Below are 129544 nucleotides of genomic sequence, written 5' to 3' on the forward strand. Positions count from 1 at the left end.
CGCCCATCTCAAACTAAGCTCTCAACTCCGTCCTCATACATCCAACAGACCAATCAGAAACGCATACAAAGGATCATTATACGCCCCACCGGTCAAATCCACACTAAGAAAACGTTCAATTTCGACAGCAGGGCCCACCATATGGAACTCACTGCCACCGGAGCTCCGTCAAGAACCGTGCCACCAAACATTTAAGAAACTCCTAAAAACATGGCTTTTCAGACAAGCCTTCCCGGAACCCCTAGAGCACTCTGACACCAGTTAAAGGACTTAACAGGTCACTTTAGGGAGCCAAGATCCCTCTCTTTCTCCCTTGTCCCTAACCTCACTTGTCCCTCTTTCCGCACCCGGTGTCATCTTCACGCCAAGGTATCCTGAACCATTCTACTCAAGCAGGAAAGTTAAAATCCACGGATCATGTGATTGTTTATTATTATGCTCCAAAGTTTTAAAGTGCCATTGTTCTTTAGGACCCCCCTTTTATGCTATATTAGCATTTATCCATATGTTTGCATATTTATATTCTTATAGACTCTAAGGTTCATGTTACGCCTTAGCAGCGTTTGTTCGGTTGTATTATATTATATGTTAGACACTATGTTTATGTTTCAATATGTTTCAATGTAACGCCTCTGCCGCGATTGTTCTGTTGTATTGTAAACCGATATGATTTGTATATTATACAAGAATGTCGGTATATAAGAATCCTAAATAAATAAATAAATAAATAAATAAATAAATAACTTGCTCACTGGCAGAAGTCATGCGGCTTTCCAAGCAGCCAACCCAGATGGGAGAACTACCTATGCAGAGGTCCAGGCCGCTATCCTGGGTACACCTCAGAAACATACAGGCAGCAGCTCCGGTGGGATTCCCAGCAGCTGGGGAGAGACCCCGAAATCTGTTTCATTGCCTAAAGGATGCTGGTTGGAAGTGGTTGCAGCCAGAGGCAAAGACCGGACTTGAAGTAGCCCAACAAGTGCTGCTGGAAAAGTTCCTAGATGACTTGACTGACCCATGTAGAACTAGGTCTGTCAACACACAGGCCTCACATTGGGAAGAGCCCTAGGAGTGGTGGAAGCCTTCCATCAGGTGCAATTAATGCCTGTGTAAGAAGGCTAAAAAGGCAGCCCGCACAAACCCCCTGGTGAAGCACAGAGAATGGATGTCCCCAGAAGCGTCCCTCGGAGATGGTTAGTTAGCTCTTCATCTATTCCCAGAACCCAGGCCACAATGTTTTCTACATGTTTAACTGTTGTCGAAGAGATCCCTTGGCAAGGGATTGCCAATATGAGGGAAGTGAAGTTATGGACATCAGCCTAGTGACCCAGCCAGCATTAGAGGGTAAAATATACATGGAGAAAAACAAATCTTCATGTATATTTTTCTTTGACCCTCAAGTCGAAGGAAAAAAGGAAACTTGAAGAGGCTGGATCAATCCAGGAATGTGGGTGGGAATACCTTTTCCTTCTATGTCCTGTGTGCAGGGAACAGTCATGATGAAGGGCACTGCCTATATCTATAGACGGATAATGAAGAGCCCTTAGAAGAAATGGCCAATACAAAAATGTGACCTGTCCCGCCGAACTGCTCTTTCTGTATGGTGGAAGACCATACGAAGGAAGAATGTCTCTGGTGTATAGACCTGGAGTCGGAATGCAAGTTTGCGAAAGAACATGAAAGGAAACTAGAGGTGGGGATAGAACCTTAGAAAGAGAATGATGACTGGGAGCATGAATGGGACCACACTGTGTTGAAACTCCAAAGCTACAACTTTGTAGACATTCCTCATTCAGAACTCAAGGACTTTGTAATCCAGGTCAAACTGGATGGAGTTCCCACCCAATTGTCGGTGGATTCAAGGTATGGCAAGACTCTCGTTCGCAAGGACTTGCTTCAGGAAGAGCACATCAACCATAAAAGGAAAGAAACATTTGCCGTTAGGTTCGCCGCTCACAGTAACCCTGCGAGCAGCTTCACTCACCAATACTGGATCTGCTTTCTGATGCGGCCTGGAAGGACCACTCACCCATTGCCACCGTGTGACTCTGTCTCTGGGTTCTGCACTGCGAGAGAGATGCCTCAGATGCTGCAGTGCTCATGGACACTGCTATCTTCCTGGACACTGCCTCTGCCTCAGTGCGGCCTTGCAATGCCACCGGGCGATCCTCCGGCATGGCGCTCTGCTTTCCTAGGCACACATGCATGCCTTAGTTCAGTATTTAAAGGGCCCTCGCGGTGCCCTGAGATGATGTCCTAGCTAGGGATGTGAATCGTTTTTTGACGATTTAAAATATCGTCTGATATATTTTAAATAGTCAAAAATCGTTAGGGCCACGATACAATACCAATTCCCCCGATTTATCGTCAAAAAATCGTAAATCGGGGGAAGGGGGAGGGCAGGAAAACCGGCACACTAAAACACCCTAAAACCCACCCCCGACCCTTTAAATTAAATCCCCCACCCTCCCGAACCCCCCCCAAATGCCTTAAGTTACCTGGGGGTCCAGCGGCACACTAAAACACGGCACACTAAAACCCCCTAAAACCCACCCCGACCCTTTAAATTAAATCCCCCACCCTCCCGAACCCCCCCCCCAAATGCCTTAAATTACCTGGGGGTCCGTAGCCTTAAATTACCTCCGTAGCGGCGGTCCGTAGCTAAATCGGGGGAAGGGGGAGAGCAGGAAAAGCGGCACACTAAATCGTGTAGTCTTCAGCCGGCGCCATTTTGCAAAATGGCCGCCGCAAAATGGCGGCGGCCATAGACCAAAACGATTCGACGCAGGAGGTCGTTCCGGACCCCCGCTGGACTTTTGGCAAGTCTTGTGGGGGTCAGGAGGCCCCCCCCAAGCTGGCCAAAAGTTCCTGGGGGTCCAGCGGGGGTCCGTGAGCGATTTCCTGCCGCGAATCGTTTTCCGTACGGAAAATGGCGCCGGCAGGAGATCGACTGCAGGAGGTCGTTCAGCGAGGGTTCCTGAACGACCTCCTGCAGTCGATCTCCTGCCGGCGCCATTTTCCGTACGGAAAACAATTCGCGGCAGGAAATCGCTCACGGACCCCCGCTGGACCCCCAGGAACTTTTGGCCAGCTTGGGGGGGCCTCCTGACCCCCACAAGACTTGCCAAAAGTCCAGCGGGGGTCCGGAACCCTCGCTGAACGACCTCCTGCAGTCGATCTCCTGCCGGCGCCATTTTCCGTACGGAAAACAATTCGCGGCAGGAAATCGCTCACGGACCCCCGCTGGACCCCCAGGAACTTTTGGCCAGCTTGGGGGGGCCTCCTGACCCCCACAAGACTTGCCAAAAGTCCAGCGGGGGTCCGGAACGACCTCCTGCGTCGAATCGTTTTGGTCTATGGCCGCCGCCATTTTGCGGTGGCCATTTTGCAAAATGGCGCCAGCTGAAGACTACACGATTTAGTGTGCCACTTTTCCTGCTCTCCCCCTTCCCCCGATTTAGCTACGGACCGCCGCTACGGAGGTAATTTAAGGCTACGGACCCCCAGGTAATTTAAGGCATTTGGGGGGGGGGGGTTCGGGAGGGTGGGGGATTTAATTTAAAGGGTCGGGGGTGGGTTTTAGGGGGTTTTAGTGTGCCGGCTCACGATTTTAACGATTTTCACGATACTTTACACACCCAAACGGCAACAATACGATTCCCTCCCCCTCCCAGCCGAAATCGATCGTTAAGACGATCGAGGACACGATTCACATCTCTAGTCCTAGCCTGCCTGCCCTATAAAGGGCTCTTCAGCTCTGCATCGGGGCCTTCGCAAGGTCTCTTGTCTAGTTCTTGTTCCTGTCTTCTGTCTGGTCTTTGTTCCAGGTCTTCGCCCACGTATTGAGTGTCCTTGATTCTGGTTCCAGTGCTGTATGTCTTCAGTGTTCGGTCTGAGTCTTCAGCTGGTTCAAGTCTTCAGAATTCTTTCCTTGGTTTTGGAGTCTTGTTCTGAGTTCCTTGTTCTAGAGCCCTGCTCCTGGTCTTCAGGAGCTTGTTCCAGCCTGCGGTCTGTCCTGGTCTTCGGGTTTTACACGTGTTAGACAACTGGATGAAGGCTCTGATGAAGATCAGCATAGCATAGCATTGCAGAGTCCTCACCCCCCCCCCCCCCCCCCCCCCCCCAATTTACTTAGCATCAGTGGGATCAGAGGAACTTTCAAATCCCTTAAAAGAAACAACACAGGCCATCTAGAAATAAATGCTAGAACTGCTATTTGAATTTTGTTGAAATAAACTGAGAGCAGGCCAATGTTTCCCATTTCCCCTTGTGACTTTCAGACCCCACCATATTTTTATTTCCTTTGAGCTTTCAGCTCAGTCAGGACCAGCCATGCCCATTCATTCATAACTAGTCCCCTATTTTTTAGACCACCCAGTCCAGCCATTGATGTGGCAGTCCTTGGCCAAGGGCCACAGACGCTCAGCTCCCTTCAGATCCTGTTACACATACACCTGAAAACCAACCACTAGGTGTCACGTGAGCAATGGCTGAGATTTCCTCCCTCAAGGGCTGGGAGCACTACCTAAATAGCAGGCCCTAGCTCGATCAACTTGGAAAATAGAGACTTATGGGCCGATATAGTACAGTGCGCTCCGGGTTTGGACGCACATTTGATACGCTAGCTTTACCCCTTATACAGTAAGGGGTAATAGCGCGTCGAAAACGCGTGGCCAAACACCCCCCCCCCCCCCCCCGAAACTAATAGCACCCGCAACATGCAAATGCTTGTTGATGGCCCTATTAGTTATTCCCGCATGATACAGAAAGTAAAATGTGCAGCCAAGCCGCACATTTTACTTTCAGAAATTAACGCCTGCCCAAAAGCTGGCGTTAATTTTTGCCGGCACCGGGAAAGTGTACAGAAAAGCAGAAAAAACTGCTTTTCTGTACACCCTCCGACTTAATATCATGGCGATATTAAGTGGGAGGCCCCAAAATGTAAAAAAAAATCAAAAATTTAAAAAAAAAAAGTTAAATCGGCCGGCGGCCCGCGGGTCGGAAGACGGTCGCTCAATTTAACCGGCGTCCGTTTTCCGAACCCGTGACTGTCAGCGGGCTCGAGAACCGACGCCGGAAAAATTGAGCGTTGGCTGTCAAACCCGCTGACAGCCGCCGCTCCTGTCAAAAAGGAGGCGCTAGGGACGCGCTAGTGTCCCTAGCGCCTCTTTTTACCTCGGGCCCTAATTTGCATCTTCTTCCCCCCTGAATCGTGTGCACAGGAGAGCGGGCACTTGCCCACTCTCCCGCGTCTTTTACTGAATCGGCCCAATAGTCTGGGAGTGAATCTCACGTCTACTACCTTGTAGCACTAGCATTTTCCACTGAGCTGCCAGGCCATGTTTTATATATATTTTTAAATATATGTATTTTGGGTTTTTTTTAAGTCACAAGGTCAAGACATTTTCAAACACCAGGAAAAAAAAAATAACCAAAGTCTCTTCGGAGCATGAAAAAGGAGCCTGGGGATAAGACCAAGGAAAAACAAGGTGTGTGCAGGAGATGGAAAGGAGCCCCAGCCGCCCTGCAAACCTTTGTATTGTAGACAATTTGCAGAAGGTCCATAAACGACGGCCATAAACTGTGTGCAAATATGTGCTGAAGGGATTTCTTTCCAGCTCTGGGTCTCACCTGGCAGGAAAGACAAGTCTGGTGTTTGTTTCTCTTGCCACGCCCTCCGCCGCTTCTTTCCTTCGCGAAGTAACAGGTAAAGCTAGAACAGCGCCTCTGCCCTCCTTCACCAATGCTGCACGAGAAGGGGAAAATGGAGGCTGGGATTGGCTGCCACAGCCTGCACTTCCTCAGCCTGATCCATCCTGCAGGAAGAACCGGTTTTACAGGTAACCCCCGAGCCAGGTGACTCTCACCGTTATTTCTCCACGCCTGCGCCGTCCTTCCCCTTTCCTTTTCTCGATACAGATTAGATCCTCTCCCCCCTCTCGCTTTAATGCGAGCGCTGGCGATCGGCTTTACTGCAGGGCAGCGGCAAGGTGGCCCCCCCCCCCACCCTCCACAAGCAGAAAGTGGGGGGAAAGCCCGTTTCCCCCTCTCCAGTTTGCTTCACACTCTGCTTTTTCCATTGTTTTTGGTTTTGTTTTGTTTTTTTTTACGAAGAAGGTGCAACAGAAAAAAAACAACTTGATTTTCTTCCCAAGGAGTTAGTGCCACCTCTCACCTTTGGGATCTATCTCGATTTAACTTCTCTGCATAATCAGCCAAGCAGTATATATATATATATAATATATATATATATATTTTTTTTTTTAAAGGATCACTTAAAAACTTTTATATTTAAACACCAGAGTTTTCAACATAAAGACAATGCCTAGAGCTTTTCTGGTTAAAAAATCCGCAGTAGCCACAAGCAGGAGAAACTGGAGTGAACTGCCCGATGAAGAAAGAGGAGAGATTTATATCCCAGGTGAGTGCTTGATAACCACAGCTCATAATATTATTATTCCCACTCATTGTTCAGACCTTTTCATTTAAATGTAAACAAATTTAGCTCCAGAAGGAAAGGTCAAAGAAGGATTTTAGAGAACGATTTTACTTCCCTTCCGATACTGCCGTAAGGGGGGAAATGAGGGGAAGGGATTTCAGTTATTTTTAATTTCCTTAATTAGTAATAAAATAAATCCTTGCAATCAGCAAGTCTTTCACTTTTTAAAATGCCTCAAATTCTTTTTTTTTTTTTTTTTCCAAATCTTATTTTTACACTTTTCATTTTGTAAATAAAGACGGTGGTAGCTTTATTTTTTTTTTTATTTCTAGGTTTCTCTGCTACTTTCTGCGTCCGGGGGCCGGAAACCATTTGCACTCACTTTAGCTAGGTCTGGCTGCAGCCGGGTCCGAGGGGCTACAGACGGTGGGGTTGGAAGTCATGGGGGGAGATGGGATTTACAAAACCCGCCCCTCACGCCCAAATTCTCTTAACAGTTCTCCTTGTATTGGAACCACAGACCAAAATCTTATCCGATATAACTGTGTGGACTTATAAGGGAGGTGAGTTAATATTTGTCTCAGTCCAAACTTGTGGTGGGGAGGGAGAGGATGAAAGTCAAACCCCAAGTTAAATAAATAGGCTGCCACTGGATTGTTTTGTATTTGGAATTGGGGGGGGGGGGGGTGATTAAGTTAAATGCAGATCATTCCTTCCATTGTCTCCGATTCAAAGAGGTTTTAACTGCCCCCATTCATGCAAGCCACTGGGTGGTTTCAGGAGTCTGCTATAAGCAGAGACACACACTCCTCCCCCGCCACCCCTCCGTTTCTGGGATGGGAATGTAACGTTTAACTGGTCCTGATCTGAAGTGGATCTGCTTCAGGAGCTCAAAAGGATTTTTTTTTTTTCTGGGAGTGAATTGGATGCTTTCGGGACTGCAGGGGAAACCCGGCCCTGGAGTCTTCCATCTCTCCTCAAATGCGGCATGCTTTCTATTTTTAATTTATTTCAAGTTTTTTTTTTAATGCAGACAGATGAGTTTAAAGAAACAGGACCGTGCAGGAATTGATCTAGCTTTCAAGTCTATTCCGGTACACTTTCAGCCCATGCATGCTCTGCTGCAAGTTGCTGGAATCTCCTCCTGCATTTTCAGTTCTTAGCATCAATGAAAAATATTGCAGTGTTTCCAGCAAAACGCCCTGTGCAGGCCCTGACCACTAACTGAGGGTATGACCTATCCTTGGGGAAAGAGTGGACGAACCTTGAGCAGTGAACCCACAGGCACTGTCCTGCAACAAGAAATCTAACGAGGAACGTTTATGCAAAGGTGGAATTGAGTGCTGGCTGCCAACCTGGGCTTGAGTTTAAAACTCCAAACTATGACATAGTTCCAAATCCCAGTTCTTCCACCAACTCTGGTGCAACCTCGGGGGCCCAATCACTTTATCTGAATAGGAAGCAGCTCTTCACTGTGACGTGTGTGGGGCCGGAAGCTCTCTATGGCCTAGATGGGGGTCACAGCCTGAACAAGAGGTTGGTGCCTTTAATACCACACACACAGGATCACACTCTGCGCAGGAAGCAGGTTTTCTTCATACAGGCTGCACATGAACATTTATTTTCTTGCCTGTGACTGGGACAGGGAAATACCTACAGTACCTAAATGTAATCAGATTTGAAGGGCTAAAATGTAAAATATATAAATCTGATTTAAAAATAAGATGCGGTATAGGGCTTATATATTTTCATTTTCTTCCAGTGTATTTATTTATTTCATCTTTTCGTAATCTTCTGTGACTTTCAGAAGAAAATGACTGTTCAGAGCATTTTTTGTTGCTTGTAATGTGCACTTCATTCTGCTGGAGAGATTGCATAATGATGCATAAGTGACCCAAACAAGCCCAGGGTGCTCACACTCAGGCCAACACAGTACGGTGGAGCGCACTGTTAACCCGTGTTTGGATGCACGTTTTCAACGTGCTAGCTTTACCCCTTATTCAGTAAGGGGTAATAGCGCGTCGAAAATGCGCGTCCAACCCCCCTCTAAATTAATAGCGCCCGCAACATGCAAATGCATGTTGATGGCCCTATTAGTTATTCCCATGCGATTCACTAAGTGAAATGTGCAGCCGAGCCGCACATTTTACTTTCAGAAAATAGTGCCGACCCAAAGGTAGGCGTTGATTTCTGCCGGCACTGGGAAAGCGTACAGAAAAGCAGTAAAAACTGCTTTTCTGTACACCCTCCGACTTAATATCATGGCGATATTAAGTTGGAGGTCCCAAAGTAAAAAACAAAAATTGAGTGTCGGCTGTCAAACCCGCTGACAGCCGCCGCTCCTGTCAAAAAAGAGGCGCAAGGGACGTGCTAGTGTCCCTAGTGCCTCTTTTTACCGTGGGCCCTCATTTAAATACTGAATCGCGCGCACAGTCTCCCACGACTTTTACTGAATCGGCCTGACTATGTGCTGCTTGCAGTCTCATTAACCCTACCGGAAAATAGAACAGTTAGGTTTAAAAGTAGACCCTTAAGTGGGATCCTCCGTTTGATCTCTGTTTTAGCAGTTAGGTGAGGGAGGGGGTGTGTGTGTGTGTGTGTGTGTGTGTGTGGTTGAGGGGGGCGGGGTCTGGGGTTAGAGCACCTAAATATGTAAACGTTTTGTTATGTATTTACAGTGTGTAGGGTGTATCAGAAACAAATGTATATATACTGTACTATTGTATATAATTAACCTCCTCTCTCTCTCTCTATTTTTCCTCCTCCCAGTTTACAGCCCCTGTTAATTGTAACTGCATCTCTTCATCACGTTTAGTTATGTTCTTGGTTTGTTCTTCACACCCCTGTTTCATGTAAACCGGCATGATGTGAACGCTTTCATGAATGCCGGTATAGAAAAACCTTAAATAAATAAAATAAATAAATAAATGCACCCTGCTGTTTTTCTGATATTGTTAAAGATCTTTGACTTAATAAAACAGATTTGAAATAAAAGTAGATGGATTAGGGCAGGATAGGGAAATGGGAAAATGCTTGAGTTGTAATCCCAAGCTCTGACACCAACTCTCGGAGATCAATATTCAGTGTCATGTAGCTGAATAGTTTGGATTTATCTGTCTAAGTAGCGCTGTTTGAATACTTGGCTGTGTTCAGTGGCCGCTACTGTTAACCCGCGATTGGACGCGCTAGCTTTACCCCTTATTCAGTAAGGATAATAGCACGTCCAACCTCCCCGAACCTAATAGATCCCGCAACATGCAAATGCATGTTGCGGGATCTATTAGGTATTCCTGCGAGATACAGAAAGTAAAATGTGCAGCCAAGTTGCACATTTCACTTTCAGAAATTAGCGCCTACCCAAAGGTAGGCGCTACTTTCTCCGGGCACCGGGAAAGTGCACAGGAAAGCAGTAAAAACTGTTTTACTGTGCACCCTCCAACTTAATATCATGGCAATATTAAATTGGAGGTCCCGAAAGTAAAAAAAAATAGAAAAAAAAAAGTGAAATAGGCCCGCAGCTCGAAAACCAGTCGCTCAATTTTGCCAGCATCCGGTTTCCAAACCAGTGGCTGTCAGTGGGCTCGAGAACAGACGCCGGCAAAATTGAGCGTCGGCTGTCAAACCCGCTGACAGCCGCCACTCCTGTCCGAAAAGAAGCGCTAGGGACGCGCTAGTGTCCCTAGCGCTTCTTTTCGGACAGGAGTGGCGGCTCCCGCGATTTTACTGTATCGGCCTGTAAGTTAGCCAGATAATTTAGACCTGCTATTGAGCAGATCTAAAGTTAGCTGGATAAACTTATCCAGCTAACATTTAGATAGCTAAATTAGCCAGATTCAGTATGTTTATTCGGCTAACTTTCTCAGCCGAATAAACTGAATTATCTACCTCTATGTGTATAACTTTAAGTGAGTTACTTTATATCACCCTGTAGGGCAAGTGGAGGGAAAACGGACCATTAAGGTCTTCTCATTCAGATCTCATCGTGATGCTTCCTCCTTTGAAGCCTCTCTCCTTGTTACCTCATGTTCTGGTTGTTATCAGGTCGATACTCTAAGGCCGCGGTAGAAAGAGTGCGGCAGTGCCGGGCGCACCCTCGTTCCCCGCACGCACAGTTCTCTTCACATACCGCTCGATACTCTATGTAAATTACTTGCAAATGCAAGCCGCGTCTGCGAAGCGTTAGGCGAAGGTTAGGCCCGCGCAACCCATTTTACTGTATAGGCGCTTAATACAGCGCCTATACAGTATCCTGGGTGCGCTGGTACCTGTCATTTCAAATGTCATTTCAACTGACATTTGAAATGCAGGCACCAGGAAGTGGATGGTTCCCCCCCTCCCGAAGCAAGGCGCAGGACGAAAATTAAAACAAAAGGGAATAAAGTGTGAGATAGATAGATATATATATATATATATATATATATATATATATATATATATATATATATATATATTTATTATACCTTGTCACTTTCTGAATCCCCCATCTCCACACGGGCGGGCGTGCGGTCATCGAGGCGGCGGCGGGAGCCGGCGGGCAGGCACCCGTTCATCCAGGCGGCGGCGGGAGCCGGCGGGTGGGTGGGTGCCTGTTCATCCAGGCGGCGGCGGGAGCCGGCGGGTGGGTGGGCGCCTGTTCATCCAGGCGGCGGCGGCGGGAGCCGGCGGGCGGGTGGGCGCCCGTTCATCCAGGCGGCGGTGGGAGCCGGCGGGCGGGTGGGCGCACGTTTGATCCAGGCGGCGGCGGGAGCCAGCGGGCGTGCATTCATCCAGGCGGAGGGAGCCGGCGGCGAAAGCGGCCTCCGGCAGCCTCCGCTGGCAGTAAATGCACGCCTGTGTACGCCCGTGCGATTTCGGCGCTCAAGGCGTGACGTCACGACGCTTGACGTCACGGCATGTGACTGCCTTGAGCGCCGAAATCGCACGGGCGTACACAGGCGTGCATTTACTGCCAGCGGGGGCTGCCGGAGGCCGCTTTTGCCGCCGGCTCCCTCCGCCTGGATGAATGCACGCCCGCTGGCTCCCGCCGCCGCCTGGATGAACGGGCGCCCACCCGCCCGCCGGCTCCCGCCGCCGCCTCGATGACCGCACGCCCGCCCGTGTGGAGATGGGGGATTCGGAAAGTGACAAGGTATTTATATATATATATATATATATATATATTTATAACAACTTTACGCTGCAAATGTTAGTATATATGGAGGTCGTCCATGGTGCAGTCCGGTACGTAGCTGTTTGAACACCACACTAACACCAGGTAGAGGGTAGGCGGTAAACTAACAGGTTAAGGACGCGGCAAAATAGCGGATTACAAAGGAGATAATCGGAGCGCGCGTCACAGTATCGGAGGGGAATAGCTAATTCGTTCATTTACATATCATATACATGCTGCATGCGGAAAAGGTTACGGGTCGGTTTCAAGGAGCGCTAAGGACACGTGAAACTGGAGACTGTATCGCAGGATCACCTTACGCGTCCCAACTGGGCGCCCACAGCGAGTTAATCTCCAACCGCACCTTACAGTATCGAGCTGTATGTTAGCTTCATATGGTAAAATTGAATGTACCACTGCTTGAATCATATGAAGTGCCATACTTTGTATTTGTGCACCCAACATCCTCTCTCTGACAGTGGCCAACCTGGGGTGCAAGTACCCAGCAGATCCCCAGTAGTTAATCTATTCCTTATATCTCATTCCAAGGGATAAGCGCTAGCTATTCCAAGTCTAACTCGCTAATAACTGCTTTTGGATTTTTTTCCTTCAGAACTTATCCAACCCTCTTTTGAACCCCACAATGTTATTTACCTTGACCACATTCTCTGACAACAGATTCTATAAGTTTACAGTGCGCTGAATGAAAAAACACTTCCTACGATTTGCTTTAAATCTGCCGCTTGTTAATTCCATGGCGTGTCCTCTAGTCCTAGCATTGTTTGAAAGGATTAATAACAATTCTGTATTTACTTATTCCACTCTACTCATAACCTCTAATAGAGGAGTGGTTCCATGCCCCTATGAGGAAAGGCTAAAGAGGTTAGGGCTGTGCAGCTTGCAGAAGAGATGGCTGAGGGGGGATATGATAAAGGTCTCCAAAATCATGAGAGGTTTAGAATGGGTAAGTGTGAATCGGTTATTTACTCTTTCAGATAATAGAAGGACTATTAGTTAGCAAGTAGCACATTTAAAACAAATCGAATAAAATTATTTTCCACTCCATGCACAATTAAGCTCTAGAATTTATTGCCAGAAGATGTGGTTAAGGAAGTTAGTGTAGCTGGGTTTAAAAAAGGTTTGAATAAGTTCCTGGAGAAGTCCATAAACTGCTATTAATCTTAGGGACTAGTCACTGCTTGTTGCTGGCATTAGTAGCATGGGATCGATTTTAGTGTTTGAGTACTTGTTTCTTGGATTGGCCACTGTTGGAAACAGGATGCTGGGCTTGATGGACCCTTGGTCTGACCCAGTATGGCATTTTCTTATGTTCTTATGTATCTTTTTTTCCAAACTAAAGAGCACTTATCTGTTTAGCCTTTCTCCATAAGGGAGCTTTTCCATCCTCTTCATTATTTTTGTCACCGTTCTCTGTACCTTGTCTATGTCTGCTATGTCTTTTTTGAGAGGGGGGAAACCAGAACTGCACACAATACTCGAGGAGTGGTCGCACCATGGAACTATACAAAGGCATTATGATATTCTTGGTTTTGTTCTCTATTCCTTTCCAAGTAATTCCTAACATTCTGTTTGCCTTTCTGCCGCCTGCCGCACATTGAGCCAAAGATTTCAGGTTATTGTCCACAAGGACTCCGAGGTCCTTTTCCTGATTGGAGACTCCTATCCCAGAACTCAGCATTTTGTATCTATAGTTGGGATTATTTTTCCTTACATACATTACTTTGTATTTGTGCACATTAAATTGCTTTTGCCCTTTAGAAGACCAGTCTTCCAATCTCACAAGCTCCTTCTGCAGTTCTCCACAATCCACTGCTGTTTTAACTAAAAAAAAATGTAATGTCATCTGCAAATTTAGTAACCTCACTCATCGTTCCTTTCTCTAGATCTTTTATGAATATGCTAAATAGTACAGATCTCTGTGACACTCCACTAATGACCTGTCTCCATTTAGTAAACTGATCATTTATTCCTACTCTCTATTTCCTGTCTTTTTATCCCGTTACCAATTCACAATAGGATACTGCCCCCAATCCCAATTTCCTGAGGAGTCTCTCATGAGAGATTTTGTCAAATGCCTTCTGAAAACACACTATACTTACCGACTGGCTCACTTTTATCCGCATGTTTATTTACACCTTCAAACTGTGGCGTGCGGTCAGGGCCTTCAAGGGATTCACTGAATCCCCGGCTCCAATTGACTTTTTTTCTTTTTTTTAAGCAGTATCATCACTACTGCCTCGGGTGCAGCCCTCTGCTCCTTTACCAGGTGGAGCTGCAGGGCCAGTGGAAGCTGACAAAGTATGCAGGGGCCAATAGCAAGGAGCAGGAAGCAGCATGGGGGTGGAGCCAATCGGCACAGCATTTCCAGACCCAGCATAGGAGTACAACACTGGGCAGAAGGCAGGACTGTACTTTCATTTGAAGCAGAGGTCCCATGTGCTTTGCTGACTGCACCATGCAGAGCAGAATTTGGGGTTTCCCTTCAGGCCATAATGGCTCTATCATGTGACCCATGCGAGCATAAGGCTGAGGCAAAAGAAGATGCAGCACCACAGCAACAGCAGGGCTAGCATAAGGATCTCCCAGGCCCCTGTGCAGCATTGGTCTCTTGAAGAGGCTTGATTAGAAAGTCAGACTGTTCACTGCTGAGGACTTGCGATGGAGACGGTACAGAGAAGGGCGACCAAAATGATAAGGGGAATGGAACAGCTCCCCTATGAGGAAAGACTAAAGAGGTTAGGACTTTTCAGCTTGGAGAAGAGACGGCTGAGGGGGGATATGATAGAGGTGTTTAAAATTATGAGAGGTCTAGAACGGGTAAATATGAATCAGTTATTTACTCTTTCAGATAATAGAAGGACTAGGGGGCACTCCATGAAGTTAGCATGTGGCACATTTAAAACTAATCGGAGAAAGTTCTTTTTCACTCAACGCACAATTAAACTCTGGAATTTGTTGCCAGATGATGTGGTTAGTGCAGTTAGTATAGCTGTGTTTAAAAAAGGATTGGATAAGTTCTTGGAGGAGAAGTCCATTACCTGCTATTAAGTTCACTTAGCCACTGCCATTAGCAATGGTAACATGGAATAGACTTAGTTTTTGGGTACTTGCCAGGTTCTTATGGCCTGGATTGGCCACTGTTGGAAACAGGATGCTGGGCTTGATGGACCCTTGGTCTGACCCAGTATGGTATTTTCTTATGTTCTTATTGGTGGAAATGGACTCGGGGTGGGAGGAGATTTGAGAGTGAGATTGCTGGGGAGTTGGGAAGAGGGAGAAAACAGGTTGCAAGTGAGAGTGCTGAGGAGTCTAGTGGAGCTGAGAGAGAATTAGACCAGTGGTTCTCAACCTTTTTTCAGCCGGGTCACACCTGACAGATGGTTCTCACATGCGTGACACACTGAATATGTGACCATCATGGGGCTAAATGTAAACATGAACTCTGCATCTACAGGAACCCCCTCGACCCCCAGCAATGAGTGCAGAGCAGATCTAGGGCATTACCCTGTACAACTCGCCATACAAAAAAGATATTCTGGTTCTGATGACATCTCAGTAAAAGCAAAACAAACTCCCTTTACTACCAGGCACAATAGCCTTCCTTATGAAAAGACAGTAATTTACCACTAATGCATATCCTATTGAGAAAACACAACAAATAAGATTGATACAATTGCCTACATGCTAAAATACCTCACCTCTGTCACACACCCTTCACCAAGTACAGAAAGACCACAAATTATAAATATGGAGACAAAATGGAATGGAAAACCAAATAAAAGCCACTCTGCATGCAGTGCAAACCTGGAGAAATGGAATGAGAAATAGAGATGTGAATCGTGTGATCGATCGTCTTAACGATCGATTTTGGCTGGGGGGGAGGGAATCTGATCGTTGCGGTTTTGTTTTTTTTAAAATCGTTTAAATCGTAAATCGGGGGAGGACGGGAAAACCGGCACACTAAAACAACCCTAAAACCCACCCAGACCCTTTAAAATAAATCCCCCACACTCCCAAACCCCCCCAAAATGTTTAAATTACCTGGGGTCCAGTGGGGGGGTCCCGGTGTGATCTTCCACTCTCGGGCCACGGCTGCGTTAATAGAAATGGCGCCGGCGCTACCTTTGCCCTGTCATATGACAGGGCAAAGGTAGCACCGGCGCCATTTTGGTTCCTGTCCCCCGACGTCACGAGCGCAGGAGATCGCTCCCAGACCCCCAGGGACTTTTGGCCAGCTTGGGGGGGCCTCCTGACCCCCACATGATTTGCCAAAAGTCCAGCGGGGGTCCGGGAGCGACCTCATGCACTAGGGCTGTATTGCAAAATGGCGCCGGCCGTATTGCAAAATGGCACCGGCCCTAGTGCATGAGGTCGCTCCCGGACCCCCGCTGTATTGCAAAATGGCGCCGGCCGTATTGCAAAATGGCACCGGCCCTAGTGCATGAGGTCGCTCCCGGACCCCCGCTGGACTTTTGGCAAATCTTGTGGGGGTCAGGAGGCCCTCCCAAGCTGGCCAAAAGTCCCTGGGGGTCCAGCGGGGGTCCGGGAGCGATCTCCTGCGCTCGTGACGTCGGGGGACAGGAACCAAAATGGCACCGGCGCCATTTCTATTAACGCAGCCGTGTCCCGAGAGTGGAAGATCACACCGGGACCCCCCACTGGACCCCAGGTAATTTAAAACATTTTGGGGGGGTTCGGGAGGGTGGGGGATTTATTTTAAAGGGTCGGGGTGGGTTTTAGGGTTGTTTTAGTGTGCCGGTTTTCCCGCCCTCCCCCTCCCCTGATTTACGATTTTTGACGATAAATCGGGGGAATTCCTATTGAATCGCGCCTCTAACGATTTTTGACGATTTAAAATATATCGGACGATATTTTAAATCGTCAAAAAACGATTCACATCCCTAATGAGAAATATAGCACCTAACATAGTCCCAGGATCTGCAATAATGCAGACAAACTAATCCACAAAAGCTACACCTGCATTATGGAACACACAAACAGTAACAACCCAACTTATGAAAAGGCAACACTACAAATATTAAACCAGGCCCTAAACCCTAATACATTTCCTATTGAGAAAACAGAATAAGCCAAGCTGCTATAGAGCCCCTCACAGAAATAATTGAAAAGCTATACTAAAAATGTTACAAAACAGCTGCTGAACAGAATAACATCCAACAATTAAAAACTTATAAAAATTATTAAAATGTGTCCAAATACCAATAAAATATTTCAAAACAGCAGACATCGCATAATACCCAATAATTAAAATGGCAGTAAATCAAGAAAAAATAAACTTAAAAAACCATCTTTACTTACCCTATCCAGCAACTCTCCTACTCCTTTCCCTTCCAGGCCAATAGCACTCACCAGAAGCAGCAGTGGCTGCTGAAGCTCTGTCCTCACAGTCCTCTTCCTTAGCGCCCACAACCAGTCACTCACACACCCCCAATAAGACTCCATGACCAGTCTTGGTCTCTCTCACATACACACACCAGTCTGTCTCTCAATCTCACACAAATGCTCTCTCACCCATTCACACCCACCCATACAAGCTCTCACCGCCAAACCTCTTCTTCCTTCGCTGCAGAGATGGGCTCCAGTTCCGCCACGGCTTTACTCTGGTGGGCCTTCTTTTTCGCCGCCATGGGGATGCACTCCGTGGCAGCCTTGCTTGGTTGGGGTCTGGTTTCCTCTTCGCCGCCACAGGGATGAGCTCCCGTGGCAGCCTTGCTTTGTTGGGGTTCGACACTGCCATTCCTCCCACCCCACCCCCGGGCTATGCGATGCCCCTTCTTCCTACTTCACCGGCCAATCAGAGGCTTCCTCCCTTCTTCCTACTCCCACTGGCAGGTAGAAGGGAGGAGGCTTCCGATTGGCCTGCGCGGGGGCAGGAAGAATGAAAGAGGCTTCCCATTGGGCAGTGGGGGCAGGAAGAAAGGAGGCTTCCCATTGGCCTGCTGGGGCTGGAAAAAGGGATAAGGGAAGTACAACTGGGGCAGTGGGACATTGGGAGCCGCGACACACCGGTTGAGAATCGCTGAATTAGACTTCTGGGGACTCAGGAGGGGCTGAGAGTGAGTGAGAGTTGTGGGGATTCGAGGGGGGGCAAGGGATAGAGGGTTGAGAGTGAGAATATTTGGAAGCTGAAGGGTTGAGAGACTGCAGAGGACATGGTGGGGCTTGGAGGATGAGGATGGGAAGTGAGAATAATTTGATTTTCTCTGTTACTTTGAGAAATGTGCCTCTAAATATTTCTGTATGGTATATAGGAGGAAATACATTTGTTTTGTTTCTCTGGTATTGCACTGCAGGCGAAGTCTGGCTTCTTGGAGTTTCCAGGCAGTTTATCTATGTTTTTGTTTCTAATTTGAGCCACTCATTCTCTATTTGATGAGGGTTTGTCTGTGTTTTGCATGTGGGACCGAGGTGAGGTATTCTGCTAGCATATTTCTGTGTGAGGAGTATCTGGAGCAGTCCGGTTTGTTCTGTTTTCCAATCTGCATCTCCTAGTAGGAGGGTCTTGATGTAGTAGGGCAGTGGTTCTTGAACATTCAGGACTATTGCACCCTTTTCAAGAGTTTTAGATGTCTTGTGTACTCCTAGGATCATAAAAAATCAAAATTCACAGCAAATACAGCCCCTATTCTCTGGCTTCCCCCACCCAAAATAAACACCTACATGCACACCAGCCTTTCACCTGGCTCCCCCTACTTGACGGATTTCCATTCTCTCTCTCTTTTACTCCTTTTCTGGGAGGGTGGAGGGGAGAGGGGAAGGTGATTCTGCCAGGGGGGGAAATGATTATGCCATGGTACGGGCAGGAGAGGGAAGGGAGGGTGATTGTGCCATGGTACGGGCAGGAGAGGGAAGGGAGGGTGATTGTGCCATGGTGCGGGCAGGAGAGGGAAGGGAAAGGTGATTGTGCTATGGTGTGGGCAGGAGAGGGAAGGGAGGGTGATTGTGCCATGGTGCGGGCAGGCGAGGGAAGGGAGGGTGATTGTGCCATGGTGTGGGCAGACAAGGGAAGGGAGGGTGATTGTGCTCTGGTGCGGGCAGGAGAGGGAAGGGAGGGTGTTTGTGCCAGGAGTAGGGGGGGGGGAAGGGAAGGGGTGAGAGAGAAGGCAATTATGCCAGGGAGTGGTTGAGAAGAGAAGATGATTGATTGTACCATGGGATGCATTCATTGAAGCTCCTACTGTGAATGTCACTGCATGCCACTGCCTTACAAATAATCCAGTAAATTGAGAAGGCAAGACCATGTTGACTGTTCCTCATTAAACCATGCATAGCTATGTGGTCAGCAATTTTGTTTTTAAGGATTGCTCCTACTGTTTTGCCCAGCACCGACATCAGGCTTACCAGTCTATAATTTCCTGAACGAATCCCACCTGGAGCCTTTTTAAAAACTGGTGACACATTGGCTACCCTCTGGTTTTCTGGTACCATAGCTGTTTTAAACGATAGTTTGCAAATGACCAAAAACAGGTCTGCAGTTTCATATTTGCGTTCTTTCAGAACTCTTGGGTGAGTACCTTCAGGTGATTTGTTATTCTTCTAGTGTGTCAATCTGATTTATTACATCTTTCATTTCATAATGATTTTGCTACTTGCTCAGAGTTGTCGCCATTAAAAAATGGGATATTGACCCCCAATACCATCTTCTGTAAAGACAGAGGCAAAGAATGAAGTTAGTTTTTCTGCTGCTTCCTTCTCTTCACCGTGCACTTCTCTTGGCCCTTGGTCAGCTAGCAGTCCAACTGGCTCCTTCATGCTTTTTGCTTTGAATGTACTTGCAAAAAAGTTTTTATTCCTTTTTTTTTTTTTTTTGTTTACCTCTGTAACAAGCTTCTGTTCAAATTCTCTCTTACCCGCTTAATTACTTTTTACATCTAACTTGCCATTTTTGAATGATGCTCTTTTAGCTTGAATTGCCTCTTTCACCTCACTATTAAAACATGCTGGCAGACGTTTGGCTTTCTTTCGAACTTTTTTAATGCACAGAAAACACTTTATCTGGGCTTCAAGGATGGTAATTTTAAACAATGTCCACAGCTTCCTGCAAGTTTTTTAATCCTGTCAACTTCTCCTTTTAGTTGGTTTTTTTTTTTTTCTAACAAATTTCCTCATTTAATCGTAGCCTCCCTTTTTATAGTTAAATGCTATTGTGGTAGTCTTCCTTAGTATTTTCCCTCCAGTGATTATACCAAATTTAATTATATTATGATCACTGTTGCCGAGCGGATCAGCACCTTTATCTCTTGCACCAGGTCCTGCCTTCCACTGAGAACCAGATCTAATATAATTCCTCCTCTTGTTGGTTCCAAGACCAATTGCTGTATGAAGCAGCCATTGATGGCATCTGGGAACTTGACCTCCCTTACATGTCCTGATGTAACATTTACCTAATAAATGCTTGGATAACAGAAGTCTCCCATTATTATTGTGTTAACCACTTATAGGTGAATTTTCAAAGGAATTACTTGCATAAATGCAGCAATTTTCAAAGCCATTTACACGCATAGGGGCGGATTTTAAAAGGGTTACGCGCGTAACCCCGAAAACCCGCTCCTGTGTGCGCCGAGCCTATTTTGCATAGGCCTGGCGATACGCGTATGCCTCGGGGCTTGAAAAAAGGGGCGAGGGCGGTCCGGGGGCGGGACCGAGGCCTCTGGCACAGTGGCCGTGCCGGGGGATCGTGCGCCGGCACTCGGCCGGGCAACGCAACCTACACCTGCCCAGAAGCAGGCGCAACTTATTTAACAAAGTATGGGGGGGGGGTTTAGATAGGGCTGGGGGGCAGGTTAGGGGAGGGAACGGGGAAAGCCATCGGGGCTCACCTAGGGCAAGTGTGCACCCCCTTGCGCGCGCCGACCCCCGATTTTATAACATGCGCGCCAGGTTGCGTGTACAAATCTACGCCCGTGCGTTGCTTCTAAAATCTGGCCCAAAGAGTGCACTTATGCGAGTAAATCCTATGGATAATTCAAAGGCATATATTGTAGCGATTTTTAAAAGCCCAGTTACAAGGGCAAAGTGCATTTTTACATGTGTAAAATCCATTTTAAGCATGTAAATGCTTTTGAAAATCAGGCCGTTTGCTAGCCAGGCTAATCTCTGTTAGCATTTTACAGTCTGTTTCCTTGTCCCAGCCAGGAGAGCTGTAAAATATCCCCATTACTATATTTTTCCCTTTTGCTCTTGGAATTTCTACTCATAAGAATTCCATAGTGCAGTTTGTTTCCTGCAATACTTTCATCCTACTTAACTTTATGCCATCCTTAACATACCCGCCACCAATTTTATCTGCACTATCATGTTGATGCAGTTTGAACCCTGATACCTGATAGTGTACCATTGGTTATCTTCCTTGTACCAGGTCTGTGAGATGCCTCGTATGTTTATATCTTCCTTTAGCGCCATGCATTCCAACTCTCAAGTCTTATTTTTCAGACTTCTAGCACTGACATACACACATTTTAAAGTAGTTTCATTTGTATTTCTATTTTTAAATGTATCCACGCTCCTCTTATCAGATGATACAGGCAGTTTGGAGTCATTTTTATCTGCCTGCTCTGTCTTTAAATATATATGGGCTTTTTCAGCTTTTACAACTTTCTCTCTATCAGGACATTTTAACTTATTGGTTTGCCAGTATCCTTTTGAATATACTTTCCTCCAAACCATGCATTTCTGAGTGACTGTCAGCTTTCCCCCATGTTCTAGTTTAAAAACTGCTCAAACTCCTTTTTAAAAGTTAGTGCCAGCAGCCTGGATCCATTCTGGTTCAGGTGGAGCCCATCCTGTTGGAATAAGCTCCCCCTTCTCCAGAATGTTCCCCAGTTCATAACCAATCTAAAACCCTCTTCCCTGTACCATCATCTCATCCAAGCATTGAGACTCTGGAGCTCAGTCTGCATCTCTGGTCCAGTGGTGTAGAATGGGGAGAATTTCTGAAAATGCAACCCTGGAGGTTCTGGATTCTAACTTCCTACCTAAGATCCTACTTTTAATCACTCTCCTGCACCCTTTCCCAGTAAGTCCAACTTACCGCCAGCAAATTAAAGTTCCACGGTCAGCACTCCCTCTGGAGCAAGGCTTAGCCTTGCTTTTAATGAGGCTTATAGCATTGAATCCTCATTTGGGTGATGTTCATAAGTTAGCTTACTCAGTACCAGAAATCATTTTCCTTTCTGAACAGCTGATAGGTCAGAAATTGAAGCTGGAAGAGCTAACATTTTGTTTGTACTGTTAATTAATATTATTTTCTTGAAAACTCCATTGTTTTTCTTGTTTGGTGATAACAGAACTTGGAAGAAAGTATATTTACCTAAATATCGCAAGTGGCCATGTGAAAATGTCAAAGAGAGAGCAGGTATTAGTAACTTGACAATTAATAGTGCTTGAAGACCTGTTATCTAAATTTTAACACCTGTTTTAACGAGGTGAGTTCTGTCTACCTGGAATTTTGACTATCCATTGATTAATGCATTTTCCCTTGATCCTGCAGCTTCTACTAATGTTTCCAAAGAATAAAGCACATTTTCTACCTGGATCTTAACTTGACTCAGCAGATCTCCTTTTTGAAAAAAAAAAATAGACAACTTCCTTAAACAGGCAAGAAAAGAAAAAAACCCCAAAACACCCTCTTGGTCAGGACCTCTGAGAGGTTACTAGCCAAACTAAAAATCTTCCAAATCACATCGCTTATTTGCTTAAATTTGCAGCTCTAAGCTGAGAATATGTTTATTATGGTTTAAAAGAGAATGAATGTAAAAATAAGTTTTGAATTTTTTTGCATTTGGTAGATTTCTAAATTTGAGGCCCAAATGAAATGGCTCTCCTGGTCCTTTTGATTGGCTCTGATGTTCGTATAAATCTTAAATCCTTCAAAATTTTGCAAAGTAGCTTATATTGGCTGGATTCATGAGCATTGCCAGAGGCACAATATAAGTTTTCCGATCTCGCTTTAATCGTTTTTTATACCCGTTGAATGCTGTGAAAACGCTGATTTTTCAGTGCTTCAGCCACCAGTTGGAGTTCCCCTCACCTTTTGGATGAACCTTGATAAAATCTAAAGAGACTCATCCATTCCTGAAATGTGCAGACCTGCTTTTAACAGAATCCAAAATTCAGAATTGTAGCTTGTCTGTAATGCAGTGAAAAAAATGGTTTACAGCTTTTATTTTCTTGACTACTAGTTGACTAAGTTCCCTAATCACCATAGTAGCTCCTTCCATTCCCAGGAGCCCATCCTACCAGTGGAGGAAGAAGGGAGAGACCCGCATGTTGCACCTCAGCACATGCATGACATGACGACCTGGAGTAGAAGAAGAGGAAGCCCATTCTGTGGCTTCTCCTTGTGTGCCAGCCTTAATATATTTAAAATTTGTGGGGCTAGCACTTCCTCTGTGCTTATCTCACGATGCACACAATAAGTTTTGAATACTGCAGGGAGCTGCGGAAAGACTCCTACCCTCCTCCCACAATGAATGAGGCACAGGATGGCAGCTGCAGTGGAGGAGTAAGAGAGGGACTCTGCCTGTGGAAGAGAGAGAAGGGAGCCTGCTTGGGTTGTGTGTATGTGGTGTCAATGGGAATCTCCCTAAGTGGGGTGTGTGTTATTGGGAGTCTGCCATGGTTGTGTGTATTTGTGTTAGAATCAACGACAAGCTCAGGATGACTGGAAATAATAAAAAAAAATGTTCAGGTATGGGAAGTGGGGGATTTTTCCATCCTTATTAGTTTTAATTATTGAATGTTTAATGTGCCTACTATTTTGAAATATTTTATTGCTGTTTAAAAAGTCATATTTTTTTTTTATTTTTTATTTATTTAAAGTCTCTTTTATACCGATGACCGTTCACACATCGCATCGGTTTACAATTAAACAGTAACAGATGGGCGGAAACCCTTACATATAACATTGTAAAACAGCGTAACTGTAAAGTTTCTAATTATGGATGTTATTCTATTTGTCAGCTCTTTTTTGAAATATTCTTTTTATCTTTATTTAAAATGTATTAATCTCTTACAAAGCACTAAGTGATGTACAATTTTTATTAGTATGATTTAGTATGATTGATTTATATTTCTTGATTTTTGAGGACTAGTGATGTTTCTGTTTTTCCATTGCTGCATTCCTTACAGAGTCTGGCTTGTTCAGTTTCTGTCTACACATTTCTATTTATACTTTATAGGCTCTTTATTCTGTATTTGGTGAGGGTCTGTCTTGTGTTAAGGTGTCTGGTGTATTCTGCTAGTGTATAGTTACTGTGTAAGGATTTATTGCATCCTGGTTCTGTTTTCTGAATAGGAGGTGTTTTAGGGCCTGGTGTAATATTTGCAGTGTTGTCTTTTCTTAGTACTGGCAGGTAGTACTGTTTTGGTATGGGAAGTTTATTATATAGTTATTGTCATTCAGTTTACTCAAGGCTGTCTGAGGGCCACACCCACACCCAATATGTTATGATAGGCCTAATACCATATGGTTTCCAGGTGTCTTTTTTTTTTTTTTTTTTGCAGGTGTACCCCTTGGTGGGTTGTTTTAAGTCCCAAGGGCACACAATCAAATTTATATCTTCTGGGTCTGCTCCAGCTTACCATTCAGTCCCATGCTAACTCTTACTCTCTGGGTGAGGGGGCACTCTTTTTTTTTTTTTAATAAGGGGAAGCTGTCCCTTATGGCATAGACGATGAAAGAAGGTCGCCAGTGTGTGGGCTGTACTTTAAGTGCTTCTCATGGGGTGAGAGGCTGTAAGAACTCCAGACAGGACCAGGTCTGGGTGTTAAAATAAAGTTTTAATGTATCTCTATTTCTTAGAGAAAGTCCATTGTCCAAAATGATGAGTGTACATCTGACTGTAGTTACAGGGTTTTTTCTGTGTGGGGTAGGTGTCCTTATTACAAACCTCTGGGTAGAGCCCATGGTGATGTTAAAAGCACTTACTCTCCCAGTGGCTGTGCTGTGGATTCCTAGTGAGAGGGTTCCCTTTTTCCTGCAAAAATCCTACCTTTAGACTTCATCTTTTCTGTGGACACCCAGCCTGTCCTGATTCTGTGGGAGGAAATCCGGATGGGATCTCCTTCTCTTATCCTTTCTTCCTTTTGTCCAGTTGTTCATTTTCCTTAGCTATTAATTCAGGTGATTTCTCTTGTGGAAAAATCTGGGGACCAGGCTATTATTCCTGTGCTGAAATCCCAGAGGGGGAAGGGGGCATCCAAAAACCTCCACACTGCTCTTAAATTCCAAAATTGCTTTAACTCTTAATCTAGAAAGCTTCTCTGCCCTCACTGTCTCCCGCAGCAGGATCCATCCCTGGTGCTTGCCTACCTAGGGAGCAGAGCAGGCTCACAGGTCTTTAGTGCCCTGAAGAGCGCCCCTTGCCCCTAAAGGGTATCGGGCTTAAACGTCTATCTCACTGTATATCAGAATATGAAGGACCCTTTGGCAGGGAGTGCACAGTGAGGTGTCTCTTCTAAAAGAAAACTCCTTTGGGCAAGGCTGGGAGGCCCTACCAGAGTGTGGAAAAAATACATCCTTACTCTGCAGCTGCTCTCTCTAACTGAACCCCTTGAGTATTAAAATGGCTGGGCTAAATAGCACTGAGTCACCCAATCAGATGGGACTGAAGGGTATGGATGGCTCCCTTTCTAAGTTTATTATAAGGACAGGGATAGTGGCATCTAGTGGCCAGACTGGGAGGGTCTGCCTCACAAGGTTTTCTGGGTGGCACCACAGGAGTGCCACCCAGAAAACCCTAGGTGGCACTGCTCTCCACTTTGGAGGGGGGGGGGGGGAAAGGGGGGAATTGTATTCAGCTGACAACAGGGGTCCTGACTTTTGTGGTCTGGGGTACTGTCTCAGGGTAGTCACCTGAGGGAGAGCTTAGCCTTTGCTGTAGACACCCCAGGCTTCTACAGGCAGTTCTACTCTGCAGTATTCTCCCACAACTAGGGTTGCCAACTGGCTCCAGATTTTCAGGACAGATTGATCCAGTCCTGGTTTTACTCACCTGCATGCAGGTACTTTATAGTCTTGCTTTTCTTAGGGAATGCAATAAGGAAATCAGAATAAATCCCAGCATGCAATGGGGGTAAAACCAGGACTGGATCAACCTGTCCTGAAAATCTGGAGCCAGTTGGCAATCCTACCCACAACAGTGTTCTTGGGGTCCGGGCGGGGAAGAACCAGGCTGCTTAGTGAGTAATCTGCTCCAGTGAGGCTCCCCGGGTAGCAGTTCTCCCATGGTACCATCCGGGGGGGGGGGGGGGATCACCCATAACAGTAACACAAGGTTTCTTTAGTTTATTGTTCTTTCAATAAGTCACTGAAGGAACAAGGTTTCTCCTTGTCTGCAAAAGTCACAACCCCCATAGTAAATGCTCGCTAGTCCACAGATCAGGAGCCCTATTTGCAGACTTTAGCTTGCTCACACTCTCTCTTTTTTTTTTTTTTTTACAAAAAAATACCCTCACAAGCAAACTTAAGTTTGTCCACATGAGCCATAGGGAGAAAAAAGTCTCTGCGCCCAAAACACCTTTAGAAGGCTTCTTGAGCTGTAGCCCGACTCCTGCTCTACTCCCTACGGTTGTGCTTTCAGGTAACAGCCTTCCCCGTCCTCAAACACAAAGCTAAGGGGGGAAAAAAAGTCAAAGTACCATACTCTTAGTCCACTCCCATCTCCATCTGGGTTTCTGTTTCCTGGCAATCTACCTCCATGTTCTCCTCCCCCTCCGTGTGGCTGATCGGCAATTTAATCTCACCAACGTCCCTGTGTACTCCCTCGTCCCTACTCAGGCTCACCCATGTGTATCCAATCCCCCAGTGGAGGCCAGTCCTCTCTCCTCCAGCCCATTGATCTCTCTGAGCCTGGGAAATGTAGTTTCCCATCTGTCTCTCCGGGGCCTTTGTTGTCTGGGTTTGCTTCTAGCTCTCCCTGGAGGGCAAGCAGGGCGCCTAGTCACAAGTACTGACTTGCAGACATAACAGAAAAAGCACAGGACTGCTTCTAAGGCCAAGACCAAAAGCAAAGCAAGTCAAGCAGCATTGCTTGAATTTTCAAGAAGGCTCCTCACCCAGTAAAAATGTTGCTAGCAATCATTTTTTTATGGGTTTGACAGTTGCTTTGTTTATGATTGCAAGTATTGTTATCCTTATCATAAGGCTTGGAAGTAACTGCACGGACTACCCTTGAGAAGAGCAGATATTACTATAAGAAGCTTGCTGGATCATTTGGTCCTTTTCTGCCATCATTACTATGTTACTGTATGTACATGATCTTTACATACCGACAGGTGGAGATCACTTCTGCATGCCTTAGGAATTTTGGACCTGTGGATGAGTACCGGTAAGATAGGTTGAGGAGGGTGCGTCAGTTTTGAAAGTTTGGATTAGCAGAGGGAGCAGGGCTTTTTTTTTGTGGGGAAAAGGGGCCTGGGACAGAGCATGAGAGCGATAGTTTCTATTGTGTTTTAGTTACTGGAAAAACACAAATTCTGTGTTTAAAAAAAACAACCCAGAATGAGGGAGGGGGCAGCACAGTACTTGTTCACAAAGAGCAGCAAAAACACTAGCAGAGTCCTTGTTAAGGAAGCAAACCTAAGAAGGACTCCCTGACTTCACAGCACCTCAGCTACTTCACGCTCCCCATTAGCAGTTCTCTGGCGGCTCTGGAGGTAGAACCACCATGTATTACAGTAATGCAAGGTCCCCAACCCAGTCCTCAGGATGGACCTAGCCACTCAAGGTTTCATGCTATCCACAATGAATATGCATGAGATTTGCATGCTTGTGAATGTGACTCTCATACATATTCATTGTGGATTTCCTGAAAACTTGTCTGGCTAGGAATGTCAGGAAGATTGGGTTGAGCATCACTGTTCCATATCACTTTCTCTCCTCCCCCCCCCCCCCCCACTTCCTCACTGATACTGGAGATCCCTTTTCTCCAAAAAAATGAAGAAAGAAGAAAAGAATTATACAGGCAGACAAGTAAGTCTGGAAAACCATTATATTCTTTCAATGTAAAATAACATTTACATTTTTTAATATGAAAAATGATGTAAGCTGCAGAATTTCAGAAACTTTGCTGCACATTGTTCTCCTAAGCAGCAGCAAGAAATTGGGGGGGGGGGCTGAAAAATTACCAGGAGCTGTATCATCTAGGGACCTAATACTCAGAAAAGAAAAACAAATAAAAAGTAAAGCAACAACTAAAAACAAATCTAAACTAAAAAACAAAACAAAAAAAAGCAAAACAGCAACAAGTGAAAAGTGAGAAAAATAAGGAAAAAATTCTGTCTCCTCAGTATAACCCTTCATAATGTAATACTCCTAGCCTTTGATGTAATTTACCACACCATAATCTACTTTATTTAAAAAATGCTTATATTCCACCTATATTGAAACTCTGTTTTAAATTGTAATCCTTTTATAGTGCAGTGGTTCCCAACCCTGTACTGGGACCCCCAGCCAGTCGGGTTTTCAGGATATTCACAATGAAATATGCATGAGAGAAAAATTTGCATGCACTGCCTCCATAACATGCAAATTTTATTCATTGTGGATATCCTGATAACCTGACTGGCTGGGAGGGTCCCCAGGACAGGGTTGGGAAACACTGGTTTAGCACAAACAATACAATATGGTTAAACATATTAAACATTATTTAAACACACTCTCATAAAACATAAACAACAAAACAGGGCTTAAAACAATAGTTCTCAGCCATCAACCACATTGATCCTTTACCTACTTTCTAAAGGCCTGATTTTAAAAAGCATTTAAATGCTTAAAATTGGGTTTTAAATTTGTAAATGGACTTTACCCATGTAAGTGAGCTTTTGAAAATTGCTGCAATATATACTATTGAATTGTCCATGGGATATTCAAGTGTTAGTGCACTTTATGCATGTAAATGGCTTTTTAAAATTGCTACAGTAGTAAGTTACATTTACTCGTGTAACTCCTTTGAAAATGTCCTCCTTAAAAGGTAATTTTTAAAAGGAGTTATATGTGTAAAGGTAGCGATTCAACAATTAAAGCTACTCTGTTACAGAAAAGACGCTCGTGGGCATTTTATACAATTGGGCCTATAATGGAATGCACTGCCGCAACCTTTGCGAGCAATGGATGATATTAAGATTTATAGAAAGCAGTTGCAGGTTCATATGTTTACCTTCGCATTTAAATTGGTGGGGAATTTTAAAGAGCATTTACGTGCTGAAAATTGGGTTTTGCACGTTGTAAATGCACTTTACCCATATAAAATTGCCTCAAGTCAATAGGATATTGCAGTTTTTGCAGTCCTGGTGAAACATGCTCCCAGTGTTTGTCTACCCAATACCAAATGAGCCACAGAGTTCTGAGGAACTTGTAGGGCTCATATTATGGAGGAGGCAAGTCCGATTAATAAAGAGTTACAGCAATCATTAATTGTTAGCAAAAATGTTTGAACCCCTTGGAAGCAGCTGACCAGCTGCGAAAGTTGGAATAGAAATATTAAACATTTTTGACTGACTTCTATATTTTCTAAATATATTTCCAGCCCTGGCTAATAACAGTTCAAGAATATTTACACCTGGTGCCTGATTCACTCTCTTCGCATAGACACAGGATAGGAGAGGAGCCTTGGTGAAACAGTTCCTAGTTTGTTAGCATGGATCAGGGGCAGGCAACACTGGTCCTGGAATACCAAAAGTAGATCTGGCTTTCAGGGGACCCACAATGAATATGCATGAGAGAGATCTGCATGCACGGTCTCCATTGTCTGCAGATATCTCATGGGTATTCATGTGAATATCCTGAAAACCAGACCTGCTTGAGGCACTCCAGCCTCTCGCACAACAACGCCTCACAATAGCTTCTTCCTGGCTAAATAATAAACTGCATTAACAACTGGACGGAGCTGAAACTATTCTGTTTCTTTTTTCTTTAATTTAAAAAAAAACAAAAAACAGTCAAAAGGAAACCCTAAAATATTCACAGAAAAAAAACACAATAGAGGGGACCCAAATAACAATCAAAAACCGAAATTGGTGAGTAGTAATGTCTCAAAATAGCGAGTGAAGTAAGGTGTCAGCAAGCCTGGCAGTGCGTCCTGCTGTGGTAGACTAGGACCACCTGGTCAGTTCAATCATCCACCTTAACACCTCCAATTTCTCTTTTTTTATTTTTAATGTTTTCAAGGCATCTAAAACCAATGATCAGCTACCACAGCAGGACGCACTGCCAGTAGGCTGATACCCTAATTCACTCACTATTTTTTGGAGACATTACTGCTGACCCATTTTGGTTTTTGTTGTTATTTGGGTCCCCTCTATTGTGTGTGTGTGTGTTATTTTTTTACACATGCAGCCCTTTCTGTTTTCTCTGGGTTTGCCTGGGAGGTGTTGATGACCCACAAAATGTAATTGTTTCTGTTTTAAATGGTGCCTTGAAACCGTGCACAGGTTTTGGGTCACTGACACTTAAAAGTGGAAGCTTTGTAGTACAAATGCTGCATCTGGCCTCTTCAGAGTCCTCATTCAATGCAAGGACCCCTTGTCCTTACTAGATGTGACCTGGGCATGAGATGGTGTGGTTCAGGGTGCTGTTTCTCTTTTAGCAAAAGGTCTAATCCACGAGATGAGAGCATAGAGACCCCCTGAGAAGAGCAGGGTCTTTTGCTTGCTGCTAGAGAGGGAGAAAGGAGCAGGAGCAAATCTATGGCTCACCCTCTACAAAAGGGAGCAAGGAGGGCAAGGAACTCTCTTTCTTTCTAGAAAATAGGTGCAGAGGGAGATTTTTGGAGTGCTGTGATTGAGAACACCACCTATGCAATATAATCTCAGGGAGGAGGCAGGAAAACTGGCAATGCTTTAACCAAAAGTGTTGGGAGGAGTTGGTTTAGCACAATGCAAACTATGTAGTCTGATTAGAGACCATTTGAGGAGATCTCTGGGAGATGGCCAGCGCAGGTCTTCAGAGACTGAAGAGTGTTCTTGGAATCCAAGCAGCAAGTCAGATAGCTGGCAATTAACCGGATAATTCAATGCGGAGTAACCGGGTGTCTGCACCTGCTTAGATCTCTGCTTTCTGCAAATAAGGGGGCTGGGGTGGTATGTGAGCAACAGACGTCCATGATCCGGTACGGATGGGACCACTTCTTTTTGTATCTAATGGCACATCATTGTTGTTCAAAGACTTTCACAGTAAAATAAGTCCTTGGGAATACAGAGACTTGTCAGTTCTTTATTTGTATGAGGGATTTTCTTACAATGTGGCCATCAGGAGAACTTACGAGTTGCAGTTTCTCCCCTGTGGAAAGAAGTCCTGCAGAAATCATCTTGGTAACTCTGGATGCTCTGCAGACTCCAACCAGGAAAAAATCTTGCAGTCAACTTAACAAAGGCGCCATTGAGGCTGTCTTTGACTTTGCTGTGAATCCTTTTCTTCTTTAATGAAAATATATGAACTAGGTTCTATACATGTTTCTTTTTATCTCCCCTGGTAGCCAAGATAAGAGAACAAGTCAAGAGGACACCATATCATGAAGCTTTGAACAGTCTTAGCTGTGCAGCATGCACACATTTTCCTTTCTCTCCTTTTTAACCAAAATAAGGGGACAATACAAATACTATCAATCACTTTATACGGAGGTGAAGAGATGACTCAGGTAGCAATGTTGGTTTTTTTTAAACTAGTTTAATAAATCAAGCAAAGGAAATGATCCTTCTCAGTGAATGTGAAAGAAACCTAGGCTATAGAGCAGGGCTTCCCAAACCTGTCCTGGGGACCCCACAGCCAGTCGGGTTTTCAAGATATCCACAATGAATATGCATGAGATAAATTTGCATATACCTAGTCTCCATGGTATGCAAATATGTCTCATGAATATTCATTGTGGATATCCTGAAAACCCAACTGGCTGTGAGGTCCCAGGACAGGTTTGGGAAGCCCTGCTATAGAAGTTCAGTACTATAGACCCACATGATACACTGTCACAGATGTCATTTGGGTACACACCTTCAGTCACTTAGTAGAATATAAAGATTGAATAATGTGTCCTTGTATGAAAAAGTATGTGAACCCTTCATTCAGTAATTGGTGACATGTCGTTGCGCAGCAATAACATCAACTAAACGTTTCCTGTTACTGTTGACCAGTCTCTCGCATTTGTTTTAACTCTTTGACGTTTGAGGGCTTCCCTGTATGAATAGTTTGCTTCAAACCTTGCCACAACATTTCAATAGGTTTTAAGTCAGGACTTTGACATAGCCAATTCAAAACACAAAATCTCTTCTTCGGCTATCCAGTAGTAGATTTACTTGAATGCTCAGGTTCATTGGCTTGCTGCATTGACCCACTTTTGGCTTAGATTCAGATCATGGATGGATGGCCAGATATTCTTCTCTAGAATTTCTGATATAAAGCAGAGTTCATAGTCCCATAAATGATGGCAAGCCATCCAGATCATGATGCAGCAAAGCAGCCTCACACCACAATATATCCACCACCATGCTTGACAATCAGGATGAGGTTCTTACATTAGAAGGCAGTGTTTAGGTAGGCTCGGTCTTGGGGGTTCAGATCCCATTGCAGGCCGATTATTGGCTACTGGGGATTCCCTATCCGGCCTTGGAGGAAGAACCACACCAAAGGTTTGCCTTTATTGTGTCGGCAGCACGTTTGTTGGTCGCAGCGCATTGGAAGGATGTGGACCCACCGGGTTTATCCCAGCTGTACACTAAATTGAGACAGATAAGCCATATGGAACAGCTGACGGCATTTAGGCGTGGTTCTCTCTCCAAGTTTTTCAGAATTTGGTCCCCATTGAACAGGTATCTTGCCCAGGTTTAGTGGAGTCATGGGAGCAATTAAATAGGCTAGGGGGGGAATAGCTGCCGAGTACTTGTACTCAATTGGGGGTTCTCCCCCTTTCTTGGCGCTTGCTGGGGTTAATTTATCGGGGGCTGGAATAGCTCTGGGGGCCTAAGGAAAGATAGCTCTGTAATATCTATCCCTGACTGATGTCATTTTGGGCTGGGGTGGGGCGGGGGAAATAAGGGGATAAATAAAACGGGGAGAGAAAGAGGGCACAGTTAGTGAAACAGACGGATGTTCAGTTAGTTCTTGGAGGCCCAGTTAAACTTTAATGATTATGGTTTCAACAATTAGCCATTGGGCCATTTGTGTATGAATCTAGCTTTGTTATTGGTTTACTGTTTCTCTATCATTTGTGCTTTTCTCAATAAACAAATTAAAAAAAGAAGGCAGTGTTTAGTTTTTACCTTTTTCCACAGGTAAAAATCTTGGGGTAATGAAAGCCCCCTCCCCCCAAACAGAGTCTAATGGTGGGCCTGAGTAGGCTCTCACCTGGAATCAATCAAAACCCCCTGGGGTTTGCATAGACTCCATGTTCCACTGCCCTCTCCAGCCACCTTTGAAATAATAAAAAAAAGAAGTACTTTATAGGAAGGACTGCAACTCCCAACCCTCCCCTTCACACAAAAAAACCTGGCCCCAGGAGGCTGGGACACTCCCCATCCCCAGGACTTCCTCTTCCACGCAAGATCCTGGGGTGTCCAGTGGATCCCCCATGCCACTAGACCCCTACCTTACACATAACAAGATCCCTGGTGGTCCAGTGGGTAAAGGCCAGGTGGCACCATTTTTGAAAATGGTCGCAGCCTGGGCCCAGAGCTAGGGGCTTCTCCGGAGCCCCACTAGACTACAGAGAGTCATTTTAGGTAAGGGGAGTCTGCAGGGTGGGCAAAGAAAAGAGGTGGGGGTCAGGGCTCCACTAGACTACCAGGGATATTATACATAAAGGAGGGTTCTGGGTGAAGGGACTGAGGTGGGGCCACTTGTGAGAGGGCAAGGGTGGGTGGAGGGGGTCCCCCACCTCCTGGGCTGGGGGGGGGGGGGACGACTGGAATTGTTATGTGAAGAGGAAGCATTTCCTCTTCACATAAAAAAGCATTCCCAGATCTGGATTAAATTCTCCACCCATCAGCATAAACACAAAAGTTAGTGAACTGTAACAAAAACCCACTAACTTCACACGCAGTGACAACAACATATTATTATACTTCACTACAATTCATATTTGGTCAATCTTTCCTACCCATCTATATTTTATAATTTTATACATATTTATTAATTGATACAGTTGGCTAAAATGTTAATATTCTTTCTTTAATTTCCTCCCCTTTCAGATCCTAGTTATTTTTCCTTGTTTTTTGTAACTTCCTCACATCCTAAATATTGTTACAATGTTTTTATTTGTTAAGTTTCTTATTATATTTGATGTCGAATTGGGAAATGTTTCTACCATGTTACTCTCTGCAGTTATTCACATTGTTAATTGTAAACCGGGTTGATGTGATTCATATCATGAAACTCGGTATAATAAAAATAATAAATAAATAAATAAATAAATTTGGTGTGGGGCTTGCATTTCTTCTTATAAAGTAATTTATTTTTAAAAAATTAGACAACAATGGCTGATTTCAAGGGTAGCCAGGGTAGGGTGGGACAGGGGTTCTATGCAGACCCCCAGGGGTTTCAACTAGTTTCTGTTTGGGGACCTGCTTGGGGCAAGTGACCCCTTTAAGACTGGGTCTCGGGAGCCTTGGGGCTTGCGTTAATGTCCCGAGGCTCCCAGGGTAAGATAATTACAACTCTGGAGTTGTAGCTAACTTCAGTTCAAATTACCTGGCTTGCAAATTTTTTTGGCAAGCCCCGTTATTTGATTTGCATAGTTTAGGTTGTTTAGGGTATGAATAAGCACATTAGCGTGTGTTTGCATGATAATGAGCTCCTTTTAATACACAGTCCCAGGGCTCATTTAATGCAAGACAGTTCAAATATCCCTGCATTAGGGCTTTTACTACGCAAAAAAACCCCAAACCAGAATTTTTTGCATGATAAATGGCTGAATAAATTATACAGCTAATTCTGAATATTGGACATATTCAGATAGCTTATCCAGCTAATTTTAGTACTGCCAGAGGGCAGGCCTAGAGTTAGCCAGAGAAAGTCCAAGCAAGCAGGATAGCTTTATGTGTGTATAGTCAGTGGAGTGCATAATTCATAGTGCTGTGCTGAATATCCCAGGCATGTTATCTGGCTAACTTCAGCAATATAAGTTGTCTGCTTGCTCCTTCTCTGAATATTGACTTCTGTCTGTCTGACAGTGGATGGAGCCCCAAATGTTTAGAAATGATCTTGCAACCCTGTCCAGACAGATGAACAGCAACAGTTCTTTTCTGGTAGGTCCTCTGAAATTTCTTTTGATCGTGGCATGATGACCAAACTCTGAACCTTTTGGAACTTTATTCTCAAACTCCGTTGTGCACGCGTTTGCTTTGCAGGGTGATGCACTCGTTATCCAATTATGGAAGCAGCTGACTCTAATTAGCCAATTAATTGTGCTAAGGAAATTAGGGGTTCACTTACTATTTCACACATACTGATTCTGAATTAGCCTTATTGCTCCTACTTTGTACGTTATTATCTCTCAACATGGAACTTTTAATGTTGACCCTTTTTATTGCATAAAGAAGACTGGTTTCAATTAAGCAAGGATATCTTGGTAAGAGCTTGCAATTCTCATTATTATACATTGGGTTCACAGACTTTTTCTCAGCCCTGTGTTTATCCATTTGCATGCAATGGTGATGAAATATTGGGGTTCTGCAGGGCCACTTTAACCTGGGCAAAGTTTTTTGTGGATGGACCTTCTTTTGAGAATGACTTTCAGAGAGTTACGCAGGGGGTTGCATGTGTACAATTAGCATGTTTGCATGTGTATCCTATTTTATAAATCTTGCTCGTATGTGCATGCTTGTGGTGTTGTGCATAAATATTAACGGGGAAAAATGGGGCATTCTTTGGTGGGGTTTGGCACGATCGAGTAGATGTGAAAAACCCTACATGTGCCAAAGCCGGGAGATATACACAGAAGTCGCGCCAAGGCGCATATTTCAAAAGGCGCATGAGTATGCGCACGAATCAGGAAGGCAACAAAGGGGCGGGATATGGGCGTTCTGGGTCTGTAACCTGAAGTATGCGCGTGAGTGTTTTAAATTCACAAATGTGCACCGAGGTCCCCTACTGCGTGACTTTACTTCTGCTAGGGATGGTGTGTAAATTTCTAAAAATAAAATCAGGGCTAGTCAGCAGGGTTTAAAGGGTCGAGGCTAATAGGGCGGCTATCTAGTTAGGAGGGGTTAGGAAGACCTATCCTTTACCAGAGGGAACTGGGGAAACTGGTAATTGTGTCAGCGCACGGATCTACTAAATTCCCCCCACTTCCATGGTAGAGGCAGCATTTGTGCACACACATGTACGTACAGCCGATTTTATAACATGTATGCATGTTATAAAATGGCTGTATCCGCGCAAGCCGGGTTACACGTATACGTGTACACCCGCGCGGCTGTTTAAAAGTTACCTCCCTGTGCACAAGTTGCTGTTTTTTAAGCAGTATATGCACATACATTAATTATCAAACCTCTCTGCACACTTTTACATCTGCTAATTGACTTACGCAGTTGAAATCCCATTTGTCTTTTGTCGGCCTCTTTTGGGTGGCAGGGCTGGGTGAACTGTTGAGGGTTTAGGATGAAGTGCCAGGGGATTTAGCTAAACTGGTAAAGGTCTAGGTGAACTGGTGAAGATATCTGCAAACAGGTAATTCCTACTATGTGTGCAAGTAAGTATTTCCAGATGTGGAGTACTTTTATACTTTATAAAATACTTGCCTCTGCATTTAATTTTTGGTTATTTATTTCTTTATCTTATTTACAAATGCTTATATTCTGCAGTTCTTTACCAAAAATAATATTTGGAGCGGATCACAAAAGGTCATAAATAAGCATTAATTACAGTTATACTAAAATAACAATTCATACAAATACTTCATTTAAAAGCATCACTAAACAAATAGGCCTTCAATCTTTTTCTAAAACGTTTATAATCCCCGATTATAAACGGTTCCAGAGGAATGGAATTCCATAGACCTGGGGCTGTTTGTGAACAGGTATGATAAAAGGGATTTGCTTTAAGCATGTCTCCTTGCTACCCAGAATAGTTAACAGTTGTTGACTCACAGAACTCAAGTTTCATTGTGGACAGTACAAATGCACCACCCTTTTCATATATGCAGGATACTCGCCATATAAAATTCAGTGAACGAATGTCAAGATTTTAAAATTGAATCTGAGATTCAATTGGAAACCAGTATAGGTCTTTCAACACTGAGCAAACAAAAGGCAGCCAGAGATCACCTGAGCACCCGCACTCATTAGGATCTGCCATGTCCTCATAGCACTTCAGAAGTCCTATATAGAGGGCTTTGCAGTAGTCTAAACAAGACAAGACAAACGCCTGCATTACAATCCTAAAGTTGCTCTTTTCAAGCACATATTTTAATCTATGTAGTTTAACTTTAAAGAAATATTTCTGCACAATAGCTTGCAACTGCAATCACATGGTAAATCCAGAAGTTCCCTATGTGAGGGATGAAGAATGCTGGGCTGCATAGAGAGAGGAATATCGAGTAAGAAAAGGGAAGTGATTATTCCCTTGTACAGGTCCTTGGTGAGGCCTCACCTGGAGTACTGTGTTCAGTTCTGGAGACTGTATCTACAAAAAGACAAAGACAAGATGGAAGCGGTACAGAGAAGGGCGACCAGGAAGGTGGAGGATCTTCATCGGATGACGTACGAGGAGAGATTGAAGAATCTAAATATGTACACCCTGGAGGAAAGGAGGAGCAGAGGTGATATGATACAGACTTTCAGATACTTGAAAGGTTTTAATGATCCAAAAACAACGACAAACCTCTTCCGTAGGAAAATAATCAGCAGAACCAGGGGTCACGATTTGAGGCTCCAGGGAGGAAGATTCAGAACCAATGTCAGGAAGTATTTCTTCACGGAGAGGGTGGTGGATGCCTGGAATGCCCTTCCGGAGGAAGTGGTGAAGACCAGAACTGTGAAAGACTTCAAAGGGGCGTGGGATAAACACTGCGGATCCATAAAGTCAAGAGGCCGCCAATGAAGAGTGGGTGACTCGCCAGAATGATGGCTATTGACACAATACCCTTATTAAATAAACATACACATGCTTACTGTGACTCCTACATCGCTCTAAGCTTCAACAGCAAGAGGTAATGGAAAAAAGGATTTGCACTCACAAAGAGGGGAGTAGCTGGCTTGTTACGGCAGTTACTACCCCAAACCAAATATGCCTGATACTTCACTTTCAATGCATATACAGCATAGCTCTCTGCTTCAATGACAGGGGAGAAGAATAACTGATACTTCACACATCCAGCAGAGCTCTCTGCTACAACGGCAAGGGAGAAGAAAAAGGGTTCGCACTCAAAAAGCGGGGAGTAGCTGGCTTGTTACGGCGGTTACTACCCCAAACCAAATGTGCCTGATACTTCACTTTCCATGCATATCCAGCATGGTTCTCTGCTTCATCGGCATGGGAGAAAGACTGATACATCACGCATTTCCAGCATAGCTCTCTGCTTCAACGGCAGGGGAAAAAAAAAACAAAAACAAAAAACTGATGCTTCACGCATATCCTGCATAGCTTCAACGACAGGGGTGAAGAAAAAAAGGATTCGCAATCACAAAGCGAGGAGTAGCTGGCTTGTTACGACGGTTACTACCCCAAACCAAATGTGCCTGATACTTCACTTTCAATGCATATCCAGCATGGCTCTCTGCTTCAACAGCAGGGGAGAATGACTGATACATCACGCATATCCAGCATGGCTCTCTGCTTCAACGGCAGGGGAGAAAAAAAAAAAAAAACCCAACAAGGGCTGTACAACATAGTCTAGGTAAAACAAATAAGCATGGGTGTAGCTTGCTTATCGCGGCGGTTACTGCCCCTACTACCCCTAACTAATCAAGCTAGATATTTCACTTGGATGCAGCTCCATCACTGCTCTCTACATTAATGGTGGGGGTGGAAGGGGAATAGAACAAGGAGCTAAGAGAAACAGATAAGAATGAGAGAAAAAATGTGTGAGGCTTGCTGGGCAGACTGGATGGGCCATTCGGTCTTCTTCTGCCGTCATTTCTATGTTTCTATATGTTTCTATGAGGGAGCCTATAAGAAACTTCCTCAAACCACCTTAAAGGACCAGCCATGGATATCTGGCCCGGTCCTTGTTAAGGACCAACACCGCAAGGGATTCTGGTCCAGGGGAGTTCCTTCTAGCCTGGATTAAGTTGGGAGGCCGAGAGGAGTTAGAGGGGCCCAGGAAATAGAGAAAGAGGTACCGCATGCAAGGACCTCCTATGTTTAAAGAACTGTGAGATACCGGAAGTAATGCGAGTCATATCGCTTATTCTGATTCCTGAAGTGAAGGTGTGCTGCCATAATAGTTTTGAGTTTGTTTCACTGTAAATAAAGGGGCGGATTTTCAGAGCCCTGCTCGCGTAAATCCGCCCAAAACCGGGCGGATTTACGCGAGCAGGGCCCTGCGCGCCGGGAAGCCTATTTTACATAGGCCTCCCGGCGCGCGCAGAGCCCCGGGACTCGCGTAAGTCCCGGGGTTCTCGGAGGGGGGCGTGTCGGGGGGCGGGCCTGGTCGTCGCGGCGTTCCGGGGGCGTGTCGGTAGCGTTTTGGGGGCGGGTACGGGGGCGTGGCTACGGCCCGGGGGCGTGGCCGCGCCCTCCGTACCCGCCCCCAGGTCGTGGCCCGGCGCGCAGCAGGCCCGCTGGCGCGCGGGGATTTACGTCTCCCTCCGGGAGGCGTAAATCCCCCGACAAAGGTAAGGGGGGGGTGTAGACAGGGCCGGGTAGGTGGGTTAGGTAGGGGAAGGGAGGGTAAGGTGAGGGGAGGGCAAAGGAAAGTTCCCTCCGAGGCCGCTCCGATTTCGGAGCGGCCTTGGAGGGAACGGGGGGAGGCAGCGCGGCTCGGCGCGCGCAGGCTATACAAAATCGATAGCCTTGCGCGCGCCGACCCAGGATTTTAGTGGATACGCGCGGCTCCGCGCGTATCTACTAAAATCCAGCGTACTTTTGCTTGAGTCTGATGCGCAAGCAAAAGTAGGCTGATCGCGCTTCTTTTAAAATCTACCCCAAAGTGCACTTAAGGAACAGCCAGTCTGCCTCCTGGTTGTTATCAAGCCCCCTATCATTCAAGCTACCACACCCTAGATCATAAGCTGGCTGTACCACTGTAATATCAGTCACCCCCCAACTTGAAGAGAAATCAGGGGGATTGTGCCCACTGTGTCTGCAAATGGTATCAATTTTGTTTTGGTTTTTTTTTTTAACATTTACCAATAAACCATTCTGATGCATCCATATAATAGTATCATTTAAGATTTTAGCAATCTCCTGAGCACTGACACTGGAAATAAGAGCTATAAGTCATCAGCATAACAAGGGAAGACATTCATCTTTTCTAACAAAACATATAAAGGGAGGAGATAAATGTTAAACAACATTGCAAATAAACAGGACGCTTATGGGATACCAGGTTGTAAAGGCAGCCAGTCAGATTTATCAAGAGCGACCCTTCAAAAAGAAAGAGAACCATTCTCCTTCTTTCCCTCCAATCCCAATCTCAGCGAGCCTAGTCAATAATATTGCATGAGAAACAGAGTCAAAGCTGCTGACGTGTCAAGAAAAGCCAGAATCGCCTGATGATTTTTATCTAACACAAGAAGAATAAAACCCGTGACTGAAATGAAAACTGTCTTGGTACTGGGTCCTTGATGAAAACCACTCTGGTAGGTATTAAGAATAGTATTGCCTACCAGAAAAGTTGGTCCTTTATAAGAAAGTAGTAAGTTTATTCAAAGCTATTTCTTAATCAGTTTCCCTACAGAAGGCAAGACAGATATAGGGTGATAATTAGCCTGATTAGTATGGGCTAAAGAATTGCTAGACCCCATTAGTATCGGGTGCGCTATTGCTTTTTAAAACAATTTGGAAAATGCCCTACTCTCAAAGAGAGTCTAGATAAAACATCAACAAATGAATCTCAAAGGTTGTTTTAAAAACCAGAAAGGGCAAGCATCTATAGGGCTATGAGACATCTTCAATTCATTCATTACCGCTTCTTTCTCCATAGTAGCCTTAACATTAAAAGAAGTCCACTTAGTCAAACCTGATGCAACAAAACCAGGACTAGTGGCTTCTAGAATCTCTGCTGAAGTAGCGGACACAATTTTTAACATTTTCTCATCCCAAAATTGGGAGTCTTCGGCACAATCGACCTTGTCTTCCATTACATTTTCCAGAACTTCGGTCAGGTGATTTACAAGAGCACACAACTCACAGGGGCAGTTTAAAGAAACACACAACTGTGCAGTACAATATTCTTTCTGATTGTGACCGGGAGTCCAAGCCGTTACTAATATTGCCCTTTTAATGTGAAAATTCAGTACCTATAGGAGGAGTTTTGTACTTTGATTCCTCCCTATGTGATGACCCTACCTTTTTTTTGGGGGGTATATATTTCCCAGGAGCATGCTCAGAACTTCAGAGGGTTAGGCGCAGCTTAAGGAGCCACTGGAAAGCAGATAGAGATCCTCCTAGAATTTAAGAGCAAAGGAATTGGTATTTTGATATTTCATCCCCCCCCCCCATGCTGGATTTCAAATACTTTTGGGGAGAGCTGTGGATCCTCCCAGGATCTAGGAGAAGGAGAGAGATGTTTTGGGACTTTCCATAGGGTCTCAGAAGGGAGAGTGCCGAGTACTTTTGGGATGGGTCTTTGCTCATCACTTTTGCATTTTGATATTGGAAGAGTTTGGATTAAAGGATTTTTTTGGACTTTGACTTGACCAGCATGAAGGGAAGGGCATATCCCCGGGATCCCAGAGGATTGGAGCAAGTCTGATTGCTTGAGTGATCTGAAGAAGCAAGGGTAAGAAGATTTTGATACCTTTTGATACAAGGACTCAAAGGGCAAATCCATTGAGATAGTGATTGTTTATCCAGTTTGAAGAAAATTTAAAACTTGGACCAATTGCAGTTGGATGTTTTTGTATGTGGGGACAGTTGTCCTGCAGGTTTTGTGCTTGGGGATTTTCTTCTATCTGCAGATTGACTTTATGCCTGAACCCAATTCCAGTTTACCCACCTTGCATGGGAACAGTTTTTCTCTATGGGTAATGGTGCAAGAGAAGTGTGAGAGGACAAATTAACATTCATCTCCATTGCCATTATATTTTTGATGCTCTTCTTTATTTTTGGTTTGGATTGTTTTATTTAAGTTGCAGTAAAGTCTATTTTATTGGAACAACACTATTCATGAACTCCTGATAGTGTTTTTCCTGATTCTTCTACCCTTCTTGTTGTTGTTGCCTTCATTGCTCCTTCTCTGAACTGTTTGGCACCTGTTGGAGGTCCTCTACCTTCAGTGTGAGCATTAAGAGTAAAAAAATGGATAGACACCCCAGAGGGCCCCGGAAGATTATTCTTCCTCCCTGTCCAGACTGATCCCGGACCAGTACCACCCCAAAGTGAAGAACAAAGCACCAAACTTGGGGACGTTATGCTTCATAAACTCAGACCTATAAGTAGCTCTGTAACTTTTATATAAATTATAATTTATGCTCCTCCAAGAACATTCTGCACTCCTCATTGATCTCAATTGAATTAATCTAGAGGTAAACCATGGAACACATAAGAAATGTCTCACGGTGCGATGAGTTAGTCTTTAGAGGTGCTTCCTCCTTTAAGGTTTCTGATAATCACTCATGAAACGAGTCAGCCATAGTAGCTGCTGAGCTAGCACTTAACTAACCTTTGACTTCTTCCCACTTTAGAGCAAATTTATTACATGTGCATTATTATAATTATTACATACTTAAAATATGTTTGTAATTACCATATAAAACGGGTAGAGAAAGCATATGTGTTCCTGCATTAGAAATATATGAATTTATTTATTTATTTTTAGGTTTTTATATACCGGAAGTTCCTGTATACAATACATATCACTCCGGTTCACAATTAACAGAGAATGCACTGAAACATAGATGCATTCTTTCAGAGCAGAAAACCATGTTTTGTTTTGGGGTTTTTTTTAATAAACTGTGTAGCTCTTGTCACACAGTGTATAAAATATTAGCATAAATCTCCAAGCGCCCGCTTATTCATGCAAATGGTATATGTTGGAGAGTTTTGAAAGTTTGGCTCTCTATTTTTTTCATATTGCCTGCCATCCTTCCTCCCCTCTCCAATTCCAGCACTCTCCTCTTTTCTTCCCTCCCTCCCCCCCCCCCCCCCCCCTCCCGGCTGGCCCCTGCCAACCTTTAACTATCTGTTCTGTTAATCTGACGCTGCTGGCCTGCTGCTGAAGTTTTCCTCCTCCTCCATGCTGCCACATGCATTCAAACATAGTATGAGGCTCCCTCATTCCAGCTCAGTCAGCTGGTGCAAGCGCAGTGTGAATGGCCTTGCAGTGTGTGCTACTTGCTATGCAGGCCCAGGGCAGCTGCTCCTTTTTGCTTATAATTAAAAGCAGTCTGGGGGCTCTCATATTAGAACATAAGAACGTAAAAACTTGCCATACTGGATCATACCAAGGGTCCATGAAGCCCAGTATCTTGTTTCCAACAGTGGCCAATTCAGGTCACAAGTACTGCAAGACCCCAGAGAGTAAATAGATCCCATGCTGTTATCGTCCAGTGATTAAATAGTGGCTATTTCTTAAGTCCACTTGGTTAGTAACAGTATATTGACTTCTCCTCCAGGAATTTGTCTAAACCTTTTTTAAACCCAGCTAACAGGTAAATTTTTAAAAGAATGTGCATGCGCCATAAACGCACATATTGCAGTGCGAGCAAAAATACGCCTCATTTTATAAAGTACGCACGTAGCATTTAAAATACTGATGCTGCATGTACTTCTACAGCCTTTACACATGTAATCTTGTGGGGGAGGGGGGAGAGAAAGAGAGAGCCTCTGTATAGAGTCCGTCTAATACTGTCTATATATGTGCCGCTCTAGAGGGGCACTTTGAATCGATGTGGGTTTTTGGGAAGTGGGTTAGGGGGGGTGTTACAGACACATTCAGAGGTATTCAAGGTAAAATTGACGTCAGTAAAAATTATAGTCTTTATAAGTGATGAAATGGAGTAAATTTATTCACTACAGCTACCACTGCAGTGTACAAATCAACTCCTCTTGTTAGACTTTTCATCACTTATAAGGACTATAATTCTTTGCTCTGAATGTGTCTGTAACACCCCCCTAAACCCAACCCACCTCGATTCAAAGTGCCCCTCTAGAGTGGTATATAAATAGAGTATCTATGCACGTTGCCTGTGAAAAATTAGTGGTTACGCGCGTCAGTCATGCATGTACGGGTGCCCTTCCTGGTTTCTTAAAATTTGCGTTGCTCGTGCGTGGCCAACATACATGGCATATGTGGCCATTTTTGCACAAGCAACGCTCTTAAAATCTACCTCTAAGCTAATTTCCTTAACCTCATCTTCTGGTAATGAATTCTAGAACTTAATTGTGTGAGTGAAAAAAGTTTTTTTTTTGTTTGTTTTGAATGTGCTACTTACTAACTTCGTGAAGTGTCCTGTTGTCTTTTTGTATTTTTTTGAAAGAGTAAATAACTGATTTACATTTACCCATTCTATTCCTCTCATTGTTTTATAGACCTTTATCATATCCCCCTTGGATGTCTTTTCTCCAGTTGAACAAACCCAGCCTCTTTAGCCTTTCCTTGTAAGGGAGCCATTCCATCACCTTTATCATTTTCATAGTACTACTCTTTACCTTTTCCAATGCAACTATATCTTTTTTGAGATATAAGATCTGCACACAGTACTCGAAGGGCCTGATTTTCAAAAGCATTTACATATTTAAAAATGGGTTTTACATGTGTACATGCACTTTACCCATGTGAGTGGGCTTTTGAAAATTGCTATGTCATTGAATTGTCCATAGAATTTACTCATATAAGTGTACTTTAGGTGGGTAAATGACTTTTGAAAATTGCTACAATAGTAGTTACATTTACATATGTAAATCCTTTGAAAATTACCCCCTAAGTGTGGCCTCACCGTGGAGCAATACAGGGACATTATGACATTTGCTGTCTTATTCAATTTTCCTATCCTAATAATTCCTATCATTCTGAACTGAGGATTACAAAGTATTGTCCATTATGCCACCCAAGTCCTTCTCCTGGGTGGTAACTCCTAACTTTGTGTAACTACAGTGTGGGTCAGTTTTCCCTATGTAGATCACTTTGCACTTGTCCACATTAAACTTCATCTTCCGTTTACATGCCCAGTCTTCCATTCTCACAAGGTCCTCCTGCAATTTTTCCCAATCCACTTGTGATTTAACAACTCTGAATAATTTTGTATTGTGTACAGATTTGATCACTTCACTCATTGTTCCCTTTTCAAGATTATTTATAAATATATTAAAAGTGGTAAAGATCCCGGAGACACTCCACACTTTACCCTTCTCTCCTGAGAAAACTGACCATTTAGTCTACTCTCTGCTTCCTATCTTTTAACCACTTTGCAGTCCACAATAGGACAGTGCCTCCTATCCCTCAAAACTCCAGATACATCCACTGGCTCACTATTATCCACATGTTTATTAACCCCTTCAAAGAAACGTAACAGATTGGTGAGACAATATTTTACTTGTGTAAATCTATGCTGGCTGTGTCCCATTAAACCATGTCTTTGTGTATGTTGTGTGATTTTGTTTTTTAGAATAGTTTCCATCATTTTTCCCAGCACTGAACTCAGACTCGCCAGTCTCTGGTTTCCTGGATCACCCCTGGAGCCCTTTTTAAAGATTGGGGGTGCATTGGCCACCCTCCAGACTTCAGGCATGGTGGACAATCCAATGATAGGTTACAAATTACCAGTAACAGATCTTCAATTTCATTTTTTAGTTCTTTCAGAACTCTGGGATATATACTATCTGGTCCGGGTGATTTGCTACTCTTTAATTTTGTCAATCTGCCTTATTACATATTGTTTCCTGCCCTGAATGTTTGAGGGACAGGATTCAAATACTTTTTAAATAAATAAATAAATAAATACATACATCTTCCAGCTTCACATTGTTTTATTTCAGTTCTTCTGAATCATTACCACTGAGAATAGTTTGTGGCACAGGTTTCTCCCTAACATCCTCTTCAGTAAACACAGAAGCAAAGAATTCATTCAGTGTTTCTGCCATTCACAGCTTAACAGCAGATAAAGCACCTTCCAGTGAAAATAAATCATAGGTTTACTTCTTGCAAAATCTGGAGCACCTTTCCTATTTATAGATAGCACAAATGTCAAGCTTAGCAGTCTGTAGTTATTTGGGTCACTCCTGGAGCATTTCTTGAAAACTGATATAACATTGACTACCCTCTAGTCCCCAGGTACAGAGGCAGATTGGAATGATTAGTGACAGATAAGTAGCAGTTCTGTAGTTTCACTTTTGAATTTCTTTAGAACCCTGAGATGAATACCATCAGGTCCTATTGATTTGCTACTATTAACAGGTCTATCCAGTAAAGTGCGGCCGCGTTTACCCCGCTCCTAACCCGTGTTCTACTCACTTTCCGGCTGGTTAGCCCTTCCTGCGATCCACAACCCCCTTTAACCTACCCGTCCGTGTCCTAAAATCCCCGGGCAACCCCTTCCGCACGCGGCATGTATATTGCATGCAAACGAGCGAATTAGCTATTCCCTAGCATCCTACTGGATGCTATTTTAGCATCCTACTGGATGCTATTTTACCCTGCCGTTTTGCCGCGCGTTTAACCTGCTAACTTACCGCCTACCCTTACCCCTGCGTTAGAGGCAGGGGTAAGGGTAGGCGGCAAGGTTTCCCCCAGCCCCCGCTCACCTGCCCTGGCCGCGTCCATGGATGCTGGTCTCCGGGGCAGCCCCAGTCCTCTCCCCTCCTCCCGAAGCAAAAAAAAAGCGAAAAAAAAAGTTGCAAGAGAGAGAGGGGAGAGGACTGGCAATCCTACTCTCGGCGACTTACTTTTGCAGCTCCCCTCCGGACATTGTGGCTTCCCCCGTGCCAGTCCCCTCTCCCCTCCTCCTGAAGCAGGGTGCGAAAAGCAGCCTTGCTCCGGGAGGAGGGAAGAAGGGGCTGGCAGTGTAAAGCGGCGAAGCGACTTACTTTTTGCAGCCCCTCCGGACATCGGATGACCTCTCCTGCCTCCAGCTGCTCGCGAAGATGGACGCCTGCACGGCCGCTGAAGACGTGACGTCACGACATTTGGCATCACGGCATGTGACGTCACGTCTTCAGCGGCCGTGCAGGCGTCCATCTTCGCGAGCAGCTGGAGGCAGGAGAGGTCGTCCGATGTCCAGAGGGGCTGCAAAAAGTAAGTCGCTTCGCCGCTTCGCCGCTTTACACTGCCAGTCCCTTCTTCCCTCCTCCCGGAGCAAGGCTGCTTTTCGCACCCTGCTTCGGGAGGAGGGGAGAGGGTATCTGTCATTTCAAATGACATTTGAAATGACAGATACCAGCGCGGCCGTGAAGCGTTAGGCCCGCGCACCCAGGATACTGTATAGGCACTCTATCCAGTAAAATGGGTTGCGCGGGCCTAACGCTTCACGGACGCTTCTTTAGACGCAGCTTGCATTTGCCAGCTATTTACATACAGGATCGAGCGGTAGGTGAGCTGCACTGTGCGTGCGGCAACCGCGGGTGCGCCGGGCACTAACGCAGCTCTTCCTACCGCTCGGTACTGGATAGACCTGAAAGGGAGGAAGTGGTAGGAATTGTAGAGCTGAGCAGTTGATTTGCAAACAAGTTAGTCCTCTCTCTTTCTTTTGTATTTGGGAGGGCATTGTTTCCCTATGGGCAAGCCACCCCGATCCAGCTCAAGCTCTGTGGACTGCTTGGGGAGGGAAGGAAGATGTGAAAGCAGGCAGTTCCAGCATTCTGAGGTCCTTCTCTTTCTTGGTAGCCAATTTGTAAGATACCAGTTGGCCACCTCCTGCCCTAATCCCAGGCAACAAACCTCTGCTTCCTGCTCCAGCCCCTCCCCCAGCAGAGCGCAGGGAAGAGGTATGAGTAGAGCAGACAGAGCACTCTGATCCATAATCCTGCTCCTTCCCTCTTGTCCTGCAAAGAATAGGAGCAGAGCTAGGTGTGGCCAGAGTGAACAAAAGGTGTTTGTGTGCATATTTCTGTTTGTAATTTGTGAATACTTATTCTGTATTTGGTGAGGGGTTTTTTTCTGTTCTGTGGAATGCTTTTTAGATATGGGATGCATTTTTTTCTCCCTCCTTCATGATAGTGGAGTGGGGTTTTTATTATATTTGTGTAGATTTTATGATGTTAATTTGTTAGGTAATTATTTATTGATGCAATTGGTAGAGAGTAAGGATTTAGGGGCAGGTTTTATTGTGTTTTGGAGCTATTGTGGCTTTTATATTTGGGATACATATTTTTAGTTGTTTGGCTGATATATTTAATTATTGTTATATTGAATTAGTGCAAATTTGTCTGTGTATTATGAATTATTGCTATGAAGAATTTGTGATTTGTTTTGCATTTGATGATTTATTGTTTTTATGTATTGGTGTACCTTACCTTTGATTGTAAAACACGTGTTGAATGCTGGCTTTGCCAGCAAAAAAACATGCCTCAACAGAATTTACATTTATTTTACATCCCTCCTTCACTGTTTTGGGCCTGTCTCTAATCTCTTGAGCTGAGCCTGATATGCAAGATACTGTCAATTTCCAGACAAAAAGATGCTTGGAGCCACTACATTTCAAGCTCCTGAGATGTAGTCTGTCCTTAGACAAAACCCGTTGTATCCTTTAGACTAAAAATAACTTCTATAGGGGTTGACGACAGTGTTTCCCAACTGGTGTGCCTTCAGACCTAATCAAGTGTGCCATGGAAAAGGTTACCACTGCCTGATTCTCAGATCTGGGTCAGAGCCTGAGTTCTGCTCTTAGCACCAGCGGTGGCTCCTAAACATGTAGGAGCTCCTTTCTGAGCACATATGTAATCATGCATGCCTTTTCTTCCTAGCTATAGCAGAATATGGTGGTTGAAGGGCAGCATACAGAATATGGGTAGCTGAGTCCTCCTTTGAGACCTTCCAGCCTCTGTCCTATCCCCAGGCTGAGTGAGATGAGGAGATCTTGCACTGAACACTAGTTGTGGCTTACTCTGAGTGTTGAGTGTAGCAGCAGTGGAGGAGCTCTGGCAGCCAAGGTAACTAACTGAGCCTGCTGCCCACACCATACTGACCTCTCTTATATCCTACATTTGTATAGAGAGAGAGCTGGTCCAACGTGATGGATTTATGTCTGTTTCTGCCCCCGTTTCTCTTTGTTTTAAAACGAGGATGAAAGCTTTCAGTGCTTCTCTAGCTCTTCTTTTGGTCATAGGAGTCCTCTCCATGACTGCATTGCCTGCTCCATGGAGGTTGGTGTGCCACTCAACTATTTTATTAAAGCAGATGTGCCTTGGACTTGAAGAGGTTGGGAAACACTGTTCTGCAATACTGAGAATCAATTTGTATATCCCGTGTCCTTGCAGGTCAATTAATTTGTCATGTTTTGTTAGATAAATGTTAAACACTAAATTATCATATTTACCTTTCTAGGATCATTTCATTTGATTTATTTAACCAGTTTCAAAACAAAACATTGTTACCTTGATGTTTTCACTTCTTTAAACACTGAAAAAGTTGTTCCCCTAAGGGAGTAGGGGATGAGAGAATTTACCAGTCAAGTTTCTTTTGCAGAGGTGGCAAAATTCTGGCAAACAATGTCATTTTTTCCATCTGCCACCACAACACACCAATAGACAATAAATTGACTGAAAAGCCGTTCTACAGCAAATAACATGAGAAAAAGATGGCCATTGATGTTTCCATATTGAAACTTACATCAATAACATCAACTTAGTGAGTGCTGGAGATACACTTTTGTATTCAGATGTTTACAGATTTCCCACCAAGAAGCTCTTTTCGTCACTTAAGAGATCCCTAAGTGGAGTTCTGGGTGGGAGAGTCTGTCTGATTTTCACCTTGGAGACTGCAATAGAATATGATATTGCTGAATGGCCAAAACAGCTTTTTCCTGATAACTGAAATTGAAGGGTAGACTAGACGGCACTCGTTCTGGTAAGTTTACACAAAGTATTTGAACTATATCAATGTGAAAGGCTGGGAAATGTGTCTATGGGAGGTTTCCTTTTAAGAAGTTTGAGGAACAAGGTCCAGTAGAGGGAGCGTGTCACCCAGTATAAAAGGCGGGACCTGAGGATTTTGGTGGGGGCTTATCGGAGGGAATCCATCCGGAGAATGACCTGTCATGTGAAAGGTCACTGCAGGGGCATTCTTCCTCAAGGGGAAAGGCCCAAGGCATGAAGCATTTCTCCTTAAGGGGAAGCAGCCAAGGAGTGGTGCATCTTCTCAAGGAGAGACAATGAGGGGGACCAGACCTGTGTCCTGGAGGTGGACTGGAGTTGAGTAGTGGTGAAAATTCTATGGTGAGAGAAGCGTTCGGAGTAGAATGCCTCAGAAGGGTGAGAGCCAGGACTCTGGGGAAGTTCTTGACAATTGCTTGGATGGGAGCTGGGGGAAAAAAGATTCTGAAGAAAGTTTTTCCTGATTCTGGAGACGAGATATTGTGTATCAAGTTGTGAGTACTGAGAAACAGGAGATAAAGTTTAGATTGGTGGTCCATTTGAAAAGAAGGAAGAATAGTGGTATATGAAAAGTGATAATTATGTTCACCGACCAAGCTTTAAGTATTAGAATGGTAGAATGGGGTAAATGGTTCTCCTAGGCAAGAGGAAGAAGTGTACATAGTTATTGAAGCACATACACTTTTAAGGCCAAATTGTAAATCCCCCGCACGTAGCCGGGCCTTGCATGCACCGTGCACATCTTCAAAAGGGCCGGCCTCGCGCGTAACCCTTGTTACATGCAGAAGTGCCAGGCCGAAGTAAAGGGACGGGCCTGGAGGCGGCCGGTATAGCGGCCATTTGTCGTTGTACCAGGGAAGGGACGGAAGGCACTCACAAGTTGCTACTGCTCCAGTTCTAACAGGATTTATATTATGGGCATAAGCTCTCCCAAAGTAGCGCTTGTGGCACTCAGCTTCTCTATGGCATCCTTCAAGGTCTTCAGGATTTTCACAGGCTGTCTCATGACTGACCAGTTATGATGCCCTAGGGGAGCCTGCACACCTAGCTCCATTTCCTGAGACAGATCATGCAGGGGTGGCAGCTGCTCCCCTAGCCTCTGCAGTATCATGTAGGTAGAATCCCAGCGGGTGCCCACATCTTGAATGAGATGCTCGTGAGGCATCTGTAATTCCTCCTGCTTTACACGGAGAAGGTCCCCTGCCTTCACATTTCAGTGGAAGGGCCCAGCTATTTTCCTACACTTTCCAAGTAAACCATGCAGGTAGTCATGCTCTGGGTCCCTGGACGCCAGCCCCAGGCCCTCCTTCACTGCTAGGTGCAGGATGTGGGCAAAGCATTGTACACCCTGATATCCCTTGTCGGATACTGCCTTTAGCATATCAGAGCCATTGTTGGTGACAAAGAACCCTGCATCAAGACTTCTGGCTTTCTGATCCAGCTACCGTCCCACCAGCATTTCTCTTATGTCTCCTAAAATATTGCCAGATCTCACCAACTTGCTGTCAGAGAGAGGAAGGTGTGTGAAACGTTTGTGGATGTCCAGATGTCGCTTGTAAAATGCACATTGCTACCGTGTGTTTTCGCCAGCAGCGCCTGGATGCGACTGCAGCAATGATTGCACAAACTGGGGATGACCTTTCTGCTGAAAATGGTCCTGGAGGGCATTTTATAATTTAGTGCTAACACTTGCAGCAAACACCTGAATCCCACATTCTCCACTACCTGCAGGGGCTGATCAACTAAAGCAATCATCTCACCAATGCTCCTGGTCATCACTTTGGATGCTGCCTGCCTCTTTTCCCATGATAATGCCACTGAACACCACCCTATTTTCCTCCCTTGTGGACTGTCACTTCCTAGGTATAGCTGGGGGCTGCTGCTGGCTTGCCAAAGGCCTGGAAGCAGCTTGAGAAACACTTATCCCCTTTTCAAACAGTGACCTCTAGCTTGTAGAAAGGGTACTGCTACTACCATCCCTGGCTGCAGGGCATGCTGCCTTTTCATGTGATGCTCCATCCCAGAATTACGTACATGGCCCAATTGCTTCCCTCACCTGATGTCCTTTGCACAAAAGTTGCAACGAGCAAAGCACGAGTCCTCCCTCATTTGAAAATGGCTGCAGATCAGATTTCTTTCATGATCCCTTGCATCCTTGGGGGTGGATGATGCTGGCACTGAAGTGGCAGTGGAGACAGACAGACCCTGAGAAACTGGGGCAGAGGATTCACTCATTCTCTGTTCTGCACTGTCATTGTGGACTGCTCTCCCTCACCAACATCAGCTCCTGCCTCTCTCTCTCTCTCTCTCCTATCACTGAAGTGGAGGCTAACACAGTACATACTAATTCTCCTAATACAGAGTCTTCAGCTAACTCCTCTTCCATCTCTGCTTGAGGATATTCTTTCAAGGGAGATTTTTCTACTACTGATTCAGAGGAGGAGGCTGACAAAACTGTTTTTGCAGCTTGTGCTGCACTAATGGATAGCACTGCTGGTACTTTAGGTTTTACCACTTGTACTTCTACTTCCAAAGGCACTGGTGTTTGTACTCTGCGACTGCTACAACAGGGTCTGGTTGAGACACAACTGGTGTTGGCATATCCTCCCCAAATTTGTTTCCTATGGCTTGACATGCCTGCCTCTCCTAATGTTTTGGATTTGAAAAAATCCCTTGATTTTGGTTGGGAGACTCACTGTTGTCTTGTTAAAAATAAATAAATAAATCTATCTACTGCCAACTGCTGGCTTGCTACAGCCTCTAGCACCTTTTGCCTGAAATGATGGGATTTTATCAGGTGCAGTGCCTGTTTACTGGGATTTAAATGATGGACAATTATTTTCAGTGAAGTGGATGTGTGTGTCACTGACTAAAGTGATCACTCTGGGGCGGATTTTCAGAGCCCTGCTCGCCTAAATCCGCCCAAATCCGGGCGGATTTAGGCGAGCAGGGCCCTGCGCGCCGGTGAGCCTATTTTACATAGGCCTACCGGCGCGCGCAGAGCCCCGGGACTCGCGTAAGTCCCGGGGTTCTCCGAGGGGGGCGTGTCGGGGGCAGGCCCGGTCGTTGCGGCGTTTAGGGGGCGTGTCGGCAGCGTTTTGGGGGCGGGTATGGGGCGTGGCTACGGCCCGGGGCGGTCCGGGGGCGTGGCCGTGCCCTCCGTACCCGCCCCCAGGTCGCATCCCGGCGCGCAAGAGGTCCGCTGGCGCGCGGGGATTTACGCCTCCCGGAGGGAGGCGTAAATCCCCCAACAAAGGTAAGGGGGGGGGCTTAGACAGGGCCGGGTGGGTGGGTTAGGTAGGGGAAGGGAGGGGAAGGTGAGGGGAGGGCAAAAGGAAGTTCCCTCCGAGGCCGCTCCGATTTCGGAGCGGCCTCGGAGGGAACGGGGGTAGGCTGCGCGGCTCGGCGCGCGCCGGCTGTACAAAATCAATAGCCTTGCGCGCGCCGATTCAGGTTTTTAGCAGATACGCGCGGCTCCGCGCGTATCTACTAAAATCCAGCTTACTTTTGCTTGCGCCTGATGCGCCAGCAAAAGTAGGCCAATTCGCGCTATTTGAAAATCTACCCCTCTGTGTGTAAATTTGAAAAACACACAGAGAATGTACTACACAACTATTTTATTTTTATTTTGCTCTTCAAACTAGTGCATTGCACGCACAGTTGCACACAAACACACAAAACACGGAATGATAAATAATGCTCTAATATGTGTGTGGCGTATGTAGTACAGCCATGCATTAGAATTGCAGTAACAAAATTAATCCACAAAGTGGCTGGCTCTACCTGTGACTGGTGACTGGCCCACCTGCCTTCTTTGTAGATGCACTGACTCTGGTGCAGAGACCCCGACAAAGAATGTTTAAAAAAAAAAAAAAAAAAGCCTCACTCTATCTTGGCAGCTGTGGCATGGCTAGCTAGCTTAGCACTAGCCTAGCTGGCTCTGCTCCTTGTTCACTATAACAAGTTTAAATTTAAATCACTGCAGCCAGCTGCCACAGTATTTTCCCAGAAAGGGAGAGGGAGCTTGAAAACACAAGCCTTTTCTCTTGGTCAGTGGCAGTGTCAGTGAGATCCTGTGCAGATAAATACAGCAGACAAAAGGATTGGAATTGAATGTTTCTAATGTTGAAAAGGTGTGCACTGTTGATTCAGAACTCTGTGGAGTATGAACAACACAGATCTCAACCAACAGCAAAAGCAATGTCTCCTTCTTAAAATAAAGATTCAAATGTAGTTTGAAACAGGCTGCACATACTATAAGAAGGATACATAGAGTAGTGATTTGCTGTTTTAGAAAAAATTTTCACTCTGATATGTTCCCTTATGTTGTCAATCTGGTTTCCTTGACAGCAGATCCCGGTTATTCTCTGACCTCATAGATGAGCCATAGGTATTAGGGCTGGTTGCTATGGAAACTCCCAAATGAGCAGCCTGAGCCTCAGATAGGCAAGCTCTGTTCTTATTTATTTTATTTTATTTAGAGGCTTTTTTATACCGACATTAGTAGGTACATCATATCGGTTTACAACAAACAGTAGATGGAAAGTACAAAGAACAGGGAAGAGGAGGAGGGGACAACATAGTGCAATAACTAGAGGAAACTAAATAGGGGAACAGGAAATATAATGCAGCCAATGATTTTTTTATGGGAAATGTAAACAAATGAAACAAATAACATACGTTTTATTCGTGGAAAGTACCCGTTTGTTTTTAGGGGCCCACAAATGAAATGAAAGGGGCATATTTGTCATGGATTTAACATTCGTTTTAAATAAATGCACATTCCTAGTAAATTTTGCTTCCTTGTATTTTGGAAACAAGATAGACAATAGTTAAATAAGTGTGTGTGTGTGTGTGTGTGTGTGTAGTATAAACAAAATGGCAGATAAAAAATATTTTTTTGTTTCTAATAATTATAAATATATAGCAAACCAGATAAGGAACAATATCATATATTTAAAAGTGCATACAATTTTTTTATTTACCCATATAAATATTACTTAATGAAAAAATATTTAAATTTTATTAGAGTTACATTATTTTTTATGATACAATAAAATTCAATAATGCACCCAAAATTCACAAAAAGTGCCCACTTGATAAAGACAATATCATAAATTGTCTTATCAATGTGCTGCATAAAATACTTCTAAGCAGTTCCTCAAATGTTTTTACTTGCACTTTTATGCTTACATATCTATGTTATCCAGCGAGCACTTAACTACAAAGCTTACAGACTAATACTACTTGTGAATTTTTATTGGAAAAATTTTTTTTCTTTCATTTTTCTTATTTTTTATAAAAATGTCTTTAATTTATGAAAATCTTAAATACTGAAGAGTGAATTTTCAATTAGAATTTGAAGTGCACAAACACTGCAAGATTCTGTTCCTTCATTGCATTGCTCACAAGAATAATTTGTACTTAGCTTTATATTTGTACAATACGGTCCTCAAAAGACTAGTAATGCCGCCGATTGTTACGCCAAGAAGGGGCTGCCTAAGGGAATGGTCTTCACTGCAAATATTCTTTTTCAAACGTGATTGAAATCATCTAACAATGTAGGAAGAAAAGCATGCGAGCAAATCTCACACCAATGCAAAGAATCTCAACACGACATGAATCATCTAACAGTTTTCATTCAAAAATGGCTGACAGCCATGGGCTGCATTTGGTTTGTCCTTACATGCTAAGATTATCCAATAGCCATTTGCCACATGGACAATTGTGAAAGGTCACACAATCAATCATTCATTCATTCATTCATTCATTCATTCAATCTGTCATTTTTATCATTTCAAAATTCTAGTAAGGTATCGTTTCAAATTCATAAAAATTCAACTATAAAAAGTGTTCCCACTCAATAGTTGCATTCAGTCTGTCTTGTTCCAAAGAGCCTAATTTGTAAATCCATCTTTGTTCTCTTTGAAGCAGTATTCTATCTCGATCACCATTCCTTGGATGTTTTTCCACAAAATCAATGACAAACAAGTGTAATTATTTAAACTCATGATCATGAGATAAACAATGTTCTACCAAAGGTGCTTAAATCTTGCAGTTTTTCGAACTACTACAATGCTCTGAGATTCTTATTCAAAATGCCCTTGCGGTTTTGCCAACATAGATCTTGTTGCATGGGCAAAGGACCATATAAATTACACAGGAAGATGAACTTGTAATCTATTTATTTCTTTATGCTTTTTATATACCGTCATTCCAAGAGAAGAACACAATGGTTTACATAAATTGCATTTGATTACATTGTAAAATATTGTATTAATAGATTCTTAATTAGAGTAATGGTATCTGTTGTAATCAAAACATTCAAAGTTAGTGATTTACTGGATGAACAAATTCTTGTAGCGATATGGTAACGCTGCAAGCATGACAGACACCACATTTAAAGTGCCCTTTTTTTCTTCACCTCCATTGACTACCTTTTTAATAGTTCTTCATGAGGATAACAGAGTGCTCTTTAAAAAGCTCTGCATACCACTGTATACAGATATCCCCTTTCAAAAAAATCTTTGGCTATAACCTTAGAGGTAGATTTTAATACTTGCGCGCACGTCTATTTGCGCGCGTGTCCCGGCGTGCACACATGGACGCGCCGATTTTATAACATGCGTGCGGTGCGCACAAGGAAGGGATCATTTAATCTGACCGCACGGTGACGCATCTCGGCCTCCCTCAGATTCCTCCCAGTCAGCTTCAATTAAGAAGCGGACTGGGAGGGAACTTCCCTACTCCTCTACCTTACCTCCCTTACCTTTTTTTTTTTTTTTATTTTGTTGCTTACTGCTCCGGCTGCCTCCTGCCCCACCCCCCTCCTTGCCCCTTTTCTTTGGCCCGGCACTTCTGCGTGTAACAGGAGTTACGCACGTGGCCAGGCCCCTTTGAAAATGCATGCGGTGCGCACAAGGTCCGGCCACACGCGTAACCCCTGTTTTTCACGCATGCACCGTTTTCAAAATCAACCTGTTAGATTATACTTTATAAGATATGACATCAGAGCATATTTTGTGAATTCTCAAAACTTGACTGAAGGGTAAATTATCGCGCAAACATCTGGGGTGAGCACTGCTATAATGCAGATATTTATTCCGATCAGTTAATTTCTTGAAAATTCTAGTGATAAATGTTCCATGCTCTTCCAATGTGACCAACACATCTAAAAATGCAATTGTGGTCTTGTCATAAGTTTATAGAGAACTGGATAGATCATTGCATGAGTTGAGCCATCTATGAAACATAAATAATCCATGCTCATCACCCTTCCATATCATAAAAACATAATCGATATACCTCTTCCAGATACTAATTTGGTTATGAAATAGATTGACAACAGTCCATTCTTTCTAAATTCACTCATGAAAAGATTTGCAATGGATGGCTTTCATCGCTGTACCACTTATTTGAATTATACATCTTTTTTGAAAAATGAAATGATTTTCCTTAAGTACAATTGATACTAGTTCTCTAATGAAAGATGTTGGCAATCTATGTGGTTGCTTTTTCTGTTTTAAATACTTTGATATTACCTCTAATCCCTGGTCTTGCAGAATGGTTGTATAAGGAGATTGCACATCAAGTGTGACCAAAATGATATCTCTGTCATGTGGAAAATTCAAACTATCCAAAATATTAAGAAAATAGGCAGTAACTTGTATATAGGTTGTCATTTTGGATACAAATAGTTTTAAAAATGTCTGTATAAGTGGACAGTGGCTCTGAGTGAATCATTGGCAGAAGCGATGGGTCTCCTAGCAGTTTTACAAGACTTTTGTAGGCTTTAGGCAAAAAATAAATAATTGGTGGTACTGGATGTTCAATGTTCAAATATTGATATTCTTTCTTAGTTAAGGACCCTGCTTTACGGGCATTTGCTGTAATCCGTTTAATTTTTTATTGCAATCTCATAAGAACATAAGAAATTGCCATGCTGGGTCAGACCAAGGGTCCATCAAGCCCAGCATCCTGTTTCCAACAGAGGCCAAACCAGGCAACAAGAACCTGGCAATTATCCAAACACTAAGCAGATCCCATGCTACCGATGCAATTAATAGCAGTGGCTATTCCCTAAGTAAACTTGATTAATAGCCATTAATGGACTTCTCCTCCAAGAACTTATCCAAACCTTTTTTGAACCTAGCTACACTGAGGGGCAGATTTTATAAATCTGTGCACACTCGTACTTTTGTTCATGCACCAGGCACGAACAAGAGTACACGGGATTTCAATAGATACGTGCGTAGCCATTAAAATCCGGGGTCGGCGCGCGCAAGGCTGCCCAAAATCGGCAGCCTGCGCGCACGACCCACGCGGCCTGCCTCCATTCCCTCCGAGGCCGCTCCGAAATCGGAGCGGCCTCGGAGGGAACTTTCCTTCCACCCCCCCGGCCCTATCTAAACCCCCCCTTACCTTTGTCGGCAAAGTTACGCCTCCTTCCAGCAGGCGTAACTTTGCGCGCGCCGGGCCGGCTGCCGCGCTCCATGTTCCGGTCCGGAGGCCGTGGCCATGCCCCCGGAATGCCCCCGGGCCGAAACCACGCCCGCAGCACCGCCCCCGAAACGCCACGTCACTTGCGACACGCCCCCGACATGCCCCTCCATGCAAGCCCCGAAACTTATGCACGTCCCGGGGCTTGCGTGCGTGTAACTCTCCCTTGAGTTTTTAAATCACTCTGCATTTTTAAATCTTAGCTGCCCGTCTCTACACCATTCCTCGAGCTTTGCTGGATCCCTCCTCGTCTTTTCCACACCTTCCTGGCTATCTACCCTGTTGCAGATTTTGGTATCATTGGCAAAAAATAAATATTTCCCAATCCTTCCACTATGTGTCTCACAAAAATTTTAAAAAGAACTGGTCCCAGGCCTGATCTCTGAGGTTCACCATTAGTAGTGTCCCCCCTCCTCAGACTATACTCCATTTACCACTACCCTTAGTTGCCTTCCATTCAACCAGTTTCTAATCCAATCAGTCCCTCTAAATTCCATACCAAAGGTGCTCTATTTATGTCTCCTGTGCAGAACTCTGCCAAAGGGCCTTACTGAAATCCAAGTACACTGTGTTTAGCACTCTCCCATGATCCAAATCTCTGATTATCCAATCAAAGTAATTGATCAGATTCGTCTGAAAAGATTTACCTCTAATAAAATCATGCTGCCTCAGATCAAAGATGGCGACCCCTGACTCTTTTTCCTATTTGGTGACTGCTAGTTCTCTTCTAAAAAGGTATTTGGCCTTTGCAATTCTGCATCCCAAATGTATAACTTTCTAATTTATTTACTTAAGGCCTAACTGCCAAAGTCTTGATCATTCTTTCAATTTTTTTTTAAAGCAATTTGCATCTTATTGCCTCGTCCACATCTATGTTGTTGCAGATTTTCATATCATCTTCAAATCTCTCACAGAATCTCTAGTTCTTTCTTGTCTACAAAGCTATCAAGGGAACATAAGAGCAATGAAATAAAGGTGACAGACTTTGTATTTCTCTGCTTGTCCCCTGAGCTCTCCAGTACTAGAGGTGACAGATTCAGTGTCCCTGTGCCATGCAGTCCTAGAAACGATCTCTGTAGATTGACCTCTCTGTGGTGACACTACCTCTTTTCTGCAACAGGCTGCTGGGCATGTGCAAAAGTGGTTTCTAGGTCTGATGCAGATGCTTATTGTGGACTGGAAGCATAGCTTCTTGGAAGCTCCTGGCTGCTGCGTCCTGTAATACATTCCTGGGTGGTGCCTGGAGTAACCGGTTCCCAGGTGTTTACCTCTTGTTCTGTTCTTCTTGGCTTCAGAAATAACATTCTGTGAAGAAGGTGGTGCCTTGGCAAGTGATAATACTAGACCTGCCCAGTGTGGGGGTGACAGTTCTGCCTTGGGGAAGGTGGGGCTGATGGGGCCCATCATGTCACACAGAGTCACACCAATATAACACCCTTGGGATAGTCTCCTGCTGACCTTCTCTTAAAACAGAGGCTCTGTTTAATCTCTGAACCAATAACTAAAAGGATCTTTGTTTGCCTACTTTGTTCTGTGTTTTTCCTTTTGCTTTGTATTCCTCAAAGATTTGGGGAAAAAAAAAAGATCTTTGTATTTATACTGGGTGGCACCCAATCACCGGGGCCAGTTAAGGTAGTCTTGGTTTTCTGCTTGCCTCCTCTCTCCCTCACCTGAAGGTCCATGAGATGTGTAATGCCATTGACTGGATGAAGTTTCATATTGATCACAAATTTCCTCCAGTAAATAGACACAAATTAGGAAGATCCTCCTCATATTACCCTATGGTAAATGGAGGGAAAGAAATGCGGACCAACGAGAGAGCAGCTGGCTATGCTGATTGTTTATGACTGGTGGAGGAAGACTGCAGTTGCTTCCTGATAGGCTGTATTTTTTAATATGCCGTGCATTGTAATCTGATTAGACAGGCAGTGATGTCATAAATATCACTATCCTCACCAGTATTTGATTGGTTTATGTGCTGTCATTTGTGAATCTCTTAAAATTGGTTCATAGGGTGACAGAGTTGCCTAACATCATGCTGGGACACTGGGTCAGTACTGGCTCAGAGGGAAGAGTGCCCCCTAAGACCACGCAGGGACACTGGGTCAGTACTGGCTCAGAGGGAAGAGTGCCCCCTAAGACCACGCAGGGACACTGGGTCAGTACTGGCTCAGGGGGAAGGGTGTCCCTTAAGACCACGCAGGGACACTGGGTCAGTACTGGCTCAGGGGGAAGGGTGTCCCTTAAGACCACGCAGGGACACTGGGTCAGTACTGGCTCAGAGGGAAGGGTGCCTCCTAAAACCATGCTGAAAAACCGTTAGTATTGAGTCAGGGGTGAAAGTGCCCCCTAGCACCTGATACTGACACACTGCGTCGGTACTAACGCAGAAGGAGGAGTGTTCCCTGCCACCATTCTGTGGCATTGTGTCAGTACTGGCTCAGAGGGAAGAGTGCCCCTCCCCCCACCTACCCCTACTTTCCCATGTTGTTTGCAGGCCTCCTAACCAGATTCTAGTCCAACCTGAGCTCTGGGTGACAGCTCTTGAAGACAGATTGCACTGCCATACACTCATGGAGTGGTTTTGACAAGGATTGCCCTTTACAGTCCTTGAAATCGCTTATAGCACCTTCAGATCATAAATGAGAGATAGAGAGTGGGCGAGCTGTGCTGGTCTTTGCTTCAAGCCGTCGGAAGTGACAGACGTATTTGGAAAGAAAAATATTTTCAAGGGCTGAGCTCTCCATTAAACGGGACCCCGCCCTTCCATCTTCTACCGCTCCTGTGCTCCTGGCAAGGCGTGTGCCTGGCTTCTGATGAAGCAATGATCCTACTGAAGAGTTAAAAAAAAAACCCAAACAAACACCAGTGACAGCTATCTTGGATTTTATAGCTTTACAGAAATATGAAAAAGAAAAAACTCTTGTATTTCATAAGTAGCTTTTTCTTTTATATTTGTTTACCTCAGTCTCTTTCCTCCCTCTTCCACTGTGTCCCTTGGCTGTCCAGCGCTGTCTACACTGACATCTGTAATCTTTATCTCTTGCAGTGACCCTGGGCTTGGTTGCGCATTGGGATGAAACCGGGTGCTCGTTCTCAGAGCCACCACCCTGCTACAGTGCCATGGATTTATCCCGGCATGGGGCGGCCAGCCCCAGCCGCCGAGGGGTACAGTTGCCTGGCGAGGGCCATGCAGGACCGACATCGGATGCAGACAGTCAGGAGCAGGGTTTCCTGCGCCCTAAAATGAAGGTAAGGGGTTGGGAGAGAGTGCGGTTGGGCAGCAGTATACCAAGAAGCACCAGCGTGATGTTCCCAGTTCGCTTCTATTGTTGGCGTTTTTGCGGCAGGTGACAGTAGGGGACTCGGCCCGGGATGCCTTCAGCTGTCACATCTGCCATAAGAGCTTCGCCTACCAACGTATGCTGACCCGCCACATGAAATGTCACAACGAGTTCAAACGCCACCTATGCACCTACTGCGGCAAGGGCTTCAATGACACATTTGATCTGAAGAGGCATGTACGGACACACACAGGTGAGACGGGGTGAGAGGTAGAGGTCTACCAGGCTATGGTGACTGACAGCAGAGCTATGAGTGTTTTTGAAAGCTCCCCCCATGTCGAGGGCTTTGTAGCATCACTAACTGCTCTGCTGCTGGCACAAAATGGCCACCCCAGAGTAGTGTGCACACCTATAAGCTCATAATCATTTGGGTCTAAAACATAGTATCAAGCTCCAGAGAGGGAATAAGTGCTTTCATTTGGCTGGACAATAATCCACCACCTTGAATTTTCACCAGATGAGTTCCTCAGCCTTCACTTATTTTTTTAAACTAACTCTGAGGCCTAACCATGATGTGCACACATTTCTATAAAGATAATAGGTGCTGTTGCCAGTGTCTTACTGTCCTAAGAGCATAACAACGCACAAGTGAATCATTGTATGTGCAACAGTGCTCTCTCCTGACCTAGTCTTTTCTTACACATTGCCCTTGGGTTTTACTTGCCAGAATCATGCAATGCTATTATGAGGACAATTTGCAAACTGCTCACATAGGGACAAATTCCACAGGTTCTTTTAACTCCAAACTTTGCACCAATTTTCAAAGTAAAAATACATGGACAATTGCACCTGCTTTTTGTAGGGCACTTTTTATTTTTTTCATGGAAAGTAGCAGCCCTAGATGTGAAAATGGCTGTCTGCACGCATGCTTTTCCTCCCCTCACCTAAACGCGCCCTGCTGCGCAACAATGTGAGGACAAATTTCAGATGGGCTGATTACAGCAAGCAAGTCACTCTGCTCACATAAAGGGCTTGGATAATTGTCCTCCCGAACGGTAAGAGGTACAAGCAACAGCACCTATTGGCCAGATTAGAAAAAGAAAGCTGTAGAAATTTTTGTTTGCCGCCATTTTCTAATAAATCAGGATATATACAAGAGAAAAAAGGGCCGACAGGTAGGGAAGGAGGTGGATGAGGGAAATGTCCCTCCCCCAGCAGCCCATTGGGAAACCGGATTTGCCATGCTTGGGGCAATTCTGCGCAGGGCATAAGAGGCAGTGCAGGAGGGTTACATGGCTCCTCCTGCTGGTTCCTTTTCGCTATATATATATAGATATAGATATATATATCTATATCTATATAGATATAGATATATATATATATATATAGATATAGATATCTATATATATAGATATATATATAGATATAGATATATAGATATAGATATATAGATATAGATATATAGATATAGATATATAGATATAGATATATATATATATATAGATATATAGATAGATATAGATATATAGATAGATATATATATATAGATATATAGATAGATATATATAGATATCTATATATATATATCTATATATATATATCTATATATATATAGATATATATATATATTTTCCAGGTTTGACAATTTCCTCTCTCTCCTGTCCTTTCTCACCTCAACTCATCCCAGGAGTCCGGCCCTACAAGTGCAGCCTTTGCGACAAGGCCTTCACCCAGCGCTGCTCGTTGGAGTCCCACCTGAAGAAGATCCACGGTGTGCAACAGCAATATGCCTACAAGGAGCGCCGCACCAAGCTGTACGTCTGTGAGGCGTGTGGCTTCACCGCAAACAGCCAAGAAGCCAGCCTCCTGCACCTGAAGGAGCAGCACCCCCACAGCCCCCTGCTGCGCAAGACCTCCAAGAAGGTGACGGCAGCGCTGCAGAGCACTGTCAGTACGTTGCTGCAGAACGGCCACCTCATCTGAGCCTAGGTGGCACCGATTCCAGGATCTCTGGGGGTTTTGGGGGGTTTTTTTTTTTTTTACACTTTTTCACTGCAGAGCTGACCTAGACTGCAATGCTCAGGATGTGTGTGTGTGTAAATATATTTTTTTTTTTTAATTTTGAACAGTAAAGCAAGCCAAATCAGAACTAGGGGATACGCACATACACATAGCAGTATCACCTGAAGGAGGTTTTTGTAGATAGTGCCTTTAATCAATGGAGAGGACTCCACTGGGGGTGGGGGGGAGGGAAGCAGAAGGGGAAAGGAGGCCATGGAGAGAGATTACTCATAGTCTTGCCCCCTAGCATTCTGATCGTCAAGGTTAAATGTCAGTTTGGTCTCTTGCAAGCAAAGAACTGACCAGCTGCTATGTTTTTCTGTATGTATATGCATACACATCTATGTGTGTGTATATACATACATACATACATACATATATATATTTTTTTCAGTACTTTGATATGTCTTCTGTGCCTGAGAAGACAGTTGAGCTAAACACCTCTAACACAACTCGAATTGACCCAGCTTGGGGCATTTGTGTTGGGGGAGGGGAGACTACTAGATGGCCACAGATCATCAAGGACAAATATTTTAATTCTATTAATTTAATAATGCTAGGTGCCTGTGAAGAGAGGCACAGGAGAATAGGGAGAGGATTTTATCAGGAGTGCTGTAGTATCTCGACATAATATTTTAAAATATTTTGATACATATGTCTTGAGTTCCTCCTATCTTTTCGCAGTGGAAAAAATAGCTGATTCCCCCCACCACACACAACCCTACTATTAGAACAGTAGCCCTGGAGGAAGCAGGGGTGGAGAATTTGTGACCATTGATTCAAACACAGATTTTTCTGCTCGTGTCTGCTTTTTAAATTATTCCCTCAGGAGCTGATAGACGTTTAAGTGTTTTGCTCCCCTTAAGAAAAACATGAGGGTAACCTGCACGTTGTTGCAGATACTACAATAAGAAGCTTGTTGGGCAGGCTGGATGGACCATTTGGGCCTTTTCTGCCATAATTACTATGTTACTATGCTAATTCCCCTGCTTCTTGGCTTCCGCTGCTACAGATTTAAGCACAATGGAGGAGGAGGGGGTCTACTACCGTGCTGATCTTCATTGGAGCCCCATGTGAGGATTGCACTGATATACGTACAGCTGAAGAGCAAATCTTCATCCGACCTCATGCAGTCATCACACTGATACTCATAAAGCACTAAAAAAGCATAGACAAAGGACTAGCAAATCTTCATCAGAACCCCATGCAGGCGTCTCACCGATAGATATAAAGCATGAACAGCTTTATATGAACAGAGCAAGGGATCTGATGAAACGGGGCTGCAGTAGAGTGCAGAAATCAGGTGCTTCACTGTTTTGAGGGAACAGAGAACAGCGCTGACTGAAAGTGATTTTAAGAAACTAAAATCTGGTCTTGAGGAGGGTGATGGCAAATGAATTTGGACCTTTACTGATCCATGTGCCAGTGGTAAAAGGAAAGCTGATCCTGCACTGCTGTTTGCTACTGTCATATCACAAATGGCAGACAGACCAAGTCCCAGAGATTAGAAGTCCTTCCCAAAAAATGATTAACATTATTCTTGAAATATTTCTAGCCCACCATTTAATTTGGTCTGGCATCCCTTCCCTGTCATCTTCCATGTCCTCTGATCCCCTGGGAGTGGCCATGTTTGAAAGGGTTGACATTATGTCCATGCCCACTCCAACATCTGATTGGTTCCTGGAGTCTGACTAAGGGAATGGTTGTCGCATCACAGCCAAGATGTGTGCTCCCAGCACTGGCGGTGACTGATGTCTTATGGTGAGGAGGAGGAAGAGTGAAATGTGCCACAGCAGAAGGTTGGAAAAGCAGCTTAGCATATGATATAATTCCTAGCTTGTGCAAATGGAGCTTAGATCTTTAGGTTTGACTCCTCATCTGCCCATTTCCTCATCACGATCCTGCCACCTTCAGCCATGTATAATACATAGCATGTCTTACTCAAAAATTACCAAAGAAATGAAACTGTTTTGCCTTTTATAAAGTGAAAATGTTGTTATTTATAATGTATATACATCTACAAATACATAATATATATTTTTACTGTACATTTTTAACTCTTTAAGGACACTATGTCACTGATTATTTCAGGAGGCAATAGAGTCGCTGTAACCGCCCCCCTCTATTGTCTGACTATAGCTATCCCGCGTACCCAAGCCCAGTTGGGATGTTTGACTCCTGGGCATGGCTCATATGGAATAAGACGGCACAGCATAGGGTGGGCATGATATGACCTCAGCCCTATTCCCCAGCCCCCCTAGAGGTGTCCACCTCCCTCTTCTACCTCCCATCCATTCTTTGAGAAGACTTGGAGATCCCAGAGATGACGTGTATCTTTCTCTGTGTTGGAATGCATTGTATATAGTATGTTTTTTGCATGTACATTTACCCTTGTGCTACATTAGGATGAGGCACAGATTATGCCTACTGGTCTTCTGAATGGGCTTTCTCTTGTGGGGGAGTACACTGTGGTCTTATTAAAAAAAAAAAAAAAAAAAGAGGGAATTTGTATGACATACTTGCCTCTTGTGTCTGTCAAGGAGGGGTTGGGGGGTAGGATAAAGGGATAAGAATTTTAAGGCTGGTTCAAGATTTCTGGCTGCCCTGCATGGATTAAAAATTTGCTCCCTCCCAAACCCCTGGTCAATGCATTCATTTCCCTCAGTCCCCACTGATGAACATAAGAACATGCCATACTGGGTCAGACCAAGGGTCCATCATGCCCAGTGGCTAATCCGAGTCACAAGTAGCTGGCAAGTACCCAAACATTCAATCAATCCCATGCTACTAACGCCAGTAATAGCTATTCCCTATTGATTAATATCAGATCATGGACTTCTTCTCCAGGAATTTTATCAAACCTTTTTTAAATCCAGCTGCACTAACTGGCATAACTGGCAGTAAATTCCAGAACTTAATTGTGTGTTGAGTGAAAAAGAATTTTCTCCAATTTATTTTAAATGTGCTACTTGGTAACTTCATGGAATGGCCCCTAGTCCTTGTATTAACCAAAAGAGAAAATAACCAATTCACCTTTACCCTTTCAAGTCCTTTCATGATTTTGTAGACATCCATCATATTCCCCCCCCCCCCCCCCCCCCTCAGCCGTCTCTTCTCCAAGCTGAACAGCCCTAACCTCTTCAGCCTTTCCTCATAGGGGAGCTGTTCCATCCCCTTTATCATTTTGGTTGCCCTTCTCTGTACCTTCTCCATCGCAATTATATCTTTTTTGAGATGCGGCGACCAGAATTGTACACAGTATTCAAGGTGCAGTCTCACCATGGCGCGATACAGAGGCATGATGACATTTTCCGTTTTATTCACCATTCCCTTTCTAATAATTCCTAACATTCTGTTTGCTTTTTTTACTGCTGCAGCACACTGAGCCGACGATTTTAAAGTATTATCCACTATGATGCCTAGATCATTTTCTTGGTTGGTAGCTCCTAATATGGAACCTAACATCATGTAACTACAGCAAGGGTTATTTTTCCCTATATGCAACACCTTGCACTTGTTCACAATAAATTTCATCTGCCATATAAATGCCCAATCTTCCAGTCTCGCAAGATCATCCTGCAATTTATTGCAATTCACTTGTGATTTAACTATTCTGAATCATTTTGTATCAACTACAAATTGGATTGCCTCACTTGTCGTATTCCTTTCCAAATCATTTATAAATATAATGAAAAGCAGCGGTCCAAGTACAGATCCCTGAGGCACTCCACTGTTTACCCTTTTCCACTGAGAAAATGAACCATTTAATCCTATTCTCTGTTTCCTGTCTTTTAACCAGTTTGTAATCCTCGAAAGGACATCACCTCCTAAACCATGATTTATTCGTTTTCTTAGAAGCTTCTCATGAGGGACTTTGTCAAACGCCTTCTGAAAATCCAATTTACCTGCATCTATGGGTTCACCTTTATCCACATGTTTATTAACTCCTTCAAAAAAATGAAGCAGATTTGTGAGGAAAGACTTCCCTTGGGTAAATCTATGCTGACTGTGTGCCATTAAACCATGTCTTTCTATATGCTCTACGATTTTGATCTTGAGAATAGCTTCCACTATTTTTCCCGTCACTGAAGTCAGGCTCACTGGTCTATAGTTTCCTGGCCCCTGGAGCCCTTTTTAAATATTGGGGTTACATTGGCCACCCTCCAGTCTTCAGGTACAATGGATGATTTTAATGATAGGTTACAAATTTTAACTAATAGATATGAAATTTCATTTTTTAGTTCCTTCAGAACCCTGTGGTGCATACTATCCTGTCCAGGTGATTTGTTACTCTTTAGTTTGTCAGTCTCGCCTACTACATCTTCCAGGTTCACAGTGATTTCGTTCAGTTCGTCTGACTCATCACCCTTGAAAACCATCTCCGGAACCGGTATGTCCCCAACATCCTCATTAGTAAACACAGAAGCAAAGAATTCATTTAGTCTTTCTGCAATGGCCTTATCTTCCCTAAGAGCCCCTTTAACCCTTTGGTCATCTAATGGTCCAACTGACTCCCTTACATGTTTCTTGCTTTGGATATATTTTAAAAAGTTTTTATTATGAGATTTTGCCTCTATAGCCAACTTCATTTTAAATTCTCTCAGCTTGCCTTATCAATGTTTTACACTTAACTTGACAGTGCTTAAGCTTTTTACTATTTTCTTCAGATAGATCTTTATTCCAACTTTTAAGGTTGGTTTTTTTAGCTAAAATAGACTTTTACCTCACGTTTTAACCATGTCAGTAATCGTTTTGCCTTCCTTCCACCTTTCTTAATGCATGGAATACATCTGGACTGCGCATCTAGGATTGTATTTTTAAACAATGTCCATGCCTGTTGTATGCTTTTAACATTTGCAGCTGCACCTTTCAGTTTTTTTCTATTTTCCTCATTTTAGCAAAGTTTCTCTTTTGAAAATTGTTACAGCTGTAGATTTACATACTATCCTGCTTCCAATCATCACTTCAAATTTGATCATGTTATGATATTTATTGCCAAGTGGCCCCACCACTGTACCTCTCTCACCAAACCCTGCGTTCCAATCAGAATTAAATCTAAAATAGCTCCCTTTCTCATTGGTTCCTGAAGCAATTGCTCCATGAAGTTGTAGTTTATTACATCCAGGAATTTTATGTCTGTAGCATGTCCTGATGTTACATTTACTCAATCAATATTGGGGTAATTGAAATCTCACATTACACTGGTAAACAAAGTTTTTGTTTCCTTCAGGCTTTTTGGTGTTCCAAATAGATTTTTTGTTGCTGATCACAGACTGTACTGCCAAATTGGATAGCTTCCCTGATTTCTCTTAGCATTTCATCATCTGTCTGATCATTTTGGCCAGGTGGACAGTAGTATACTCTTACCCAACACACATGGGATTTCTACCCCTATAGATTCTACTGAGCATTTAGTCTCTTGTATGATCTTTGTCCTGTTGGACTCTATACCCTCCTGGACATAAAGTGCCACACCCCCACCAAATTGATCCTCCCTATCATTGCGATTATAATTTGTACCCTAATATAGCACTGTCCCATTGGTTATCCTCCTTCCACCAAGTCTCTGTGATGCCAATTATGTCAATCTCATCATTTGCTGCTATACATTCTAACTCTCCCATCTTACTTCTTAGACTTCTGGCATTGGCATACAGACATTTGAAAATGTGTTTTCTATTTGTATTAACAACCTACTTTTCAGTTGATAGGGATAATTTGGAATTCTTTTGCTCAGGTGATTCTTTACTTAAAGGCACATAGACTACGTTTGCTTTTATTGGAACCTCTGTATTGGGATGCCCTAACTCTTCTGTTTCATTAGTATCCTTCAAAGATACATTCCTCTGAACAATGCACTGCTGTGTGACTGTCGGCTTTCCCCCTTTTTATAGTTTAAAAGCTGCTCTATTTGCTTTTTAAAAGTTAGTACCAGCAGCCTGGTTCCACTCTGGTTAAGGTGGAGACTGTCCTTTTGGGAAAAATCTCCCCATTCCCCAAAAGGTTCCCCAGTTCCTTACAGAACTGAATTCCTCTTCCCTGCATCATCGTCTCATCCACGATTTGAGACTCCAGAGCTCTGCCTGCCTCTGGGGACCTGCGCGTGGAACAGGGAGCATTTCAGAGAATGCCACCCTGGAGGTTCTGGATTTCTGCTCTCTATCTAAAGTTCTAAATTTTGGCTTCCAGAATCTTCCTCCCACATTTTCTGCTGCCTCCTCATCACTGTCTATTTTCAAATTTACTGACTGCCTCTCCTGAGGAGCTACAAAGTGATGCACATATGAAACTTCAAGCTGATTGTCCCTGCAACAATGCGGCTGTGCTTTTTTTGCTTAATTTAGAAACATGGCCAGGAAGGGGAAGAGCTGGGGTTGCAGTGCAGTGGGGATTGCGAGCATGCCAGAGGACATAGCCTGATCCAAGTTTGCCATGTATGGCAGTGAGGAATGAGAAGGTGCAGTGGGAGCAGAAGACACTTTTAATGATCCTCCTCTTTTGCCCCTCCTCTCGCTCCCTTCCCTATGGCTCCCTTAACATACAGGCTCGATGCAATACGGCTCGGGGAAAGGGGTGCTCATGACTGAGCACCCGCTCTCCCAACACACGGCGATCGACCTCTCCGGGGCGCCCATTTTAATATTTAAAGCGGCTGCCACGGTTAAAAGGAGGCACTAAGGGGAAATTGTGCACCCCTAGCACCTTCGCAGCAGCGGGCGCCCAGGAGAGGTCGGCTGTCAGCTGGTTAGGAAAATGGATGCTTGTTAATTGAGCATCTCTTTTCCTAACCTGACAGCCGGCACTTTTTTTTTTTTTTAAGGTTCTTTTTGTTCCTCCGCCATAATATTGCCATGATTTTATGTCTGAGGAAGTACAGAAAAGCAGTATTTTCTGCTTTCCTGTAGACTTTTTGGGCTTCTCTAAAATTAATGCCTGCTCCGGGGGAGGCGTTAATTTTGGAAAGTAAAAATGTGCATACCGGGCGCACACTTTTTTTTTTTTTTTAAATCGGGAGAGAATTGCTAATAGCATCATCAACATGCATTTGTATGTGGTGAGTGCTATTAGTTTTGTGGGGGTTGGATGCACGTTTTGGATGCGCTACTCTACTTATAGAATAAGAGGTTGTGGACGCACGTCCAAAATCCATGTCCAACCAGGGGTTACAGTACGCTCGGCTGAGCACCCTGTATTGCTGCGGCCTGCTAGTAACATAGTAAATGACTACAACTAAAGATCCAAATGGCACATGTAGTCCGTCCAGCAAGTTGCCTGGGTGGTAATTGCCACTCCCTGCAGGTTACCCCATTGTGCCTTCAGTTAAGGGTAGTAATTGAACCTTCATGCAGATTACCCCCATTCAGAAATATTACATCTGAAAGTTAGCAATTCGTTTCCTCTCTTCTTCATTTCTATCCTCTAGCCATTAGGGCTCCTCTGTCGTCTATCCCATGCCCTTTTCAATTCCTTTACCATTCTTCACCACGTCTTCCAGGAGGGCATTCTGTGCATCCACCATTCTTTCCATGTCGCGGTATTTCCTGCGATTGTTCCTGAGTCTACTTCCTTGGCGTTTCAAAGCATGACCCCAAGTTCTACAGCTTCCTTTCCACTGGAAAAGATTTGATTTTTGTGCATCTTTTTTATAATGTGAGGGTATTTAAAAATCTTTATCATATCTCCTCTGTCTCTTATCTCCTCCAGAGTATCCATATTTAGATCTGCCAGTCTCATCTCACAAGCCTTTGGGTGCAGACCCCACACCATTTTGGTTGCCTTTCTCTGGACTGCTTCCGTCCAGTCTCTATCCTTTTTGAGATGCGATCTCTAGAACTGAACACAGTACTCCAGGAGAGGCCTCACCAAAGACCTGTACAGGGGCCTTATCACCTCCTTTTTTTCCTGCGGGTTATGCCTCTCTATGCAGCTCAGCATCCTTCTGCCCTTAGCCAGAGCCTTATCACAATGCTTTGCTAATTAGTCAGGCGCTGTCACTACTATCATAGCTGCTTTAAGAACAGAAGAAGCTGCCATTCTGAGTCAGACCAAGTGTCTATCAAGCTCAGCATCCTGTTTCCAACAGTTGCCAATCCAAGTCACAAGTATCAGGTAAATACCCAAACATTAAATAGATCCCGTGCTGTTTTGGATTTTAGCGTCGTCCACAAAAGACAAACCTTTCCTTCTAACCCCTCTGCAATATTTTTTACAAAGATATTGAATAGAATAGATCCTCTCTGTCTCTGTCCCTTGTAGCCATGTCCCTTTTCTTCTTCCCATGTGATTAGGAGCTCTGTGTGGCTATCAGGACCTGTTGTGCTGCTGCTTTTTGCTGCCCTCCAGCAGTTGCCCCAATGTGCAAATGTAGGGGATTTAGGGATGCGAGTACCAGCTGCATGTGTAAGGGCCTGATGCTCTTGAATATGGAGTTGCTGCTGTACTCTTTACCATCAGAAACTAGAATTTGCCCATTCTGACAGACCCAAGTACTATGTTCTTTTAGTTATGGCACCTAGCTCTGGATATACAGTCCTGTTGCTAGTTACACATTGGCCAGCCAGATGCTACAGTGATTGGACTCTGTTACTTATCAGTCTCTATGATTCCCTCTCTCTCTCCCCATACACACACTGATAATATTCTATCACTATCCCTTGATTTTTAGGCATTCTTTCTGCAAGAAAATGTCTTATGTTCTAGTTGTGTCTATCCATCTGTCTATCTGTAACCCTCTTTCCTGCATTACTCCACGCTGTAACGTGTACGAGTGCTATCTGGCAAAAGCTGCCTGGGGCTTGAAGCAGTTCCTCAGGCATAGAGGTCTACACAATCTGAGCAAGCAGGAGCTCGAGGGTGCTATAGCAGGGGCAGTCAACAGGGCTGGTGCTGCTATTAGGCAAACTGGATAGGCTCCTAGAGTGCCATGATATTGGAGACCGCAAAATCTTGCCAGCGTGAGGGCCACAGGAGTGTTGTATTAGAGCTAATACCCCCAAAGAAGGGAGCATGGTGCTGGAGCCATTGCTGCCAGTAGTTAAGTTGGAGTGAAACACTGAAGGTTGCCTAGGATGCCAAATGTGCTGGCCCTGGAAGTCAGTATTGGTAGCCGAGGGCTTGCAGCAGTCCCATGGATCCAGGTATGAGCATAAGCAGGGAGGCAGGCACTAGAGGATGCTGTGGCTGGTGAAAGGGAGTACCTGCACTCATCATGCAGGCTGAGAGAGGCACTGCTGGCGGACCCAAACAGCCTGATCCAGTATGGTGCACTCGGCTGCTTGTTTTTGATGCGCTCCTATTACCCCTTATACTGTAAGGGGTAATAGCGCCTTGAAAATGCACAGCCAACCTCACAAAAACTAATAGTGCTCATTTTACTCTCAGAAATTAACCCCTGCCAAAGGGCAGGCATTAACATCTAAGCAACCTGGAAAAGTGTACAGAAAAGTAGAACGTACTGCTTTTTCTGTACCCCCTCTGCCTTAATATCCTAGCGATATTAAGTCGGAGGAACCAAAAAATTAAAAAAAATTAAAATTAAAAAAAATATTCTGTCTGGCAGTCAGTGGCTTAAAAAAATGGATACTCAATTGTGTTGGCAGCTGTTTTATTTACCCATGGCTGTCAGCGGGTTCAAAAACCGATGCTAGCTCTACCTCTAATAAGGAGGCACTAGGGCTGCGCTGTTGTCTCTGGCGCCTCTTTATTAGCGTTAGCGTGACAGGAGAGGTGCCTGAACGTGCAGCGGGAGCGCGGTCACTCAACATGACGCGCCAGCTCTCCCACTCTTTTTACGGAATCGGCCTGTAAGGCAGCAACGAGGAGTGGAAGCCAGAGGTGGCTGGCTTATAAAGTGAGCGTTGGAGGCATGGGAGGAACAGGATATGGACAGATTTTCCAGCCAGGTTACAAGAGTGAAAGAGTACCACTTCCATCTCTATACCCTTTGGCTGTGTAGCCTCTCCAACTTTTTGTTCTCTGGATATCTGAGATTTCTGTCGCCCTACCTCCCCTCTTTACCCAGCCCTTCTGCATAAACTCCATGATTCCTAGATGTAGATAAAGGTTGCTCCCCAAAAGCTGCACTTTATCATATAAACTCCTCTGGCTGTTCTAGCATCAAAGCCTTTTCTACCCTGCTGGGGCAGAGAGTATGCAGGCATGGGACTGAAAACAACATCCACACAATAAATAAGCATTGACCCCTGATTATGATGTTACAAACACATGACTGATTGTCCCTGCCAGCTTATGATGACATCACATAGGATGACTCTGATTGATACCTGCCACGATGCCAGAAATTATGACTTAAACACCACACAGTGACTGATTTGGCTCAGGCTGACTGATGTCTCCAGTAACATCAGAAACGCAGATGCGATGGCTCCAATTGGTCCTTGCTGACTAGATCGTCACAGATGATGCTATACAAAGACAAGGCCAGGTCCAGGGATTAGAATTTACAGCTCAGGGTCTCTCTGGGCCTGTGGATGCTTCCAGTAGAAATAGCTAAGGGGGGAGCCCAGGCTCTTTACTAGACTCACAGTGGCACGAGCTGACATTACTCCTGTGACACATATAAATTCACCCAGCCACTACCCCCATCACAAGGGCTTCAAGTCTCAACCCTGCCTGCCATAGTCAGTCGCATTATACTAGTTTCAAAGAGGCCCAAAACGCAAAGCAATAGTACCACTTTTACCTCTGAAATAAGACAGCTGAGGGTAGAAAAGCCAGCTGTGCAATATTCCCAATATAGGGGAAGGGTAGGCAGGACAGTCCCTTCACTCTGGGCTTTGTGAGATTATTATAGAGCTCGCACATCAGCTCATTCATTTTTATATTTCAGATAAACCAAGGCAGCCAGTAAGTTTAAAACCCTGGGCACTGAACTTAAAAGCAGATATTCATGGCAAGCTTAGAAATAAGCAAACGGAAATAATATAAAAGGAGTATTTTCTATCCTTGTTCCCCAGGGGGAATAACGATGACCTATAAGAAAGCAACTTTGGGACAGGCGCAACAAGCAGCAGCAGCAGCGCTGAGGATTAGAACCTAGGAACAGGGAGAAACAAAGACCCCCAAGGACAGGACCGGGGATTAGAACTGAGGCGCAAGAACATACAGAGTCGCAGAGCCAGGGATTAGAACCTAGGAACAGGGAGAAACAAAGACTCACCCCAAGGACAGGACCGGGGATTAGAACTGAGGCGCAAGAACATACAGAGTCGCAGAGCCAGGGATTAGAACCTAGGAACAGGGAGAAACAAAGACTCACCCCCAAGGACAGGACCGGGGATTAGAACTGAGGCGAAAGAACCTACAGAGTCGCAGAGTCAGGGATTAGAACCTAGGAACAGGGAGAAACAAAGACTCAATGACAGGACCGGGGATTAGAACTGAGGCGCAAGAACATACAGAGTCGCAGAGCCAGGGATTAGAACCTAGGAACAGGGAGAAACAAAGACTCACCCCCAAGGACAGGACCGGGGATTAGAACTGAGGCGCAAGAACATACAGGCCCCAGAGACAGACCCGCTCAGTCACACCCAGAGGGTCAGTGATAGAGCCGGGGAATAGATCTGAGGCACAGAAAGCTAAAGCAACTCATCCCTGGGGTCACACACACACAGCGCATGATGTAATAAAATGGGAGTGAAAAAAAAAAGGTGCGCTAAAATGTAGTGCACTTTAATCTTTACTACTGTGGTAAAAATAACGCTCACTACCAATGCATTAAGCAAATGCAATGGAAGTTATAAAAATACGCTAAGACAAAAAGGTGCACTAAGCATAGCACAATTTTTGATATTTGGCTAAGTGCATTAAAAACAATAGTAACGTTAAACAGTGCACTAAGTTTAAGGTTTTGAACTTCAAATACTTAGAGGCTCTCTGATTCAACTCAGGACTCCCATGCCAGAGAGACTCTACCCAAGGCCCTGCCGCCCCCTGACCCACTATACTCACCTTCCCTGCAGAAGGGCTCTTCAACAGCTGAACTGGAGCCATTTCAAAAATGGTGAGTTAAGGCCGGGCTTTCTACCAGGAAGATAATAATAGGAGCCTATAGGGTAGGGGTCCTAGACCTGGAGCTCCTGGGTGCAGGAGTCCTGAACTCAGCTACCCCAGTGCATAGCGCTTACTCCAGAAATGTAATTCCTGGGTCAGAGATGGAACAAAGTTAATTCGCATGCCTAGGGCTAGTATTATGTCTATGTTACTGTGCCAGGGTGATCCTGGATCTGGAGTTTCCAGTGCAATGATCTACCTTGGACCCGGTGGTCCTGAGTTCGGGACACTCGCACCCAGGAACCCCAGGTCCAGAACCGCGCTGGCAGAGCACCTCAGACTAATACGAACCTCAGGTGCATGAGTTCACTGTACTCCACCTCTGACGGCGGAGTTACAGCACTAAAAATACAAGTGCTAAACACTTCAGGCCTTAACTCACATCCCTACATTGGGGAGAAATACCTTATCTAGGGCTCCCAAATGGGGTCACAAATCCTTCAGCTGGGATCCCAAGTACCACAGGGCTCTTCAAGCTCCAGAAGCAGCAGCAGCATTAGTAGTAAAAGCCAGCGTGCACTCACAGGCCCTGCAGCGGCCCCACCCTCGGGTTTCTGAGGTAACAGGAAGCCTTACATGAGGAGGGACTGGGGGCCCGCTGCTGGGCCTGCGAGCTTGCACTGTCTCACAAGTCCCATGCTGACCTCCATTCCTAATCCTGCAGTGCAGGCTTGGGACCAGCCATGAGGGGAGGGGAGGGCTGAGGGTGCACAAGCTGGTGAGGATTGCCACAGCTCTTCTCTCCTCACCCATCACTAAATCTACCCCCTGTCATCAGCCTGCCCTCTCGTTTCACCAGTTGTCTTCCATCTTTAGTCTGGATCCCAATGGAAAATATTGGCCTTGGCCCAGGGCGATGTTGAAAGAAGGAATTGCTTGAAGGGATGGATCAGATGCAGAAGGGGGGTTTGAGGGTTGGATCAGCTGGAGAGAAACTGGCTGTGGAGGATGAGAGAGGAGGAGTGAAAGAAGATTGACTAAGGCAGGATTGAGCACATTTTTTGAGCTGTGGCTCCCCTTTCCATTCATTCAATTGGTTGGGCCCCCCCCCCCCCCCCACGACGGGTTACTATCGTATTTATATTCTAAAAATATTAGGAGCTGCAGGTAATCACTTCAGCCCAACTGCACATGCACCACTGCCCGCGGGGAGGGCAGGCTGCAGCAGTAAAAACAAGCTCCAGAGACAGTGCAAAATGTAGAACCTGTTGCAGCAGCTTTAAAATAAAACAGCGGCGAGTCCCTGACCTGGCCAGCAGGGAGAGCAGGCAAGCTAAACAAAACCCAAACTCCAGCCCTGACGGCAGCCCCTGAGGACTCATTAACACACCAGCCTGCCAGGGGGGGAAGCAGAGAGCCGGCAAAGAAAACTGTTGTCCGAATTGTGTAGTCATGTTTTATGTATTTTTAGTCTTTTTTATTATGCTTGTGATTTGTATGCCAGCTTGGGGAGGCGGGTTCTGAATCTGTGAAATAAATAAATAAACCAACTGAGCCTTGGGGAAACTTCAGGTCACATGGTCAAGTGCAGAGGGAGGAAGGAAGGATGAGGAAGTAGACAGAAGGATGATAAAGTAGAGAGTGCAATGAGGAAAGAGTGCCCACACGCTTGCACTCTTCCCCTACACCACAATACACAACAGCACTGGGCAGATACTTCACTTTCTTTCTTGATTCTGTTAACTCCTTAGGCAGTGCCTGCTGGGCACTTCTCACCCCCTTATATAAAACGTCTCTCAATAGCAGCAACATTCTTGTTACCTTTATGTTGTATCTTCTTTGTTTCTCTTAGTAGTGCACTTTACTGGGATATTTTGTAACACCGCTGCATCTTTCTGGTTGAAAGACTTCCCTCTTTCAAAGGTTTGGTATACTGACTCCCAGGTACCATGGGTTATCAGCTCCAAGCGGACAAAAATATTAGTTGACCCCAAAAAGGGGAAAACGTAAGCAAGAAACAGGAAGGGTGGAATAAAACATCCAAGCCTCCAGCATAAGAAATAGCTCAAAATATTCTTCCTCTGTAGCAGTCACTGTCACGGCGTATGCTTGTTAGGTGATCTAGCACAAGCAGGGTCTTCCTGACCCCACATCCAGCCTTGAATACAGGGACCCCCCCCCATCCACTGCGACAAGGGGGATGGGCTCTAACAAGGAATCCTTGCTAACAGGCTTAACAGAGTCCAAACCAATCTCTAAAGGTAGAAAGACAAGTCAACTAGAAAGGGAACCCCGAGAAAGGGCACACCGTTCCGCCTTTCCCTTAAATTAGGAGAAAAAAAAATGATGGAACAAGGCAGATAGCTTCTGTCTCCTTTAAAGTATAAGTGAAAATCCACGAAGATGATAGGTGCACTGGGATGATAAACAGCTAGGACGCACCATCTGTATGGTCCCACATGGGGGACCAAAACCCAAATCTTTCTCAATTATCCCTGCACAGAACCTCTCCATCTGGATGGTACACTCTTTTACTAAGGAGAAACCAAAGGTCCCTTACATATATACACTATATATATCTATTTCCACATTTATATGATGAGGTCATGCTAGGCGGGGAGCAAAGTGTATCGTACAACATAACATAATCTTCTCATAAATGTACAATAAGAAAGATTCTAAATCCAGCAGGCAGCCACACTGCCGACCAATGACTCAAAGATCCTTTTTTGGTTCTCTTCCAGTTGTTGAAAGGAGTAAGCTCCTGCATATCCACACGGCCACAGAGAGGCAGGCATCCCATACCCAGACAGACAGACACTGAGAAAAGCACACCCCACACTGAGACAAACAAAGAGAAAAAGCACTCACAGAGATCCAGAGATCCCACACCCAAACAGAGCAACTCTGAGGCTTAGACCACAGCACATCAGAGAAAGAGACGCCACACCCAGACACACAGGCTGCACACCACAATGCTATGGGCTGGAAAAGTTTGTTAAAAACGTAGGTGCCAAGCTGAGAAAAACTCCATCTCACCCTGCCCAACTTTTTTTTTTTTTTACTATTTTTCACTAATTTTTCAGATTTTTGTCTGTTTTATTTTTCTTACTTTGTCTTTTCGGCGCCCGCTTTCTTAACGCATGCATGCATCCCCGCAAGGGGGGCGCCATGCAATAGGTAAATTAGGTGGTCACACTAGCAAGGAGGTGCTAGGGTCGCTTGCGTGACCTTAGCGCCTCCTCGCTAATGTGAGCTCGCGGCGGCTGCCGGTTATGAAGACCAATGCTGATAAACTTGGCGTCTGTTTTTATTACTGGCAGACGGACAGTTATGAAAACCGATGCCGAATTTACTGGCGTCGGTATTAAATAACTTGGTGGTCTGCTGAGGTAATTTTTGTTTGCTTGTTTTTTTACTCAAGAAGTACAGAAAAGCAGTTTTTTCTGCTTCTCTGTACTTCTTTTACATGCGCTCAGCTATTAACGCCTGCCTGGAGCACTTTTCTTTTTTTGAATGCGGAGTGAATGAGTAATAGCCTCATTCACTGTTGCGCCCCGGTCACAGCTGGCTGCGACCTTTGCTGTTCACCTCCTTTCTCTATGCAGCTCCGAGTCTGGGCAGAATGACGGCCTCCGCTTCCACACGCCGACCCTCATGGCGTGCCCGGGACGGTGTGCGTGCTCCCGGCAACCATCTTACATCTGGGGTTACTTAAGGCACATGTGTGCGCATGCCTGCCCCCTTCTTAAACGCATCATGGTGGGAACTTCGGGGGTGTTCCCACCGCATGACATCACCCGTCTACCATACTTAAATCCAGCTGACGTCTTGGAAGACGAGTTAGCAAGGAATCTCGTCCTGCTAGTTCTGCCTCTCTGGGACTTCGCCTCACTGACTTCTGGGTGACCTAGGCACCCGCTCCTCGGGGGCCTTGCCGCACTCAGGGCTATCCGCTCCTCGGAGAGCCATTCTCTATCTCTCTCTGTTTCAGTGAGTTCCTGCATCGTTCTCAGACAACTCCGGCTGTTCCTGTTCCAGTCATCCTCGGTGCCTGTTCTCCATCTGCCTCTACATTACCGGTGTGAGTGCTCTACCTTCGTGGCACGGATTCTCGGGTTACCCCGCTTACGGGCCAATACCGGATCCCTCTTGTCTTGTGCAACTATACCAGTGGCTTCCGGCCTACCCCGTGCTGCAGACCACTACCGGGATTGCCAGCACAAGCTAAGCCTAGAGAAGGTATTCACCGGACCACTCCGCGCTGCGGATTACTACTGGACTGACCAGCTACAGTACTGACTCTTTTGCTTCACTCTTCGGATCTACATTGCTATATAATAAAGTTATTTCCTCTGTTGTCCATCACTGCTGAGACCTTGCCTGTTGTGGAAGGTCCCACAGGGCTCCTCCCTGTGGGTGGAGTCTTCGCTCGCCACGACCCAAGGGCCCACTACTAGTTCAAGACACACAGAACATAACATTCACATGCATTTGCATGTGATGAGCGCTCTCTCATTCACTCCGTGTTGGAAGAGGGTTAAATAGGCGCTAATCCCCCTATTGCATTAGGGGTGGATTAGTGCCTATTTAACCCGCTTCTGACAGCGGGTTAAACAGTGAGCTTGTGTGAGTGCCAGGACTTACATCGGCCCCTCTGCTTGGACTCAATCCAGTGCTGACTAGATGCAACAGAGACAAAATATTAAATAAATCACTTTATAGTATTCCTAAAAATATGGTAAATTGATACCCCTATCTCTCTTAAATCTATGCAAGGTGTTTAAACTGACCCTAGCCATTTGTCCCTTCAAAACAGATTAGATACAATCGTATCTAAAGTGTGAAGAAAAGGCAAAAGGATGGCATTCGGGACCTTTGTAAACATATAAAAGTCTTGTAAACCAAACCAACCTAACTGCATTTGCCCTACCAATCAAGAAATAACCATTTCCATTTAGAAGCTTCTTCTTTCAACTTTTTTTAAACTTCCCAAGCATGCTCACAACCAGAGCCCTAAATACTTCAAACTTCTGTGAATGTCTAAAAGGACAGATACCCACTAGCAGCAAGAATTTATTCTTCGATAAACATAAGGGCACAATTTCTGACTTACTAATGTTAATTTTATAGCTTGGAATCTCTCCAAAGGAAAGCAATAAATCCAATAAAGCAGAAAGAAAGGGAATAAAATCAGATGCAAATAGCAAAATATATCCGCATATAAAGCCACCTTGTGCTCTTGGCCTGGACCATTATACCTTTAATAGCAGGAGATCTGCCAGCAGCTCAATAACCAGAGCAAACAATAAAGGCGAGAGAGGACATCATTGCCTGGTACTTTTAATTAACTAAAAGAAAAAAAAGAGGAAACCCGATTAACTCTAACTTCAAACTGCGGTGAGCAATGTACCCATAAGCCCTCCCAAAACCAAACCTGCAGTCTCTCAGTATCGCCCATAAAAAATCCCATTCAACACCATCTAAGGCTTTTTTCAACATCGAAAGAGATAATGGCAGATCCTTCAGCCTAAACTGACTGAAAATGCTCAAAGTACACAAACTATCGCTAGAGCGTCTTCCAGAAATAAAACCAAGCTGGCCCTGATGAATTAGTTCCCACAGGATTCTTTTTAGTCTCCTCACTGATTCCAGGGGCAGTAACTTTTAATCCAGGTGCGCGGGCGCATATGTACGTGCGTATACCGGCTCACGTCCAGGGTCACGTCCGTTTTATAACACAGGCATGTATATGCGTGCATGGTATAAAATAGGCTGTATGCACAATTTTATATGGACACATGCATGTGTGTGCAAATGTCGCTTCTACCACGTAACTGGAGGGATTTTAAAAGACACGCTTGCTGGCGCAGTTACCTGTTAAATCAGTTCACTGCCGGCTCACCCACATAAGGGATAGGAATTCCTGAACCCCTTAGTTTAATAGCCTCTTTCCCCCCGTTAGCCCCAATCCTTAAAACCCTGCTGATCTGCCTAGATTTTTTTATTTTATTACTTATATGCCACCCATAACCGTAGTAAAGTTACACAGAAGGAGACCCCCCACGTACGCCTGTGCACGTATTTAAAGGAACAACTGTTGCGGTTCTGGCCGCGAGCGCCGCGACCAGACCCTTTACCTCCGTGTTTCTGGACCTGTTCCCGCTTTCACCGGCCTAGTTCCTGTCTTGTTCGGCGGCGTCCCGGCGAGGGCCGCGCCGCCGGGAAGCCTTCCATGGACGCCCTGTCTTTAGGCGCGCGCGCTCGCCACTTGGGCGCTTTTCTAGGCCGTTTCCCGCCAGTGGTGACTCCGCCCAAATCCTGACGTCAGACGCCGCGGCCTTGATAAGCCGGCCGCGGACACTCAGTCTTTGCCTTGCAACAGACTTACCTACCGGATCCCTGTTGTGCTGTGCCCCGGATCGTCCTGCTTTGCTAATTGCTCTTTTCCTGCTTGCCTGCTACAGTACCTGCCTGGTTCCAGTACCCGAGTCTTGCTACAGTTCCTGCCTGGTTCCAGAACCCGAGTCTTGCTACAGTTCCTGCCTGGCTCCAGTACCCGAGTCTTGCTACAGTTCCTGCCTGGTTCCAGAACCCGAGTCTTGCTACAGTTCCTGCCTGGTTCCAGTACCCGAGTCTTGCTACAGTACCTGCCTGGTTCCAGTACCCGAGTCTTGCTACAGTTCCTGCCTGGTTCCAGAACCCAAGTCTTGCTACAGTTCCTGCCTGGTTCCAGTACCCGAGTCTTGCTACAGTTCCTGCCTGGCTCCAGTACCCGAGTCTTGCTACAGTTCCTGCCTGGTTCCAGTACCCGAATCCTGCTACAGTTCCTGCCTGGTTCCAGTACCTGAATCCTGCTACAGTTCCTGCCTGGTTCCAGAACCCGAGCCCTGTTACAGTACTGACCTACTGTCCTAGTCTGGTTCCAGTTCCCAGTCCTGATCCACTACCGCCTAAGTCCCAGCGGCCGGGCCCCTATGGGCTCCTCCCAGGGGGGCTTCGGCTTCCAAGGGTGAAGCCACCTAAGTCCCAGCGGTTGGGCTCCTACGGGCTCCTCCCGGGGGAGTGCCAACTTCCAGGGTGAAGAGCACCTCTAGGTCCAGCCTGTACAGCTGCCTCCCGGCCTGTGGTATACTAGAGACTTTTGAATACCTTTCCCAGTCTCCTGCAGGTCGGCCCAAGGGTCCACTAAACTGACATTCCCTAACAACAACTCTTGGCCTGGTCCCAACATGCCTACTTCCCGCCCAGACCATGATGACAACCTGCCCCTTTTTTTGAACATAAGAACAGACCAAGGGTCCATCAAGCCCAGCATCCTGTTTCCAACAGTAGCCAATCCAAGTCACAAGTACCTGGCAAGTACCCAAACATTAAATAAATCTCAAGCTACTATCGCTTATTAATTAATAGCAGTTTATGGATTTTTCCTCTAGGAACTTATCCAAACTTTTTAAAACCCAGTTACACTAACTGCTGTAACCACATCCTCTGGTAGTGAATTCCAGAGTTTAACTAAGCGCTGAGTGAAAAATACCGTATTTGCTGGCGTATAGGATGCACTTTTTCCCCCTCAAAATAGGGGAAAAATATGGAATGCGTCCCGGTGGGGGGGGGGGGGAGTGACACAGTGGCGTCGGGGAGCGAGGGCGCGCCACCCGATTGGCCAGTGCTGGGCAAAAGGGGCTTGCCGAAGCGCGGCTTCCCCAATCAAAATCAATAGCTGGCTATGCTAAAAAAAAATGGCAGGGAGAAGGAGGAGCAAGATCTGGAAGAAAAGTTATTGAGATGCTGCAGCATTTTTATTTTCTTCAAAGGTCCTTTTTATTATGAATATTAATTCAGCCTCAGGTTTGTTGATGAGATTTAAAGTGCTAGAGGATGACATGCCAGTTCACATCATGACAAAGATCTTCATTTCCCTGGAACAAGTGGCTTCGCTGGCAAAGTTTAAAGCAATGTTGCCAAGAGTAAGGGGAAGCCGTGCTTCGGCAAAAGGGGCTTGCCGAAGCGTGGCTTCCCCAATAAAAATCAAATTCATCAAAAAATATAGAAAATTATTTTTTTCCTTAAAAATGTGTTTAAAAAGGGGGTGCATCTTGCATACCACTGCATCCTATATGCTGGCAAATACGGTAATTTTCTTCAATTTATTTTAAATGAGCTACTTGCTAACTTCATGGAATGCTCCCTAGTCCTTCTATTATCTGAGAGAGTAAATAACCAATTTACATTAATCTGTTCAAGTCCTTTCATGATTTTGTAGATCTCTATCATGTCTCACCTCAGTCGACTCTTCTCCAAACTGAACAGCCCTAACTTCTTTAGCCTTTCGTCATAAGGAAGCTTTTCATAACCGTTATCATTTTGTTCACCCTTTTCTGCACTTTCTGCAACTAGATCTTTTTTGAGATGTGGCGACCAGAATTAGTATTCAAGGTGCGGTCTCACCATGGAGCGATACAGAGGCATTATGACATTTTCCGTTCTATTAACCATTCCTTTCCTAATAATTCCTAACATTCCTTTTGCTTTTTGACTGCTGCAGCACACTGAACCGACGATTCAATGTGTTATCCACTATGATACCTAGAACTCTTTTTTTACGTGTCGAGCAGCTTTTTCGGGCTCTTGAGGCAACTGTCTATTTTCCCCGTGAGTTCAGATCTATTAGTAAAAATTTGTAACCTATCATTAAAATTTTCCATTGTACCTGAAGACTGGAGAGTGGCCAGTGTAACCCGAATATTTAAAAAGGGCTCCAGAGGACATCTGGAAAACTATAAACCGGTGAGCCTGACTCCAGTGCCGGGAATAATCGTGAAAACTGTTATAAAAAATAAAATTACAGAGCATTTAGATAGACATGGTTTGATGGGACACAGCCAACATGGTTTTACCCAAGGGAAGTCTTGCCTCACAAACCTCCTACATTTTTATGACGGGGTGAATAAAATGTGGACAAAGGTGAATGGGTAGATGTGTTATATTTGCATTTTCAGAAGGCATTTCACAAAGTCCCTCATGAGAGGCTTCTAAGAAAACTAAAAAGTCATGGGATAAAAGACGATGTACTTTTGTGGATTGTAAACCGGTTAAAAGACAGGAAACAGAGAGTAGGATTAATTGGTCAGTTTTCACAGTGGAAAAAGGTAAACAGTGGATTGCCTCAGGGATCTGTACTAGGACCAGTGCTTTTTAATATATTCATAAATGATCTGGAAAGAGGCATGAAGACCAAGGTGCTTAAATTTGTGGATGATACAAAATTATGCAGAGTAGTTAAATCTCAAGCTGATCGTGATTAATTGCAGGAGGACCTTGTGAGACTGGAAGATTGGGCATCCAAATGGCAGATGAAATTTAATGTGGACAAGTGCAAGGTGATGCATATAGAAAACAATAACCCTTGCTGTGATTACACGATGTTAGGTTTCACATTAGGAGTTACCACCCAGGAAAGAGATCTAGGCATCATACTGGTTAACACATTGAAATCGTCAGCTCAATGTGCTGTGGTGGTCAAAAAAGCAAACAGAATTTTAGGAATTATTAGGAAGGGAATGGCAAATAAATGGTGGCTGTCATAATGCCTCTGTATTGCTTCATGGTGAGACTACACCTTGAATACATGTGCAGTTCTGGTCACTGCATCTCAAAAAAGATATAGTTACACTAGAGCAATGGTTAAAAGACAGGAACCAGAGAGTAGGATTAAATGGTCAGTTTTCAGAATGGCGTCATAGTGGATAACATATGCAAATTTTCTCTCATGCATATTTATTATGGATATCCTGAAAACCTGATTGGCTGGGGGGGAGGCCAGGACAGGGTTGGGAACCACTGCACTAGAGAAAGTACAGAGAAGGGTGACCAAAATGATAAAGGGGAGGGAATGGCTCCCCTATGAGGAAAGTCTAGAGAGGTTAGGGCTGTTCAGCTTGGAGAAGAGATGACTGAGAGGGGATATGATAAAAGTCTACAAAATAATGAAAAGACTTGTAAGGATAAATGTGAGTTGGTATTTTTACTCTTTTGGATAAAATCTAGGGGGTACTACATTAAATTAGCAAGTAGCTAAGTTAAATCAGAGAAAATTCTTTTTCACTCAATGCATACTTAACTCTGGAATTCATTGCCAGAGGATGTGGTTATGGCAGCAGTTAGTGTAGCTGCATTTAAAAAAGGTTTGGATAAGTTTCTAGAGCAAAAGTCCATAAACTGCTATTAATCAATAAGGATTAGTAGTTGGGATTTATTCATTTAATGTTCGGGTACTTGCCAGTTACTTGCAACTTGGTTGGCCACTGTTGGACACAAGATACGGGGCTTGATGGACCCTTGGTCTGACCCAGTATGCCATATCTAATGTTCTTATATTCTTAAATGAACTTATATCTAAGGAAGAATTATCAATTGATATTCCAAAAGCAGGTATGTATAAATCTCTGGGGCCTGATGGGTTTAGTGCGGAATTTTTCTATATTCTGTTAGACGGAGTAGTAGATCCCTTATCTACTTATTACTCAGCCCAGACCACCATTGGTCATTTCCTGTTTGCTCCTAATCTTGCTTTAAGAACTGTGATCCTGAAATGGGTAAGGACTGTCCTTTCCTTCATCATATTGCCTTATTTCATTATTGAACTTTATTACTAAGCTGTTGGTAAAGATTTATATGGATAGGTTCGCTTTATGGCTGCCATATTTGGTTTCTGAAATGCAGGTGGGATTTGTTGACCTTGCCATTTAATTACTAATGTGCACCTGGTGTTCGCAGCCATAGAATGGGCTATCAAGGTGGGCTTTTCTTTATTAATAACCGGCTTGATACATAAAAAGCATTCAATCATGTAGAATGGAGTTATTAATTTCTGGATCGTATGGGATTAACTGGTGACTTTATTAAAGTATTTCATATGCTATATGCAGATCCTAAAGCAGTAATTCAAGTGAATGGGGAATACTCTCATGAGTTTACATTGCCTAGGGGTACCCTGCAGGGATGTCCTCGACCCCCATTATTATTTTTGTTATCTATGGAGCTGCTGTTGCGAACAATCCAGTAGGTTGAGAATATTCTAGGTATCACAATGGGGTCTGCATGCTTTAAAACTGCTGCTTTCGCAGATGATCTTTAGATATTTCTCACAACTCCAAAATAGTCTTTAACTGAGTTGATGGTTGGATTTGGCAGCTTTGGGTTGTTTTCAGGATTTAAATTAAATGCTTCTAAATCAGTGGCTATGGCTTTCCCTACTTCTATTTAATTGTGGTGTGCTACTGATTTCCCTTTTGGATGGGCACAGGATACCTTTCATTACTTAGGAATCTTGATCACCCATCCTTTAGTCCCCTGCTAATACTGAGTGTGGGATTAGACAGCTTTGGTGACTGTAAGGTTTGGAGCTCCCCCATGTGGCAACTAACAATAGGACTGTCCTCGATGTTTTCTAGGTAGATCTCCATTTTACTCTTTTGGATCCTTTTTTTCAAGGAAGCAGCATGTCTTAGGCTATGCTCTCATTTTTCTAAGTCTTAACTTTAAGCTCTATGGAGACTTTTGTTTTGTATGAGAGCTTCTTCCACCCTCTATGCCACCTTTAACTTATTTGCATTTCGAGTGCCAAATCCTTTTGGGACTCAATTAAACTGTTTTGGGTTTTCTCCTCTAACCAATGGAAGAGGTTCCCTTCTTGCAAGTGGGACCTGTGATCAACAACATCCAAGGAGAGGATGACTTCCAGCCATCCTGTGAGAGGAAGAAGAAGAGAAGGAGAGGAGATGGACCACATCAATGTCCTATGAATGTCTACTGAAGATGAAAAGAAGGAGAAAAAGGTGTCACCCTTGATACTACAAGATGAGATAGGAGATGTAATGTAAAGTGTTTGATCTTTTAACTTTGATTCTTCAACTCCCATGGAAGGGAAGTACCAAGCTTGTCCTGTATTCTAATAGGAGGGAAGATATCACTTAATGAAAGGAACTAAGTAAACTGGAGAAAACTCTCAATTTAAGAAAGATTGTAAGACGTCACAAACTTACTAAAAGCCCTTGTAATAACTTGAGACTGAAGCACCAACTGAAAAGACTTTAAATCATCATTGTACCTTATCAGTAAAAGGGAAATGTTGGAAACCACCAAACAACTCTCATGTGTTTTATTGACTAGAGACTTTGTTATCCTCTATGCTAAGATTATCAGTGCTATCAGAGACTTAACTATGGAAAAAGTAAAGAGCAATGTGAGGGCTTTGAAAGGAAACTCCTCCCGGAGTTACAAGGATATTCAGCAGCATTGAATATATCTGGCTAAGTAGTAATATTAAGACTTAGCTGGATAAGTTGTCTATCTAAGTTAGACCGGCTCAATAACAGGTCTAACTTAGGCCTGGATTTATCAAACTGCACTAAATATCGCATGTGATAGGAAAAGAGGCATCTCATACTAGGTAGGTATTTATACTTCTATAGGAGGCCCACCTAGCTACTCGAGGTGAGGTTTAGGTATTAGTGTAGGGGTTAGGGGCCACTTTGACATGCAGAGTGCGATGTATGAACAGCATAGTGCACTCTTGTGAAGATTTGATGACCTTCAGAGTGAGGAAACTCACTCAAAGATGAGATTTGTGCAATGTTCTCTTAACCTAGCTTGATGTTACCCACGTAGAGAGTCCATCAAGCTAGGTTGAGAGAACACTGCACAAATGACCCCCTTAGACGGATACAGATTAGCTGGCTAAATAGCAACTTCTTAGCCGGATAAATTGTATCCACCCACTGCCCGCCCCCAAGTTATCTGGCTATCCAGATAGCTGGATAAGCGATTTATCCGGCTATCTAGCAGCTGCTGAACATAACTAGATATTCAGCGGCTGCTCGATAGCCAAATAAGTCCTACTTATCCAGTTATCTGGCATCTGAAAATGTTTAAATTTGTTTATTGAATCAAATGCACAAAAGCACACTCAGAATCCAAAACAGTGCAATATAAAATGATGCCTTGGGGTATACATACAAACCATAACAACAAAAGGTCAGCTGCAAGGAGCATAGTTTCTGCTACTCCCCAATCCTTCCCAAGACATAACCTTCATTTTATAACATTTTATTCCTCCTCTACCCTCATTGATCCCCTCCTCCCAAGTCCCAAACATCCTCTTCATCTCCTCTCATTGAGATAAGACAAGATATCCTAAGACTTTAACACCTCTCAGCTCTTCTCCCTGTCAAATGCTTCCTGAAACAGCAGAGATTTCAACTGTTTATGAAACAAACAATAATCTTCTAATAAACAAAGAGGTTTGGGTAAGGCATTCCATAAACAGGGGACTGTTACTGAAAAGGTCCAGTTTCTCATTGTTTTCAAGCATGTAGACTTTGTAGTGGGAATTGATAACAGGCTCTTTCCTTGGGAATGAAGAGCTTAAGATAGACAATATTGGATTAATAACCCAGTTAAATATGATGGGCCATCGAATATCAAAGATTTGAGAACCAGGGTTAAAATGTGAAATTTGATTCAAAATCTGACCAGCAGCTAGTATAATTGCCACAGTAAAGGGGTTACATCTCCAATACCGCGGGGACGTAATGAAAACGCCAGCGGATGAAATGAAATCAAGAAAACGCCAGCGGATGAAATGAAATCAAGAAACAATCCCTTGAAACCCAAAGTACCGGAATACAAACTTGATATCAGAGGCAGCTGAGGCAGCTGGGACGCGAAACGTGATCATGTTGGACCAAGCTCTGCTATCTACTCAGGAGAAATAGTTGAATTCACTTTAAATAGCGCCGAATTGAGATCTGCTACTCACTCAAAGGAAGTATCTGAATCTAAATTAAATAGAGTTGTGATATTGGTGAAAGGCAAGCACTTTGAAATTACTGTGTGTTATGATATAATATTGACTTTTAATATAGTTCAAAAAAAGACAAAAAAGCAAAAAGGAAAAAAATATATTTTTGAGCGTTGGACAATATACGACCAATGATTAAAAATGGCCCTTTAGCAGTTCAACAATGGAGCAGATATGCCCAAAATACTGCAGGGCGTTATGAAAGTCACCCATGAACTATATTGAATATTAATGAATGTCGGGATTCTCTTATAGTTCTTAGAGTTAATCTAAAGGCAATTTCATATTGACGTCATATTGAATATATAGTTTTGTAATCGTCAAAATCCTAAAGAGTATTTTTTCATTATCCAAAAACTTCATCTCAGATTTCTCTAGATCTGGAGCAGGAGTGTTGTGAATGTAGGTGTTTAGTGTGCCCTTGTGCCTCAGCCCGGGCCCAGACCTTCAGGGCCGGGCCGAGGGTTGACGGCGTGTCCCACGATGGCTAACGGGCTAACCCTCTGCCAGGCCTGCAAGCCCCCAAGGCCAACACAGGATAATGTTGGAAGTTGAATGGGCCTCCGACCATTCCGAGCCCTTTCGGACCTGCTGCGTGGAACAGCAGGCCTGGCCTGAGGTTGAGGGCAGACGGGCCTTGGCACGTAGACAGGACTATGGATGATGCGACGGCATCGCGGACAAAACACTTAGTTGATGCGACGGCACCACTGATGAAGACACTTGGTTGATGCGACGGCATCACTGACGCAGACACTTGGTTGATGCGACGGCATCAATGACGAAGACACTTGGTTGATGCGACGGCATCATGGACGAAGACACCTGGGACTTGACAACAACTGGGAGGAAGGACCTTTGCACTGTCTCTCAGGGCGCCCTACTCAGGCCACCCGCAGGACTGAGTCGCGGACCACCCTGTCCCACTACGCGCCCTACACAGCCCTTGGAGGCTGGTCACAGACCACGAGGAGAGCGGGACAAGTGCGGGGGAGATCCAGGCAAAGAGGAACTCCAATGACGGAAGCGATGTCACCTGAAGCTCCATCTATGGCTGGCGGGAACAGAGGCTCAGGAGCACAGGGACAATCCCACCTGCAGGCCACCCCATTCTCGGGCACATATCATCCGAGAGAACACGGACAATCTCACACTCAGAGGCTCTCTCTCCATCATGTACATATAGGCAATCTCTCACACTCTCTTCTTCACACACAGACATTCTCTCACACTCTGGCTCTTTCAAACACAGGCACTCTCTCACACAAAAAAGGCACTCTTTCAATTTAGTGTCTCTCTGTCCTTCCACATACCCAGCCAGGTACACTCACACTCAGTGGCTCTGTCATCCCCCTCCCCAGACATTCTCTCACATTCAGTGGTTCTCTCTCCCTCACAAACACATACTTACTCAGGCACTCTCTTATTTTCAGTATCTCTTTCTCTCACACACATATATACACACATACTTAGGCACCTTCTCACATTCAATGGCTCTCTCTCCCTCATACACACACACACACAAACTCAGGCATTCTCTCACATTCAGTGACTCTTTCTCCCTCATACACACACACAAACTCAAGCATTCTCTCACATTCAGTGGCTCTCTTGCCCTCACACACACACACACACATACTCAGACACTTTCACTTTTAGTGGCTTGCTCGCTCTCAGACACACTCACACTCTCTCTCACTCATTCACTCAGTCATACAGGTTCATGGCCTACCCCTCTCTTTGCCATGCCGCCAGGTCGCAGGTCCTCTCAGAACTTGTCTTCAGCCACCAATGGAATTGCTCTGCTGGCAGTCACCGGGTTGCGGAGTCTCTTGTCTTCTTCGTCCGCCGCAGCTTGGGCTTCATAGCAGTGGCCTGCCAGATCACAGGTTATTTTTGGCATGCACAGTAGCAGTTGTGTTGGTGCAACATGAACTCCTGCTGCTGTGGGTCTGATCTCACGATAAACTGCGAGATTGGCCTGACGGCAGCAGGAGATGACATTACATACAGTATGTGATTCCTGCTGTCGGCTGTGGGTGTAAAGTGGTGGTGCTTGAGTGCATCATCGGCTCGGGCAGGGGTTTAGTTAATCTCTGCCCGACTTGAAAAAAAAAAACCACAAAGAAAAAAAATTAAATCTTCTTTTGGAATGCCTAAATAAATAAAAATAAATAAATAAATAAAGGAACTCAGTCAGGGCTGGAGATTCACTGAATCCTTTGAAGGCCCTGATTCCACACCCCTGTCCTGTAGTGATTTACACAATTTTCTTTCAGGTTTCCATCTTTGATGTTTTAGGTCTTGGAGGTCTTCTGAGTACCAAGGTAAGCATCTGTGGGAAGGGCATAGGACTTTTTTTGGTGGTGCGATTTTGTCTAAGGCCTTTGTTAGATTTTTGTTCCATACCTTTACTTGCTCCATTTCAGGTGATGGCTTCTCATTCATCTATGAGAAGGTTGATATTCAAGTGTCATTTAGATGGATACTGAAAGCCGAATGTAGCTGCATAAGTCACTCATGCAGTTAAAAGTCAGCCGTTATGCAGCTAAGTTAGACCTGCCATAGAGCAGGTTAAAATTTACATGGCTAAGCGCAGGTATGTATGTGTATGTTCAGTGACTTAGCCGTGCTGCTGAATATTGCCTCTAAGTTAGCTGCATATGTCTATCCAGTTAACTTAGAAAAACAGTTAACATTAAAATATCTACCCCATTGTAATCCGGGCTTGTGGGTTATCTTAGGCTCAGAGGCACACAGGGGAAGATTTTAAAAGCCTTACGCGTGTAAATCCAGCTGGATTTAAGTGCGTAGGGGGGTTACGCGCCCCAAGCCTATTTAGCATAGGCCTGGCAACTTGGGCAAGCCCCGTGTCACAAGTATGTCCCAGGGCTTGAACAAAGGGGCAGGGCATGGGCGGTTCAGGGTGGGGTGGGGGCATGGCCAGAGGCCTCCGTAGGGCCTTTAGGCCGGGGGATTGCGCGCTGGGACTTGGCCAGTGCGTGCAACCTACGCCTGCCCAGAGGCAGGCGCAACTTGCCCAACAAAGGTTGGGGGGGGGGGGGGGTTTAGGTAGGGCTGGTGGGTGGGTTAGGTAGGGGAAGGGAGGAGAAGGTGGGGGCAGTGAAAGTAAAGTTCCCTCCGAGGCCGCTCCGATTTCAGAACAGGGAAAGCCATTGGGGCTCCCCTAGAGCTCGGAGGGCGCAAGGTGCACAAGTGTGCTCCCCCTTGTGCGTGCTGACCCTGGATTTTAAAGCATGTCGCGGCTGTGCGCATGTTATAAACTCAGGTGTAGATTTGTGCGCTCCGGGTTGCACGCACAAATCTAAGCCTGCACATAGATACTAAAATCTGGCCCACAGGGTTCTCGGGGCCAATACACAAACTCCAGACTCCTGCACACAGTTTCTTTATCCACAAGGCTGGGCTCTTTTACTGGCAGAGTTGTGGGGTTGAAAATTCTCTTTTAAGACTCTGTGTAGCAGAGGAGAAACTGTCTCTTTTACCTGTGAGATATACAGGTTTCCTTTCCACCTTTAGGGATGTGAGTGCCAATAACCACATAGGAGTCTTTGGGTGAGTATCCAAAACATAAAACTTTACTGTAGAAGTTCTTGCATGAATAAATGGTACAACTCTTGCCATAATGGAATACAGTTTTCAGTCTCTTTTCTATCTGTGCAAGGGTCTTGTCTTTCTCTGCCAGGGCAAGAGAAATGCTCACCCTCCAGGGTTTGGATAAGTAAAGTTCCCAAATGGGCAGGGGAATTCTTGTTAGGGCAGAAAACCCTCCTCCGAACTGGCAAGAAAATGGTAAAACTCAAGTCTTTACACAGAGTCTGAAAATCTCTCTTCCATAAGGAAAAGACTCCTCAGAAAAATCTTAGAATAGTCTTACTCACAGTTCTCCAAAATGTCTCTGTCTCTTTCTGGGTCCCTCACTGGAAAGAGAAGACAACTCGAAATATCACCGTTCTTTTGACATCCCTTTTCAGGGCAAGAAGGGGGCAGCAAAATCTTCCTCCCAAACAAAAAACAAAACAAAACAAAACAAAATCTTATTGAGAGTTTGATCATTCCCCTGAAGGCCACTACCAGACATATAGTGAATTCACTAATACATTTAAAGGACGTTAATTAGACACATTCCTACTCCCATAGCAACCTAAAACTTAAATAGGAACTGAACAAATTTGGGATGAAGGCAGCAGTCCAGCAGCAAGAGGGGGGCTTCCCATTCTTTTGCATTGAGTGTCACATGTATGATTTTTTACCCGCTGGTGAGAAATTGTACATGTGCATGCAATGCAAAGAGCTCCTGTCTCTCAGAGTACAAGTCCGATCTCTGGAGGCTAGAGCGGCAGACCTGGAGGAGCTGAGGCAGGGACATAGTAGCCAAGTCTCAACTTCAGACTGGCAGTCCTGGTGCTGCCTTGGAGGAAGAAGGTCTCATGGTGGGAGAGCATCAACCTGGCGCAGCAGGAAAGGATCCTGTAGCAAGGACCTGCTCTCCAGGTGGCGCATTGTCCTTTCGCACCAAGGATGTGTCTCCGAGGCCTACTTCCCAGGAGGGAAGGGTTAGGTCGGCCGCCATAACTGGTGATTCAATTATTAGGAATGTAGACAGCTGGGTGGCTGGTGGGCATGAGGATCACCTGGTAACATGCCTACCTGGTGCGAAGGTGGTTGACCTCATGCGTCACCTAGATAAGATTTTAGGCAGTGCTAGGGAAGAGCCAGCTGTCGTGGTACATGTGGGTACCAACGACATAGGAAAATGTGGGAGGGAGGTTCTGTACAGGTGTACAAATTATATCGCAATGATAGAGAGGAGCATCCGGGAGGCGGTGTGGTGCTTTATGTCCGAGATGGCATAGAGTCCAACAGGATAAACATCCTGCATGAGATAAATGCACAATCGAATCTTTATGGGTAGAAATCCCTTGTGTGTTGGGGAAGACTATAGTGAAAGGAGTATACTACCGTCCACCTGGTCAAGATGGAAATGCTAAGAGAAATTAGGGAAGCTAACCAAATTGGTAGTGCGGTAATAATGGGAGATTTCAATTACCCCAATATTGACTGGGTAAATGTATCTTCAGGACATGCTAGAGAGATAAAGTTCCTGGATGGAATAAATGACAGCTTTATTTTCGAAACTTGACCTGAAGGGGGCCTGCAACTTAGTCCGGATTTGCGGTGGCGACGAGTAGAAAATGGCTTTCAACACTCAAGATGGTCATTTTGAGTATTTAGTAATGCCTTTCGGCCTGTGCAACGCATCCGCCATGTTCCAGAACATGATGAATGACATTCTGCGGGATTTGTTGTACAAGAGTGTCGTAGTGTACCTAGATGACATCCTGATATTTTCTCAGAATCTGTCTACTCATCTAGAAGACGTCAAGCAAGTTCTACTAAGACTCAGTGAACACCGACTTTACGCCAAACTATCCAAGTGCGAATTCCATAAAGACTCCGTGCCTTTTCTTGGCTACATTGTGTCTAAAGATGGCTTCCAGATGGATCCCCAAAAATTAGAAAGTATCAAGAACTGATCCCAACCTACCAGCCTGAAGGCCCTGAGATGATTTTTGGAGTTCACCAATTACTATAGAAGCTTTATAAAGAACTATTCTTCTTTAACTGTGCCCTTGACTGCTATGACCCAGAAAGGGGCCAATGCTTCTAAATGGTCAGCGGAGGCCATTTCCGCGTTCGAAGAATTAAAGACGGTCTTTTCCACGGAACCATGCCTACATCATTCGGACCCCAACAAGCCATTCATCGTAGAGGTCGACGCCTCTGACGTCGGTGTGGGGGCTGTTCTGAGCCAGACTGGAGATTCCAAGTCCTTACATCCCTGATCTTTCTTCTCACAACATTTCTCTCTGGCAGAGAAGAATTATGGGATCGGTGACAAAGAGCTCCTGGCTATTAAATTCGCATTCGAGGAATGGCGGCCTTGGCTCGAAGGCGCTCAACATCAAATTACCGTGTTTACGGACCATAAGAATCTAGAGTATCTCCGCCGTGCACAACATCTTAACCATAGACAAGCTAGATGGTCCTTATTTTTCAACCGCTTTGACTTCGTGCTCAAATATCGCCTCGGAGACAAGAATACCAGAGCTGATGCCCTATCACGCTCTTTCCTCTTGGAGGATATTCTGGAAGAGCCGCAGCACATAATCGACCCGAAGAAAGTCGTCTTAGCGGCTACTCATTCTGTGCCCGCTGGTAAGACTATCGTGCCAAAACGTCTCAGAAAGAAAGTGCTCTATTGGGTGCACAATTCCAAGCTGGCTGGCCATCCTGGTCAACGCCGTACCCTGCTGAAGCTATCAAGGAAGATACACTCTCCTATGTGTCATCTTGTGCCAACTGTGCCAAGCAGAAACCTACTTCTGGCCAACTGTGGGGATTGCTGCAACCGCTTCCAGTTCCGGAACAGCCCTGGACACATATCGCTACTGATTTTGTAGTTGATCTACCCCTTTCTGGAGGTATGAACACCATCAGGGCCACAGTCGACCGCTTCAGCAAGATGGCCCACTTTGTGGCACTGCCTGGCTTACCTTCAGCCTCGGAACTTGCAAAGCTCTTCATAGTCCATATCTTCCGCCTCCACGGCCTACCGAAGCACATAGTCTCGGATCGAGGATCACAGTTTATGGCAAGATTCTGGAAGGCCCTGTGCAAACTCTTTGACATCTCTCTAGATTATTCATCTGCCTATCATCCTCAATCTAACGGCCAAACAGAATGGATGAATAGGACCCTGAAACAGTTCATTCGGGCCTATGTGAGTTGCCGTCAGAATAACTGGGCCGAACTGTTACCATGGGTTGAATTCGCCATTAATTCTCATCCAGCAACATCAACTGGATCAACACCATTTGAAGTGGTATATGGACGTACCCCATCACCGCCACTTCCACTGAAGTTCTCAGTGAAGTCCCCAGCAGCTCAATCCACTGCTGTAGAAATCCATCAATTATGGACTCAGACGAAAGCAATGCTACTCAAAGCGAGTGATCGAGCCAAAAGGTTCTATGACGCTCATCATTCCAAAGCGCCTGTCTTTCAACCTGGTGACAAAGTCTGGCTATCCACTAAGCACCTTAGATTGAAGTTACCTTCCTCTCGATTTGCTCCTCGCTGCGTTGGACCATTTCCAATCCTCTGACGCCTTGGCAATGTTACCTACATAACCTACATAACGCTTTTCATGTTTCACTTCTGAAACCACTTATCAGTGAATTTTCTTCCAAATCTCTGGAACCATCTTCCATCAATGCAGAAGATGACCTAGAATACAAGGTCGAAGCCATTCTTGATGTCTGCAAATGAGGCAAAACCTGGGAATACCTTCTATCATGGGAAGGTTTTAGCCCCGAAGAAAATTCTTGGGAGCCTCTGGCTAATATCCTTGACAAAGAGATGCTCCATCAGTTTCATCTCTCGCATCCTTGGAAACCAAAATCTGGTACCCGCAGAGGAGACCGCCCTTTGAAGGGGGGTACTGTTGCAACCATCCCTTCCCAACGGTTGCTCTCCTCCTACCTCTCTCCTTTTGCTCCTCCTCTTGCTGTTAATGGACGTCTGTCTGCCGCGGCATCTGTCTGCCATCCTCTCCAGCGTCCCCGGACTGGCTTGGGCGCTGCCTCCTGCCATGCTCCGTCTGTACCTTAGAGCGCGTGTGCCATGCGGCCCTCGCTCTTATTTCCTACTTGGCGTGAACCTCAGGGGCGTCCCCTTGTGATGACATCATGCTGCCCGGATATTTAAAGCCTACACTGTTTGCTAGCCTTTGAGTTAGCAAGGGGATTCTTACGGATGGGATTCGCTCTCCATACCCAGCTACTCTGCCTCCAATCTTCATTGGACTCTTAACGCTAATGGGGTACCCGCTCCTCGGGGGCCTCACTTGCTTTTCAGGTCGCTATCAGGAAACCGGTACTCGCTCCTCGAGGGCCCATGTTCCCTGACTTGCTGCCTGCTCCTACCTTCTCTTCTGCCTGGAAAGATTCGCTATCTTCAACACCAGTGAGTACTACCATCTCCACCTCAGAGCTTTCCTTGGAACCAGGTACTCACTTCTCGAGGGCCTGCCTCCGTTCCAGCCCTGGTGCCATCTCCTACGTGGAACCGCTGTGTGAGTGCATCTCCTACAAGACTCTCAACCCTCAGGGATCAGGTACTCGCTCCTCGAGGGCCTGCTCGTCCTATCCTGGGGGTCTCCATACTGGGGCTTGTTCATATTCCACTGTACTCATTATTCTCAGTTCTTTCCACTACAGCACTGCTACCGGAGGAGTCGCTGTTCCAGCGCCTGAGGGATACTAGCCCAGCTGGACTACTTCAACTACTCATCACTGCCACCTCTGGTGGCTACACAACATTGTTTAAATAAAGATCAAATCTCTGTGTTTGTATGTCCTCAGCTGAGCCTGACCTGTGGCCCCTCACAGGACTACCCCCCATGGGCGTGGTCAGCTGCCACAGTGTCCACAGGGTCCACCCAAACCTTACTAATTATAACAATGTATTCCACACATTAAGAAAGGTGGAAAGAAGGCAAAACGATCACCGGTATGGTTAAAAGGGGAGGTGAAAGAAGCTATTTTAGCCAAAAGATCTTCATTCAAAAATTGGAAGAAGGATCCAACAGAAGAAAATAGGATAGTGCATAAACATTGGCAAGTTAAATGTAAGACATTGGTAAGTCAGGCTAAAAGAGAATTTGAAAAGAAGTTGGCCATAGAGGCAAAAACTCACAGTAAAAACTTTTAAAAATATATCTGAAGCAGAAAGCCTGTGAGGGAGCCAGTTGGACCATTAGATGGTCGAGGGGTTAAAGGGGCAATTAGAGAAGATGGCCATTGCGGAAAGATTAAATGATTTTTTTGCTTCAGTGTTTACTGAAGAGGATGTTGGGGAGATACCCGTATTAGAGAAGGTTTTCATGGGTAATGATTCAGATGGACTCAACCAAATCACGGTGAACCTAGAAGATGTGGTAGGCCTGATTGACAAACTGAAGAGTAGTAAATCACCTGGACCGGATGGTATACACCCCAGGGTTTTGAAAGAACTCAAATATGAAATTTCAGACTTATTAGTAAAAATTTGTAACCTATCATTAAAATCATCCATTGTACCTGAAGACTGGAGGGTGGCTAATGTAACCCCAATATTTAAAAAAGGGCTCCAGGGGCGATCCGGGAAACTACAGACTAGTTAGCCTGACTTCAATGCCAGGAAAAATAGTGGAAAGTGTTCTAAATATCAAAATCACAGAACATATAGAAAGACATGGTTTAATGGAACAAAGTCGGCATGGCTTTACCCAAGGCAAGTCTTGCCTCACAAATCTGCTTCACTTTTTTGAAGGAGTTAATAAACATGTAGATAAAGGTGAACCAGTAGTTGTAGTATATTTGGATTTTCAGAAGGCGTTTGACAAAGTTCCTCATGAGAGGCTTCTAGGAAAAGTAAAAAGTCATGGGATAGGTGGCGATGTCCTTTCGTGGATTACAAACTGGCTAAAAGACAGGAAACAGGGAGTGGGCAGTGGAGTGCCTCAGGGATCTGTATTGGGACCCGTACTTTTCAATATATTTATAAATAATCTGGAAAGAAATATGACAAGTGAGGAAATCAAATTTGCAGATGCTACAAAATTGTTCAGATTAGTTAAATCACAAGCAGATTGTGATAAATTGCAGGAAGACCTTCTGAGACTGGAAAATTGGGCATCCAAATGGCAGATGAAATTTCAGTTTGTCTGCATGTTTCTGTTTCTAATTTGTAGTCTCTTCTTCTGTATTAGGTAAGGGTCGATCTGTGTTCTGCATGTGTGACAGAGGTACAGTATTTAGGCTGGCATCTAGTTTCTCTGTAGGGATTTGTAGCAGTCTAGCTTGTTATTTGCCCACTAGGTGGTGTATTAGTATTTTAGGGCCTGGTGAATATTTGCATTGCTGCCTTTTCACAGATAAAATTGCTGCTGTCCTGAGTTACTGCTATGGCAAGGTTGTAGGTGTTGGGGTTTTTTTTGGAGGGGGTTTGTGTTAGCTTATAAATTGTTTGGCAATGGAGGGCATATGTTTTGCAGTTAATGAGGTGACACCAGAATTTGAATATATGTTTTTGAATGCCCTAGTTCTGTTCTACACCTGTTATGATTATTATGAATATTGATTTTTTATTGTAGTTATGATATTGTCTGTTTTCGGAAAGAGGATTCATAAAAACACATTCATATTTGTTTTATTACATAATTGGATCTGATGTTTCTATTAAGTGTTTTTTATATTTTACATGGTATTGTGTGTATATAAACTATAATACATTATACAGATTAAGAAGACATTTTTAATATTGGTAAGTGCATGAAATAATTAAATTAAAATATTTAAAAATGTCACTCATGATGCATGATGGTTGTTGCACACTACTTAGAAATCTATTGTCTGGTGCATTCTAAGGCATTATTTAATCGTTAAGAGTACAACTGTATGCCTACTGCCTACCCATGTTAACCTTGCCCCCCCTCCCCCCAATTTCAATTCTGGCTATGTTACTGGGAGCAGACTCCTGCCAGCCAGGTTACTACTCATGTGCTTCAGTTCCACAGAAGTGAGGGGAGACTGTCTTTCTGTGCCTCAGGTAACTCTTTTAGACTTGGCTTCTGGTATTGGGGTGGGGAGTGCAGTGCTGCTGGGTTTAGCTTTGGGGGAGAGGAGAGCGTAGGCATTGAAATGAGGTGAACCACAAGGGACTTGCCCCACCAAGTTTTCTAGCTGCCAGGCCGCTAAGGATTTTCAGCGTTTTGCCTGGGCCCACAAATCACTAATGCTGGCACAGAGAAGCTTTCACCCCTTAGGCTGCTCTCCTTTAATTTCTTTTTTTTGGGGTTTGTGTTAGGGTGAATTTCTATGACCTTAAGTATTAGTACAAGAAGAATGGAGCTGGGGGTGTGTGCAAGTGAGGTGAAGAAATGCATTGGTCCCTGGTCGCTGGAGACCCTTGCTATGCCACTGGCGGTTGCTACATCTTGAATTTTCTGGAGAAGCAAGCCAGGGACGTAGGGGGAGTCCTTTGCCTATCCTCCACCCTGCTGATTGCACTTTAGAAGATCACCAACCATTGTTACATCTACTGATTTGAGCCAGCTCTTGGAAGCAGGGAACCTTGCCACCTCCACACCCAGAGTGGGTTCACGGAGGAGAGATGTTCTCAATAATTTCTCAGTTGCTGGAATGGATGTGTTCTCTGATACTGTAACTGAGCTCCAGGCCTTAAAATCTGCTTGGTAGAAGACTGACAATCTTGAGAAGGCTTCTTGTACATGGTCTCCGATGTCAAGAAAATCTGCCAGTCATACCACAGTCCTCATACTTGGTGAAAGAAATAGGCCACCAGTGTGTGCCTTCACAGAAGGTGATCTGTGCACAGGAACTTCTGCAGACAGAAGATGTGCGCCTGACTCCTCAGGCACACAATCCCCTGTCCAATCTCTCCTAGCAGGGCCCCTGAGGAGAATCAATGTCTCTTGCCAGCCTAGAAGTAGTCTAGTAGCTTCTTCTGGTTTGGGTGATAAACAACTGAGTGAGGGGGGCAGGGGGGGGGAACCAGGGCAGTCAGTCAGTGCAACAGCATGTTGGCACCACGTGAATCACCACCCCCAGTAGTTCACAAGGTTAAGCAGACTTCGCCATAACATCAAGTGTGCCACCACCTTCTCCTCTAGCTCCACCTAGTTGGCAGGGACCATGGTCTCCTCAACTGCCAGGTGACTCCCAGATATTTCAGGATCTTCCTGCTTCAGGAAAAATTATCAAATTGGCTAGAGAAAGCATCCACCCACTGTGGCCCTACCAAAAGATCTAGACACTTAGTCCAAAAGAGTGTATGGGAGTAACCAGCATGGAGCGGTACACACCTGACAGATGGTTCTCACATGCGTAACACACTGAACATGTGACCATCATGGGGCTCAGCTGACGGGGGAGTCCCGGCTGGAGGGCCCAGGACGCAATGCGCCACAGGAATCCCCTCAACCCCCAGCAATGAGTGCAGAGCAGATCTAGGGCATTGCCCAGTACAACTCGCCATACAAAAAAAATATTCTGGTTCTGATGACATCTCAGTAAAAGCAAAACAAACTCCCTTTACTACCAGGCACAATAGCCTTCCTTATGAAAAGACAGTATTTTACCACTAATGCATATCCTATTGAGAAAACACAACAAATAAGATTGATACAAATGCCTACATGCTGGTAAAATACCTCACTTCGGTTACACACCCTTCACCAAGTACAGAAAAACCACAAATTATAAATATGGAGACAGAAACTGGAATGGAAAACCAAAAAAGCCACTCTGCATGCAGTGTGAACCAGGAGAAATGGAAAGAGAAATATAGCACCTAACAGACTCTCAGGATTTGCAATAATGCACACAAACTAACCAGCACAAAGTTACACCTGTATTATATAACACACTCAAACAGTAACAACCCTATCTAAGAAATTCAACTATTAAACCAGGCCCTAAACACTAATACATTTCCTATTGGGAAAACAGAATAAGCCAAGCTGCTATAGAGCCCCACACAGAAAGGTTGCGCTCGAGGGTGGACCCTTGTCCTGGAGCAAGGATGGAATGGCTCCTGAAAGGGAACAGGAGGTAACTGGCCCCAGGGGGCGGAGCACTGAAGGAGACAGAGGCTAGGTAGAATGTAGAATGACAGAGGCTAGGTAGAATGTAGAATGCTGAAGATTTTGTGGATCTGTAGAACGATGTTTATTGTAAACTCCCCCGGGAGGAGCCCATAGGGACCCGGGCTGCTTGGACTTAGGTGGGCCTCACAGGGTCTCCTGGGAGAATGGAAGTCCGGAGTGCCCACAGACACAGAAGGAGTGTGGTCAGGTTCGAGCTGGAGCAGGGATAACCAGAACAGAGTTGGTGATGACAAGGCGAGGAACAGAGCCAGAATCTGGAGGCAAGGTCAGGCAGATGAAAGGTCAATGTCCATAGGTCAGTCCGAGGAGTGGTCACCGAAGCAAGGATCAGATACCGGAGGTCAGATGTAGTCAGAGGCAAGAAGAGATCTAGAGGCAGGTGGCAGACAGATGAGCAGGTCAAGAACAGGCTGAGGTCCTTGAGACAGGCGGCAGACAGGCGAACAGGTCAGGAACAGGCTGAGGTCTTGAGGCAGGCGGCAGATAGATGAGTAGGTCTGGAACAAGCTAAGGTCTTGAGGCAGGAGGCAGACAGACAGGCAGGTCAGGAACAAGCTGAGGTCAGTACCGGTAAGACAGTCCGAGGGTACTACCTGGGAAGGCACATAGACGAACACAGGAACAGGCAGGATTCAGGAACGAGGATGCAGGAACAAGTCAGGAACAGATCTGGAAGAGAAGGATCCTGGAATGAGACTAGGAGCAAACAGGAACAAACACGGAGACATTCTAGCATAAGCCGACCTGATTGCCAAGGCAAGGAAGTGAAGTCAAGAGCTTCCTTATATTGTAGATCAATCAGGGCGTGCCGCGGAACCCAGGCCCGCCCTCGGCCCTACAAGTGTTGGGGCAGGCCGCGCGCACGTATGGGCATGGCTAGCATGGAGAGAGACGCCGAACCTCGGCGTGAGGCCTGGTGCACAGTGGAAGGCCCGGCAACCGCCGCCGCAGGACACCGGGGCCTAGCTGGGCTAGCAACTACCGCGAGGGAGGTCGTCCCAGGACCCGCTGAGGAACTATGCAGGTGAATGGTCCCGTGTGCAGGACGGCCGCGGGCAGGGCACGTAACAGAAATAATTGTAAAACTATACTAAAAATGTTTCACAACAGCTGTTGAACAGAATAATATCCAACAATTAAAAACTCATAAAAATTATTAAAACATGTCCAAATATCAATAAAATATTTCAAAACAGCAGACATCACATAATACCCAGTAATTAAAATGGCAGTCAAACAAGAAAAATAAATTTAAAAAGCCACCTTTACTTACCCTCTCCAGCAACTCTCCTACTCCTTTCCCTTCCAGGCCAATAGCACTCACCAGAAGCAGCAAGGGCTGCTGATGCTCTGTCCTCACAGTCCTCTTCCTTAGTGCCCACAACCAGTCACTCGCACACACACACACACACACACACACACCCCCAATTAGACCCTACGACCAGTCTCGGTCTCTCTCATACCAGTCATCTTCCTGACCTGTCTCTCTCTCTCACACAGAAACACATCACCTCCCTGACCAGTCTCTCTCTCAGTCACACTCATGGTCTCTTTTATACAAGCTCTCAATCACACACAAATGCTCTCGCACCCACACACACAAGCTCTCACCCATTCACACCCACAGACACAAGCTCTCACTTAGGCACCCATTCACACCCACAGACACAAGCTCTCACCCATGCATTCATTCACACCCACAGACACAAGCTCTCACTTAGGCACCCATTCACACCCACAGACACAAGCTCTCACCCAGGCACCCATTCACACCCACAGACACAAGCTCTCACCCAGGCACCCATTCACTCCCTCAGACACAAGCTCTCACCCAGGCACCCATTCACACACAGACACAAAGCTCTCACCCAGGCACTCATTCACACACAGACACACAAGCTCTCACCCAGGCACTCATTCACAACCAGACACACCAGCTCTCACCAAAAACTTCTTCCTTCACTGCAGGGATGGTCTCCAGTTCCGTTGCAGCTTTACTCCGGCGGGCCTTTTTTTTTCGCCGCCACAGGGATGGGCTCCCATGGTGACCTTGGTCAGGTTGGGTTTCCTCTTCACTGCCACGGGGATGGGCTCCCATGGTGGTCTTACTTGGTTGGGGTCAGGTTTCCTCTTCGCTGCCATGGAGATGGGTTCCCGTGGTGGTCTTGCTTGGTCGGGGTCAGGTTTCCTCTTTGCTGCCACAGGGTTGAGCTCCCGTGGCGGCCTTGCTTGGTCGGGGTTGGGTTTTCCTCTTCACCGTCACAGGAATGGGCCATGGCGGCCTTGCTTTGTCGGGGTCAGGTTTTCCTCTTCACCACCACGGGAATGGGCTCCTGTGGCGGCCTTGCTTCATCAGGGTTCGACACTGCCATTCCTCCCACCCCACCCCCAGGCTATGCAATGCCTGCTTCACCGGCCAATCAAAGGCTTCCTCCCTTCTTTTACTCCCACTGGCAGGCAGAATGAAGGAGGCTTCCCATTGGGCAATGGGGGTAGGAAGAAAGGAGGCTTCCAAATGGCCCACGGGACCTGGAAAAATGGAGAAGGAAAGTACAACGGGGCAGTGAGACACCGGGAGACGTGACACACCTGCCGGTGTTTGGCGACACACCGGCTGAGAAGCGCTCTCTAACAGATACGTGACCCAGTTTCCTTAGGTTTGGATGAAGACTCTACTGGCATACCCTCTGACCCCCAGATCACACTTCGTCCCGGAGGATCTTACCTATTCAAAATTTGCGGAAAAGTTGGGAAAAAAGTTGGGCATTTATATGAATAAAGATAGAGATGCCCATTCTGAGCTCCTTGGTCTTTTACAGATACTAGATACTCCAGCTGAACCAGCGGCTCTTTCAGTTTACAATAAACATCGTTCTACAGATCCACAAAATCTTCAACATTCTACATTCCCATTACTCCTACTGCTAGAAAGCTCATCCTCAAGTACAGAGTCCAGCAATCACCAGGCTTTAGTGTCGTCCAACTATACCACTCTGTGGTGGTATATCTGCTATGAAAAGGCAAAAAAGACAAGAATTCACTCAAATTCTTCCCTAACTTTGGCAAGAAAGTTTTTCAAAGTGCAGTGCCTTCTGTTCACATATCTATCCACCAGTTTTACATGGTGCAGCAGTGGCATACCAAGGGTCTCTGGCACCCGAGGGCCAATGCATTTGTGTGCCTCTCCAGCGCCCCCTCCCCCAATCCTTCTTTACTAATGCTTAAGGCCACAGAAAATCAGTGGCATCTCTAGATGGAAGAATTTGGGGGGGGGGGAGGGGAAGCCAAAATTACATTTCCTCATCACACCCACATCCATAGCATGGCCCCCTATTTTAAAATTGGCTATAAAAAAGTCTCAATAAGAAAGTCCAAAGGGTCTTCTGCATAATTTTAAAAAGCTGGCTAATTTCACACTTTTAGTAAAACTACTATTAAAATTATTTGATAGCTTCATTCAACTAATTCTATATGGATATGAGAGTGAAGTCTGGAATGTATACAGGAAGGAAAACAATGTCAATATAAATCCTGCACCTGCAGTTCTGTAACTCTGTGCATCCACTGAAATTCACCCAACAATGGAGCTTGGATGTTTCCCTTACAGCTCATCATACTGAAAGATATTTTCAAATTCTGGTGTCACCTCATAGTAACAACAGCACAAACACCTTCCACTGCCAGGCACATTGTGAACTAACACAAAACCCCGCAAAAAAACACTCAAAATCTATACAGCAAACCTATCGTAATATAACACTGAGATTGTCGAGGATTAAGAGGTTAGGGGAGTGCACAAACTTTATCCTCTCTCTCTCACACATACTCACATGTCCATTCTCTCTCACACATACACTGTCACATACATACACATTCATGCTCTTATACCCACCATAACCTCTCTTTCTCTCTCTCACAGACACTGACACACTCTCAGGCTCTATGACCTTCTCCCCCCCCCCCCCCCCTCCCCACCACACACCATCTTTTACTCCCCTGGATTCTCTCATACACGCACATGCTCTCACTAGCTCACTAGTGTTTGGGTAATTGCCAGGTTCTTGTGGCCTGGTTTGGCCTCTTTTGGAAACAGGATGCTGGGCTTGATGGACCCTTGGTCTGATCCAGCATGGCAATTTCTTATGTTCTTATGTTCTTAAGGCATGACCAACCCAGGATTCTTTGTTTTTCTCCTTGCCATACCCTTGGTCAGGTGTCAATTTGGATACAGGTGTTAATTAAATCTTCTAGGGAAGAGGAAGGTTCGATCCAAGCCAACATCCTTAATCTTAGCCCTCTTAGCCCTAGAGGAAATTGATGCCACAATGGTTCTTCATTCCAACCTACATCTGCTTGTAGCTGGTGGAAGCGGGCAACATATGATAGGACTAAGCCTGCTCCTTGATGCAGGCACAGTAATCCCCCACTCAGCTATATGCTTCTGATGGGGGTCAAAGAACATTTCTTAAACTCTGGAAGAAACATATTGTTGTATTTTGGACATTGAAGTGTGGGCCCTTGGTTGCTGTAAGAGATGGCACCTCCCACAGAGCGGGGCCCTGTGGGGGACTTGCAGTGATAGGCTAGCTCAAGGCAGCGATGGACACATAGAATTACCTTTATTGTACTGCAAAGTAGATGATAACCCGAGGAACAGGTGATGACTCCAGCCAGGAGAGGAGACACCAGATGGTAATGTTCCGTCAGTAGGTTGCAGGGTGGAAAAGGCAGTTCCACAGTCTCACCAGGTCCCAAGAGGGAGATGGGTCCAGTAGTGGTCCACGAAGTGGTCCACGAAGTGGGGTAGGCTGAGAACCCAAGCTTAGATGGAGAAGCCAATAGATCCGGTTGTGGTCTGCGGTGCGGGGTAGGCCGAGGTTCTATGGAGAGAGAGATGAGACAATGCAGAGACAGGACAGGAGCGGCAGTACTCACTTTGATGCTGGTAGTTGTAGTATAATGGAACCCCCAAGGAGCGGAGGTCCCAGACGAACAAGGCCCCCGAAGAGCGGGTACCGTAGGCATCCTGGTATTGAGTAGGCAACCCCGAAGGGTAGGTAGGAGCACGGCAAGGCCCCCGAGAAGCGTGTACCTTAAGCTTCCTAGTTGGTAGAAGGTAACCCCAGAGGGTAAGGAGGAGCAAGGCAAGGCCCCCGTGAAGCGGGTACCTAAGTCATCCTGGAGCGAGAATACACAGAGCGGGAGCGTCTGGTAACGTGGAGAGATCAGCATGGAGGATTCCTTGCTAACTTGTAGAAGGAATCGTGAGCGGGGATTAAATACCAGAGCTAGTGACGTCATGCGCTGGGGACACCCCCGAGGTTCCCGCCATGACGCACTTAAAGGACGGGGCTGTGTGCGCGCGCGTGCCCTAGGTGACTCCTGGAGAAAGATGGCGAACGCAATCGCCCATGCTGGACTGGGAACACTGGAAGTTACGGTGAGGAGAAGCGAAGGCAGCCATCTTCCCGAAATGAACTGAGACAAGTAGAAAAAAGGTGAGCAATAGAGGGCGCAGCTGTCTGCGACCGACGGGCACAACACATATCCAATATTGTTCTTGGTTCCTGGTCCATAAAAGTAATGGCCCATTTCAGAGCACTTCCTGTACCCAACACAGTTTCTTTACATCATCAGCAAAGAATGTCGGATAAAGTTGAAAATAGAGTTGCAGTGGTGTAGGAAACCTCAATAGTGCCCCTTATTCCCATCGAATAGCTCTAGAGGTAACAAGTTAAGAATTGGGCCAGTTCTCTATATTGCAGCCTCTAGACCTTGACATTTTCGGTTACACTATATATATGTTGTTTCTAACTGCTGATTCTTAAACTGCAGTTCTTGGTATTGCGTGTAAAGCGTCTGACACTGTTGTTCACATCGCTGCAGTTCTTGGTATTTTTGGTCAGACAGTGTACATGCTGTTTCTAACTGCTGGTTCTTTGCTACAGTTCTTTGATTTGCATCTTGAAGGTGACACAGATGTAAGCCCTTGGGCTGTGGCGTAGTTGACACAGCCTAGCAGGTGAGCCTACTAGGCCCACACAGACAGCAGGTGGACTCGCTCTTACTAGAATTGGTTCTAGGGCTTCGTGTATACCTGCCCCGTTCCCCACAGGCTGAGTTCTTGGGTTCCAAATTCTGGCAGGGCTTTGGTGAGAATCCTATATGGATTGGTCAGATAAAGTCGAATAATGGGCAGAGGTCAGGGCAGGCAGCGAGCAAACGGTCCAAGCAGGGACCAGGGCAGGCGGCAGTCCAATAGAGTAAACAGAATCCATAGCCAGGGTCAGAACAAGAAGTTAAGCAGAGACAGATAGACAAGACAAAACAAGGCAGTGGGGACCAAGAAACAAACAGGACAAGGCAAGGCAACAACAAGGCAGGACGAGGCAAGGTAACAACAAGGAAGGAAGACAACGGGCAAGGCAAAGAGACAACAAAGCAACATACACTGCAAGAGCAGGATGGCCCTTTGCTGAGGCATCAGAAGTCTGTGAGAGTGAGGTTTAAATGACCCCAAGGCCTGACATCATCAGATGTGGAAAAAATTGCTGCATCCCCCAGGGAACCCATAAAATCTTGGAGCATGCATGCACACAGGGTTGGTGTGGTAAAGCTGGAAGGAGGCCCAATGGTGCTATTCCTGCCACGAGGAGAAAGGCTTGGCCTCAGGGTAGGTCAGCGGTATTCGGGGTGAGTGCGGCCGGTACTCGCAGGGGCCTTCCCACAACTGACAAACGTTACAGAAAGTGTGAACTTTGTACTAAATATTGAAGCTGTTCTGCTATAGTCATGATAGGAAGAGTTAAAATAAAGACTGCCTTTAACTGCTACAATTCCTTAACAGGGTTAAAGTCTCTTCCTTACACAGCACCAGAGCTGGGCTTTTCAGATCAGTTGATTAAGGGTGTTGTCCACTCTAGCAGCTTTATGGCTGGCTGCATAAAAAAAGAAAGGAAAACAAATTCCCAGCTCCAGGAGCTCTGACTGACTGAAAATGTTGCCCTCTGTAGAGGTATATAAAAAAAGAAGCTGCAGCTCCTGCCAGAAAAGAAAAAAAAATCTTAAGCTGTTGGGTCTCTTTAAGTGGGCTGGCACAATCTGCCAAGGTCTAACAAAACACACAATAGCTGCTTACAGTTGATGTTTTTTAATGCAGAGAATAAAACAAAGAAGAAAACATATGCTTCCTGACTTACAATTTGCAGGGAACAACCAAGGTATTAAGAGATGCAGTATCCCCTCACCGGGTAAACTGAGGAGACCAAGTTCAGCTCACAAAAGCCTCGGCACAGCCTGGATTAGACCCAGAAATAAGAGCTCAGGAAACGTTGTGCCAGCAGCATTTCAGAACAGCTGGAAGAATAGACTGTGTTTACCTAGAGCCAATGGTATAGCCCAGCCCAAACTACAGCTTCCGCAATTTCTCACAAGTGAAATCGCTTTCTCTGCAGAGCTCTGGTCCACTACCCCCCCCCCCCCAGGGTTGGTAATTCAAAACCCACAACACCCTTACACCCTTCTAGCCCAGTATCAACAACTACTTCTGGCTAGGCCTAGACAAAGAGAATGGCATCAGCCAAAAATCACCAGGACCGAGCTTTTGATTCCTTTGAATAATCTGTTCCCTGCTGGATGGAAGAATCCAGTATTTCAGGGAGGAGTGACATCAAATCATCAAGAACCCCTGGGTCCTCCAAATCCTGCAGTCTGGGTACTGGTTGCATTTCTCCCAAATGTCATCACTTCCACAGTTTTTGGCACTCCATTCGGATCCGTCTCATTTGCCACAGCTCCATCTAGAAATACTACAACAAGTGATAGAGCCGATTCCAGGGCCCCAACATGTGCAGAGTTTCTATTCCCGATACTTCCTTATCCCCAAGAAAACAGGGGGATTGCAGCCCAATCTAGACCAGAGATGACTCAACAAGCATATACTCTGAGACAAATTCAAAATGAACTCCCTGAGCACGATTATCCCTTATATACTGAAGGATGATTGGATGTGTATCCTGGATCTAAAGGATGGATATATTCACATACTCATTTCCCCCTTCGCATTGGCACTACCTCCGTTTCCTGATAGATTCTTCCCATTATCAATACAAAGTATTGTCATCAGCCCTGAAGGTCTTTACCAAATGCCTAGCAGTAATGGCAGTTTATCTATGTTACCAGGGAATACAAGCCTTCCCATGCCTGGACAACTGGCTGATCTCAGCAAAATTGTGCTCGAGAGTACTTCGCTCCCTGTGAACAACAATATGTCTTTTGCAATGTTTAGGTTTTCTGATAAACTTTGAGAAATTGAACCTCAAGCCTACTCAGAGACTCAAGTTCATCAGAGCTTGGATAGACTCAGTACAGGAACAAGTATTCCTGCCTCTTAACTGGAAAACATCATGATGTCACTCATCTACAAGCTACTATCTTTACCACACTCGACACCCAGAAAAACTTCTTGTTGTCCTCAGTCATATAGCAGTGACCATCCATGTGGTTCCATTAACCTATCTTCATATCCACTTCCTCCAATGGGGTCTACATATCTAATGGGACCAACTAACTCAATCGTTCTTGCCTCCAGCTCGAATAACAGATCCAATGAAATGAGAATTACAATGGTGGTTGCACTCTTGAGTTCTCCAGGATGGAGTCCTTTTTTGCTCACTTCCCTATCAAGTGGTTCTGGTGACAGATGCGTCCACCAAGGGCTAGGGAGCACACACCAGGACCATTGAATCCAGACCATCTGTTTTTTTCAGAAGAGTCATTGTCAAATGAATTTACTGGATCTGACAGCAATCAGATATGCTTTACCAGTGTTTCTCTGCAACTGTTTTCTCCTCTACTGACCATCACTTTGGCTACTCTCCCAGTAACAGCTGGTCTCCCATAAGCCTAAGCAGCTTACATAGACGTCTTCAATAGAAAACAAACCGAGACACTACCTCCTCACAGAGCCTACAATTGCCCCATTGATCTCCTTCCAGGTAAGATACCTCCATGGGAAAGCATTTATCTTCTCTTGGTCATGGATACTCAAGCCATGTCCAAATACATAAAGGAAAACCTCAAACGAGGCTTCATCAGACTTCCACGTCTCTGGCAGGAGCCAACTTCCTCTTTGTGGTTAAAAAAGATGGGTCTCTATGGTCTTGCATTGATTACCGGGAACTCAACGTAAATACCAAGAGGAATGGGTACCCATTACCTCTCATTTCAGAATTGTTCAATAGGCTTGGGGGGTGGGGGCACCATTTTTACCAAGCTGGATCTCAGGGAGGCATATAACCTCATCAGAATCTACAAGGGAGATGAGTGGAAAATGGCGTTTAACACCTGGAATGGTCACTACAAATACATTGTCATGCCATTTGGAATCTGCAGCGCCCCTGCTATGTTCCAGCATATGGTGAATGAAATCTTTAGAGAGCTCCTGCAGTACTGTGTACTAGATGATATTTTTATTTATTCCTGCTCTCTCACCCAGCATTGGGAACAAGTAAAGACCACCCTTCAGCACCTGAGAGAGAACTGTCTCAGGTGCTAGCTGAATATTGTCATTGTAATAGAATTCCTCGTGGCCTTAGGATGATCAAGGAACCTCACTTGTTTTCTACAGATGCAGCATTTATTGAGTGTTGGAACGCCATACTCAATAAATGCAGCTATGATTTAATGGTATTAATAGTTTCGACTACTAAAACACAGTTGGAGGAAACTAATAAAGAATTGGAAGTAGAGGTTACAAAGTTACAGAGTAATTCATCCATTGAGGTATTTGAATCCCAACTTAATGAGCATCAAAAACAGCTAGATAATTATTATATGGAGATTAAAAAATTTAAAACAAGTAAATTTGAACGAGATATTAAAGATTACACGGTGGGATATGTATACCCGTGGATGCAAACCAAAAGAACTAATAAATACAAACAAAAACATGATTTTTCATCGTCGTCTGAAGATTCGTCAGATGATGATAGAAGAAATCATCAGAGAGACAATGCTAAACAAGTGAGATTCCCAGAATCAGATATAAGTCATGATAACAATGACTCTAATAAGGAAAGTAATAATACACGAGGAAGAGGCACTAGAGGAAATTCAAATTACAAATCTAGAAAAACATATGGTTACAGAGAACCATATAATTTTCGTAGGTAACAGTAGTAATAGTGAACATACACAAATTCAATCTTGTACGGATAATGTGGTTAATTTGTCTATGAAATAATTTGATAAGTCTGTTTTGGAAGTATTAAATAAAGGGTTATCTTTTATACCAGTTAAGAAACATGATAGTTTTGCTACCCATGTGGATTTAAAAAAAATTTTCAGACGTTTGAGATTGAGGGATTTTTTTGGACCCAATGATGAAGGCTATATAAAAGATAAATTGTATAAACCATCACGATGGATGCCTATTCAGCCCCCCAACCCCTTGATAGTGGCATTTGAAACAGTGGTGCTTCGGGAAGTGTCTGTTATAGAAGATCAGAAAGAATGGATTGGACACAATACATCTCGTGAACAGATGAAATTCATTCGTGAGTTAAGTGAAGATACGAGCATCACCATCAAGGGTGCAGATAAGGGGGGAACATTAGTTATCATGAATACTTCGGATTATGACATAGAAGCTTGGAGTCAATTAAATAACGCACAGTTTTATCAACGCATTTATAGTAATCCGGGTTTAGAAATCAGCAAACTTATCAATGATATTATTACAGAAGCTAGTGCACTAGGATATATTACTAATAAAGAAGCTAGGTTTCTGCATGTAGAGACTTTTGTAACTCCATACATATACTTCGTTCCAAAAATTCACAAATCCATGGATAGTCCACCCGGACGTCCAATAGTATCGGGAAGAGGGTCAGTTTTTGAAAATATTGCTAAATTCATTGATAATTTGTTACAACCATTAGTTAAAAACATCAAATCATATGTTAGAGATTCCACTGAATTTATTGGCTTAATGACACAAATGCAAACAGTAGTAAGTAATGGTTTATTGGTTACAGCGGATGTTACATCACTGTATACCAATATTCCTCAACAAGAAGCTTTGATGATCATAGATTCAGCGTTAATTAAATTGGGGATATATGCATCAAAAAAATATGTTATTAATCAGTTAGCAGAAATTGTGATCACTCATTGTTATTTTGAATTTCAACATCAATTGTTTAAACAAATTAAAGGAATCTCCATGGGATCACCTTTGGCTCCCTCTGTCGCCTGTCTTTATGTTGCAGCATATGAAGATAAATATTTATATGCATCGGCATATTTTGATCATATACAATTCTACAGGCGATACATAGATGATTTGTTTTTAATATGGATTGGCAATGGGGATCAGTTATTAGCATTTAAACATTATATGAACCAATGCGATCCTAATTTGAAATTTTCTTTTCAGATTAGTGATAAACAGTTACCATTTTTAGATATTATGGTCAGGTTGTATATGGGAAAGATTGAGACGTCGATCTATATTAAACCCACTGATAAGAATACCACATTGCACTATCATAGTTTTCATCCTAAAAGATTAAGGGAGAGTATACCCATTGGACAGTTTTTAAGATACCGTCGCATTTGCTCTACGGTCCAGGAATATAAACAGCAAGCAATTATACTTAAATCTAAGTTTATAGAAAGAGGCTATCCAACAGGATGCATTAAACGTGCATATAAAAGAGCCCTATATGCACACAGAGACAATTTATTACAATTGAGTCCCCGTAACAGGGTCTCAAGATCTATATGCACATTACCATATTCTACAAAATCGCATCAAATTAAACAGAGTATATTGAAATATTGGCATATAGTCCAATCTCTGCCAGGTTTCGAGGAACCGCCTATCTTCGCAATGCGCCGTGGCTTAAGTATTAGATCATTGTTATCAAGACCTTTGGAGTATAGTGACCAGGAGAATTGGGGTCAATTTAAGTGTGGAAAATGTTCTGTATGTAAAAATGTATGGGAGATAAAATCTTTTCAAGTTACCCATTGGAAGTATCCATTTGTTATAAGAGGACATTTCACATGTGAAACCAGCATGGTTATCTATGCTGTAATATGTCCCTGTGAATTAATCTATATAGGGTGTACAACGAGAAGTGTTAGACAACGTATCGTCGAGCATAAAAGTAGGTTACGAACTCATAAGGTAGGGGCTCCTTTGGTAGCCCATTGGGATGAACTTAAACATAATATTGAAGATATGAGGTTTTTTGTAATCCAACAGTGTCAAATTCGACAACAAGGAGATGTGTTTAATATTATTAGAAAAATAGAACAGAAATTCATATATCAATGGAGAACCGTACATCCATTGGGTCTCAACGATACAATTGAGTGGGAAGCATTTTATGGCTCTTGATTATTCGTAGGAATGGGCATTATGGTTGAGTTCCCAGTATACTGGTTGGAATAAGAGGATTGGTAATAACAGGTAGTATGTGTTTGGTACGCATAAGAATACTATTGGTTACATTGATACGTTTGGAACGTAAATATACGTCATTTTTACGTTTATACGTAAGTCATGTGATAGGAAGTAATCAGTTTAAAAGGATGTTGAAGCTAGCGGTTAGTTAGTAGTTTGTGAGGAAGTAAGAGGAAAATCGGAGGAGACTGATTATGAAACATGCATGACTTGTTTGATTCTGGTAAGTGAGTTTGCTTTTACAAAAGAGTTAGTAGTAGGTATATTGTGATAATGGTGATTGAGGTTTAAAAACTGGGTGTTTATTTTTCAGAAAATTTTGGCGGTAAGATCCGCTTGTGATATAACGAAGCATATCGGGAAAAGCATATTGTGATAAAGACGTTGGTTACATTTTGGAAGGAGGACATATATAATAACGCTGCTTTGGTGGTAGAGAAGAATTTGATATAAATTGATAGAGAGAGATATAATATCTATATGGATGGTAAGCATTTATTCTGATGCTATTAAATTTAGGATTGGTTCTGTGAGAAGGGTTTAATGGGTAATACATAATTTCTTTAATAAAATATATTTTTTGTGTGTATTATAGTTACAACGGAGTATGGGACCATTTTGCATCTCCATTGAATTGACAAAATATATGCTTTGGAAACTAATACATCACAAGAAGCATTGAAGAAAATATACTTCAAAAAATTCTCGTAATGGTTTATGTGATAATCTGGGGGATAAATAATAAATATATTGAATTTACAATTCCACAGTATACAAAGTAAAAAATTTTTTCCCTGAGGAAGCCTGTTAAGTCAGGCGAAACGAGAAGTCTCGTCGGGAGCAACATAAAAAAATGTTAGTGGATTTTTTGAAGACAATGGTTTCAGAAAGCTATATTTGGTGATTGTTTTTATATGCATGTTTATTAGAGCATAATAATGTTGTATAGGGATATATAGATGCACTGAATATGTACTTTATGAATGAGTGGTGTGAATGGTATGAGTATAAATGTGATATGGTGTAATATGTTTTATTGAAATTTTATACATGTGCATATGGTCCACGTTTAGGGGTAATTAATGTATGTATAAAGAACTGTAAATTAAATAAAATTATGGTGGCATTATAATCTTGCCGAGTGTTCCTCTGATGGTGATATATGATCTATATTTTGAACAGAGGTTGTTCTGCACAATTTTTGTGTACCTGTTTATGCTAAGCTGGACATGTGCTCCTTTGAACAAACCTGGGATACATCATCTCAGCAACAAAGATAAAGGGAACCAAAATATAAATTTGAAAAGAAACGGGTCAGTCAAAATATAATAAGTATCAGAATAAGGTGTCAGCAAGCCTGACAGCGTGTTCAGAAGATATGAACCGCCCGGACATTTCAATCATCCACCTTATAACAAATGTGTTTGTGTGCAAACATTGTGAAAAAATAATTTTTTAAAAGGCAAAATTTTTTTAATATTATGCCCACTCCAAACATATAGATCCTAGTGATGAAAATCCAAAAGAAAAGCCTGACATGGCTGGTGTTTTGCTTAGACAAGTTTCATCAGAAGTAAACAATAATCCAAAGTGTAATGACATCAAAACTGCAGAAATATAAGAAATAAACAATAGAGTCGCCATCTTAAAAATAAATTCATAAAATATACCTGTAGGTTCGAATTGATGGTATATTCCTTCGGGCATACAGATAAGTATTTTGTGGATTTATTTTTAAGAAGCAGAGTCAACCACATCATCAGTCCTCTCAACTGTTAATCTCATACAGTCCCAATTTTGTCTTATGGGCTGGCTGAATATATTCAACACTGCTATAACTTAGCAGAACTGCAAGTCATAGACTCTTTGGCTGTTTCTGATGCACATCTTTGAGAAGTACCCATCGAGGATAACTGCAAAGCTGCAACCTGGTCATCAGTTCATATGATTTACGTTCCATTACTGTCTTGAAAACCTGACAGTAAGTTTGGACAGGCAGTTTTGCAAAATGCACCACTAATCATTCAGCTAAACCAGATATTGAATCTCCAATGAAGACACCTTATCTAAATTCCAAGGGTTTTTATTCCAACAGATAATCAAAACATATAACCTACTGTTTGCAATCTTGAGGGGGAGGAAAGAGGAGAGGTTGATCTCAGGTTCAAAGCACTGACTCTAGAGTTGAAATAGCTGTTGTAGGAAATGTACTGGAGCTTTAAGTACACTTATTGTGTGTACTTATTGTATGTATGTGTATGGTAAAAAGGAAATACCTTTTCAAGGAACAGGAGAGATGAGAGGCCGCGTGCTGAGCAGATGAATTAGCCATGGAATATTTACCTATCTCTCTGGAGAGTCAACTACATAGCTGGATTTAGCTCTGATGTAGACTGAGGAGGCTCATGAGACAACGCCCGTGCAGAAATTCCTGCATATTTTCAGTACAGCTCAAAGCTGTACTAGCTTGGAGAGACAAGTCTGATCCATGCCCCGGATGACATCATCCACATGTAATGGCTAATTCCTCCTGCTACCTATGGAAAACACCATTTAAGGTAAGCAAACTTGTTTTATCTTTTAGTCTTCCTTAATTAGAGGGGGGGGGGGAAGGGAACAAATAATGAGAACGCTTTAATATTTCAGACCATTCATACTATCTCAGGTAAGAAAAAGGGGGAAGAGGAGAAACAAACCTCTACTCTCCTCTCAGTGTTCCCACATTCCAGTGGGAACACTGAGAGGAGAGGATCACCTTGCTGGTGGCTGAAAGGAATCAGTAATTTTTTGCTTGGGACATTGTCTTTTTTAAAAGTATTGGGGCAAAGTTAACTATTTGGGAATATTATTTAGTGTGTTTGTGTGTTTGTGCCTTTAATAGTCAGAAAGGCAGTGAATAAACAAGTTAGACTGTTTGTATTTTTAAATAGTCAGTCAATAAGGTAGCAGTAGGTAGGCAGTGAATAAACAAGTTAAACTGTTTATATTTTTAGTCAGTCAATAAGGTAGCAGTAGGTAGTGTGTTTATTTTTAAAAGTCTGCAGAACTGAGTGTTCTCCAGACTTTTAAAGAACTGAGTGTTTGTATTTAATACTAACTGAGTGCTTGTATTGGAAAAAAAAAAACCACACACAAAAAAAAACCAACCCAAAAAGCAGCCAGAAGCTAGAAATAACCTAGGAGCAGTGTATAACTTAGTAAAAAAGTTGAATAGTTCAGCTCAGTTACTCACCTTGGAAAGGTGTTGAGGTAGTGTGATTGGGTTTGAATAGGGACCAACATTGTTAATCAAGGGAGCAGTGAGTCATTCAGGCTGACTAACTGAAGTTAGACTGTTTGTATTTCCCAACCCTCCCACCCCTAGCTCATCCCTTAATTTATAGGCAGGTGCCACTTTCACAAAAAAAACCAAAAAACGTCAACAAAAAATTTATTGAGAATTCGATCAGAACCCGGTAGGCCACTACCAGACACATAGTGAATTCACTTATACATTTAAAGGACGTTAGACACATTCCTACTCCCATAGCAACCTAAAACTTAACTAGGAACTGATCAAAATTGAGATGAAGGCAGCAGTCCAGCAGCAAGAGGGGGGCTTCCCAGTCTTTTGCATCGAGTGTCATATGTATGATTTTTTACCCACCAGTGAGAAGTTGTACATGTGCATGCGATGCAAAGAGCTCCTGGCTCTCAGAGAACGAGTCCGATCTCTGGAGGCTAGAGTGGCAGACCTGGAGGAGCTGAGGCAGACAGAGAGGTATATAGATGAGACCTTCAGGGACATAGTAGTCAAGTCCCAACTTCAGACTGGCAGCCCTGGTGCTGCCTTGGAGGAAGAAGGTCTCATGATGGGAGAGCACCAACCAGGTGCAGCAGGAAAGGATCCTGTAGCAAGGACCTGCTCTCCAGGTGATGCATTGTCCTTTCACACTGAGGATATCTTCCCAAGGCCTACTGCCCAGGAGGGAAGGGTTAGGTCGGCCGTCATAGTTGGTGATTCGATTATTAGGAATGTAGATAGCTGGGTGGCTGGTGGGCGTGAGGATCGCCTGGTAACATGCCTACCTGGTGCGAAGGTGGCGGACCTCACGCGTCACCTAGATAGGATTTTAGACAGTGCTGGGGAGGAGCCGGCTGTCGTGGTACATGTGGGCACCAACGACATAGGAAAATGTGGGAGAAAGGTTCTGGAAGCCAAATTTAGGCTCTTAGGTAGAAAGCTTAAATCCAGAACCTCCAGGGTAGCATTCTCTGAAATGCTACCTGTTCCACGCGCAGGTCACCAGAGGCAGGCAGAGCTCCGGAGTCTCAATGTGTGGATGAGACGATGGTGCAAGGAAGAGGGATTCAGTTTTGTTAGGAACTGGGGAACCTTTTGGGGAAGGGGGAGTCTCTTCCGAAGGGATGGGCTCCACCTTAACCACGGTGGAACCAGACTGCTGGCGCTAACCTTTAAAAAGGAGATAGAGCAGCTTTTAAACTAGAACAAAGGGGAAAGCCGACAGTCGCTCAGCAGTGCATGGTTTGGGGAGAGGTATCTTCAAAGGATACTAATGATGCATTAGAATTAGGGCATCCCGACAGCGAGGTTCCAATAATTAGAAAAGTAGTCCAAGGGCCTGTAACTAAAAACTCACTTGAGCTAAAAAATTCTAACTTATCCCTATCAATTAAAAAGCAGAATGAAAATACAAACGAAAAACAAACTTTGAAATGTTTGTATGCTAATGCCAGAAGTCTAAGAAGTAAGATGGGAGAATTAGAATGTATAGCAGTGAATGATAACATAGACTTAATTGGCATCTCAGAGACATGGTGGAAAGAGGATAACCAATGGGACAGTGCTAAACCGGGGTACAAATTATATCGCAATGACAGAGAGGAGCACCCGGGAGAAGGTGTGGCACTTTATGTCCGGGATGGCATAGAGTCCAACAGGATAAACATCCTGCATGAGACTAAATACAAAATTGAATCTTTATGGGTAGAAATCCCTTGTGTGTCGGGGAAGACTATAGTGATAGGGGTATACTACCGTCCACCTGGTCAAGATGGTGAGACGAACAGTGAAATGCTAAGAGAAATTAGGGAAGCTAACCAAATTGGTAGTACAGTAATAATGGGAGACTTCAATTACCCCAATATTGACTGGGTAAATGTATCATCGGGTCACGCTAGAGAGATAACTTTCCTGGATGGAATAAATGATAGCTTTATGGAGCAATTGGTTCAGGAACCGACGAGAGAGGGAGCAATTTTAGATCTAATTCTCAGTGGAGCACAGGACTTGGTGAGAGAGGTAACGGTGGTGGGGCCGCTTGGCAATAGTGATCATAATATGATCAAATTTGATTTAATGACTGGAAGAGGAACTGTGTGCAAATACAAGGCTCTCGTGCTAAACTTTCAAAAGGGAAACTTTGAAAAATGAGAAAAATTGTTAGAAAAAAACTGAAAGGAGCAGCTACAAAAGTAAAAAATGTCCAAGAGGCGTGGTCAATGTTAAAAAATGTAACAAAGAACTGCGGCACTCGTCTTACCAATCAAAACCAAATGTCAGAAAAAGATGAGATAGAATAGTCTCCACTGCTGTGCAAACTTATAATAAATCGCAAGTTTTCATAAATTGAAATGTAACCGCATCAGCAAGCCTGACGGCGGCAGTGCAAATCACTTGCCGCCCGGACTACTCGTCACTTGCGGTGTATAAGGATCCATCTGAATCATTTATGTTTTATCCTATTTTCTTCTGATGGATCCTTCTTCCAATTTTTGAATGAAGATCTTTTGGCTAAAATAGCTTCTTTCACCTCCCCTTTTAACCATGCCGGTAATAGTTTTGCCTTCTTCCACCTTTCTTAATGTGTGGAATACATCTGGACTGTGTTTCTAGAATGGTATTTTTTAACATTGAATGTCAGAAAAAGACGAGATAGAATAGTCTCCACTGCTGTGCAAACTTATAATAAATCGCAAGTTTTCATAAATTGAAATGTAACCGCATCAGCAAGCCTGACGGCGGCAGTGCAAATCACTTGCTGCCCGGACTACTCGTCACTTGCGGTGTATAAGGATTGAAAGTTGTATATGAAAAACAATCTTGAAAGTTGTTATCTAGAAACTATCTTAGGATATCAGCTGGTCCCTCAAGGCATACCTTGAGGGACTATCTTAGGATATCAGCTGGTCCCTCAAGGCATACCTTGAGGGACCAGCTGATATCCTAAGATAGTTTCTAGATAACAACTTTCAAGATTGTTTTTCATATACAACTTTCAATCCTTATACACCGCAAGTGACGAGTAGTCCGGGCAGCAAGTGATTTGCACTGCCGCCGTCAGGCTTGCTGATGCAGTTACATTTCAATTTATGAAAACTTGCGATTTATTATAAGTTTGCACAGCAGTGGAGACTATTCTATCTCGTCTTTTTCTGACATTCAATGTTAAAAAATACCATTCTAGAAACACAGTCCAGATGTATTCCACACATTAAGAAAGGTGGAAGAAGGCAAAACTATTACCGGCATGGTTAAAAGGGGAGGTGAAAGAAGCTATTTTAGCCAAAAGATCTTCATTCAAAAATTGGAAGAAGGATCCATCAGAAGAAAATAGGATAAAACATAAATATTGGCAAGTTAAATGTAAGACATTCATAAGACAGGCTAAGAGAGAATTTGAAAAGAAGTTGGCTGTAGAGGCAAAAACTCACAGTAAAAACGTTTTTAAATATATCCGAAGCAGAAAAGCCTGTGAGGGAGTCAGTTGGAACGTTAGATGATCGAGGGGTTAAAGGGGCACTTAGAGAAGATAAGGCCATCGCGGAAAGATTAAATGATTTCTTTGCTTCAGTGTTTACTGAAGAGGATGTTGGGGAGGTACCAGTAATGGAGAAGGTTTTCATGGGTAATGATTCAGATGGACTGAATCAAATCATGGTGAACCTAGAAGATGTGGTAGGCCTGATTGACAAACTGAAGAGTAGTAAATCACCCGGACCGGATGGTATACACCCCAGAGTTCTGAAGGAACTAAAAAATGAAATTTCAGACCTATTAGTAAAAAATTGTAACTTATCATTAAAATCATCCATTGTACCTGAAGCCTGGAGGATAGCAAATGTAACCCCAATATTTAAAAAGGGCTCCAGGGGTGATCCGGAAAACTACAGACCGGTTAGCCTGACTTCAGTGCCAGGAAAAATAGTGGAAAGTGTTCTAAACATCAAAATCACAGAACATATAGAAAGACATGGTTTAATGGAACAAACTCAGCATGGCTTTACCCAGGGCAAGTCTTGCCTTACAAATCTGCTTCACTTTTTTGAAGGAGTTAATAAACATGTGGATAAAGGTGAACCAGTAGATATAGTATACTTGGATTTTCAGAAGGCGTTTGACAAAGTTCCTCATGAGAGGCTTCTAGGAAAAGTAAAAAGTCATGGGATAGGTGGCGATGTCCTTTCGTGGATTGCAAACTGGCTAAAAGACAGGAAACAGAGAGTAGGATTAAATGGACAATTTTCTCAGTGGAAGGGAGTGGACAGTGGAGTGCCTCAGGGATCTGTATTGGGACCCTTACTTTTCAATATATTTATAAATGATCTGGAAAGAAATACGATGAGTGAGATAATCAAATTTGCAGATGACACAAAATTGTTCAGAGTAGTTAAATCACAAGCGGATTGTGATAAATTGCAGGAATACCTTGTGAGACTGGAAAATTGGGCATCCAAATGGCAGATGAAATTTAATGTGGATAAGTGCAAGAACATAAGAAAATGCCATACTGGGTCAGACCAAGGGTCCATCAAGCCCAGCATCCTGTTTCCAACAGTGGCCAATCCAGGCCATAAGAACCTGGCAAGTACCCAAAAACTAAGTCTATTCCATGTAACCATTGCTAATGGCAGTGGCTATTCTCTAAGTGAACTTAATAGCAGGTAATGGACTTCTCCTCCAAGAACTTATCCAATCCTTTTTTAAACACAGCTATACTAACTGCACGAACCACATTCTCTGGCAACAAATTCCAGAGTTTAATTGTGCGTTGAGTAAAAAAGAACTTTCTCCGATTAGTTTTAAATGTGCCCCATGCTAACTTCATGGAGTGTCCCCTAGTCCTTCTACTATCCGAAAGAGTAAATAACCGATTCACATCTACCCGTTCTAGACCTCTCATGATTTTAAACACCTCTATCATATCCCCCCTCAGTCGTCTCTTCTCCAAGCTGAAAAGTCCTAACCTCTTTAGTCTTTCCTCATAGGGGAGTTGTTCCATTCCCCTTATCATTTTGGTAGCCCTTCTCTGTACCTTCTCCATCGCAATTATATCTTTTTTGAGATGCGGCGACCAGAATTGTACACAGTATTCAAGGTGCGGTCTCACCATGGAGCGATACAGAGGCATTATGACATTTTCCGTTTTATTCATCATTCCTTTTCTAATAATTCCCAACATTCTGTTTGCTTTTTTGACTGCCGCAGCACACTGAACCGACGATTTCAATGTGTTATCCACTATGACACCTAGATCTCTTTCTTGGGTTGTAGCACCTAAGATGGAACCCAACATCGTGTAATTATAGCATGGGTTATTTTTCCCTATATGCATCACCTTGCACTTATCCACATTAAATTTCATCTGCCTTTTGGATGCCCAATTTTCCAGTCTCACAAGGTCTTCCTGCAATTTATCACAATCTGCTTGTGATTTAACTACTCTGCACAATTTTGTGTCATCTGCAAATTTGATTATCTCACTCGTCGTATTTCTTTCCAGATCATTTATAAATATATTGAACAGTAAGGGTCCCAATACAGATCCCTGAGGCACTCCACTGTCCACTCCCTTCCACTGAGAAAATTGCCCATTTAATTCTACTCTCTGTTTCCTGTCTTTTAGCCAGTTTGCAATCCACGAAAGGACATCGCCACCTATCCCATGACTTTTTACTTTTCCTAGAAGCCTCTCATGAGGAACTTTGTCAAACGCTTTCTGAAAATCCAAGTATACTATATCTACCGGTTCACCTTTATCCACATGTTTATTAACTCCTTCAAAAAAGTGAAGCAGATTTGTGAGGCAAGACTTGCCCTGGGTAAAGCCATGCTGACTTTGTTCCATTAAACCATGTCTTTCTATATGTTCTGTGATTTTGATGTTTAGAACACTTTCCACTATTTTTCCTGGCACTGAAGTCAGGCTAACCGGTCTGTAGTTTCCCGGATCGCCCCTGGAGCCCTTTTTAAATATTGGGGTTACATTTGCTATCCTCCAGTCTTCAGGTACAATGGATGATTTTAATGATAAGTTACAAATTTTTACTAATAGGTCTGAAATTTCATTTTTTAGTTCCTTCAGAACTCTGGGGTGTATACCATCCGGTCCAGGTGATTTACTACTCTTCAGTTTGTCAATCAGGCCTACCACATCTTCTAGGTTCACCGTGATTTGATTCAGTCCATCTGAATCATTACCCATGAAAACCTTCTCCATTACGGGTACCTCCCCAACATCCTCTTCAGTAAACACCGAAGCAAAGAAATCATTTAATCTTTCCGCGATGGCCTTATCTTCTCTCAAGGTGATGCATATAGGGAAAAATAACCCATGCTATAATTACACAATGTTGGGTTCCGTATTAGGTGCTACAACCCAAGAAAGAGATCTAGGTGTCATAGTGGATAACACATTGAAATCGTCGGTTCAGTGTGCTGCGGCAGTCAAAAAAGCAAACAGAATGTTGGGAATTATTAGAATGGGAATGGTGAATAAAACGGAAAATGTCATAATGCCTCTGTATCGCTCCATGGTTAGACCACACCTTGAATACTGTGTACAATTCTGGTCGCCGCATCTCAAAAAAGATATAATTGTGATGGAGAAGGTACAGAAAAGGGCTACCAAAATGATAAGGGGAATGGAACAACTCCCCTATGAGAAAAGACTAAAGAGGTTAGGACTTTTCAGCTTGGAGAAGAGACGACTGAGGGGGGATATGATAGAGGTGTTTAAAATCATGAGAGGTCTAGAACGGGTAGATGTGAATCAGTTATTTACTCTTTCGGATAGTAGAAAGACTAGGGGGCACTCCATGAAGTTAGCATGTGGCACATTTAAAACTAATCGGAGAAAGTTCTTTTTTACTCAACGCACAATTAAACTCTGGAATTTGTTGCCAGAGGATGTGGTTAGTGCAGTTAGTATAGCTGTGTTTAAAAAAGGATTGGATAAGTTCTTGGAGGAGAAGTCCATTACCTGCTATTAAGTTCACTTAGGGGCGGATTTACAGAGCCCTGCTCGTGTAAATCCGCCCAAAACCGGGCGGATTTACGCGAGCAGGGCCCTGCGCGCCGGTAAGCCTATTTTACATAGGCCTACCGGCGCGCGCAGAGCCCCGGGACTCGCGTAAGTCCCGGGGTTTTCGGAGGGGGCGTGTCGTGGGGGCGTGTCGGGGGCGGGCCCGAACCGCGCGGCGTTTTCGGGGCGTGTCGGGAGCGTTCCGGGGGCGGGCCCGGGGGCGTGGCCGCGCCCTCCGGACCCGCCCCCAGGTCGCGTCCCGACGCGCAGGAGGCCCGCTGACGCGCGGGGATTTACGCCTCCCTCTGGGAGGCGTAAATCCCCCGACAAAGGTAGGGAGGGGGGTTTAGACAGGGCCAGGCGGGTGGGTTAGGTAGGGGAAGGGAGGGGAAGGTGAGGGGAGGGCAAAGGAAAGTTCCCTCCGAGACCGCTCCGATTTCGGAGCGGCCTTGGAGGGAACGGGGGTAGGCTGCGCGGCTCGGCGCGCGCCGGCTATACAAAATCCATAGCCTTGCGCGCACCGATCCAGGTTTTTAGCAGATACGCGCGGCTCCGCGCGTATCTTCTAAAATCCAGCGTACTTTTGTTTGCGCCTGGAGCGCAAACAAAAGTAGGCTATTCGCACTCCTTTTAAAATCCGCCCCAAAGAGAATAGCCACTGCCATTAGCAACGGTAACATGGAATAGACTTAGTTTTGGGTACTTGCCAGGTTCTTATGGCCTGGATTGGCCACTGTTGAAAACAGGATGCTGGGCTTGATGGACCCTTGGTCTGACCCAGTATGGCATTTTCTTATGTTCTTACTTAAATTAGGGGAAAGGCTTAACTTCAGTCTGAAGAGCAGAGGACAAAGAAGAAAAAAAATTAGGACTTAATTTAAGTTGGTTTCAGAGGGGGAAGAGGGTAAAAGAAAAGGAGAAAAAATCAGGCGACTCTATTTTCCTCTTGAGGTAGGAAGTCCAATGGTTAAATTCAGCTTCAGCTGGTTCCTATCTGATTTTCAGTCGCTCAAGTACAGCTCCTCCTCTGTACACTGCTGGTTGAAAAGTTGGTTTATATTAAGCTGGGTGGAGTTGCTGCTGGCAATATGGCCTGTAGGTGTTCTTTGACTCTAGGTGCACAGATGATTGCTGCAGCAATTAGATTGTTTATGGCTTCTGCAGTCAGCTTCTGCTGAGCTCAAGTAAGCTTTTGCAAAATATACCGTTTTTCAAAGTTTTCTGCTGTGTTTAAGTGTGTTGGTTCAAGAGGGTGGTATTCTGTTTCCTGCAGCTCTAGATTGTGGTATTATGAGTAGGTATTGAGATGTTAAGTCCCTGTAATGCTCAGGTCTCCCCCAGTTTCTGCAGCTTAAGGTTGGGGGGAAATCCACAGATTCTTGTGGGGTGTTGTGCATCAGAGGTTTAAGATTGGCTTCACCCCCTCCAAAGTCTAAGCTGTGGCTTGACAGTGAATTGTGTCTAGCTTGAAAGTGTTCTTGTGGCTTGACTTTGTGTAGAAGAAGAGCAATCTTTAAGTCCTTTCTTTCCCACTTCTTATGTCCCCACATTACCTTAATGAGATTGGTTTCCTTGCAGTGTTTCCCCCCCCACTGCTGCTCCTGAGTCTGGGCAAGTCACCTCTTGACTCCCCACCTGGTTCTACTGAAAGGCAGTTCCTACTTTCCTTATGTAAACCATATCCCTGTGTGTTGAAGACTTGACGTAGCCAAATTTGATGTTAGTAATGTAGTCGTGTTTAGGCAGCAAGTTAATAGATGTTATACACAACAGGTATACAGTTTAATAAATACTTTCTTCTAATATCACATGACAAATTATACTGTAAATGCCATATTATCAATCTTCTTTATTTAAAATAGCAATTCATTTGAAAAGCAGTTCATTATATTTTAAATTGAGAGAGATATTCTTTCAGATTTTAACATAATATATATTCTTTGTATTTTTTTTCAGAGCTATGTCATTAATAAACTAAATAACTTCCAAAGACATCTATCAATATGAATCTACAATCAATTGTAAACTATCAGATAAGTACTGTTATATATTACTGAACAACGTAAATTATATTGTTAGTAGAATTAAAATCTGTATTTGCTGCTGTGTCAACCTAGAAAATGTATGAATATATACTAGATCACATATTTGCTGATGTGGTAACGTGTTGACCTAGAACAGGTATGGATATGAACTAGAATATGCATTTGCTGTATTGTTGACCTAGAATAGGAATGTTGACAAAGTTATGGGAATGTCAACCAAGAATTTTAATGCTGATTTTGTAAATCGTTGTACTCTTCTTTTGGAACGATGGTATATAAAATGCCCAAATAAATAACTTTATAACTTCAGTTCATAATTACTGGATATTAGTCATTTGTTCTAAGAATTGATACTTTGTGCTATAATTTTTTCTAGCACTGTTGAAACTCAATGGTGATGAAGAACATCAAATAGGTAAGTGTCTTTTTTGTTTTTTATCTATGTCCCTGTCACCACTCCTGGTCTTCTGCATCCTATGTCAGTTATGTACCCTAGTATGCAGATGCCTCCAACAGCTTGTTACTGATAATATTCTATCTAATAAAATAAGATTTTTTTTCATCCCTGTCTCTTTATGAAAGAACAGTTAATCTCATTCGAACTCTTTCTTCTTTCTCTCTGTCAAGGGAGGTATTCAATTAATCTCTTAGAACTTTGGAACACTGTCAGTTTTATTTTCTTAAAAGCAAGCTCTTTTTTCTTATTCAGAGATTGTTATTGATATTCTTCCTTTCTTGGTGACATCAAACTCAAACAGTCCTTGTATGAGGACATTCAGACTTTAAATATAACAATCCTTACTAATGTTCTTGCTAGATGTTGCTTTAACACACAGTGCAAAAATATTAATTAAAAAAAATATTCTATGTCACCTTACTTTGACTGGAAAATAGTACAGACAGACATTATCATTCATTCTCACTTAATACTATAACTGTTCTTTTAATATTAGGGCTTTTCTATACTTTTAGTAGGCCCAAAGAATAGAGAACAGAAACAGCACCTCCACTCTCTCTCATAACCAGCTCCTAACTGACTAGATTCTATAACCTCTTTAGTTTCTAGTTTCAGGGTATCCTTGCTTTTCATGATGTCATTTTAAGAAATAGTCTAAAGGGTTGCTCAATTAATTATCTTCAATATTCTTTAATCATTTTATTTTTCATAAATTTTAAATATTATTAGTGTTCATTTTTTATGTCACTAGTAACTTTCTGTCATGTTTTTATTTTGAACTATGTCTCTCTGCACTGTGACTGAGTTTTGTTTGACTGAACCCCATCACTTGTATCAAGAGAAGCAGTTGCTATGGTTCTTTGGTTACAGTTTTGCTTCCTCTTCCTGTTGCTATGGTAAGAGTCCTCCTTTTTTTTTTTTTGGGCTGCTGCAAGATGGGGTCCATGATGGACCACTCCTTCTCAGCCCAATAGCTGCCAGAGCCACCATGTGCACAGGCTAAGAATGCCCCTGCACTGCCTTCTTAGGCACGCAGACCTACGTGACAGCATACTTTGTTTTCTTTCCACACCTGGCCCAGGTGACGTTTTAGATCAAAGTTATGCATTGAATTATAAAAAAAACAAACAATAAAGGCCCCCTTGGCCCATCCCTCCCGATACATCACTGATTATTATTTATTTACCTTCTTGTGCATTAGTACTGTCCTATTTCTCAATGATGTTATCGAGCAGCCCTGGCCCGCCTTGGCACTGGTGACAGTGCAGCATCTGCAGGTCAGACTCAGCAGAGCAGGAGCAAGCCTGAGAGCAAGATAGGACAGGAGATGTGCTGCATTGCTCGTCAAGGAAGTGGGTGGTTGCAGGCAGCAGTGGCAGGCCAGGCCAGCTGCAGGTAAATCAGTCGAGACTCGACCAGGTGGTTACGGCCAGGCAGCAGGGCTGGGGAGGGGTAAGGGGAGTGGCAGAAACGAACCCGTGCATCGTGTGAGCAACAGAGCACAGACTGCTGTGCAGGGAAGGGTTCCTGCGAGGCATCCAGAAGCTGCATTGCTAGGGCGGGGCAACTGAGCTTAAACAAAGGGTTAATGGCTGGGCAGCAGGGCTGGGGGAGGGGAGGAGTGGAAGGAACTAATTGAACTTGTGCTATGTGTGAGAACCTGAGCACAGACTGCGGGGCAGAACCAGGTGCCTAGTGGTAGGCAGTGCAGCACAAGAGAAAAAGACATCCCGACCATTGGGGGAGATAAGGAAAAGGCTCAAGGCTGGATCCATGGGGGCTGGGAGGAGGGCTTTCGCTTACCATGCAAACTGCAGCATAGTGCCCAGCCAGCCAGAGAGGGCATCCAGACGGTCTGAAGGAACACATGCTCTGTGAGGCTGGCTTGCACGGTGCTATGCCAACCTATCGGCACTTCACACATGGCAGCAGCTGCGGTGGCGACAAGTGATTGGCTGCTCCATGCTGGAGGGAAGGAAAAGCCATGGGGTGTTGGTTAAGCGCAGGCTGTAGTCAGAGTGGGACTACTGGTAGGATAAAATT

At 44.3% G+C, this 129544-nt stretch overlaps 1 protein-coding gene across 2 annotated transcripts; it reads left to right on the top strand.

The window, feature by feature from the left end:
* The first annotated feature begins 5728 nt into the window (after positions 1-5728).
* OVOL1 (ovo like transcriptional repressor 1) lies at positions 5729-63765 on the top strand. 2 transcript variants are annotated; one of them, XM_029614548.1, is made up of 4 exons: positions 5729-5840; positions 61298-61500; positions 61599-61785; positions 63220-63765. In XM_029614548.1, the coding sequence occupies exons 1-4, from the start codon at positions 5744-5746 to the stop codon at positions 63513-63515; spliced, it is 783 nt and encodes a 260-aa protein (XP_029470408.1). In that variant the 5' UTR covers positions 5729-5743; the 3' UTR covers positions 63516-63765. The 2 variants fall into 2 exon arrangements, with proteins under 2 accessions (XP_029470408.1, XP_029470407.1); XM_029614547.1 differs by lacking the exon at positions 5729-5840 and adding an exon at positions 5926-6421.
* The last annotated feature ends 65779 nt before the right edge of the window (positions 63766-129544 follow it).

The sequence above is a fragment of the Rhinatrema bivittatum genome, chromosome 8, assembly GCF_901001135.1.
Source record: "Rhinatrema bivittatum chromosome 8, aRhiBiv1.1, whole genome shotgun sequence".
Classification (NCBI taxonomy): Eukaryota; Metazoa; Chordata; class Amphibia; order Gymnophiona; family Rhinatrematidae; genus Rhinatrema; species Rhinatrema bivittatum.

Bases quoted from the DNA above. Each gene is read 5' to 3' on its own strand.
- OVOL1 (XM_029614547.1), top strand. From the start codon at position 6,322: ATGCCTAGAGCTTTTCTGGTTAAAAAATCCGCAGTAGCCACAAGCAGG. The intron at 61,501-61,598 runs GTAAGGGGTTGG...TTTTTGCGGCAG, and splicing joins TCCTGCGCCCTAAAATGAAG to GTGACAGTAGGGGACTCGGC. The intron at 61,786-63,219 runs GTGAGACGGGGT...AACTCATCCCAG, and splicing joins GCATGTACGGACACACACAG to GAGTCCGGCCCTACAAGTGC.